General features: G+C 37.6%; 3 protein-coding genes and 1 long non-coding RNA gene across 6 annotated transcripts; 1 reads left to right on the top strand and 3 right to left on the bottom strand.

The window, feature by feature from the left end:
- Positions 1-18,305: 18,305 nt before the first annotated feature.
- Positions 18,306-30,801, bottom strand: LOC145999580 (E3 ubiquitin-protein ligase MARCHF6). 2 transcript variants are annotated; one of them, XM_083136606.1, is made up of 2 exons: positions 30,685-30,801; positions 18,306-21,796 (listed from the first exon to the last, which is right to left on the bottom strand). In XM_083136606.1, the coding sequence occupies exon 2, from the start codon at positions 21,775-21,777 to the stop codon at positions 19,063-19,065; it is 2,715 nt and encodes a 904-aa protein (XP_082992732.1). In that variant the 5' UTR covers positions 21,778-21,796; positions 30,685-30,801; the 3' UTR covers positions 18,306-19,062. The 2 variants fall into 2 exon arrangements, with proteins under 2 accessions (XP_082992732.1, XP_082992733.1); XM_083136607.1 differs by lacking the exon at positions 30,685-30,801 and adding an exon at positions 30,547-30,616.
- Positions 30,802-32,098: 1,297 nt separating this feature from the next.
- Positions 32,099-53,440, top strand: LOC145999398 (uncharacterized). The gene is made up of 3 exons (XM_083136346.1): positions 32,099-32,197; positions 48,894-49,286; positions 53,010-53,440. Exons 2-3 carry the CDS (start codon positions 48,921-48,923, stop codon positions 53,208-53,210), a joined length of 567 nt encoding a protein of 188 aa, XP_082992472.1. The 5' UTR covers positions 32,099-32,197; positions 48,894-48,920; the 3' UTR covers positions 53,211-53,440.
- A 9,214-nt stretch (positions 53,441-62,654) lies between these two features.
- On the bottom strand, positions 62,655-75,268 carry LOC145999397 (thioredoxin, mitochondrial). Its single transcript, XM_083136345.1, has 3 exons — positions 74,966-75,268; positions 66,631-66,754; positions 62,655-63,028 (listed from the first exon to the last, which is right to left on the bottom strand). The coding sequence occupies exons 1-3, from the start codon at positions 75,175-75,177 to the stop codon at positions 62,915-62,917; spliced, it is 450 nt and encodes a 149-aa protein (XP_082992471.1). The 5' UTR covers positions 75,178-75,268; the 3' UTR covers positions 62,655-62,914.
- Positions 75,269-80,655: 5,387 nt separating this feature from the next.
- LOC145999396 (uncharacterized) lies at positions 80,656-96,575 on the bottom strand. 2 transcript variants are annotated; one of them, XR_014443381.1, is made up of 3 exons: positions 96,242-96,575; positions 88,113-88,236; positions 80,656-80,924 (listed from the first exon to the last, which is right to left on the bottom strand). It is a non-coding gene; the product is annotated as an uncharacterized LOC145999396 (long non-coding RNA). The 2 variants fall into 2 exon arrangements; XR_014443382.1 differs by lacking the exon at positions 80,656-80,924 and adding an exon at positions 84,072-84,295.
- Between the last annotated feature and the right edge of the window lie 11,274 nt (positions 96,576-107,849).

Below are 107,849 nucleotides of genomic sequence, written 5' to 3'. Positions count from 1 at the left end.
TTCACATTTGTTTTGACAATGGTAATTTTTGTAGCTATATCTGCACACATATTAACAAAAAAGGCAGCAATAAATCAATAACAAAATGGTTTCTTGAAATTGAACGTGAACACTATGAAATTATATTTTCATATGAAGGTGAGGGGTTGAGACATATAAAGAGTGTGACAGAGAAATAAATTTCAAGTGCTTCTGCATTATCAATGAAGCCAATAATTACATTCTAAACTTATCCCTCCAATCTTCCTGCAGAAGATTATGTTAACAAGTGTGTGTAATGGATGGCTAGGTTCTTCCTATTCGTTGGTTTAATACAAGACTGTTGCAACTATCACACTGTTCTTAAAAAATGATTTCGTCAAGGACTACTATGCTAGAGAAAAAAAACTCCATGTAGCCTATCTTCCGCGTACTATTATTGTTCCACTCATTTATGAAAATAGATGTTCTGCGATGGATGACAATCCAAGTGACCATGACAACTCTCATTCATTATGAAACTATTTTGTGGCAAATTCCATTGACAGAGAAAAAGGATGAGGGGAGGTTATCCTTGGCCATCACTTCAGAGGGTGATGCCTTGATGCTTTCCACTTGGGCAGTTCCAGGAACAGGGTATTGCTTGACGATGCTACTACTACTGTGCTTGCCAAACACAGCTTCCAACTGTCTGACAGGAAAGTGTGGCAATGCAAATGAATGGCGAAGAGGGAAAAAAATAGCCAAATTGTCAATAATTTACCGCACAATAACAATTTAGTGTTGTAAAGTAACTGTTACTGTAAATGTTACTTATGTTGAAAAAGTAATTGTTAGTTACTTGATTTTTAAAAGTAACCAGTTACAGCTAAATTTCTTCAAAAAGTAACTGTTACTTCCGAACACTGACTTAATTGCAGTCTATATATTTGCAAAGAATATTGAGAGAATTCCAAAAGTATTCATCCACTGGCATGCCCAGGAGTTTCGAACGTGAAAGGGCCAACGTATATGTGCCTATACTATTTTTAGTTGCCAGCCCTCATTTTGCACATTTGACTTTTTTTTTTTTTTTTTTTTTTTAGAAATACTGAACCAGGGGGGCTGAGCCCCTTGACATTAGGTAAAACTATTTTGTATGATTTGTTTGCTGTGAAAATATAGACAGCTCACAACTTGAAGGATAAATCCACAGAACATGAACAGCAGTTATTTAGATTATCTAGACTTTGCAAGTACTTTTAGTATGGAGTGTGTAAGGGATGATTTCAGTGTCAATTAACACTTGGAGAAACGTAGAAAAATGTAGTATTTGTATGATATTTATATCCCACACATAATTTACCTTCATTTAATAGGTTTTTTTTTAAAAAAAAAATGAACTTGGTTTACAAAGTGACATTGTCCAAAAAGGATTGTCGAAGATTGCTCACTTTATTCTCTAAGCAAAATGTTCAAGCAGACAGCAGAGATAACTATTTAATTTAGCTCACATCCCGCATTGTATTGCTTTGTGTGTGTTCTATTTGTAAAGCATGGAATAAACATGGCCAAGAAGTGTGTATGTAGTTTCAATACAGGCCTGCAACTAATATCTGGAATTTAAATTCCTACATCTTGACACAAACTCAAAAGACATATCTCGCGTTGTGTGTCAGATATGTGGGGAATTTTATGAACAGTTGATAAAGAATAAAATTGTTCTCAAGAAGATTGGTTCTTCTGATAAATACTTATGCCACTTAGCAAACAGTTACTTCTTTCTAAAAAAATAAATATGCTGACCAAGGCAAAAATAAATATGCTGACCAAGGCAGTAATTTATTTTATTAAAAACATAAACTAAACGTAACGTTTCAACTTTCTAGCAAGGTCTTCATCAGACTCTGTATCAAGTACAGACTATTAGAAAGTTGTTTTGGAACTTTCTAGCAGGTGGCTTTCACTATTGAACAATACTTTCACCTAAAAGGCGAAAAATATATACTTTCATATAGAATGTGGATTGGGCTTTATATCTCACGCTCTTTTTCCTTCATTTTCTTCCTTCTCCTCTCCTCTTTCTCTCTTGTCCTTTCCACTCTTTCTAACACTTTCTTCCATTCTTTGTTTAACTTCAGTCCCCCATTCCAGTTCATTGTGTCTTCTTCACCTTTCTTCTCTATTTCCTTGCAAGGAAATAGAGGTAATGTTACCACAACGTTGTGGCAACGTTAGCCCCTAACATACCTAACGTTGTTACAACGTTGAATGTATGTTGATACAACGTTGTGAAAACGATGTGTCAACGTTTAAGGGTCATTTTTTTTCAACGTTGCTGCAACGTTGGTTGACAACGTTGTCACAACATATACTGAACATTATGTAGCAACGTTAGGTATGTCAGGGGTTAACGTTGCCACAACTTTTTTGCAACATTACCTTGCTGCCTGTGTAATTTATGAATATAACAATGCATATTTAAAATATGGTTATTTCGCATGGTAAGCCATTTTTGTATATAATACATATGCGTTACAGGAAAAACTCATGTTTGTAACGTCACAGTTTCTCTTTACATATTATAAAAACTTTTCCTGCTCCACCAAAATAGGCAATTGTTAGTCTGGAGATTGTGATGAATTGACCAATCTCTAACTACACCTGGTAATCAGTTTCTTTTTGCAGTACTTAGCTCCTGATTATATAGCCTGGAATAAAAATATTTATCATGGGAGTTTCACTTGTATGTAACACATTTCATTTTCTGATCTTCCTTACAACTTCTATATTCACACATCTTTCGAAGGATAATAAAACACATTTTTTCACTAATTACAATCGAAAGTATCCTTATTTGTGTTACTAAAAGTTATGTTTGTTTTGCATTTGAGTCGCACTGCCATCTAGTGTGTGCTGTAGGAAATATAAGGTTTGGTGGTCAGTGCACACACAAATTCAGATTAAACAAAACACTCCGATCTGAAGCTTGTGGTGCTCATGGTGGTGATCATCCAAACTAAAGCGTATTCAGTGGAATGTTTTTTGCAACGTTATCACAACGTTGTTCCCCTACATACAACATTCATCATAAATACAACGTTGTGGCAACGTTATCACAACGTTGTTCCCCTACATACAACATTCATCATAAATACAACATTCATACAACGTTGTGGCAACGTTAGGGTGTTGACTGGGTGGCTTCCTTCCATTTTCTCACTAGCATTCTCTTCTCCCTTCCTATCTGCTTAGCCTCATCCCACTCTATGTCATGTCCTGTTTCTCTGGTGTGTTTAAATATCGCATTTCTCTCTCTCTTAAGTCGTACATCATCCCTATGTTGTTTCAACCTATCTTTCAGTCTCTTTTTCGTTTCTCCTATGTACACACTCTGTCATTCTTTACATTTTACTTCGTAGATAATCCCTTCCTGTTCCTCTTCTCTGTTTTCCTGCTAGAAAGTTCCAAAACAACTTTCTAATAGTCTGGAGGGAGTAATGTTTTGTGTATATATAATGCCCTGTTTTTGGTATCTTGTTACTTTTGTACTTGATACAGAGTCTGATGAAGACCTTCCTAGAAGGTTGAAACGTTTACGTTTAGTTTATGTTTTTAATAAAATAAATTACTGCCTTGGTCAGCATATTTATTTTTTCATAATCATGGAAACAAGGCTTAATGGTGTTCTTTCTAAAATTCTACCACCACATATTCTGAGAATTTCACATTAAATGTGCATAATAATGTCAATTTAAAGTTATTTAGCCCATAAATACAAGGATCATACAAGGTGGACAGACTTTGTGCACAAAAATATTGTGGCTAACTGTACCACAATGAAACATATGTGGGATGTAACATAACCCTTCATGACTAGCAACTGGCATGATGTAATCTGATGCATGACAACTGTTGCAGAAAATATGACAGCACACAGTGTGTCTCTAGCTGTGGAACACTGTGAATGATCACATTTCTTATGCAGAACGTTAAACCAGTTTATATTTTGAGAAAATGGTATCAACAGTTCAGTGAAGTAAAACGAGTTGTTGAATTAAATGCTTGTAAGTGTTTGTCCGACTTCAGTCATTCTGCCCAAGAAAGACAAAGTGACCAAACTCACGACTCTTACAGTCTTGGCTTAGCCCCCCCCCCCCCCCCCCTGTGATTATGATTTTGTTTGGGCTCCTCACATCTGGGAGGGAAAAAATTCAAGACAGATGAAGCACTGAAAAAGGTGTGCTGCAGTGGCTAAGACAGCAGCCCAGTTCTTTCCACGTCAAGGATCAGGGAGCTTCCACTACAATGGAAAGAATACTTTGAAAAAATGACAATAGTATAGCGCTCGTCAGACTTTCCACTTCCTCTGAGGAAAGCCCTTAGTCAACCTTGAACAACCCTTGCATAATGAATGTAAGTATGAAAATTGAGAAAGTAGAAAAATTCCCAAGTCAAAATATCACAACACACTTTTTTTCATATTTATTGGTTCTCTTTATTTTTTAAAATTTTATTTTTATACTATGAGCATTTCAGCACATGGCTATTTTTGCCTGCCATAGAATACAGGGGAAAAAACCCTTAACTCAAACGTAACTGAGGACAGGTCCCTAACAATAAAATAAAATAGGTCTGTGGAAACATCCTAACTAAATTTTTAAAACCTATCATTCATCAGTTAAAACTATACTATTCCTGAGGACTAAAACATCCATACTTATTAACAAAGCTGAGGCCGTAAAGGGACACAACACAGGACAGAGGAGTATCCGGGTCATTGATACAGGTACCAGAGCCTCTACCGGTGTATACTACGGGTAAGTGTGGTTGATTTGGTTCTCTTGATTAGAAATGTGAAAATATTTTCTATGTGTGCACATACACACACAGGGTGATTCAGAAATCCCAGGACACCTTTTCTTTCTCTGAAACGGATGCGGTAATGGCAGATCCAACTTTATCTGGGTACATCGTGGTAAGGGGCATATGTGTGAGAGTGTTGCCAGGACATGGCCATCATATTGGATCGAGGTCAATACAATTACAGCATTGCATTTGTTGCAAAATTCTAATGATTTTTGATACACCACATGACCCCCCCCCCCCCGCTTGTCATTTGAAAAAATTGATGATCCAATATGGTGGCTATGTCCCAGAAACACCCTCACACATGGGCCCCTTGCCAAAATGTACCCAGGTGAAGTTGGATCTGCCAGAACCTCATCGATTTCAGATGAAAAAGGGTGTCCTGGGACTTTTGAATCACCCTGTTTATGTGTGTGTTACCAGAGTTCTGATGATTACATCACACATAGACAAGCTAACACAAAATAATATCCAGTGTTGACGACTTGAACAAAATGGATTTGACTTCTTGTTCATGCCTTAGTGGTGTGTACAGAGTTCATTCACAACAAATCATTGTTAGATTCATTGATTTGCTTCATTTTACTTCACTTTTGTGCCACTTTTGGCTAATTGCGAAGATGGAGATGAGTGATGATATGGTGGATGAATGGACTCTCTCAAGCATCCATGCCCAGGCCAGGATTCGAACCCAGGACCCCTGGCATTGTAGTGTGATGTGCTAACCACTCTGCTGTGGGGGCCGGCTAATCATTGTTAGAACAATACATGTTAACGAAGGGAGATTTTATACTGAAGCAACAGGCAACGCATGCTGCTTGGAACAAGCCAATCAGCAGAAATGTTTTGCACTGTACGGGCATGACAGGCTGCACAAGACTGCATTCGATGATGAAATCCTCACCTGTGTGAAATGTCCCTCAGACTACAATTCTGTGCTCTTTCTTCTAGTTCCTTTGGGTTCAAAAGTGCTTACATCATTTCACCATCTTTGTCAAATCTGAACCTGTGCCCACACACGCACACACATATACTGATGCATTTTGTTGCTATTTTCAGTGACGTTGCAAACATCAGAACTGTTAGCATTACTCAATCATAAATACAGACATTCTTTCCAAGTTGGCACACGCTTAGAACGAAGAAGCAATGATACTCAAACAAAATATAATTATCTCATCATAAATTACCAAGAATGTTTAATATGGGTGTAACTTGAGCCATAACTTGGGGGGGGGGGGGAGAGAACGAAACTTAGGGCTTGACTTTTGGGGTGGGGGGAATAGAAAAGCTTTCCATCCCACAAAATTACCATCCAGGATTATATGCTAAATAATTGTTACATTTGCGAAATCACCAATATTACTCGTATTACGTTGCTCATCTGGTCTCAAATTGTAAATTTTAACAAACCTGAAAATGGGGGCGAGCACTCGTATCCCCCCTGCCTCACCAAGCTATGCCTATGATTATAAGTACATAAAATATATAACTTCGTAATTTGAATGTTAAAAAAGTCCTATTGCAGTTGCAGTCTTTCACAAATATGTGGGTTAAGTCATAAGTCATGGCAACTATTTTTTTTCTCACGAACAGGGGACAATTCAAAAAATCTAAGATATACGTTTGAAAGTGTATGGAATGTACTTTCGAAAGAAGCCACCAGATGGTGTATGTGAATAACGGTGGGGTAGTAAGCACGCACCGAAGTTCAGTCGGTAAGTGACAGCATTCGAAAATGGAGGTCATTAAGCAGAAGCCATATTCATACGTTAAAATAGCACTTCTTCGCAGCAGAAATGAACAGGAATGTCATACAGAGCTACGGGAAGCTCTGGGTGTGCATGCCATGCCCTATCGAACAGTGACGAGGTGGGTGGAGGCCTTCAAACAGAGCAGTGTGTCAACTGCCGATCTGCCTCATAATAAAACACTGTTGTCCAATATCCTGTGTTCTGCCTCTTTCCTACGACAGTCTCCTGCATCCAGACTTCATCTGGTGGCTTCGTTCGAAGGTACATTCCATACACTTTCAAACGTACATATTACATTTTTCGGGTTGACCCCTGTTTGCGAGAAAAAAAATAGTTGCCATGACTTACGAGTTAACCCTCGTATATTACATCCATTTTGTGAAATCTCAGGGTAACTGTTTATCCTTAGGTCATATATACTCTGACCCAGCTTACTCTGGGGCAGGCGAATAAAAACAAGGCTCTGAGCAAGTAGTGATGCGAGACGGCTCCACCAATGAACACACGAGAGGGGGGTAAAGCAACTGCAGTTACCAGCCTTTGAACAGCATGTACTGCTTCGATCTGCCCACTTTATTTCGCTCACTTATCTGACGCTATGCATGGCCTTGCTCCACAGTTAGCTGGGACAGGGTATAATTGTTTAAAAAGCAAATGTTTTGTATTTAATGAGTGAAATTGTAACTGTTTTCCTCCCATGAATACATTTTAAAAATTTCATTATAATCTTGCAAATCAACTAGAATGGTAATGTGATTAGGCCTTGTTTTCACAACAGAATAAAACAGTACATATGCTGACAAGGCAGTCTACAGTGTGTGTCAAATTAATGTATACACTTTTTGAAACAGAACATTTCAATATTTCAGCAGATAAATATACAGGGTGAGGCAAAATTCTGGCACCACCCTTTTAATTTGAAAAAGACTTGACGGAGGGCGATAAAATTTCAGATATGGATAATTGGGGTGGGGATACACCAGATGGGGTTAGTGTGTATCATGGTGGTGGCCATCTTGGAATTCTATCCAGATTTTCAAATGGGAAGGGGGTCATTGACATGTCCTTCCTGGACGTATGAACAGATTGCTGAAGTATACCATCCCGCCTGATAGATATGAATCTTGTTGGGAGGGGGATAGAAGTTACGAGATTAATGAAAGTTCATGTGATAATTTTTGTGCTGCTGTTACTATGATTTTTAGTGCATTTCGTGATGATGTAAAATGTTGTTCTTAATTGCATAATCAAGATAAATATATTCTGAACCTAGATGTTAACACGTAAGTCCTGAGTTTGTTAATTTACTGCAAATCTTAATGTTTTCCCGTGCCCTGGGAGGTATCACGTGTATACCGATATACAGTCTCATGTTACTCATTCTCAATTTGTATTGAGATAAATCTATTCTTATGGATATTAATATGCTATAGTTGAATCTGGCACGAACGTGTCAATAATTTGGCGCACAGAACGTGGGGCCACGAACACATTGTGCATTAGTTACGTTAATCTTTGGTAACGTGTTTTAGATTTGCAGTTGACTCAGAACTTTTGATGCGCAACAATGGAAAAGAAAATATTAAGAAGTGGAAGCAAAGCTTCAAATGTTGACGAAAGCACAGTTCATGTGTTTTGCTGTGAGACTACATCAAGGCTTGATGATACGTTTGTTTGCACTGAGTGTCACAATACTTTTCATTTAAATTGTGCAAAGCTAAAGTCACTAAAGGAAAGTAATTCTCCTTGTGAATTAACATGTCTCGCATGCAAAGAAAAACTTGCAGTTCCTGTTGTTCCTGTTACTACTGATTTGCTTGCGTCATTGCAGCGAATGCTGGAGGCAAATTCCAGCAATCTGGAAGCTAAAATGGCAGAAAATTCTAGTAATCTAGAACTTAGAATACAGGAAAGAATTACTGAAAATTCTAGTAATCTAGAACTTAGAATCCAGGAAAGGATTACTGAAAATACTAGTAATCTAGAACTTAGAATACAGGAAAGAATTACTGAAAATTCTAGTAATCTAGAACTTAGAATCCAGGAAAGGATTACTGAAAATACTAGTAATCTAGAACTTAGAATCCAGGAAAAGATTACGGAAAATGCTAATAATCTAGAATCTAGAATGCGGGAACATTCTGATAGCTTGGAGGCTAAGTTACATGAGAACTCTAGGAGGTTAGAGGATAAACTTCAGGAAAATATGAATATCTTGGAGCACAGTTTACAACTAAGACTAGAAGAAAGTAGTACAACTCTTGAGTGCTGGCTAGAAGCAAGGATGGAGGAGAAACTGGCCCATAGTTGTTCACAACTCGCTGCGTCCAATTCAGAGATGGGACGGAGGATCGAACAACTGACTCTGCAAATGTCTGAGGGACAGCAGAAATTGAAGGAAAGCCTTGAAATTGAGATGATGAGCTTACGTCAAGCATGTCAGTCAAATTCTCAGCAGCTGGAATCTAAACTCCATGAAACAGTTGTTCTGTTGAGGGAAGAAGCTGAGCAGACCAAGGAGGAGTTCCGAAAGGAAATCAGTGAAACGCAGAGCAGTTTCAGAGAAGAAATGTCCAGAGAGTTGGACAACCAGGTGACCAATATGGCATATCAGCTGAGAGAAAACCTGAATTTGCGAGTTGAAGAGACTGTGGCGGAAAAACTTAAAGGCACAGAGGGTCCTAGAGAGAATGCTGAAGAGTGGAAAATTGATATGGAATCCAAACAAGGGAAGCTTTCTTCAGACATGCGTAATCTTTGTGACGAAGTGGCTCAAATTTCAACCACTTTAAGCAAGTTGCCACTCTCCGGTGAAACAGAGTTACCGCGGGTGGACCAGCTGGGCGCGCCTTTTCGAAGGTTGCTGTCTCCTAGTCGTTCTGAGGTCTCTTCGAGGCAACGAAACCGTACACATGTAAAAAAAAGATGCCACAGAGAGATCGTTTCCAGTTCTTCAGGCAGCGAGTCGACTTTATCGGAAAAGAGCAAAGAAAGAAAATCTCGAACCAATGCTACGCGTGGTGGGATGACTCCCCGGATGGCTGACCTGAATTCCATGCGGAAATTCGACGGAAATATTATAGCCACTTCGGCTGAGATTTATCTTAAAGAATTAGATACCAACCTTGAGATCCTTCAGATCCCGCATAGATACAGGCTGGAGATTATTCCTCGTTTGCTAACGGGCATGGCTTATCATTGGTTCTACTCTCATAAGAATGATTTCCACACATATTCAGATTTCCGTAGGGCGTTTAAGAGGCGTTTTGCGTCTTCAGAGGCAAAAGAAAGGGAGTTGGCATCTGTTAGGGCCAAACGGTACAATAAAAACAATGACAATAGTTTGGAAGAATATGTTTGGTCTGTATACTCTGCTTACAGAAACCTGAGTAGCCACTACACAGAGCAGGAGGTGGTAAACCTCATAATCGGCCAATTGCCTTATAGAGTGAAGCAATTGTGTATGGCCCACGCTCCCGTAACTGTTGATTTGCTTGCAGATTTTGTTAAGAGATACGAGCAAGCGGAAGAGCAGGATGCTTGCCGAACTGCGTGGAGGAAGGAGAATCCTACTCACCAGAACAACAGAGATATTCCAGGCAACTCGGCAAACAGAAACCCGAGGGTTCGTATGGTCCAGAGGCAGAATAATTACCGTGAAAATCGCCCTGCAGGTCCATATAGAAACGGCAATCGTTATCGTCAACAAAGCCAAAATAGGCAGAGACGTGAGTATGCTGCTCCCAGATACGAACCTTGTGACAGACCACGAAATGAGAACCGTGTATCTTCACCGGAGCACAGTGAACCTTTGAGGGAAGGTCGTAGCTCTCCACGATTCCAAGTGGCGAGCAGTGGCTTACAAACAGATGCTGCAGTGTCGTACCCTAGTACCGAGCAGCAACAGAGCGTTGAGCTGACCAGAAATTTTTGCTGGGAGAATGGAGCAAATCTCGACCAGGTGCGGGATTTTACCCCACGCCTGGCATAGAAACGTCCCCTTCTGATGTCGGGCGGTCTCCGATAGAACTGGGGCCTGCAGAAAATAATTCCCAGTCTGTAAGTAATGATCTGAAGCTGGTGTTTGTTATTAATCATGAAGAGAGCGAGTTTCTTTACAATTTGTGTCAGGCTAGTCAGTCTAAAAATTTTGGAAGAGCGCCCGAGTTCAAGGCACGTGTAGCAAATGTTGATATCACTTGTATAGTGAACACTGCAGCTGAAATATCTGTTCTGAGTTCGAGATTTGGAAGAAAATAAAGCAAAATTTGCCAGGGGCCATGTTACAAGCTACTCCAGAGGTACGACTTATTGATTTCGCTGGAAAAAGTCGAACTCGAGTTGTGGGAAAACGCATAATCGTGCTGGAAATTGCTGAGAACACCATACCTTTAGAAATTTTTGTTGTGAAGGATTTGCCTTCAGACTTATTATTGGGTTATTCGTTCCTGCAGAAATATGAAGCAGAGATCAATCTCAAGCATAAAAGGTTGTATCTAATGGTGGATGGAGAGCCAATTGAGCAAAAACTAGATGATGATGATTCCGTTGATAAGCAAATGAGCATCTGGAGGATTGAAGCTAGCTACCATAAATGGGCTACACCGCTAGAGGATATAAGGAAGAAGATTGACTCCAGTGAATTATTGGCTAAGGAACAAAGAGCCAAATTGTTAGAGATATTTATTGCACATAGTAAGGTGTTTTCAGAGAGGTCTGGCACGGAAAAGGGCTTAGTTTGTGACATTCATCTGTCCAGTGACGTTCCAGTGATTCAAAGATTTTATCCAGTTGAGTTGCAGAAATTCTTACGTTTTCTTCATGTGTATTGCCAGTGTGTCTCCCAGATATTGTTCAAAATGCTCTTCAACATTGCCTCATTGGTTGATAACAATTACAAATTGTTTTGTACGTGCAGTTCTATCCAAGATTGTACTAAATTTCTAGCCCGAATCCGAAGAAGGTGAGTAAGACTGGCAGAGTAAGGTTGTTCAAGTGCAGTTAAGGGAACGATATGCTGTACAGAGGCGGAAATTGAAGCAGAAGTGCCATGCTTTGCAGTTGAAGGAGGATGACCTGGTGCTGCTAAGGAGTCATCGTCCAAGTTCAGCTGTTAACCGAACTATTTCCAAGTTGTTTTATTTGTGGACAGGACCGTTCACAGCTACCCAAGTGAAATTCAACACGGCAGTGTTATTGGACACAAAAACTCGTAAGGCTGTGTACAAGGTGAATTTCGACAATCTGAAGATTTTTAATTGTTCTCCAGACATGAGGAAAATACTTTTAGAAGGTTGAATCCAAAATCTCCTAGACTGTGAGTGCTTCCACGAGTCGTCATCGATTTTGTTTCTCAATGGAGGGGGCGATTGACATGTCCTTCCTGGACGTATGAACAGATTGCTGAAGTATACCATCCCGCCTGATAGATATGAATCTTGTTGGGAGGGGGATAGAAGTTACGAGATTAATGAAAGTTCATGTGATAATTTTTGTGCTGCTGTTACTATGATTTTTAGTGCATTTCGTGATGATGTAAAATGTTGTTCTTAATTGCATAATCAAGATAAATATATTCTGAACCTAGATGTTAACACGTAAGTCCTGAGTTTGTTAATTTACTGCAAATCTTAATGTTTTCCCGTGCCCTGGGAGGTATCACGTGTATACCGATATACAGTCTCATATTACTCATTCTCAATTTGTATTGAGATAAATCTATTCTTATGGATATTAATATGCTATAGTTGAATCTGGCACGACCGTGTCATCATGTAGCATATAATTTTACATGTGTGTTTGTTCAGAAATACGAATATGCAGTTATTTTCCCCCTAACTTTATTTGGTGAGAATATTTTCACAGTTGCAGTTCACATTTGGCATCCTACAAGATGTGCTCTATGTGTTGCCCGTTCTGTGCTACACACAACGGAAGACGTTTCAGCCAGTCCTCATGGACACGCAATAACACTGCAGGGTCGACAGAGTCGCATACTTGTTGGATCCGGTGCTGGAGATGTCAGGGATCAGTGATTTTGTCTTGATCAACTATGGCTTTAGATGACCCCAAAGGTAAAAGTCAAGTAGTGTGTCCAGAGAACGGGGTGGCCACGCAGTGGGCCCTCTTCGACCAATCCAGTGACCCGGGAGTTGTTCATCCGACCACTGCCCGACACAACGCGTAGGCCATCCTGCTGGAAATAGGCTGGTAATTTGCTGCCTGGGTTCATCAGTGAGGGAAAACACATCTTCCTGGAGAATATTCAGATATCTTTCCCCATTCAGGTTGCCATGGATGAAGACAGGTCCCACAATTTGGGTGTTCCATATCCCACAACACACCATTACCTTTGCCATCCTTACGAGAATCTGTTCATGAAGGGAAGGTATCTGACCAATAACGATGGTTCTGCTAATTTACCTCACCATTCACGAAGAATATGGCCTCATCGCTAAACAGAACATTTTTTGGGCAACTGGGATTCTTGTTGCAACGAGCCAAAGCCCAGTCTGTAAACTGTAACTGCCTGTCTGGGTCATCCTCATTTAAGAACTGCTGCATTTGAATTTTGTAGGGATGCCACTTGTTAGTATGCAACACACGGAGTATGGATCTCGGACTGACTCCTGACACTGAAGCCAAACACCAGGTACTGCGTTTTGGGCTCTTGACCAAGGATGCCATGATTGTCGTTGCTGTTTATTCGTCGGTAGCTTTTCTCAGCCGTCCACGGATCCGGTCTCCTTAAATTTCTGCATTATACGCAAGACTGTGGTATGCGAGATGATCTCTCTCTCTGGATGCCGGGCATTGAAATCTTCTGCAATGACCCTGGCACTACGTTACCCACTTATAGCAACAATTTAGAATGGTTCTTGAATGGTTAGATCACCTGGAACAAATACCAACCCATTACATTACACCAAATGTGAACTGCAACTGTGAAAATATCCTCACCACATAAAGTTAGGGGAAAAATAACTGCATATTCTTGTTTCTGAGAAAACATACATGTAAAATGATATGCTACATGACCGCCTTTTCATTTGAAAATCTGAATGGAATTCAAAGATGGCCACCATGATACACATTAGCCCAATCTGGTGTGTCCCCACCCCAACTACCCATATCTGAAATTTCAATGCCCTCCATTAAGTAGTTTTCAAATTAAAAGGGTGGTGCCAGACTTTTGCCTCACTCTGCACAACTTTGTGGTAAATAATTCGGAAGGTAGTGAACAAGTTAGCAACACTACAGCACCTTGAATAACGTAGTGTGGAAAACGACCCAAGAAACGTAGTTCCCCAGATGGATGACAAACATAGATTGCAGTGCGATCAGTTTGAATGCTAATTTTCTTATGGAAGTAATGTGGCTTAGTTAGTTTTTGGAATATATTGTGTAGACTTGTTTGTCTTGAAATGCGTTACGTGAATTGATGGAAACAGTTATATTTGTGGAGGATTTGCAGTCACGAAACGGGATTAATTTGGAAAGAAAAGTAAAATAAAATTAATAAATAAATAGCATGCGTAACACACGAAGAAACATCGCAAAGTGATTCCAGACATCAGGTGTTGATTGTGTAAAAGAGTTTTATTTTTCTATGTTATTAGAATATAAATAGTATCCTGAGAGATATTTCATACCGAGGCGACAAACCACAAGTGTCGCTTGGAACCAAGCAGTCCGTAATCAATGCAGCCTTTCAAACCGTAGGGACACAAGCTCTGACTGCACCATTTCCTCAAGGAGATTTTACACCAAAGCGACACGCGACAAATGATACGAGGATTTCACACCAAACCGACACGGGTCCTTCGGTTCAAGGCAACTTTCATACCGAAGATACACACGTTGCTTGGAAACGAGCCAATCAAGAGCAACATTTCACATCGTAGCGGCATGACGGGAAGCACAGGCCAGCATTTGGTTGGTGAAATCCTCAAGCGATAAGTGTCGAGTGCTGCTTGTCGCTTTGATGCACAATCTCCCTAAAGCAATACACTCATTGCATCGTGCATGCGCGAATAACAAACCACGGCAACATGTTGCAAGCTATTGAGGAAATGGCCCAGTTTGAACGATGCACAAGCGACAAAGCGACACATGTGGCTTATCGTGTCACCTAGATCTGTTGTTGTAATGTGCGGTTTATCGTGTCGCTTATCTGCTGTTCGCACAATTAACAGCGACCGATTGCTAAATTACTGAAGGCACCATGTCGCTTGTCACTTAGTTGGGAACTCCCCCTGTAGCCCGTCGCTTCGGTCTGAGCACCCTTCCTTTAAGGAGCTTTCCGACCGAAGTAACAAGTAGCACGCGAATACGCCATATAAACATGTTGTTTGCTGTTTGGACCCTCATGTGCAATGAATGCTATTTTACAGTCTGGAAGTGTGTGTCACTAGTGTGACAGTGTGTACATCCCGTATCGCTTGTCCCATTGGTTTGAAAGTTTCCTTACACTCATGTCGATGGCACTAAGAAAGTTTTGTGGGGTTCGCCTTGTCGTTACATGCAATCATCTTTATCATCATCGCCGCGATTAGTTTAAAGCGGAAGAAAAGAGACAGTAAATACCAAAAATACAAATGCTACAGTGTGTATATATCTTTAAAAGAAATTATGATGATGATAATAATGAACCTAATTCATACCAAAAATTTAGTTGCCAAGAACATTCCAAGCATATTTTTTCTCCCGTATTATTAACGAAAGTATGACGATAACAGGATGTGGTCGACTGTCTAGAATGTTCGTTAATATCTTCGCGACCACTGTACCAAATATCATAGCAATTATCACATTCATAGAAATGCTTCAAGTAAAAGAATCAGACATTGCAGCAAAAACTCAATTTACTTCCATTATAAGCAGACGAATACCAAGCACCATGGTCAACACCAGTGCCTCTAGCGGTATCCTTTCGGAGTGGAACCTGCCAGAGGCAAAAACCATCAGTTTTCCACACTACATTATTCAAGGCACTGTAGCAACGCTTTTGTTTGTTGTAGGCATTACAAACAAACATGGCGGAGATGTAGTTATAGTTTGATCAATGTAAGTGAGTACTGAAATTTTACTGGAAAACTGAGAGCATGATTAAGGTTCAACGACGTTACCACCAAGGGTAAAAGTTACAAGAACCCGAGGCAAGTTTGAAGTTGATGGAAAGGTTCAAGATGTGAAGAAGGGATAGTGAACATGCTATACCATTAGCAACAATACAGTCAGTATTTTGCTCCGTTGTATGTTGTTGTCGTTGACGATGCATTGTGGTGGAAGGTGGCCATTTTGAACATTTACGGCCCTAAGGTACACAACACCACAAAAATTGTATATATATATCTGCTTCAATTACTGAGATATTTTGTTTCAAAAAGTGTATACATTAATTTGAGAGACACTGTAATGTAATTAAAAAAACACCTAAGCCTCGCATCAGGTTAAGTTTGTACCAGGTGTTTGGACATCTAGATCCAAACACGCGCGCAGAATATAGTTCCGCTGAGATGGGTTCCATTCCGACACAACTCCATACTTGCAAGAAAACAGTTATTTAACTTGTAATATACAGACAAAATGCTACATCCATTAGCAGGAATGGACTTGATCGGTTCCAATCACTGTGCAGACGAATTTGGATCCTCAGATTCGCCAACTGGGATGTATTTTGCACGGAAGAGTCACTCAAGCTGAAGAGCGAGTCGAGCAAGATTGAAAATGTTGCAGAGCACGTGGAATCAGTGATACCAGTGTTGCATATCCTACTGTTTTAACCCTATGTTTATCGTGATTCATTGCTAATCATGCTATACAGCTGCGAGAATGGCTGAATCGAGGTCTCCTGTTCAGTGACCGGCTTTGCCCAAGTGTCATTTTGAGCATCATCCAAAAAAAAAAAAAAAATCTTCAAAGTCAAACAAGTTGTTTTAAATACATATTCCTCCTTACGGCAACAAGACCAAAATAAAACAAGGCGTGAGGTGATTTGCCTGCCGTCAATGTGCGCACAAACTGTGTCTCGGATGTTGAATGATTTGCGGTGGAGTTTAGGAGTAGGAAACGATTGTTTGTTGTTTGATGACAAAAGAATCTCCGCGGTATTAAAATATATTGCCATGAAAAGAAACATGTTAATTATTCAAACGTGGAAGCGTGCAAAAGCACTGCCAGGGCAGTGTTATAGTAGCAGACAAGTCACTACATTGTATATATCATCAATAACAAATCATGCTTTTTTGGTAGTATAAACTTGAAGGGTGTGTATCTTATAGTAACGTATGTATTGCGAATGAAGCAACCAAAATATTCATAAATTTCTTTCTTTCTAAACGACAAACAATAACTCGTCATTAAATTCAAGAGGGGCCTGTTGTTTACTTTTACCTTTGTTATTTTTTCTTTTGTGCGTGCTCGACATATACACAAATGCCCTTATGTTTCGAAGATATTTCGTGATTTATATTACGTAAGGACACATTTATTACATAATCTATGCGCAGAAAGTACTTTAAAAATTGTATGGTTCAGGAGACAAAAACAAGCAAGAATGCGTTCCGCTTGACATGCATGTACGGTTGTCTGACGCAAGGCTTAACAACATTATGTTTGAAACCTCTTACCAACCCTGATAGAGCATTGAAACATAATGATGTTAAGTGTTTTCTTAATGATATATAGATTGACTTGGTCAGCAAATGTGTTTTTCTATCCACTAGAAATATAAAAAAACATGTTCAATGGATGATATTCAATGTACAAGTTCCCTCTGTAATTCACTTCACCATATTTCAGATACTGCATTGAAAACAGCACAATAGATTCTTTCTAAACATGATCAAAATATTACTTACGTGAAATTTTGAAAATTTCGTATTTCTGCGTTGCACAATATATGGTTATATCCTATTAATTTCGAAGACTCTCAGTCTTCATTCATCACCGCCCGGGAACAAACAAAGCAGTGATGTGGTACCATCTCTACTCCAGATGCCGTACCCTTAGTGAATGAAGACAGAGTGTCTTCGAAATTAATAGGATATAACCATTAAATTGTGCAACGCGGAAATACAAAATTTCACGTAAGTAATTCTAAACTGCGTTTACCGTGTCCATCATGAATGATCAAGATAGCTTACTCCAAAAATAAAATTGCATCGGAAGGCATTATCACTTTCAATTTTCTACTATTGTATACATACCTCATAACCAAATCAGACACTTCATCAATATGATGAGGTAGATTAGCACATGTATGAATGTGTTTTTAGCTTGCAAACACAGCACTGCCAAAATTTGAAACTTTAATTTTGATTTTTGAGCTTGCACCATCGAACTTACACAATTATTTCTTGCATTTGAAAGTGGAATAGGACGTAACTACAAACAGTACTTGCCTTTCAAAAAAAAAAAAAAAAAAAAAAAAAGCATTTTTTTTCTCCAAGAAGGTTTCTTATACGCTTTCCTTTACACACAAGAATCTGTTTGCCAGATTTCTTTCCAGAGTACACTGAGTGATGACGTCAAGTTCAATATCATTCATTGTACATCCATTTGCCAATGCTACACACATATTTAAGTTGGAATAATTCTAACTTTCACATTCTACTAGAATCTCCTGTCAACTTGTAACCAATGTACCATTTACCAAAATGTGTGAAAATTAGTTCTACTCGGTTACAAAAAAAAATAGAAATAAGTGTTTGCAATTCACAATAACATGGAGCATATACTTTAATAATAAAAAAGCATTCTAAAGATATTTGAATGGATGATTACACCCACCCTCTTAACTGTGTACTTCGCACACTAAACCAGATGATGAAAATGAACATAAAAGGTAGCATTTAAAATGCAGTGTTGTAGATGAATTTTAATGCCTTAAAAATGAAAAAGAACAATTCATGATACAACAGAGTGAAGAATTGGTACATCATTTATTTACAGGGTTTGAAAGCACAATATTATATTCTCTTTACTTACAAATCTTTGCATGCTATCTGGTTGAGGTATGAAAGTCTACAAAAAACAGTTGAAACCTTTCTCTACACTAGTACTCAAGAGTTGAAAAATAAAAAATACTCATTATTATGCAATAAAAAATACAGTCACGTTAAACAATGTGATGGTAGTGACTTGACATTTATTCAAAATGGAATTTATTTTAATTTATGTGGTACTAAATTAATAGATTTTTCTGTGTCTGACACTTAAAATGTTTTAATGCATTTTCTTTAACCTGACAAAAAATATCCACAACCTTCCTAATACACATTATCACAAGTTTTTTTGTTTTTTTATCTATTGTATAAACCTTTCCTATCATTAATATAATGAAATGCACACCTTTCCATGTACACAAATATTCCAAATATATATAGATAGATATATATAATAGATATATACAAACAGTCACACACATACAATTCTTGCATCACTGCTATCATATTATGTGTACATATATATTTATATACTACTGTGCAACATGTCCTTCAGAATTCTGACTAGGTGATTTTCTTCGATGATCGTAATTCACAAGTCTTCTCCCAACTAAATATTTATCATTTTTAATGTGCTCATATAACCTTCTAAACTGTCTCACTTGAAACGTCACAATTCCCACTATCAATGTGACAAGTAGCAAGAAAGGATATAAACGTCGTGCTATAAGATTTTGCAAAGCAGGGCTAACAACAAACAGTGGTATTATGCTCTGGCTAATGATATACGGAATTGTCAACGCCAGTCCAAAACATACTATTACCGGCAGAGCCAGTTCGCACAAAATAAAAGATAAATTCATGTTGCGAATACCTTCTTGGTACGCTCTCTCGATAGCTTGCTTGAACCACCAGTTTGGTCCCATCATTGTTATAGCACAAGTTATTTTTGTATATAGTACACCCAAGGCCCAATCTTGCCATATGAAAAATATAGGAGTCTGGTTAAGAGGTACACGAAGCGGTACAACCACTACAAGTTCTAACAAAAGCCCAAAAAGCAGGGGAATTACACCGAGGAGGACTGAAAATGCCACAGCAGACTTTGCACTCAGAATCGCCCACTGCTGCAGTTTCTGGTAAATCGCTGTCCACCCCTGGGGTAGCCAACTTACAAGGAGAGTTACCGCACGAGTCAGCAACCAGCAGAGATACATTCCGCAAGCGGCTGTGTACAGTTCATGTATTTTCCCTTCGGTGACCCAAAATGACATCACATGCCGACCGAACCACACAGGAACTGTGAGAGCAACTAAGCTGGTGATCATCAAGCTCACGCACATAATAATTAGCAGGCATACTATTCTAATGGCGAACCAGCTTGGTCTGCTGTAAGGTTGGAACCCTGTCGGTCCTTCTCTTTGAAGTAAGGCTTGATGTGCAGCTCCTAAGCCTCCCCCGAAGCCTAAACCCTGGTCAGGTGCTAATGGTGGTGGCGGTGCGGGTGGTACTTGGCGCTGCGGTGCCTCGGCCACGTTCTCCTCACCTTCTCTTTCAGCCTCGTTGCCATCGCCTACCAATGGAACATCACCTAAAAGATACGATCTCAAATCTAACAACCAGGCGGTGGCCTGACACCATGTTCGGACGATGCTCTTAAGCCAACCTCTCGTGTGAGACTGTTCCAGTAATGCCGGAAGGATGACTTGCAATAAAAGTAATTCCAGGGACAATTCGCTCACTTGGGCCTCGCTGTGCAACACAATGGTATATGGTAAGAAAGATGGCCACACAGCTCTAAGGATATGAACGGGCAACCATAACATTAGCAGAACGGCAGTTCCGAAGATGACCATAGATGCTAGTAATCGCCTAACGTGTCTTAAAATTGGAAGATGTATCATTTCTTGTATAGGACTGAAATCTGGATCGTTCAAGTTCCTTAGAAACCAAAGTACACCAGGACGAAGAACTTCCCGAAGCAGTAAAATAAAAGAGGCAAAATAATAAACATACACCATCCCCACAAGCCAATGGATAAACATGGATGTACCAGGAGCTATTTTAAAGCTGACCTCTCTGTCTTTGAGTGTGGCATCAAACATGGATAGCGAGCAAATATCAAGCCACCAGCCACAAATCAGTGGTAGAACGCCGATCTCCACAACTGACAGAAGCGAAACCTTTACAACAACATAACATAATCCCAAGACGCGTTTCGATTTCCGTAACCTGAGTAGTGAAGCCACAGCATGCAAAATGACGAGACAAAGTCCGATGACACAGTAACCACATAAAGTCGTTACCAAGCCTTCAAAGTGAGATGCGGCAGCATACTCACGTATTTTGAAACCCATGACCGTGAAGTGGCCGATATGATACGGGCAGAATGCAAACACTAGTATGAACAGTGTGTTAAGCGATACAACCCAGAACACATGTTCGAGGAACACCAAGGAGCCGTCAAGACCGAGCAGGCGTTCCCACGTTAGCTCTTCTGCCGCACGATCCCACTCAATTGGATTCCAATTGACTTCATCCTGTGCATCGTTATTCACCTCTTGATTGAGGTTAACATGCCCAGGTGGATTCTCTTCAACAACAGGAGGGGGCAGATCTACTTCATCGCGCATCTCTTCAGGGTGGTTTATAACATCTGGAACGTCTATGTTGTTATTTTCAGCCGGTGGCGGGTCGGCTACTATATTATCTTGCTCTAACCAGTCGGGCCCCCCACCATGCAAGATCTGCTCTCTCAACCAAACAAGTCCTATAAAAGCAAAAAGGGTACACATCACAACAAAGCATCCATGAAAAATATCTGAAATCATATTCTCGGTAGACAACATATCCAGCGGTAGGGTCAGAACGGAATTTACAGACCCTGTAAACAGGCATCTGTAAATCCTGCATGCCGTCAAGGGAACAACGCCTAGCCATGCAAATGCTACAAGGGTGTAATGGAACCAGTATTTTACAGCTGTGGCTATACTTGTTAGCAGCCCGCTTACTATGTCTTTCACGGGCAGCCGTTTCGGCATGTCAGGAGAATAAATAGGGGTGAACGAAAATCTGTAACTACACAGTTCACAGTATTCCTTTCTGCTGTATCGCATCCACTGCACTAAACACTCCTGGTGGATGTACTTGATGCTCCCCGTGCAGATGCATGGGTGAAAGAGTGGTCTGTCAGGGGAACCCTCTGACCGACACACTCGGCAGATGTCCGACTGCTGAAGATCCTCCATAATGAGATTATCGAAGTTTCTGAAAAGAAATAGAGAACTAACTTTAGCGATATTTCTTATTTCTCCTGAATATACATAGTAGGTATGAGGGTAAATGTCAGGTCATAGATCATAAACAGTTGTGGGATATCTGATAATGGTAGTTAGGCCTAGTAAGTGTCAACATACAGCAGTACAATACAGTTTATGGTAACTTAGGTGACATTAGTGCTAGATATACCATGCACTTCTGCAGCTCACAAGGAGACACTACGGCTAGGAAAATTGAGTTTGGGATGGGATGTCGTGTACTGGTAAGGTACTCTATAGATACTGATATCCCAAGGTGCTAGCATGCACTATAGTGTGACCACAAACAAAATAACCTTCAGACAAGCACCTTCATCATCCTCCATTCAACTCGGGCCGTAAGGAAGCATGCTCCACTCAGCCCTTCCCCTCCACGTGGCAGGAAGGAGTTGCGGGTCTGTGCAGGCTGTTTTGCGTGTGGTTCCACTATAGCAAGCTCCAAGAAAAAGCCCTTCAAAGTTTCAAAGCTTTGCAAGTGTGCCTCACGAGGCAAAGCTATTGTCATACTGCCCAGTGGTCAGGTAGTAAAGTATCAGTTTCATGTGCTGAAGGTTCTGGGTTTCATTACCGTTCATTTGCCCATACTCTTTTCATTAACTCAGGCAACTATTTATTACATCTTATTTAATATTTTATTGAAATAAAGGTGAAATAAAATTTTATTTAATTTTTGGGGAGACAACCAATCTCTTTTAATGGTTTTTCTTTGTTTTTATTTAAATGAAAATCTTTTTCTTACAATACCATTTTCAATTTTCTCCTCCTTTACAAACATTTGCATATTAAATTATCCATATGTTATATTCAACAAAATATTATGTATAGTGTATATTAATCAAGAAAAAAAACACAAGAATCCTATTCACAATCAATGTTTATGTACTCTTTTTTTTGCACGATCGGGACTAGTAATTATCGTAAAAGCACTGAAAACAAAATATTTCTTCCTGACAATTTGCACAGCAAATAAAAGCCATGTTCATAATAAATGGTTGCTCAAAGTAATAAAAAAATAAGTATGGACATCAAACACAGAACCTTCAGTGCATGAAATTGATACATTGTCACTAGGCCACTTGGCAGTCAGACAATATCTTAGTCTCAGGAGGCACGTTTTTAGTACCTACAGAGTACCCTCCTGCAACATGAAGTCCCATCCCAAAGTCAATTTCCCAAGCTGTAGCCTCTCATCATCATTACTGAAAATGCAATTGTATTTCAGGAGTGAATAAAAAAACAACAAAGCACTGTTGTGCATTTCTGTGTGCAAAATAACTTCCTGCAAAGGATATTCATAAATACTTTTTTTCCTGTTTGCTGTGTTTACCATGTAAAGCAGCAGACAATTTAGTCAATTTTATCCCATCTCCCCAAATTTCTCAGGAAACAAACCGTAACTTGAATGTAGCAAAAAAAAAAAAAAAAAAAAAAAACAGCAGAGGATACTAGAGGTTATACCAGATTTGTAGGTCCATTGACGTTCCCCACCAGTGGCAAAAAAAAAATGTATTTCACTGGAGACAAGAGGAGATGTGCTTAGAAATACATACAGTAAAACCTCGTTACTCCAGACCCCAATAAGCCGGACAGGTAAAAAAGAAAACAACAACAGAATGCAAGGTTTTAATGTGGCTAGAAGTCAACAAGAGAAATTCCCAAAGAAAAGGCAGTCAACCACTGTTTCCCGCAGACTTTGTACTGTACTGTATTTAGGCCTATGCCCTTTAAATACTCCATAATAAACGTGTGTTTTGTTGCTATGAACTGAGTTTTAATGCACTTCCTACTGTTCTCTTAGGTCATTTCAGTTAATCCGGACTTTCATTAAACCAGTCAACTTATCCTCCCCCTTAATCCAGATTAAGGACATTTTACTGTATTATACAAACAACTCTTGTTCAGTACAAATCCTTCGTTATTAATGAACTGAAACTGATTTCACTGTTTATTAATACAATACTATTAATATACACATAAATCATGCTAAGTATCTGCATACCTGTATATTTATTTGAGCAAAGTAAACAGGTACCTGGACACTTAGCAAGGTATGTGTATATTAATATCTTACTGTGTCTAGTCCCTTAACATTAATGGTACTATGTTGCAAACACACAATCTAGGTTGAAGATTATTATTTAACATAACAACCATCAAAAATGATTTAGAAAAACATAATAAGGCACAGCAGTTATTCAGTCATTGCAAAAAATTTTACATTCAGCACACTACAGAGGTAAATATTGATTTAAAATTTTTGGGTGCATCTGCATGTATGACCATTTTGTACCCTTCAGTGTATACAGGGAAATAGCCTTATCTCCAATTCTTACTTAAGAGTTTGAAAAAAAGGTGTAAAAAGCCCATGAAGCCCGAGTTACCAGGTTCGAACCTTGGTCAAACGTACATGTGGCATTCCAGCATTACGTGCGTGACATATTACACTCAAAATTTAAGGTTCTAGACATGAGATTGGATTAAAATATTCATAATGAACTGATCTCATAGAATTATAAAGTACTTTGTAGTGTTTGCTTACAAATTAAAAAAAAAAACTTTAGTATGATGACATACGCTGAATGCATGAAAAGCATTAACAAAAATGTGTTACGCTTTAAAAATGTAGCAAATTTGGACTTCATTTGTCATGAATCATATAGGCTGCAGATGCTAGTGAACTTTTCACGGTGAAATGTTTAAGTTATGTGCATTCACAAGCATCTATATATTAATGCAATTAAAAAACAATAATAATTTCCATATTAATTCATTTTGTTATTTACTTGGAGTGGGACCACTTTTCGTGGAATGTTCCATATATCATTGTGTTCATCCTATCGCCAATTTCATTGGTTCATTTATTGTGGTCGCAATGAACTCCATTTGCCAAGGGCACCTACAGAGGAGCACTAATCACTGAGAAATCAGGAAAATGCTCATAATTTGAATGGCAAAATTGAAGCATCAAAACATGAATGAGGGCTGCCATGAGAACAGCAAATTTACCTTTGTCTGTTTGATATCTGTGCATTGTGAAAAAAGTACAAAAAAAAACAAGGTGAGAGAAGTTTATGGAAAGGATGCAAGTCAAATGCAGTTTCCATTTAAATACTAATCTCAAGTCTAAACTTGACAACACCACCAATTTAATTTCTATTTTACAATTTGTAAAATGATGAAAGGTCAAACATGAGTTATTACGAGTGAAGGGAAGGTATAAAATCTTACTCTGGACTATAATTCTGGTTCTAATCCAGATACAGCAATGAAATTTATATCATTGAAAAGCTATTGAGTAGAGCTTTACATTGATATGCAACATGGCCAGTTTCTAAGAATTTTCACGTTCAAGGTCATTGTCTTTGACCTTGAATACCTCAAAACACCCCACCTTTATTTTTGTGAAAAAATTATATTTGATTACTCCAATATATTACTATAAACATGGGAAATATCAAGATGGCACACCAAAGGCATGATGCCCAAAAAACTGTTTTGTCTACATCACTACACCATCAATATGCTGTAAACAGCAGTTACATTTGAAACACCAATAATTGACATGAACACTCCATAAGTAATGTACAAGAAATATGGCTATATCATTGCAGTGGAATGCTGGAAGAGCAGGATTGCATGTAACAAATGCTACACAGTTCTTGTATAATGGTAACGTATGTTCCTCACGCTTTGTTAGTTCTTTTAATTTACACCCTTCAACCATTAACTTACAATTCTAGTGCGAGACTAGTGGCGTGCCCAGGATTTTCGAAAGGGAGGGGTTATGTATACTTTTTCTGGTACTACTTTACTATACCGGAGACACCTATCAATGATTTATTTCACAATTTTTTACATTGCTAACATACTATTCTGCATTGCGGAACATTTCTTGAGGGGAAATAATGAATTTCTAACGAAAATAATGTCTATTTCTTACATTAACGATTACTTACTGTTGTTCCTTATTTCCCACAAACCATCCATGGGTAGCCCCAAAAACCATTGACGTTAGCCCAAAAATTCACGATAGCCCCACGAACCATCACGGGGATGAGGTATGCCTACTAGGTTAGGTTAGGCCTGTTAGGTTAGGTTCCATTAGCATTCCTTTCGTTCAATTTAGCACATACGCACAATACGAGAGTGTATTGTGCTCTCGTGCAGAAAGCAAATGGCGGCAGCAGCAATAGCACATCGGAACTAGATTTTCGTAGAAAACCACATGCATTCACATTAAAATGGATCAAAACTACATTCCCGAACATCAACAACGCCACAGAAAATGATTTGCGTAAGAACTTTCTCCTGTAAATTTGAAGAAATCCGTCTCCGGTATAGGAAAGTGTTACCCTTTTTCTTGGTAATCAGCCTGCATTTTGTCATATTTGACGTTCTCTTTTTTTAGAGACACTGTGTGAGACACACACACAAACTGCATGGTTCCCACTGGCATTGGCAAGAACACATTGCTTTGGCCGCAACTCACAAAATTTTGAGAATCCAATTTTTACATCTGGGTATGTCTTTGAAATATGCATACATTTCCTTTAGATTGCGCAAAACTAGCTGCTTCTGCTTATGTACTCGAACTCACAGACACAAGAGTCATTTCTTCCTGGCATTCCATGGCTCATATTATGATCGCAGTAAAAGTCACGTACACATTGACTGTTTTCTCACACAATGTCTTACCTGGCTTTAGATTTAGTGTCACTAATATACCATGTTCTGGCACCAACTGTTTTGGTCTCCCTACCATGTAATCTGAAGCATAAAATTCTTTCACACCAGGACCAAAATATAAAAAAAAATTTCACTAACCAAGTGCAGATGATACTTCATAACAACTGTTATTAAACTCAGACAGGACGAGATTTCAAAAAGCACTGTAAAACTGGATATATAGCTGTCTACAGCATTTTGATAGTGTAGTGATGTAGAAAAAATATTTTTTTTGTTATGATGCCTTTGGTGTGCCATGTTTAAAGTAATATATTGGAGCATTCAAATATAATTTTTTCACAAAAAATGAAGATGGATTTTTTCAGACATTCAAGGTCAAAGGTCAAGGACCTTGAATGTGAAAATTCTTAGAAACAGACCATGTTGAATATCAATGTAAAGCTCTACTCAACAGCTTTTCAATGATATAAGTTCCATTGCTGTATCTGGATTAGAATCAGAATTATAGTCATTTATCTCGAGACAGACGTGTTTAAATTTCACACAATTTCCAAACTTTGCAGACCTGTAACTTTTCTCACAATTATCATATACCTCTGCAAATTGGAAGTTTTTCATCTCTTAACAGGATCATTGAATGCACCAAATTTGAAAGAAATCTGAGAGGGTCGGGTTGGAAATGTTACTTTTCTGTGTTGAATTCGCATGTAATGACCGACCCATTGACCAAATGAGTTAATCTAAAAGTAGGAATTTTTACTGAGAGTTAGATTAATGCAGAACTTCCTCCATACCAAATTTCAGAATTTTTCAAGAGGATCCATTCGAGATATTTAATCCCGATAACTGGCAAAATTCCATAAACTGCCATGTTTGAGCCCATGCTGAAAAAAAGGGTTGCATTTCTAAGCACTGATATTTTATTTGCAGACCCCCTGCAGGTAAGTCTACACATGAAAAAATTTCAAGCCTTAGACTAAACCCCTTCATTAAAACAATCTGGTTTAAAAATACAATTTTATAACTATTGTTACCTAAATTTCCACAATAATGTTTGTCCTTAGAATGCAATTTTGGGCCAAACATACTTGAATATTATAGAAAGTATGCTTCATTAGCTATAAAATGAATTTTGTTTCATGCCTCTAGCTCTAATGGTTTTTGAGATATTAAGGTTTCCCTAAACTGCTACATGAGCAAGAAAAAAAGCCACATGCCATACTCGAAAAATGGCTGCCCCAGGAGAACTAAACACAATATTTTCTTTTGAACATTGGTTTTGATATCTAGAAACATGTGCAAATGTATGTACTAAAGGTGATTTTTTTTTCTCAAATGGTCATGCAACCATCATTGGCTGGTTTGATATGGAATGACCCAGAAGTGATGTAGATTATATGTTCTGGGTGACAGTTTTGGATAAAAAAACATACACTAATGCAAATTAAAGAATAACAATGCTATGCTAGCATAATGCTCTTGTGAATAAGTGATGATGACCATTAAAAACATGTTGCCTGAAGAAATCATTAGGCCCTGAAAATCTTACCAACACTTGTGAATAGTATTGTAAATCTTAACTTTCAATTTATTTCCGGTCATATTTCACACCATTAGGCTATTCAGTTTCCTAACAATTGACACTGATCATGAGTTAAGTAAAAGGAAACACATGCAACTTTCACATCCAAGATTTAGTCCCATGCATTGGTAAATTTTAAAAAAAATCATTAACAATCAAACTAATAAAATAAATAAATAAACCAAGTGAATCATTTAATTTTCTTACACAGTACAAAAATCACTATTAAATATTACACCAGTATTAAATTAGGTATGTTAATAAAACAATGTTGCACATAACCAAACGGTTAGCAGACTCTCTTCTTTGGTGCAAGTATCCTGGGTTTTATTCCTGATGTGAGCCTCAAAATTTCAGTGTCGACTCAACATCATTGAAACAAGTGGGGATCTACTTGAAGAGACACTGAGGACTCTGGGCTATAAAGTCAGAAAATAGCGGCAATGAAAGTGGATGTACAACATCCAGAGAAAGCTCAAAGGGTCACTGTCAATTGGAGTTTAGTTTCATTAATTTAATATATCTTGTTTCGTGTGTTCTTTTTAACACTAGGGTACTGTTTTACTGTTGTGTCTTTCCGGTTTAAAATGGCTTCTGCTGTACTGGAAATTGCAATAAATAAATACAACAGAATAATAAAATATGTGGCTCTTTTTATACACAATAAGGAAAGATGAAAAGCAACAGTGACTTAACAGTAAAAATTTATCTACTTGTGGGAATTCATGATACACTTGATGTAAAAATGAGATTAATACAATGACAGTGAATATTCATGATCAACTGCTTTTGACTCAAATGTCATCAATCCAATTTTGACCCAGGACTTTCAAAATACCTTCATCACTCAAACTCTACTAACTGAATGTCTGCCAAATTAATATGCTCAATCCTTAAAACTGGTATGTACAGTGAGATGCACAAATATTTAAAAAAAAAAAAAAAAATGTTGGTAAATTTTTCATAGCCGCAAGACGGATTTATTCAGATTTACAGGAGAAATTACTTACTGAATGCAGTTTCTTTATAGTTGTGGAAGTTCGGGGAAGTGTTTTCTCGGATCGTTCATTGAATTTTGCCGGTAAATCATCTATTTTTCGATATAAATGTGTGACCGATGCACAAAAGCTGTTGCATCCATTTCCTTCCATCCGGATGTTGCCTGTGTGTGATGATGTAATCACGGTCAATTTCCAAACACGAGTTTTTGTAACTGAAGAAGGTACGTTTCCGCAAATGGTTTGTGGGGCTGTGTGTCAATGGTGTGTGGGGCTATGCATTTTTTTTTCTAAACCAATTTTCAACTATTGTAACCTAAACGTGACCCAACATAACCTTACTGGAAATGGTTCGTGGGGCTATGCGTCAATGGTTTGTGGTGCTACGTAGGTATTTTTGGGTGCAGTGGGGTGGAAACACTGCATGCCTAGTACGGTAGTGAAACTGTGACCATTTTGCGTGCAAAAAGAAATGAAGAAAACTTACTCGATATGTCACAAATAGAGCTTATTTCCGTGAAATAAGCGAAATGCCACCTTCAACAATGTTTCTCAATGCAGAATACGTAAGTACAAATATTCAAATTAAATGAAGTAGCAAATTTAAGCCATCTTGCGGATATAAGAAATGTATCAAAATGTTAATTGCCATTTAAATTCACTTTCACTTAGATCATGTGTGTTGCTAAGGAAATGAATTATACTCATGCTGGTGCAGCAGTTGTCAATTGCTTTCTTACACTTTGGTTGAATTTTTGAACCTAACTTTGTCTAAAAGTGCATCGAAATGGTGACAGACAGTTTGTCTGGAAATATGTGGATTCCCTACAGGAATGAGGGGAGAAAGACACTATTTAGCAATTTCACATAGTTTTAGCAAGTACAATAATCATTCCCTTGACAGAAATCTCGATTGTTTATACTCCATGTCTAGAGAGCAAGACACTTCTTCTAATTCCATTTCATACACAGAAAACAGCATACGAGAATATGGAAGATAGGCTACTATGTAAAGCTAATGATAATCGTCTCTGTGCATATAAGACTGTAGGAGCTTACAAAAAAAAAATGAATTGGTACGGAAATGTATGTATTTTACCATGAGGCATTTAAATTACTGACACAGGTATTGTAACTTACTTGACCAGCTAAACAATTTTAAAAACATAACTAACATCGCTTTATAAATTAACATTTAAAGAGAAAGAAGAGCATCGATTGCCTTTAATTTTCTCCTCAGCGCGATTCGTACTCTCATACTTAAATTTAAAAATGATCAGAACATATGTAAGGACACCATGTTGGCCTACATTGCGACTCTATTTTACCTCTCAATATTAACTGAAATGAAGTATAAAGTTGTGCACTCTCATACATGGAGCTGTACTATTACAAACTGAATAATTTATAACAAACGTTTTATCTTCTACATACATCAATGTGAAATAAAAACCGTTGTATCACGGAACTCCTAACATTTCGTCACCATGATATACAAATTTCGTTCCTGGTTTACATAATATTTTAGAACTTATAACTCTAATATCCGTATATACACTCGAAAATGCTTACCGTAAATAATTTAAAACACGTCAAATTCCATGATAACTCGGTAAATTTACATATTTCTCACCCTACATAAACCTTGACTTCCCTTCTTTAATCTTGCTTCATTTGTCTCCAATTACGTCATAAATAATGAACTTTGAGTTGTAGCTGGGACAACGTATCAGTGGCCATTTTGGATCAATTTATGAAAAGAATAAAACTTGAAACGAAACACTAGCAGCATTATTTTATTTGTAAAGTTTTACTCTTATCAATCTTCTGTTATCTATAATATATACTCCTTTACTTCACGCGAAAAACAGGTACTGTTTGAGTTTTTCCTATGAAAGAACTAAATTTTATTTAAATGTGTTATGGAAGCAGTCAGTCTTCCAGAACAGTTTTTTTGCAAAAACATTTTTTTCCCATCCATCCTATCCATCCAGGTAGAGGTGTGCGGGATCTCGAAAAGTCGAGACCGGGATCGGGAAATTACTTACCGACTTTTCGGGATACCGAGCAGTCGGGAAATACCGAATCTTCATTTTAAAAAGTCGTTAATTCTCGACGTTTTCTGCATTGTAAGTGTCTGGAACTTAGTTTTGAAATGCAAAAACAAGTGAAAATGACGTGTAAATTTCTAGATTTCCAGAACTTCGGGAAATTTCGAACTTTTCCAGTCCCGATTGTCGGGATTTTAAAAAAGGCAGAGTCTGCTGCCACAGCAGTAAGAATAAGCGTCAAATTTGCTGCTGCCACGTAATTCGTCTGCTAAGAGTATGTTACAAATCTTAAGAACTGATTAAGACGAGAGAAATGCAACATTATGATTAGTGGGAATTAATGTACAGGTAATTTAGAATCTTTTTCTTTAGAAAGCATTTAGCGATATTATTTTAATGCTAACAGAACCTAACCTAACTACGAGAGCATTTAGGTTTATTATTAGAAGAATGCTGAGGGACCTAATCTTAAAACATTTTTGTGAAAGTAATCGCTACAACTTCACAGTATGTGTTACAGACGTAATTGCATACATAGCATGATGAAATCACGATAAAACTAAGACCGAGTCTACTGCCACGCGCATCTTTTTTGAGATTCCAGCAGAAAAAGAACGTGGCAGCAGACACTGCCCTACATCAAGTCATCCACTGACGGCCATCATCCACTCCACTGATACACGTATACATGTATAATTTGTGGAATCCAAATGTATGTAATGAAAGTTAGGATATTGCAACTTGTCCGCATTTATACATAAATATTTGCAATTTCTAATAATATGTTGTTGAAGTTTATTTAGAACATATGTTGCCTTAAACTAGTGAATTAGATTTGAAAATATTAACTCTTTTTGAGGGACTGGTTTTACTACGGCGTTGAGGGGATTTAAACTGTAGTGAGGGATGATTTTTAACGCCACTGTGCAGTTCATGGCACATTTTTGTATTATTTTATGTGCTTTTAAGTACTCACTGCTAGTAAGCGCGACTCTGAATTATATGTTTTTCTAAATTGTAGGAAAGGAAGTGAAGTAAGTTAAGGCATTACAACTTGATCCTTTGTGTATAGTACGTACGTAGGGAAAGTAGAGACTTGTTTTATTCATGTAAACCTTACCATTGCCGTGGTGGAGCGAGTACAGCGCTCTATGAACCAGTGGTCCCGGGTCTGAATCCTTACCAGGGCATGTGTATTCTTTGTGAGTGTTTCTTCATCATTTATTAAATGTTAAGTTTCCCCGAAACGCCTGAAATTCCTTTTTTTTCCTTCTTTTTCCCATTGGTTCTTACGTATTCTGCATTCCTAAGGATACTTGAAGGTGCCATTTCGTTTTTTTTCACGGAAATAATCTATATTTTCGACGTATGAAGTAAATTTTGTTCGTTTCTTTTTCCCTTCAGTAACACGCTAAATGGCGGTCACAGTTTCACTACCGTAGTGCATAGGTGACACATTTATATCGAAAAATAGATGATTTACCGGCAAAAGTGAATGAACGATGCGAGAAAACACTTCCCCGAACTTCCACAATTCTAAAGAAACTGCATTCGGTAAGTAATTTCTCCGGTATATTTGAAGAAATGCGTTTCGGGGATACTTTAATTTTACTGTTGGGCATGAGTTTACAATACCGGACCACTCTCCAATTTCTATAAACTTTCGCCTACTTACTAATTTCGGTGTCCTGATGACGTATCTGTAGTTCATATTTGGCGGTCACTTGTTAAAATTGTACATTGCAGAACTTGTAAAATAACCTTGCAATTTACCACGTTGATTGTCCATACACAGCAATTCCGAACCATCTTTCTTTCGCAATTCGTTAATGCTCTTCCTTTACGCACAACAATCTTGCAACCTTGAATATTGATGGCAGACGAGGAATGCCAACGAGGTTAGGTTAGGCCTGTTAGGTTATGTTCGATTAGCATAAATACAAAGAAAAATTAATATTTTCGCTAAGAGACGCGTTACCTTGTCTTGCCTAACATGAAAAAGCTCTCCCGTGACGTCAGAACACAATGTTGCGCGATAAGTGACACCCATTCGGGGAAAATGGCATGTTCCGTGGAGCTGCTGTTCTTATGGTAGGGTTACGTTACGTTAAGAAAACATAGTTTATTTCGTTTTTTTCTCTATTTCCATACTTGACCGCCAATTATTACATGCAGATTCGTGATTAGGAGGTCTCAATTAGTGAGTAGGCGAAATTTCATAGCAATTGGAGAGTGGTCCGGTATTGTAAACTTGTTCCTACTGTTGTAAATTCACTTTCGTTACACACAATTTGGCGGGAAAATCTTGACTCACGTCTATTGTCAGCTGATATGCAGTGTTTCCGAACTTATGAACCGAAAAATGCCGCACAAACTATTCACAGAAGGTTTTTAAGCTAAAATTGATCAACATACCATTCACGGAAGGTTGGGTTCAGTTAGGTTAGGCAAACTTAGAAAATTAAATTGAAAAAAAAAAAAACGCTCACACGTCATCTTGTGTAAAACTACCGCGTGGTTGCTACACTAACAAGGGGGTTACATATTCAAACGCACGGAACATTTGATTCACGTAGTCGACGATAATGGTGGCAAGAGCTATCGTGCATCGGAGATACATTAATGTCGAAAAATACATGATTTACCGGCCGAATAAGTTGAACGAAGGAAGAAAACACTTTCACGAGCTTCCAAAAGATTACAGAAATTCAGTTCCGTAAGTAGTTTCTCCTGTAAATTTAAAGAAATGTGTTTTCACTATACCATACTGTTACCCAAAGTTATTCAGGGTGTCTGCCAGTCAAGAAAGTCATGGAAGTCAAGAAAAAGTAAAGAAATCAACAAATAGGTCAAAAAGGCAATAAATTATTCTTGTGGCCAAGAATTTTTGCTATCATAATGACTGATTGGTTGATTTAGTTTAATTTACTTCACTTTTTTCTGTCCCTTTGGCTAATCGCGAAGATGAGGACGAATGGTGGTAAAATAAGATGGATGAAGGGACAATCACAAACATATAGGGACAAACCCCACATAAGATTATACTGGCTGTGAGTCCAGACGCCAAAGCCTCGCTTGTCTGTCAAACACAGTTGAGGATGCAACCTCTTGGTGCCCAAGTATCTCGATCGAGATACCTTATACCTGTAGTTTTTACGTTATAATGTCGCTATTTTTGGCTGGAATTGTGATTTTCTTCTTTCATATTATTGTTAACACATATATTAAACAATAATGACTCTTACACGTCTTGTTCTTCCATAAAAAAGGGGGGGGGGGAATGGCGGGAAAATGGTGGCTTCCTTTGAAACTGAGTCAGTGGAGCATAGACATGTCTTTTGGGGGTTACAAGTCATGTTGTGTTGTTCATATCATAATAGTGCAATTATTTTCTTGTTCCAGACATGCCAGCAATCATTTCCATGTGTATTTTGACAATGTCCTGTACTTTGTTGTCCAGGGGCCGAGGGGGGAAGGAGCAGTTTTCTTCAGAAATTTTGGAATTCTCCAGTTCCTCCCCCCCCCCCCCACATCCATACATACACTCAATGTGCATTGATTGTATGTAGTCCGAATCTATGGTTCATTCCGCGTCTAACGGTACTTGTTTCATCTGTCTAGGCAATTAGCCTCCAATATACAGGTGTTTCAAGGTAACTCTGTAATCCGAAGCTAGTCAGTGGCGAACAGACAAGTCGTTTTTTGGGGGTGGGGGCTACAAGTTGTGTTCTATTGCTCATATGATAATAGTGCAATTATTTTCTTGTTCCAAACATGCCTGCGATTCTTTTCATGTGTATTTTGACAATGTCCTGTACTTTGTTGTCCAGGGGCGGAGGGGGGAAAGGACATTTTTCTTCAGAAATTTTGGAATTTTTCAGTTCCTCCCCTCCCCCCGCATCCATATATACACTCAATGTGCATAAATTTTATATAGTCCGATTTTGTGGTTTATTCCATGTATAACATCCATCTAGGGCATTTAGTTTCGGACCTACAGTCGTTTCAAGGTAACCACATTTTGCTGAATGGCTCAGTGGCCTACAGACATATCATTTTGGGTGTACAAGTCGTGTTGTATTGTTCATATCATAATAGTGCAATTATTTTCTTGTTCCTAACACTCCAGCGATTATTTTCATGTGTATTTTGACAATGTCCTGTACTTCTTTGTTGCGTGGGGGGGGGGGGGGTAAACCTTCATTTTTCAAAGAATTTCTTGAATTTTCCGGTTCCTCCCCTCACCTCTTTCCATATATACGCCGAATGTGCATACATTTTATATAGTCAGAATCTATGGTTCATTATGTGTATAACAATGTATTATTCGTCTGTCTACAGCAATTAGGCTCCGATCTACAGTCATTTTTATAAAACTCTGCATTTTGCTCAGAATTGGCCAGCGGCACCATGGGCTTACCTGGCGAAAGAGGATCCCTTCTTTCTCTCCCTCCTGTGTTAGAGAGAGAGAGAAACAGAAGATAGAAAGTGTTTTTCCTTCTTTTCTCCTCCCTCCAAAAAGGTAGAACAAAGGTACTTGCCCCCCGTGGAAAAGACCTTTCTCTCCCTTTCTATGCGGGAAAGAAGGAAAGAACATCTTTATCGTTTTCCTTTCTTTCCCTTTCTTATCCCTCTTTGTCTTCTTTCCTCTTCCCTTGGTTATCTTCCCAGGTCCTTCCCCTTTCACCCATTTTCGAAGAGCGGGGTGGGCTTCTTCTTCTTTCTCCTACCGAAACCCCCTCCCATTACACCCCTTCCCACCACCAAACAAAAAAAAAGGCCTTCTCTTTCTTTCTATCTTCTTCCCTTTGTTCTCTCTCTCTCTCTCTCTCTCTCTCTCTCTCTCTCTCTCTCTCTCTCTCTCTCTCTCGCTCTCGCTCTCTCTCGCTCTCTCTCCATGAGGAAATTGGAGGGCTCAAGGGGGGGGGGGGGCTTTTTTCCTCTCCGCCTGTGGTGGGGCAGGGGAGCATGGTGGAGTGGAGGCAAATCTTCGCTACTCTAGCTCTCACCCCCACCACACCTTTTTTTCTTTTTCCGTGGCTGCACTCTTATTTTTCTCTCTTTTAGATTTTCCTCCTCCTCTTCTTGTACTTACGTATTCTGCATTGAGAAACATTGTTGAAGGTGGCATTTCGCTTATTTCACGGAAATAAGCTCTATTTGTGACATATCGAGTAAGTTTTCTTCATTTCTTTTTGCACGCAAAATGGTCACAGTTTCACTACCGTACTAGGCATGCAGTGTTTCCACCCCACTGCACCCAAAAATACCTACGTAGCACCACAAACCATTGACGCATAGCCCCACGAACTATTTCCAGTAAGGTTATGTTGGGTCACGTTTAGGTTACAATAGTTGAAAATTGGTTTAGAAAAAAAAATGCATAGCCCCACACACCATTGACACACAGCCCCACAAACCATTTGCGGATACGTACCTTCTTCAGTTACAAAAACTCGTGTTTGGAAATTGACTGTGATTACATCATCACACACAGGCAACATCCGGATGGAAGGAAATGGATGCAACAGCTTTTGTGCATCGGTCACACATTTATATCGAAAAATAGATGATTTACCGGCAAAATTCAATGAACGATCCGAGAAAACACTTCCCCGAACTTCCACAACTATAAAGAAACTGCATTCAGTAAGTAATTTCTCCTGTAAATCTGAATAAATCCGTCTTGCGGCTATGAAAAATTTACCAACATTTTTTTTTTTTTTTTAAATATTTGTGCATCTCACTGTACATACCAGTTTTAAGGATTGAGCATATTAATTTGGCAGACATTCAGTTAGTAGAGTTTGAGTGATGAAGGTATTTTGAAAGTCCTGGGTCAAAATTGGATTGATGACATTTGAGTCAAAAGCAGTTGATCATGAATATTCACTGTCATTGTATTAATCTCATTTTTACATCAAGTGTATCATGAATTCCCACAAGTAGATAAATTTTTACTGTTAAGTCACTGTTGCTTTTCATCTTTCCTTATTGTGTATAAAAAGAGCCACATATTTTATTATTCTGTTGTATTTATTTATTGCAATTTCCAGTACAGCAGAAGCCATTTTAAACCGGAAAGACACAACAGTAAAACAGTACCCTAGTGTTAAAAAGAACACACGAAACAAGATATATTAAATTAATGAAACTAAACTCCAATTGACAGTGACCCTTTGAGCTTTCTCTGGATGTTGTACATCCACTTTCATTGCCACTATTTTCTGACTTTATAGCCCAGAGTCCTCAGTGTCTCTTCAAGTAGATCCCCACTTGTTTCAATGATGTTGAGTCGACACTGAAATTTTGAGGCTCACATCAGGAATAAAACCCAGGATACTTGCACCAAAGAAGAGAGTCTGCTAACCGTTTGGTTATGTGCAACATTGTTTTATTAACATACCTAATTTAATACTGGTGTAATATTTAATAGTGATTTTTGTACTGTGTAAGAAAATTAAATGATTCACTTGGTTTATTTATTTATTTTATTAGTTTGATTGTTAATGATTTTTTTTAAAATTTACCAATGCATGGGACTAAATCTTGGATGTGAAAGTTGCATGTGTTTCCTTTTACTTAACTCATGATCAGTGTCAATTGTTAGGAAACTGAATAGCCTAATGGTGTGAAATATGACCGGAAATAAATTGAAAGTTAAGATTTACAATACTATTCACAAGTGTTGGTAAGATTTTCAGGGCCTAATGATTTCTTCAGGCAACATGTTTTTAATGGTCATCATCACTTATTCACAAGAGCATTATGCTAGCATAGCATTGTTATTCTTTAATTTGCATTAGTGTATGTTTTTTTATCCAAAACTGTCACCCAGAACATATAATCTACATCACTTCTGGGTCATTCCATATCAAACCAGCCAATGATGGTTGCATGACCATTTGAGAAAAAAAAATCACCTTTAGTACATACGTTTGCACATGTTTCTAGATATCAAAACCAATGTTCAAAAGAAAATATTGTGTTTAGTTCTCCTGGGGCAGCCATTTTTCGAGTATGGCATGTGGCTTTTTTTCTTGCTCATGTAGCAGTTTAGGGAAACCTTAATATCTCAAAAACCATTAGAGCTAGAGGCATGAAACAAAATTCATTTTATAGCTAATGAAGCATACTTTCTATAATATTCAAGTATGTTTGGCCCAAAATTGCATTCTAAGGACAAACATTATTGTGGAAATTTAGGTAACAATAGTTATAAAATTGTATTTTTAAACCAGATTGTTTTAATGAAGGGGTTTAGTCTAAGGCTTGAAATTTTTTCATGTGTAGACTTACCTGCAGGGGGTCTGCAAATAAAATATCAGTGCTTAGAAATGCAACCCTTTTTTTCAGCATGGGCTCAAACATGGCAGTTTATGGAATTTTGCCAGTTATCGGGATTAAATATCTCGAATGGATCCTCTTGAAAAATTCTGAAATTTGGTATGGAGGAAGTTCTGCATTAATCTAACTCTCAGTAAAAATTCCTACTTTTAGATTAACTCATTTGGTCAATGGGTCGGTCATTACATGCGAATTCAACACAGAAAAGTAACATTTCCAACCCGACCCTCTCAGATTTCTTTCAAATTTGGTGCATTCAATGATCCTGTTAAGAGATGAAAAACTTCCAATTTGCAGAGGTATATGATAATTGTGAGAAAAGTTACAGGTCTGCAAAGTTTGGAAATTGTGTGAAATTTAAACACGTCTGTCTCGAGATAAATGACTATAATTCTGATTCTAATCCAGATACAGCAATGGAACTTATATCATTGAAAAGCTGTTGAGTAGAGCTTTACATTGATATTCAACATGGTCTGTTTCTAAGAATTTTCACATTCAAGGTCCTTGACCTTTGACCTTGAATGTCTGAAAAAATCCATCTTCATTTTTTGTGAAAAAATTATATTTGAATGCTCCAATATATTACTTTAAACATGGCACACCAAAGGCATCATAACAAAAAAAATATTTTTTCTACATCACTACACTATCAAAATGCTGTAGACAGCTATATATCCAGTTTTACAGTGCTTTTTGAAATCTCGTCCTGTCTGAGTTTAATAACAGTTGTTATGAAGTATCATCTGCACTTGGTTAGTGAAATTTTTTTTTATATTTTGGTCCTGGTGTGAAAGAATTTTATGCTTCAGATTACATGGTAGGGAGACCAAAACAGTTGGTGCCAGAACATGGTATATTAGTGACACTAAATCTAAAGCCAGGTAAGACATTGTGTGAGAAAACAGTCAATGTGTACGTGACTTTTACTGCGATCATAATATGAGCCATGGAATGCCAGGAAGAAATGACTCTTGTGTCTGTGAGTTCGAGTACATAAGCAGAAGCAGCTAGTTTTGCGCAATCTAAAGGAAATGTATGCATATTTCAAAGACATACCCAGATGTAAAAATTGGATTCTCAAAATTTTGTGAGTTGCGGCCAAAGCAATGTGTTCTTGCCAATGCCAGTGGGAACCATGCAGTTTGTGTGTGTGTCTCACACAGTGTCTCTAAAAAAAGAGAACGTCAAATATGACAAAATGCAGGCTGATTACCAAGAAAAAGGGTAACACTTTCCTATACCGGAGACGGATTTCTTCAAATTTACAGGAGAAAGTTCTTACGCAAATCATTTTCTGTGGCGTTGTTGATGTTCGGGAATGTAGTTTTGATCCATTTTAATGTGAATGCATGTGGTTTTCTACGAAAATCTAGTTCCGATGTGCTATTGCTGCTGCCGCCATTTGCTTTCTGCACGAGAGCACAATACACTCTCGTATTGTGCGTATGTGCTAAATTGAACGAAAGGAATGCTAATGGAACCTAACCTAACAGGCCTAACCTAACCTAGTAGGCATACCTCATCCCCGTGATGGTTCGTGGGGCTATCGTGAATTTTTGGGCTAACGTCAATGGTTTTTGGGGCTACCCATGGATGGTTTGTGGGAAATAAGGAACAACAGTAAGTAATCGTTAATGTAAGAAATAGACATTATTTTCGTTAGAAATTCATTATTTCCCCTCAAGAAATGTTCCGCAATGCAGAATAGTATGTTAGCAATGTAAAAAATTGTGAAATAAATCATTGATAGGTGTCTCCGGTATAGTAAAGTAGTACCAGAAAAAGTATACATAACCCCTCCCTTTCGAAAATCCTGGGCACGCCACTAGTCTCGCACTAGAATTGTAAGTTAATGGTTGAAGGGTGTAAATTAAAAGAACTAACAAAGCGTGAGGAACATACGTTACCATTATACAAGAACTGTGTAGCATTTGTTACATGCAATCCTGCTCTTCCAGCATTCCACTGCAATGATATAGCCATATTTCTTGTACATTACTTATGGAGTGTTCATGTCAATTATTGGTGTTTCAAATGTAACTGCTGTTTACAGCATATTGATGGTGTAGTGATGTAGACAAAACAGTTTTTTGGGCATCATGCCTTTGGTGTGCCATCTTGATATTTCCCATGTTTATAGTAATATATTGGAGTAATCAAATATAATTTTTTCACAAAAATAAAGGTGGGGTGTTTTGAGGTATTCAAGGTCAAAGACAATGACCTTGAACGTGAAAATTCTTAGAAACTGGCCATGTTGCATATCAATGTAAAGCTCTACTCAATAGCTTTTCAATGATATAAATTTCATTGCTGTATCTGGATTAGAACCAGAATTATAGTCCAGAGTAAGATTTTATACCTTCCCTTCACTCGTAATAACTCATGTTTGACCTTTCATCATTTTACAAATTGTAAAATAGAAATTAAATTGGTGGTGTTGTCAAGTTTAGACTTGAGATTAGTATTTAAATGGAAACTGCATTTGACTTGCATCCTTTCCATAAACTTCTCTCACCTTGTTTTTTTTTGTACTTTTTTCACAATGCACAGATATCAAACAGACAAAGGTAAATTTGCTGTTCTCATGGCAGCCCTCATTCATGTTTTGATGCTTCAATTTTGCCATTCAAATTATGAGCATTTTCCTGATTTCTCAGTGATTAGTGCTCCTCTGTAGGTGCCCTTGGCAAATGGAGTTCATTGCGACCACAATAAATGAACCAATGAAATTGGCGATAGGATGAACACAATGATATATGGAACATTCCACGAAAAGTGGTCCCACTCCAAGTAAATAACAAAATGAATTAATATGGAAATTATTATTGTTTTTTAATTGCATTAATATATAGATGCTTGTGAATGCACATAACTTAAACATTTCACCGTGAAAAGTTCACTAGCATCTGCAGCCTATATGATTCATGACAAATGAAGTCCAAATTTGCTACATTTTTAAAGCGTAACACATTTTTGTTAATGCTTTTCATGCATTCAGCGTATGTCATCATACTAAAGTTTTTTTTTTTAATTTGTAAGCAAACACTACAAAGTACTTTATAATTCTATGAGATCAGTTCATTATGAATATTTTAATCCAATCTCATGTCTAGAACCTTAAATTTTGAGTGTAATATGTCACGCACGTAATGCTGGAATGCCACATGTACGTTTGACCAAGGTTCGAACCTGGTAACTCGGGCTTCATGGGCTTTTTACACCTTTTTTTCAAACTCTTAAGTAAGAATTGGAGATAAGGCATTTAGTTTCGGACCTACAGTCGTTTCAAGGTAACCACATTTTGCTGAATGGCTCAGTGGCCTACAGACATATCATTTTGGGTGTACAAGTCGTGTTGTATTGTTCATATCATAATAGTGCAATTATTTTCTTGTTCCTAACACTCCAGCGATTATTTTCATGTGTATTTTGACAATGTCCTGTACTTCTTTGTTGCGTGGGGGGGGGGGGGGGTAAACCTTCATTTTTCAAAGAATTTCTTGAATTTTCCGGTTCCTCCCCTCACCTCTTTCCATATATACGCCGAATGTGCATACATTTTATATAGTCAGAATCTATGGTTCATTATGTGTATAACAATGTATTATTCGTCTGTCTACAGCAATTAGGCTCCGATCTACAGTCATTTTTATAAAACTCTGCATTTTGCTCAGAATTGGCCAGCGGCACCATGGGCTTACCTGGCGAAAGAGGATCCCTTCTTTCTCTCCCTCCTGTGTTAGAGAGAGAGAGAAACAGAAGATAGAAAGTGTTTTTCCTTCTTTTCTCCTCCCTCCAAAAAGGTAGAACAAAGGTACTTGCCCCCCGTGGAAAAGACCTTTCTCTCCCTTTCTATGCGGGAAAGAAGGAAAGAACATCTTTATCGTTTTCCTTTCTTTCCCTTTCTTATCCCTCTTTGTCTTCTTTCCTCTTCCCTTGGTTATCTTCCCAGGTCCTTCCCCTTTCACCCATTTTCGAAGAGCGGGGTGGGCTTTTTCGTCTTTCTCCTACCGAAACCCCCTCCCATTACACCCCTTCCCACCACCAAACAAAAAAAAAGGCCTTCTCTTTCTTTCTATCTTCTTCCCTTTGTTCTCCTCTCTCTCTCTCTCTCTCTCTCTCTCTCTCTCTCTCTCTCTCTCTCTCTCTCTCTCTCTCTCTCTCTCTCGCTCTCTCTCGCTCTCTCTCCATGAGGAAATTGGAGGGCTCAAGGGGGGGGGGCTTTTTTCCTCTCCGCCTGTGGTGGGGCAGGGGAGCATGGTGGAGTGGAGGCAAATCTTCGCTACTCTAGCTCTCACCCCCACCACACCTTTTTTTCTTTTTCCGTGGCTGCACTCTTATTTTTCTCTCTTTTAGATTTTCCTCCTCCTCTTCTCCCCATTCCCAGCGTCGGGTACCAAAAGGATTAATACGAGAAAGCAGATCAGATCTAATTCTCTTCTTAACTCCCATCAACATCCCCAACCCCCTTGGGCACGCCACTGTGTGAGAGACACACACAAACTGCATGGTTCCCACTGGCATTGGCAAGAACACATTGCTTTGGCCGCAACTCACAAAATTTTGAGAATCCAATTTTTACATCTGGGTATGTCTTTGAAATATGCATACATTTCCTTTAGATTGCGCAAAACTAGCTGCTTCTGCTTATGTACTCGAACTCATAGACACAGAGTCATTTCTTCCTGGAATTCCATGGCTCATATTATGATCGCAGTAAAAGTCACGTACACATTGACTGTTTTCTCACACAATGTCTTACCTGGCTTTAGATTTAGTGTCATTAATATGTTCTGGCACCAACTGTTTTGGTCTCCTTACCATGTAATCTGAAGCCTAAAATTCTTTCACACCAGGACCAAAATATAAAAAAAAATTCACTAACCAAGTGCAGATGATACTTCATACTCCTCTCTCTCTCTCCCCCCCCCCAGGAGAAAATTGGAGGGCTCAAGAAGGGGGTCCCTTTTTTCCTCTCCGCCTGTGGTGGGGCAGGGGAGCATGGTGGAGTGGAGGCAAATCTTCACTACTCTAGCTCTCACCCCCACCACACCTTTTTTCTTTTTCCGTGGCTGCACTCTTATTTTTCTCTTTTTTAGATTTTCCTCCTCCTCTTCTCCCCATTCCCAGCGTCGGGTACCAAAAGGATTAATACGAGAAAGCAGATCAGATCTAATTCTCTTCTTAAATTCCGCTTCAGTTTTTTATCTTAACTTTCACTTTGGTAGGGGGTTTCATTAAATAAATATTAATTTTCTTAATTACTAATTTCCAGCTTTACCTAAGTAGGGGTCGAATAAATAAACGTTATGAAAAACGGAAAAAAGCTCTAGAAAAGTCCAGAAAATGTCAAGAATTCTGGATGTCTTATTTTGGTAGACACACTGTTATTGACCTAAAAACTACCCAAGATGAAACTTCTGGAACATTTTAAATTACGGTAATTGCTGAATATTTGCTTGCCATTACAGGTCATAATTCAAATGTTGAGAGAGTACTTTCATTACCATCAACACAATAAACTCACGAGAGAAATTATTTTTTCATAAAGTCTGTAAAATGTTTGGTACTGGTCCCTATAATTTCAGAGAGTTTTGACTGTCCACTCTAACTTAAATATAGTTTGACTAAACCTGTAATTTTGATAAATATTGTCTTCTCTGAGAAGTACCACTTACAGTCCAACCAAGGGAAACGAAACTACCTGGAAAGTTCGATTCCAAACGCGAGAGGGGAGGCAGGTAGAACACTCACCAAACCACCCTGTGACTATTTGCTTGCATGGGTTCGCTTGTTGTGTTTATTACTGCTTACTGTGTTATGTTTGTGATGTCTCGTACAATTCGAAACAAACCGTTTCAAAGTAGAACATAGAAAACTGTAACGTTTTGGCCCCTCTTGCACATTCTACAAAATGCCCTCGATATAAAACACAATGCCACAAACCATTCAGTTACTACATTTTTTTAATTTAAATTTGTAATACTAGTGAATACTATCCTGATTACTGCTGTGCACATTTGCGCTAATTGCGGGTTGGACCTGTAACAAATGTGAGTTGGCAATACTGAGGTGAGAAATTTGATTACTCTGCTATGTAGATGTGTAAATTCAAATCAAATTTCGTCTGGTGAGAAAAGGTATAATTAGAATAAAGCACATGCAGTTGCCGAAATTCATTGTTTACATTGTAAACACAGAACATAAGGTGTGCATACTGTGTTGCTACAAATAAATACATATAAGCGGGAAACAATTAATACACATTTGGCTTTTTCCTAAAACAGATCGACTTCACAAAAGACAAAATGGTAATATGTAGTATAAATAATTATTCTTTCTTACGGAACAAAAGAGACGACCTCGATTATAAATAACACCTATCTAACTATGCAATTAAGAAAAATATGTTGGCATTTGCACGTATCTTTTGACTAGAAGTTTATAACAGCTTTGTATGTGTGTTTTTCTCTGGAGAACAGAGCATCACAGAGAAATTAAATATTTTCAGTAATGTTCATACTTTGTAGGCAACTTTTACACAGTATCTCTACGCGACGATTTTAGGATCGTAAAAAAAAAAAAAACAATGTAGAATCTATATCAAAATAATGATATAAACAATAACAAAGAAAAGTTAGCTGTAGGACTTGAACTCATGGCATAAAATGGAACACACACTCTAAACTACCATGCTTAAGGGTGGTTTACATTGGTCGAGTAGACGGGAGAGTAGCTGGAGTGAGTAGGATAAAGCGAGTTACTCTCCCCGTGTAAACAACTGGGGAGAGCACTGGAACCAGTACTCGCTCCAGTAGTCAGGACAGTCGAGTCGCTGTCCAGGTCAGCGACTCGACCGAGTGAACGCTTTCTGAGGACAGTGTTGTGTTGTGTCTGTGAGTGTCCATGGAATTTGTGTCGATTATAGGAACAAACAAAATAAACTACGGGTGTATGAAGTTGAAGAGATGAGACTTCATGTATTTGGCGTAGGAGAAATAAAATTAAAAATAAGAATGATCGAAAATAGAAAAATGAAAGAATTTACTTTTATTTCCAGACATGTTCTCGTGCATTATTGTATTCATTTCTCGTGAAAAAGTGTGTAAACCGTTTCAGAACTTTTTTTTTTTTTTTTTTAAGTCTACAACGACGTCAATGGGTTCATTCTGTGAAAAGAGCACCAAACAGCTGCGGCTACTACTACCCTACTTTGCTGGAATCGAGTACAAAGTGTGTAAACAGCTACTCTCCATAGAAGGGTCGAGTCGAGCAGACAGGCCAGTAACTTGTCCCAGTAACTCTTCCGCTCACTTGACGAATGTAAACCAGCCTTTATCCACTACACCAACTTACAACTTGGGATCTTGCTTCACAGTAGGACAGATGTCTCCAGTATCTATACACAAATGAAAGTCTGGTGACCATTTCCTCTGTTTTACCTGTTACTGCGCACTTTGGAACTCTGCCAAGCACAACTAGTTTATTTTTACATTAATGTAACTTTTTTTAAATTATTTTTTGTTCAGTCCAACTGAGAAATAATCTGGTGGAAATATATCTTCTGATGAGGGAGCCATGTTTGTTCGCAACTACCAGTCTTCTCACTGACCACCAAATAAAGCGCGGTTCAAGTTCACTGCCACTTAACCTCCAGTTGAGGACCTAACAACAGAGGGAAAAACTCAAATTTGCAGTATTTGCCAATGTGGACTTGAATTGCATCTCTAGGAGATGGAATTCAGATCAATTTCTTGTAATTTCCGTGCTTCAACATTAGCAGGTCGCTAATGGTGCTGGTAAAAACTGGCTATTATCTCCCAACTTGCAGATAGTTAACAAAGATTAATTGGGCATTGAAAAACCAGCCCTTATTGAAACTTTTAACTGTACTAATTTGATTTTGCACTTTCTAATACTTTTATAAAACGTGAGGAAAATCCTCTCGGACTATTGACCTGGTCTATTCTGATTGGTTGATGGATTTGCTTTATTTTACTTTGCTTTTCTATGACTTTTGGCTAATTGGGGAAGATAAGGATGAGTGATGATTTGATGAAATTGATGAAGGAACACTCACAAGCATCCATGCCCAGGATGGGATTCAAACCCGGAATCCCTGGCATCGTAGCACAATGTGCTAACCATTCCACCATGGGGGCTGACTAATGTCACTTCTGGCTATTATCTCCAACTTGCAGATAGTTAACAAAGAGATTAATTGGATTAATTATACCCTGAAGATGAGAGTGACGTTAGCTCTCAAAAACTTGGAAACTGTTCCAGATTTGGTAACAGTGTGATATATCGGAGACACATTAAAATCGGATATTTTGTGTTTCGCATGGTTCGTACTTACCAATTGTGTATTGCGGAACATAATTCAAGGTGCCATTATGTTTTGAAAAATATCTACTATCATGTTCGTCACGTGTGCAAATGCACTGGTAGCTGACAGATAGCCCCACGAACCATTTCCGATAAGGTTAGGTTAGGCAAGCATAGTTAAAAAAAGGGGGGTTGGAAACACTGACAGGGGGTTACGTCATCAAACGTACACAGCATCTGATTCACGTAGGGGAAGCAAATGAAAGCAATGGCAATTTCGCGTCGATGAGATATTTCTCCTGGAAAATACATGATTTCCCGGTCAAATAAATTCCACGATTAAAGAAAATACCTCAATGAACGTTGGACACCTTAGAGAAACTCATTTCCGTAAGTAGTTTCTTCTTTAAAAATGAAGACATGTGTCTCCGATATATGAAACTGTTACCCCAGATTTGACCCAGTCAATGGGCTGAGAGAATTTATTCAACATTCATCACCACGAAAGCTTCAATACTTATTCGTGAAAAATCATTAAACCTTTGGAACTATTACCATGTTGAGCATTGTAAATATTTTGTCATAGCCCATATGCAACATCTGCTGTCTTCAATTATTTTCTACAACAAGAACTCTGCACTTGGCAGTTCCACGTGCACTATAACATGATTTATCATTCTTGAATATGACTAAAACAAGAGTTGCCTTTGGATCTATGTGGCAAAGCAAATAATTGGGAATGCTATCTACCACATTTTATTCTTCTAATATACTGCAACTCTTCACAAAACATGGAGCAAGGAAATTTTCCACATTACAACTCCCAGACTCACTCAAACAACCAGTGTGTATGCTGAATTTTCGAAAGGGAAGAGGTTGTGTATACTTTTGTAGTAGTCTGTCCTCAATTTGCCATCTTTTCCTGCCTTTGATGTTCTTTTCTCAGAAATACAGAACCAGCGGGAGGGTTATGATCCCACTAAACCCCGATTGTGCATACACACACAATAAAGAATGATACAAGAAAATAAACTGTCCAAGTTTCAGACATACTTTCACAAATGTTCAATGTGGCTTCCTTTCATCACACGACACACATCTATGCGATAGTCTAGTTCGCCCCACATGCGCTCTAGGATATCCCTACTAATGGTCATAAATGCAGCTGTAATGCAATCCTGCAGCTCAACCAAAGTTGTTGGTAGTGTGGCACACACACTGTGTCTTTCACATGCCCAAACTCTTAGATCGGGAGATCTAGGAGGCCATGGGAAAAGCACTAAGTCATCTTCAGCACATTGCCCAATCCTGGCATTTACACAGGCAACCAGTTTTCTTAAACTGTTGATGCCATCGTAGAATGCTTTAGTGATTTGGCAGTGCAGTTGCAAACTGTCTCCAGAATGCACGCTGTACGGTAACAATGGAAAAACACTTCTCATATTCCAAAATACAGAATGCTTTCTGCTGCATAGATGCCATTTTCGAAACTAGGTTTGTGCTGCCATCTGTCGGCAGGCACCAAGGTTACAAATATGAGAAATTAAACTTTCAGATGTGTTCTTTCGTTTCATGATTAGCACACACATATTATATTAATAGTTTTGGAAATATTTCACTTTAAAACCCGATGAATCATTTATAATTACCCTGTATATCTTCAGCTTTTATGTATTTTATCACCAACTTAGAAAAATATACATAAATAATACTATTTTGAAGTGTAAAACACTAGTAAGACTATCAGTGATTTGCTTTTTTGCAGTCTCAGATTTTAATACCTTACAATCTACACTTGATATGACGAGATGGTTTTATTGTAATTTGACGCTGCAAGAGTTAATAGCATTTTCTGTTGAAAATAGGGTTTAAAAAAAGAGGTGTGCATGCACCCCTTCGCACTACCTGGTGCTGCCCTTGGTTGGCAACATAGTAATTTTACCAAAAATGCCCCAGTAATGATGATGTGTGTCACTATAGTTCTAGGCTAATTAATAATAAAGGCAGTGTCATTATTTATTCCATATATTGTTTTTAATTTTATTTCAGGTATTTGTCTAAGTTCACCCTCATAATATGAAAACTAGAACTTCGAATATAATGCCTATGTTTGAGGAACATGAAGACAGTGACTCTGATAGTGCCATACAAAATAGAAGCATGGGATCTCTGTCTGGATCGGCTAAGAAGAGGCAAAAAATGAAGAAAATTAAAACTGAAAACATAAAAACTGAGGATGGATCACCTAAAAAAAAGGGTGCAGAAGTGAAACTTCAAATAGTGAAGACAACACAAGAGAAACAAGAAGTTGCTGAAAATAAGATAAGGGACGCAAAACGTGCACTGGAATACCTGGACTCGTGGGAAAATGACAAGGCTCACTGGAAATTTCATAAAGGGCGACAGATATGGCTGCTGAAACACATATACGATGAGACTTTGGTAAGTATTTTATTCTCAGTCTCTTCATATTGTAATATTTAACTGTGTTTTTTTCTTGTTTCACACATTTAAGTAATTTTTCTTGTATGTACACATTGCTTGCATTGTAAAATTATTACTCCTGTAGTTTATGGCTGTACAAGCATAAAAGTATAAAAACAGTTTTTGTTGTGATGCCACACACTTCTCAACTCATCTGCAATCTTAGACAGTTTCCTTTACGTGTTGCAGTTTTGGCAAGATTTGTGCCGTGCATTCTTATTTGTTATTTTGGTCTTTTATATATATATATATATATACACAACTGTCTTGCAAAGTGAGCATGTGACATTGTGTATATATGGAGTAGGATTTACTCATATGATAAACATGGCTAGGTAGCTACTAGACCTTTTCTACTTATTATTTTTTTTTCTAGAGAGATTGTCACAATTGCACTGCTAGTTTTTATTTCTGATTTTTTTATTATTATTAATATTCCTGGTACCTTTTAATGATTGGCTGATGCTATTCGCACATCCATCTTGTTCTTTTAATACTTACCTGCGATTTCACTTAATTAAGCAGTGGAATTTTGTGAATTCTTCTTACGGATCCCATTATCCTACATTATAATAGGATTAAGATGATGTTGTTTATTCCAGAATTTGATCTTTTCTTTTATCAAAAAATCGTATGTAGTTTCCTGATCTAACATTTCCCTGATTTGAATGATTGAAACGAATCTGTCTGCGCCAGATATTATTCTCATTGCCTTATTTTGTACACTTTGTAAACTTCGCTGCTAAGGAGCACTGTGTTGCCACACTAATCATGCATATGTAAGCATTGTCTTGATCAGCACATGCTGTTTTTTGTTGTTAGTGCTGCATTTTTTAATATTGGTGAGAGTTGGCTGAGCCTTCATCAGATTTTTTTTTACAATTTGATAAAAGATGCAGTTATAACAATGGGATAAGTGTAACACAAAACATGCAGTTATAGCAGTGGCGGCGATTGTACATTGATGTACAATTCAGTTATGTTAATATTAATGTGGGTGTGATTGATTTGATTTATTTTACTTCGCTTTTGTGCCACCTTTAGCTAATTTGCGAAGATGGAAATGAGTGATGAGATGATGAAATTGATGAATGGACACTCACAAACAGCCAATCCCAGGCCTGGATTTGAACCCGATGCATCGCAGCATGATGTGCTAACAACTCTACCATGAGAGCCGGCAATATTAATGCGGGAAACGAGCACGTGGACATATATGCTAAACAAGCCAGACTTTTACAACATATGTCTTTCAACAGATTATGGTATACATATTTATTACCTCGAGTGAAAAACAAACTCGCAAATCATTGGAATGATTGGTGTAAGGAACAGTTTACAATTGTGGTCAATACTTACCCGATTGTTTTATTCATACACACTTCCACAACAGCTCATAGCCTGTGGAAGCACATAGTGGTTCGGATCCCATTTTAAACTGTAGGACCAGTCCCAATTAGCCTTTCTGTGCATAAAGTGGATTAAAACAACAATTCAATCACTCGTTGGGGAGGCAGATGTAAGCTCATGTTTAAGGGGTATGAGGGTATACTTAGAGCCAAAATTACCATAAATTAGGCCTTCGTGAATTTTTTTGTGGGGGGGCTGTGTGTGGATAATTACTGCATATCAAAAGTATAAGCACTAACCATTTACCTATGCAGAAACCTGCTAGGGTGTCTACCAACAGGGCATTAATCCCCCTTCTTTTTCAAATATGAAAAAAATGGAGCACTTGATAATCAAAAGTGTACGAAATCAAGTTATGGAATCATAATTTGCAAATATATGGGACTGACTGCATAATATTAAAATGCACTTTTAAATTTGCAATAAATAAAATATAAATGACAATTTGTTTATCTTATTGTAATGTTCATTAGTACATTTTTTTCAAACGTTTGCTTCATGTGTAGAGCCCGGAAGTTTGGCAAAATGCCTCTTTTTATTTAGTGCATATATTGATAAAATTTTTCCGGATATACGTTTTTTATGTTGTTTCGAATGTTTTAGAAGCCTTTTCATTTTGCCTATTTGGGACCCCACTGCCTATTTTTTAATTATAATGCCTTTTTCAATGAAATTTGACCATTTTTTTTTAAAAAGATGTTGGCATTTATTTTTCTTCCGTTTATTACGTGAATAATTTTCGCCTTATTTAAGTAATATTGAACTCACGCATGTTTCAACATTGCTGAAGGAGAAAAGTGTGAGAAAAAAGTATTTCATGCTGAGTTAGGATATTGCCTTTCGGTTAACATTTCCTTGTGCATGATTGACTGCTGAAGTGGAGAGGTTGATTTCGAACACAAAGAAGATATTTCTGAAATCTCCCTCTCGAACCCGAAAATTTCAGGAAGTTACGCCTGAGCTTAGTTTTCCTCCGCAACCAGTCTTGACAAGATGGGGAACCTGGATATCAGCAGCTATATATTATGCTAACAACCTTGAAAAAATCAGCGAGGTGATTGATGCTCATCCAGAAAATGAAGCGGCTTCAATTCGTGAAGTGAAAAACTCCTGTGCTATTCAGAACTGAAGAATGAACTGTCGTTTATTTTTGCACATTATGGTGCATTGCCAGAGACAATTACAAAGCTAGAAAAAAGAGGTGAGACTCTTGTAGCATCCATGAAAATCTTCGAGGAATCTATGCAGCAGATGATGGAAGTGCCAGGAGAAAAGGGGTCAGCTGTTGCGGAAAAGTGCAAACGGGTAGTGAGTGCAAATAAGGACTTGAAACAATTGAAAACAATTTGTGATATTCTAAAAGATGAAAATGCTGTTACCAAAATGAGTCCAGCTACATTAGCTTGTTCTATGTATGCTCCAATAACTTCTGTCGAAGTAGAAAGTTCATGTTCTATTATGAAAAACATTCTCTCTGACAGACAGACAGATCAATGAATGTTGAGAACTTAAAAAAACACCTTGTAGTTATGTGCAATCAAGACGGAGAAAATTGAAATGCTCTTCCCAATGTAGATTTTAACATGTTGCCAGAAATTATATATAAAAGTAAGCAACTTCCAAATGTGCCATTTTTTCAGTTTATTTTGCCTTTTTTTCATTTTTAGTACCTATTTTCCACATTATAAATGCCTTTTTGCCTGCCTATTTTAACGAAAATAAATGCCTGAACTTCCGGGCTCTATTCATGTGGAATGAATTACTCCTAAATATTTGGTGTATTTTTTCTATTATAAGATTTGTTATAATAAGGAACAATAAATTGTCATCATTACTATTTTTACCCTTGAATTTTTAGAAATTTCACCTTGGAAACCTTGAATTTTGTCTTTGAGTAGCTTCCTCGTTTGTCTCTGCCTGTAATTTCATCTGTAATATATTTTTCGTTTGTCAGTATTACTCCTAAAAAAAGAAAAAAAGTGCTCCCCTGTGCTTAGCACTACGCCATGAAGGCGTATAGGGGGTGTGGGGGTGATGTGATCAGCATCACGCCCCTTACCGCCTTTACCCCCCCAGGGTTTCCCCCAGGTACCCATGTAATTCGATGCTGGGTGGGCGCCGGAGCCGCTTCCGTTAGAAAAGTTCCCGGATTTGAACCGGCCGGGGATCGAACCCGGGACCTTGAGCATGGTAGTCAGACGCGTTACCTTAGAAATTAATTTATATGCTTAACATAAAATGAGTTTATATAATGTATGTTTGTATTTACAGGTCCCAGCCAAATATTTTGGAATAGCACTGAAATATTTTCAGCATGCTAAAGGGAACGCACATGTGGTTCTTACACAGGATGCTAAAAAGATTATGGAAAGTGAAAAAACAGCTGAGACAAAGGAAAGTCATCATAGGGCTAAAAAGTTGTTGAAATATTTAAAAATGAATGATGATGATGTTGAAATCTTGAATGAATGATGTATAATTTTCGCGAGATGCATGCTAAAAGGAACACATATGTGGTTCTTACACAGAATGCTAAAAAGGTTCTGGAAAGTGAAAAACAGCCGAGACAAAGGAAAGTCATCATAGGGCTAAAAAGTTGTTGAAATCTTGAATGAATGATGATCTATAATTTTAACGAGATATTTTATTGTGTATGTAAAGGTCAAATAAAACATTTTTCATGAAAGTAAAGCATGGAATTGTAATTTGATACAAACAATTATTACATCCCAACATTATTCCATACAATAGGACAAATGCAGGGTGTCTGAAAAGTCAATCAACCAAGACTTCGAACATATATACTTTTTTTCATAACAGTAGAAAACTTCTTACGTTACGTGCCGGCAACATATTGGTAACAACACTGCAAGACCGCAACGACATCTTCCTGCACACACAGTCAGTAGCGCCAGCGGAACTTCAACAGCTTCCCTTCAGTTGCCCCTCGATCAGCCCAGATGGAATTGAAAGCTCGGGAGAACTGTTGAAAGTGTTTTTTATCATGCTGTTTGTGTGTTAACAAATATATACTTTTGTACAAAAAGTGATAGACGTATGAACCTTGCACTGGATATTAACTTAGTCTGTGTAGATAATTTTTAAACATTATGCAAGAAAATGATTCTCTATGTGGATTTTCAGTATGGGTAAAAATTACCGAGGTGTAAAAAGTTTTTGTACAAAGTAAAAAAAAAAAAAGACCTATGGAGTTGCAATTATTTTTTAAATGTGTATCTACGGTCTTGGTGGGTATTTATTGAATTGATAAAAGAACGATAAATTTATGTGCATTGCAGATGGTTTGTGGGGCTAAGTGTGACATATTTGGAAAAAAACATTTTTTTTTTTCTCGAAATTATGAGGTGCATTGGCAACATTGGTCATATCAGAGGCTAGTACCAGGTGTGCCCAATTTCTGGCCATGTTATGCAGTCAATGCCAAGATGAGCGAGTTCTTTTTCTTGTGTAATCGTTAAAAAATATCCACACACAAAGGTATACAGAAGGTCGATCCGCGTATATGTGCCTGATTTTGAACCGTCCCCCCTGTGCACAGAATCAACCGATCCAAGCGGTTAAAAGCGTGGGAGGGCGGTTAGAGCCTGTAGTATCGTGGCACTATCACGAGTGTGTGTTGTGTGCATCATGGCTCCTAAGGTGAACCGTTTTTGGGAGAGGGCTACGTAGTTGCACTTTTCCACCCCCAATATTCGGTGTCAAAAATTCAGAAACGGTGCAAAGAACATGGATGTGCCTTGGGTTCGACAACCATCAAGAACATAATCAAGCAGCATAAAAACCACGAGGTTCCAGCTATTCAGTCGCTCACCAGGGGGACGAGGAAGTGAGCATGCCACTTGTGTCTCGGAAGTTGCATCGAATGTCACTACAGGAAAAAACCCCGACGCAATGTGTGATGGCCACACAACTCCACATGGCCCAGTCAACTGTGAACCGCACCCTGTGTGAGAAATTGAACCTCCAGAAGGTTTTTAAAAGTCGTGAACATTACGTCAGTGAGGCCTATTGGGGTAAGGTCTCATCACATACATCTCGTTCTACCCAGAACTTTCTGCAACAGATGGCGACAGACACCGGCATTCGGGCTATTCCATTTCACGATATACTGGTGAAGTCACCGGATGCAAGTCCCATGGATTTCTGTGGGTTTGGTCTACTGAAACGGGCACTTTCCTCTCATCGTGTCACCACTCTCCGAGGCCTGTGGAAATCCTGTCAGGAGGACTGGCAGAAGGTTCCACTTCCTGTACTTCATCGTAGCCTCCTACAATGGAAATTACGGTCCAGGGCTATTGCCATGACACACGGTGATCACATTGAGGCCAACCGATGGTGGTCTCGTGGATTTTCATAAGGTAAGTGCTATTCCAAAATCGGACACATATATACGCAGATCGACCTTCTGTAGTAGCACCAAGTTTTCCGAGACCTCGGAAAATGTGTGAACTACAAGCTTCCCAGTATAACTTAGCTTAGCGATACTAGCGCCACTGCTCCCATACCAGGTTTTCAAATGTTTTAGTGGAACTATAAGGTTATTCTCAAAAAAATGGGTCGAAATTAGGAGATGATTTCACAAAAAAATTAAAATTGTTGAATATTTGTAAAAATAATGATATATTCTGTCCTTAAAGGACCTAATCAAAAGCTAACCTTGGCCAAGATCATTTGCTCCTAGTTCATTAGAAAATTAATGAGAAGTAAGTGTGTGATATGCAGCAAAAGATGCACATGCACGTCACCGGCAGCAAACCTGTTAAATGTTGAAAAGCAACAATACAGATTGAAGACTCAACCGTGACTGCAGCCACAAACCTGTATCCTCATGGAATCAATTTCATGCTTGTGTTAGACCTGTCTAGTTTGTTACAAAGTGCCACACAGTGTCAACTACCTCATTGATTTGAGGTGCACCGCTCATGTTCTGGAGTGGTGTACAGTGTGGTCATCTGATATGTATTATCTAGGGCTGAGCCAATACCACTTTGAACCGAGGCCGATACTCTTACCGATTCCCACCGATACTGATACTTGAAAATTGCAATAATTGAAATTTGTTCACAATATTTATCAATAATTGGTGTGTAAATATTCTTCTCCAGTTATATCCATCAATTTACCAAGAATTTTACTTTGAAATATTCAAGAATTACATCAGAATATTGAAATACATGTTATGTAATCACAAAGTCAAGTTTTCACGCAAAATTGGTGTAATATAAAAATAAATTTTGAATTTTGCATAATTTCCAGGATAATTAGACTCTGTGAAAATGTCACATGGCATTTTTGTGGATCTTGTGAATGACCAATATGCCGGAAAAGTATCGGCTAGTGTTAGTAGATATCAATACAGGGTGTCCCATCAGTGGCGTGCGGTGCTAAATCAGGCAGGGGAACAGGTGACCTGTACTTGCCCCACCTCCCATACCTGTCGTAATATACGAGGTGCATCCAGAAAGTAAGTTTCCCTATTTTTTTCCCCGTGAAAGTAAACATAATGAGCCGTGTAAATTGCGCATGCGCAGCAGAGCTAAGACGTATCAATCATATGCCAGGTGGACAGATCCCGCCCGGCGCCAGTAGCAAAGCAGCAGTGGTCCGAAGTGGAAGCTCGTATTCCTTCTCCCGCCGCATGCCAGTAGCGAGGCAGCAGTGGTCCGAAATGGAAGCTCGTATTCCTTCTCCCGCCGCATGCAACGTTCGGTCGGTGATAAAGTTCCTGAATGCACATAGCATTGCGCCAATTGACATTCATCGTCAGCTCTGTGAGGCCTATGGGCCGAACATTATGAGTATGCAGATGGTGCGTCGCTTGTGTCGGCAGTTTTCGGAAGGTCGTCAAAGTGTCCATGATGAAGAGCGCAGTGGGCATCCGTCCCTCATCACTGATGATCTGGTGCGGCAGCGCATCGTAGAGAACCGTCGCTTCACGATTACGGAGTTGAGTAGCCTTTTTCTGCAGATATCGCGATCCGTGTTGCATGAGATTGTAAAGCAGCGCCTGCTGTTCAAAAAATTGTGTGCCACGTGGGTGCCGAAAAACCTGACACCCGAACACAAAATGAAACGTTCAGGAGCAGCACTGACATTCCTGCAACGGTACCATGATGACGGCGATGATTTCCTCGACAGGATCGTCACGGGCGATGAGACGTGGATTTTGCACGATACATATGTTACAAATTGTCAGAAGTGACATACATGAAGCACGTTAAAATTATGACAATAACATTGTTAAAGCAAATATGATATAATGTAAAGAAAACATTAAAAACAAAATTGTTGATGCACAACAAAGAAAAAAATAATGAAAGCAATTTATGAGTGATCAGAGGGAAAAAATGTTTGGTCGAGACCTGTTTCATATCTCTATTTGTAGATTAAGTTGACATTTTTTTTGTAGAGTTGAGTATTCTTGTAATTCAAACATCCTCAATGCAATAATAACATTCAGATGGCCGAGTTTTTTCATGACGTCCGCTAGATTTGTAGAAATTGTGACAAAAGCCAAACTGTTCCAAACTCCCTTCTCAGGAACAAAAAGGACAACAATAATTTGCCCCTGGAAGAGTATCCAGTTAATAATTTTACACAGTTGTAGTGACTTGTTTGAAAATGCCTTCTGTATGATTTTGTTTTAGTTTTTAATCCAGTTAGTATAGGTATTGGTTTGCTGTCTTTTCTGTAAAGTTTAATGGAACTAAAAAGCTTTCATCTTCAGCCGGTCAATCAAACAACAATCGCAACCCTGCGCTCGCAACATTCGTTTTGTTGTCCTGCCACTAAGTGCATCTTGGCTTGGGGTTGGTGGAACAGGTGGACGCGAGCTGTTCCCTCGGAAGCTATTTCGCAGCGTTTAGCCAAGGTATTTAGCAGACGCTTAGACTGCAGAAGATTTTTCCAGTTCGTTATGAATGGCAGACGCAATTTTGCAATGAAATTAGGAAACTATGGACTTACTACACTCAAAACTATCACACTACAACACAATTAAACTTTAACACATAGCAAAAATTCGAAGGAAAAGGAATTCGCTATGTCTCTCGCATGGAACAGCTAGAGAGTTCAGCTTCCGTGGTGAGGATTGTTTACCTTTGCACGTGGTCAGAAATACTCGGCGTCAGGCCGTAGAGGTGGAACGACGAGGGTAGGTGAAGTAAACAAACGCCCAGTCACGGTGAAAGTTTTTCTTCTGCGTTACTTTTGGAAATGTTGATTTTGGGAGAAAGAAGTGTTTTATTATTATGTTAATATAGATAATTTAAATAGCTTCAATGGGCGATAAGTAGGAGGGAACAGCCTGTTCCCTCTGTTCCATGGAGGGACCGCCACTGGGATAGGCCATGCAGGACCTATTCCCTGGTCACCGCGCTCTCCTGATATCACACCCTTCGATTTCTTCTTCTGTGGGGTATGTCAAAGATTGTGTTTACCACACTCCTGTTCCAGATGTTGCTACTCTTCGAAAAAGAATAACCGAGAGTATCCTAACTGTTACTGGTGATATGCTGGGGCAAGTATGGGCAGAAGTGGATTACCGCCTTGATCTTCTGAGAGCAACTAGAGGGGCGCACATTGAGGTGTATGGCATATAAACGTGGATAGTTGGAGCTCATTTAGCAATGAACAGCATTGTTCTATTGCATGTAGTTTCCGAGCTATGTTTTTTGTAGTTGTACAGGGACTTTATGAACATCCTGTACTTACATCAGTATCGGCTCAGCTGTAGTGTTAATGAATCAACTGAATGTTGAAAGCAGCAGACAGGCATTTGTTGACTCTTCTGAACTTGAACATTGTTTTTCTTGTGTTCTTCTTGGTTCAAGAAAATTTCCCTGAACCAGCCTGACATGGGATATACCTGCAGGAGACTAGTAATTATTGCTTCATTCAGTTCTTGCTGTTGGTATATACAGGTGTAAAATTGCTAAAAAACAAACAGTTGTTTAACAAACATTATTTCGTGAACACTGTTGATGATTTTTATCTGCCGTTATTCCTATATGAGGGGTTCAAAGCGGAAGTGGCCCAACTCCAAGACAGTTTTGGGAACAAGGCACATTTAAGTAACGAAGTTCTGTTTAGCTGTGGCAGCTAGACGTCTGCATATGCTGCCTTTTACCTACCCACTGCCTGCTTGCTCGCGAGGACAGGTATACCTGCTCGCCTGCCCACGGCAACGAGTCGACTTGCATCTTTACCCGGGTTCTTGGTCTTCAAGGCGCTCTGCGCTTACAAGGTAACTGGGCATTCAACAAGACCCGGGCACCTGCAAAACCTGCTGGAAGGAAACAGCCCTCCGGCAGCGTGTCGCTCCAGGTGTTTCATCACCACGTGGACGGCTGCAGCCAGTGTTGCCTACTTACGTAGCTCCTAAATCCTACGAAGTCCTAGGAGGAGCTCTCTGCTTTAAGGAGAATTTACAGTATATACTTAGTGATTTCAGTTCATTGTAAGCAGTTTTTATCTTATTGCCAGGAAATGCACGCAGTATTACAGCTTCATTTATCTAAATGAATGATCGAGCAAACAAAAATCTCCTCACTGAAAACTAATTGTTTTTCATTGCATGGTGCCTTAACCAGGCACGCAGTGGCGCAACCAGAGCGGGGCAGGGGGCATTGCTCACAACCTTGGACGGAAATTAAGTCTAGCGGAGGGATCAGGGTGGGGGTCAAACATTAAAGTACAAGAAAAAACAGGCTAGCAGAATTTAAAAGTAGCAGGGCTAAAGGGTACTCAAGATGGAATTAAATTTCATATTTTTCTTCCATTTTCCTTCCAGACGGCTAACGGCACCTGCAAAGGGGGGGGGGGGGTGGAGGGGTAATTGCAACCCCTTGATTTCAAATTTTATGAAAGTAGAAATATATTATAAAATATTATACAGTCTCATCAAGTTCAATGTCGTAGCAAAGGGGTAGCGGGAGACGGTCCTGAGCGCCGAACGATCTAAGTGAGAAAAGTTTTAAAACAGAGAATGCTATGGCGGCCCGTGATATTATTTGCTATTAATGTTGGTTTCTTACGAGTTGGATGAATTGATTATGTAATACGTCGCTCCATGTGAAAAGAAAATATTGTAGATGGAAATTTTACATGCCATATGTATGTACATTCGGAATGCATTTATCATGCACTTTCTTTCTTTCAAAAACAGTTTGTGTGCTTGTTTTCCATTATTAACTAATGTGAAATTGACGTGTTGAAAAAAAATATTTCCAATCCTGTTTCAACACAAATGCGTGAGAACCGACTTCTACCCCCTTTTTGCATGATTTATGAGGATAATAATGCCTTTCATGCTACTTTATTACGATTATTGTGATTGTTGTTGTTGGCACGTTTATCCAAGTACTTGCCCCCCCCCCCCCCCACCCCAAACGAGGGTAACGGCAATGCCCCTGGCTGGCTACGGCCCTGGTGTTCGCAGTAGAACAGTGTGTTGTTCGACTCGCGACCTCAGCGTCGAACGTGACATGTTTCAGTCCTGCCCTATATTACTTTATATATGTATATTGGTTGTTTACGACATATACTTATGGATCCTGTGCCACGGAAAACCTATTTCAATGTGTGTGTGTGTGGGGGGGGGGGGGGTAGCAACAGTCGTAAATCTCATTTCATTGGTGATGTGGCTTACGAAGCTTTGAGTTCCCTTTTTATGTAGTGAAAATATAGTGCAGTTGGCAACACTGCAGAACGGTGTGGGTCCGGTGCCGTTTCTACTCGAAGCAACTCCGTCATGCAGAGGGAGGGGTCTGCAGTTGATGGAAAGAACGAACTGAGACCTACTAGGTATCGTAAGACTGCGGGTACCCGGCGGGTCTACAATGCCTGCCAGGAACGATCTGGGCAGGTGAGCATACAAGCTGCTCAAGCGAGGGTGTTGCGCAGTTTGCATGGTATTTTAGGAGCGATGTCTCGCGAACGGGTCTGCTCCAGGTCTTGTGCAGGCCTCTGGTGGCAGCACATAGTGGTTCCTCTGTGAGCAAGAATTTGAAACTTAGGAGATACATACTTCTAGTACTGAAATGTTACTTCACCGTTCTAAATTATACACTCAATTTTCACGAAAAGTCTCGGAACACCTCATATATGTAACAAATTGTATTCTGTAGTAGCATAAGGACTTGAAGCAGTTTTTTTTGCATGGCAACATAATTTACGTAAGCAAGTAATCATGGAAAAGCAACTAAATGAAAAAAAATCTGACCATGGATAGGAAATAAGTTTTGACCTATTTATTTTTGGCTTAATGAAACCTTGAATGTTTGAGGTTAGGGGGCGAGTTCCTTCTTTTACTTTCATACAGTATTAAGTCACTTGAATCATTAAGTCACATCGTGGATGTGTGGTCTAAGGCATCATACTTTAGGCTCCGGCTATGGGATGCTTGCAGATTCGAGCCTCCTGGGTGAAGTATAACAACTTTTCTCCAGAGATTTCGGCCTGCGTATGAGACCGGTTGCCACCCACCATCGTGAGGAAATTGGGGTGCTATGAATGAGAAGCATGAAACCCTCTAACAATGACAGGGTTCATTGTACTGTACCGATGGTGAGGTGGAAGTGAGGCAGGCAGTCGGTAGGTAGGCCCAGGCCCTCAATGGGCTGTGGCGCCATGGGTTATTATTTTATTTATTGAGAAAATTCCAGATACAGCACAGGTAACCATTTTACACTGAAATTGTCAACAATGAGAAAGCAATAATAATAATAACCAAAAAAATAATTAAGAATAACAAAACAACATAAAAGTGAATAGCAAATGAACAAAATAAGAGATGACACTATGTGATATTGATTACAAGCATTTCTTCTGATAGAAGACCGAAAGGCAAACTTGGAGGAAAATATATCAATATTTGAGGAGAGATAATTGTATTGTGCTGCAAGTCTGTAAAAGAGAGATCTTTTTTGAATTTCTAGTCAAGGTTTTTTTTTTGTATAAAATAATCTTGTGTTGTGCGCATGGGTACTCGAAAGTGGAATTCCTCAAGAAGTGTGTTGCAGCGGATTTTGCCATTCACAATTTTGAATAAATAACTGAAATCATTCTGCAAACGTCGCTGATAAGCAGTTTGTAAGTTTAGAAAAGGCAAGAGATGGGGAGATGAAAAATTGCGCAATGAGGGAACCCTGTGACGGACTATAGCTGGGAAGAAGTGAAAGACTGAATCGATTCTAGAGATGAGTGGGACATGCCATGGACCAGACAGGAGAGCAGTATTCTATTATTGGGGAAATCCATCAGATCTGTCAATGAAAGAATCCAACAGTCCCTAACGGATGCAAAAAAGCCCAACCCACTACTGGTCTTGCCAAACACATCAAATACCATAGCCATAAAATTCAAAAGGTACAAGTCAAACACACTGCCCACACACTCGTAGACACCAAAATCAAGGAAACGCATGCCGTAATGCACTTCCCACACGAGCTGAACATCGATAACGGACAGGCACACCACACCTGGATTCCCCTACTACAACAGTTAACACCGGGAAATAGCAGCAGACGACACGGGCGCAGATGTACAGTTAACAACAGCGCACCTAGCAGCAGCCGGAGAACTACAAACAAAAGACTCACGCCAAGCAACAGTACAGTGAGTTCTGAGGATGGTGGCGGTGGCCACTGAAATTAATAGAACAAAGAAGAAAAAACAGTTTCGCGGATAAAGTGAGTACTAGTTTCTCCATATTAATGTCTATGTTGACAGTGTCAAAGTGCAACACAGAGTCGTCTACCTCATTGATTTGGTGTGCACCGCCCACATTCTGGATTTGCTGTACAGTGTGAAAAGGTAAAAGGTCATTTTTTTTAGTTCACATTCTACCTTATAGATGGCAGTACAATATGAGAACAGGGGAATGAAAACACAAACTTCTACTTTGGTAAAATATTTATTCCTTGAAAGCCGTACACAATGTGTGTTGTCAAAAAATACCCTGCCTTTGAGCATCCATAGGACTAAAAGAAAATACGTATATGTACACGGTAGTTTTGATATTCAGCTAATTGCGCTTCACAATGTATCTAACATTGGCCTTCACGTTCCCAAAAATATCACTTGCTAACATTTCTCTGTACAATGAGACATGAAGCCTACTTGGAGTATCTTAAATTTTGCTTTGAAAATCTATATTAATTCACATACTGCTTTACAAACAGTCTAAGTTTGTCCTTGTCTTGTAGTCCAACGAACTTGCCTGCCACTTTTCCTTTCTGCATGGCAAGAACAACAGGTACTGAGCTCACCTGCGAAGATAAGTGAAAATTCATTTATTTTTTATGCATCAGCTATACACATGGCACAATGAATTATTAATACTCTTGACCCCTCACTAGAAGATCTCCGATGGAAGTCAAGTGACATAGCAAAAGGCAACTCCACTATTAAGAGTTGGGGGAGTACATCCTAAGTCAGAAAAACATGCTAGCGATGATACAACAGGTGCAGCAATGCAAGTCATCGTATATTTTCTTCGATATACAGGCTAAGCAATGCAAAACTATTCTGTACAACTGAAAAAACAATAACAACCTGTTGCTGCAGACTTATGTTCCGTGCTTTGTGTAACTTCGACATCAACTCCTGCGCACAAGAACACTGACCGCAGCAGAAGGCTTCTGACTACCCCCAAAATCTGCAAATGGACCGGTCTTTCCCTTTCCCAGTCTCCCCTCATTTGGTGATCTTCTCGTGGGCTGACTGCTGTACAATTAAGTACAAGGAAAGGTTTAAATTAATATTCCTTTGAAGTATCTAGTATAAATTTGCAATATTCTAGGTGATGATTTGAACAATAAAAATAAATAAAATTTAAAATTCCAACATAAAAACAAATGGTTTATTTACAATACAAAATCATTTGCAAAAAAAAAAAATTATGATGCAAGTGATAGTGTTGTATTTTTCAGACTTGTTTGGCATTTCGACTAATGTTTACTAAGAATCAATAATATAAGTGATTAGTTTTCAGTTATGATTTAAAGCTGGCAGCACTGCTCCATTATTGTAATTCAAAGTTGTTACAAGCACTTATTGATGTAATGTTTCCCCATAATAGCATAAAAATAAATAACCCATTGGGGACCCAGGCATACCTACTGACTGGCAGCCTCACTCCCACCTGATTCTACTCATCCGAGGTGGGAGATGTGTGGTCAGCACGGCAAATCCCCCATCATTGTTGTAGGTCTCCACGACCAGGTTATGCTACTCACGATGGTGGGTGGCCACCGCTCCCATACACAGGCCGAAATCTCGGGAGAAATGTTGTTACGCTTCACCTGGGAGACTCGAACCTGCGAGTGCCGGAGCCCAAAGCATGATGCCTCGGACCGCACAGCCTCGGTGTGGGAGCCCATACTAGCATTATCCTCTCATAAAACAGGCATACACTTCAAAGTGACCACAATTTTGCAATGCTCTTATTATAATTAATATAGTGACTGAAATAATAATTTAACATTGGCATTCATTTTCTATGCCACGGGGTGGGGGCTTTCCACCTTCCAGACGTCCATGACCACTGTAATATACACCATTAAAAAATCAATAACAAACTGGGGGATATGCCAATTTAGCGATTTCTACCCATGTAGCATGTCACAGCCATATAGAAAATGCAGCTTTAACTTGTGTATAGACATGCACGAAATGTGTGTATTAGAGTACTGCATGGGACCACTTTCACTTGGTCCTACACGTTTCTGTCTCCCACCCTTGAGCGTATACAATAGAGCATCATTTTAATGTGGTAATAATCATAGATATCCTCCCTTGGTAGTTTCAGCCCACAATCATCAATTTTATTTTCATACATCACTGAGTACACCCCCGAGTTATGTAAGTAATGCGTTCCGTAGACCTTTACGTAAGTTGAATTTGTAAATTGCTTGAAGTGTAACTTCGTAAGAAACTGCAATATTTATTATTATTATATGTAGGTATATTATTTACACAGTATTATAAATATACCGGGTGTCCCAGAAGTCTTTCCCTGATTACAAACTTTATTCATATCCACTATATGCAAGGTAGAGATGTGAAAGTGGTGCCAAAATGTCGGAAAACTAACGAAGTTTATTTGTTGCAGGTTTGAGTAACGTGGCTGTAGTGTAGCAGTGTCAGTGCCCAGAAAACCGGAAATGTTCACAAACCAGGAAAAAGCTCAGCATGTCCTCTGGTATCACGAGACCTGGTCACCAATAACAGTGCAGAGGAACTTTTAAATGTACAGAATTCTTTCGTCTAGAATATCTGCTATCAATAAGTTGGTATTTAAAAAATGGAATTTATCTTAATTCCCAAATCCTGTCAAATGAATTCCCAGGTCCAAGAAACATTGTATGGAAAGATGCCACCCGATGTCAAGAGAATTAATTCTGGATTCCTTCGCACTGACGCTACTACACTACAGCCACATTACTGAAACCTGCAACAAATAAACTTGGTTAGTTTTCCAACATTTTGGCACCACTTTCACATCTCTACCTTGCATATAGCGGATATGAATAAAGTTTGTAATCAGGGAAAGACTTCTGGGACACCCAGTATATAATATAACAGTATTTAAAAATGAAACATCATAAAGCAGTATTTATTCGGATACTATAAAAAATATAAAAAAGAATATAAAAAATTGAAATCACACTTTTGAAATAAAAAAAAAATTCTTGTGACAGCTATGTACAGTTATTACGTAACTGCAAAAGCCTCTCCCTGCAGAATCCTAGTGTGTATAATGATGGTATTGAAATAATACAATAAAAACCTGAAACTGTTCATGCTATCAATAATCCTTGACAAATCTTTAACAATGTGATATTTACCTATGCATTGTTCTATCTTACCTCACTAAACTGGTGTAATTATGTACAAGGCGAGTCGGAAATATGGCTACACATTTGAAGTCAATGTAGTGTGTTACTGTACAATGTAGAGGTAAGTGGTGAATGGTATATTAAACTTGAAACTTCATTTTTCATGTCAGATAAGTGTCATGTGCCCAAGCTTACATGATTAGCCAAGATGGTGTTGAACATGCAGCAACAAATAACAGTTGCAGCGTGGGCAATTGCATACCAGAATGATTGTGAGGGCTATATGCACAGCAATGGACTTAAAGTAAACCACAACTTGATGTAAGCAGTCGTTTTCTCAATTTTCCCACAGTCGACAGCAACAATGTTAAGTTAAAAACATGTGTTGCCAGTCTCGCAATCAATCTAGTGTAGAATTACCCAAGCTGCAACTGCAACTTTCCCTCTACATGGTACAGTAACACACTACGTTTGCTTCAAAAGTGTAGTCATATTTATGACTCACCCTCTATATAATGTCAATATCCTTGCGTGAATATCCTGTTCAGAAATGTTTAGTACGTATGTATTGTATGGGTGTGTGCGTGTAAATGTGTGTTTTTTTCTATTTTCTTTCTGTGCCTTCTTCATTTTTGTTTTTGTTATTTTCTTCATAATTATATATTTTTTTCCTCATTTGGTTTATGTTTGTTGTTTTCAGTCAACTGTATGCATAGAAAGGCAAATCGGGACTGGACCTACATTTTAAAGTGGGGTCAGAACCACTGTGCTATCGGGGAGGCCCTGAGCTAAATGTATGAACTGGGTCAGGTGGGAGAACAGCCACAGGCTGAACTTTGCCCTTCAATCAAGAAAATTTGAATTGAATTGAAATTAGGGTTTTGCAACTTTCCAATCAATATGTATCTAGCCCTGTATGTCTGATATGTGTTTGAAACATGACACTTTGCATGTGATTGCCTGTAATAATAATAAAAACTAATTCCTAATAAGGCCTAGACTTTATGCTCAGCAATATGTTTTATACTCACCCCATACTCCATTGCAAGGTCAGTGTTTTCGTCAATATCTACTTTGGCCAGATGAACCTTTCCCTCCACTTCTTCCAAGACTGACTCCAGCCGGGGACCAAGAGTACGGCATGGATTGCACCAACTGTTGATGCAAAAAATTAATTTCTTTATTTGTGAGATATGCACAAAAGGTTCAGAAACAACAAAAGCTGAAATTGTAATGGTTTTCTACAGAGCATAATTATTTATAAAATACAGTGCGGTCCAACATAATATCCCCACTTGCAACTTCCCTTTGTATATAAGGTTTAGCATAGAGGGGGGGAGGGTAATCGCCGCCACTGATTGTCAGAAATATGTTGACTCCAGCAATACATTCATATTCATATTCTTCATTTCTGTTGACCTATGTCCATAGGTATGGAAATCGTCATATAACAATACATACAGTAATAAAATATTACTACAATTTTAGACAAGGAATACAGTAATGATTTTAAGAACTACTACATGAAGGAAAACCAAATACACTAATAAACTTTTAATACAATTATAGACAAGAATTACAGCAATGATTTGAAGAACTTCTGCATGAAGGAAATCTAAGTAGAGGAAGAATACACTATTGGAGTGAAATTACATACAATATTTAAGGCGAGCACAATAATAAGCAAATATTTTTTTTAGTGTAAAAATAAGATGTAAAAGTAACTATGTGACTTATACAACATGGAAGAATGCAATATATATACAGAACCGATTAATGATCATTTAGGCACAATAATAGCATATAGTGAATACTTCGTACATGATAATATAAATAGTATAATTACATTTTCTGTATAACCGAACCCTCTTTGTTGACAATTTATGTAATTTAATATTTACAAATTTAGAAATTCATTTATTGAATAAAAATAATGTCGTAATAAGAATTTTGTTAATTCCCTCTTAAATTGGGTAGTTTATTCCATTGTTTTCATGTGATCAGGTAATTTATTATACAGGTGGATACCTACGAATTTAGGACCTTTTTCAAGGAGAGTGGTATTATGAGTTTGTATAACCAGATTGTGATTTTTTCTTGTGTTGTATTGATGTACTTCCTTGATACGTTTGGAGAAACTAGACATATCTTGTTTTACATAGCACAGTAAATGTAATATATATAGGCAAGGTAATGGTAGAATGCCAAGATCCCTGAAAATTTTCCTACATGGTTCATTTATTTTCTTTCCTGCCATAATTCGTACTACTCTCTTCTGCAAAATAAAAATTTTTGCACTGTTTCTAGCATTCCCCCAAAATACAATTCCGTATGTTAGTTGTGACTGGAAAAGACTGAAATATGTTATTCTTATTGTCTCCCTGTTTATTATGGTTCTTAAGGTTCGTATACCATATATGGTTTTGCTTAATTTCCCTGCTAGGTGCTCTATATGTATGTCCCAGTTGAGATTTTCCTGTATCCAACTACCCAGGAATTTTATGGAATTTGTATATTTGACGTGTTCATTTTCTGTTTTTATTACTGGTTCTTCATTGTTCTTATTTCTTGAATGATGGAATTTTATTGCTAAAGTTTTGTTTTTATTTATCGTCAACTTATTTGTGGGGAACCATTTGCAGAGTTTGTTTGAGGTGTTTTTTATATTTGAATTTAGAATTTGTTCATTTTTGCCAGTTATCACAATGCTCGTGTCATCTGCATATAAGGTAGTTTTAACTGAGGGTAAGTTTGAAGGGAGGTCATTTATGTATATGGTAAATAGTACTGGCCCTAGAATAGAGCCTTGAGGAACACCACATGTCACTTCTTCTAGCCTAGAGATATGGGAAGATGCATTGGTATTTGTCACTTCTACATGTAAGATCTCTACAGCTTGACTGCGATTTTGCAGGTAAGATCTAAACCAGGTGTTTACTATACCCCTTAGTGATTTAATTTTTTCAGAAGTTGGTCATGCGATACTGTGTCGAAAGCTTTTGGTAAATCAAGAAAGAGACCTACACACTGTTCCCTATTGTCCAGGAGTTGTCTGACATGTTTGATGTATTCAAATATTGCTGTAGTTGTTGATTTATCTTTACGGAAACCATGTTGTGATTTAGATATTATGTTGTTTTTATTTAAGAAAGTTGTAATTTGTTTATTCATTGCAATTTCCATGATTTTTGAGAAGGGTGAAAGCAGAGCTATGGGCCTGTAATTATCTACACTACGCTTATCCCCTTTTTTATACACAGGTTTGATTTTATGCACGGTAAGTGCATAAGCTGCTAACAGGGGCGTAGCGAGACTCGTGCATTCAGACTCAATGCCCCTTCGTTACTGCTATTACTGGCTAGAACTACGACTACAAAAATGGTTAAGGTGCCAAGGTATATAGGGTGCTCGTATAATTACCCTGATTATGAAGGGGCACTGATGTCTGCCCCCAGGGGGGGGGGGGGACACGAGTCTCGCTACGCCCCTGTTAGCAGCTTATGCACTTTAAGGTATTGCTGGAGTCAACATATTTCTGACAATCAGTGGCAGCGATTAGCCCAACCCCCTACTATGCTAAACTTTATCTACAAAGGGAAGTTGCAAGTGGGGATATTATTTTGGATCGCACTGTATTTACATATTGTACTGAACTTTCTCCTGCAAATTTATGAATGTTTAATGATTTTTTCAGTCTCATAGGAGAATTGTAGAAATGATTGTTGCAGTAAATTTGAACCTTGGTGAAAGAAATTTCCACTGTTTGGAGTTTGAAGTTCTGAAAAGTGCAATTTATTGGTGATAAAAAGATGTAAAAAGTACCTTACACACGCATTCTTTGCTCATAGAAGAAAGAGAGAGTAATGTAGAATGACGGAAATGAGCATGAAAGTAAATTTGAAGCTTTATGAAAGTAATTAGCAATGTTTGCAGTTCTAAAAATTCCTATTTATCGCTGAAAAAAGATATAAGAGGTACCTTACGCATTCCACAGATTACTGTTGATACGAGGCTTGAAGTGGTGTCGTGCTTCAGAGCAGTACTAACATGATGAGATGTTAAAAACATTTAGGGAAATTATTGTAATGCTATAGAGAGACCACAAGGAAAAAAACCTTGGACAAAAAGTCCCAGCGCAGCTTTCCCTTCTTCTGTTCAGCTTGGGCCATAAGGAAGCATGGTCCACTCTCTCCCTCCCCTCGTTGCGGGAGTTTGGTGCACAGGAGTCGCGGGTCTGCGCAGGTTGTTTTGCTTGTGGTTCCACTATAAGAGCCCAAACCCTGACGTGCATAACCTAACTATGATGGTAGCAGCAGTACATAACCAAAACAACATTAAAAAATGGCTGATGATAAGAGGAGAATCAATCATGTAGGAGTATATGGAATGAAAAAAAAAATCTCAACAAAAAATGCAGTAAGTAATGGCTAAAACGGTAACACTTTACTATACCGGAGACGGATATCTTCAAATTTACAGGAGAAAATACTTACGCAAATCATTTTCTGTAGCGTTGTTGATGTTCGGGAATGTAGTTTTGATCCATTTTAATGAGAATGCATGTGGTTTTCTACGAAAATCTCTTTCCGACACGCTATTGCTGCTGCTAACAGCCGATGTCCGTATATGGTAAATTGAACGAAAGGAGTGCTAATGGAACCTAACCTAACAGGCCTAACCTAACCTAGTAGGCATACCTCGTCCACGTGATGGTTCGTGGGGTTATCGTGAATTTTTGGGCTAACGTCAATTGTTTTTTGGGGCTACCCGTGGATGGTTTGTGGGAAATAACGAACAACAGTAAGTACTCGTTACTGTAAGAAATAGATATTATTTTTGTTAGAAATTCATTATTTCGCCTAAAGAAATGTTCCGCAATGCAGAATAGTACGTTAGCAATGTAAAAAATTGCAAAATAAATCATTGATAGGTGTCTCTGGTATAGTAAAGTAGTACCGCTAAAACTTCAAAGTATGTGTTAACAGACATAAATACAAATCAAACCTTGGAAAAAATGCTTGTGTACCATGATATGAAATCGGAACAATCAGAACTTGGGCCGATGAAATGATTATCATCTGATACTAGTGTTAACGGTAAGTGTAAGACTGAAAATTATGAATACTCGCCAATATTTCATCAGTGCTCAGCCATTTCCTGATAAAATGTTGATGAACACTTGTTAAGATGATTCTTGCACAAATTCTGTTTCTTCTTGACTCCCAAATTCCTTTCTTGATATGGGTGATTGTATGTCAATAACCCAGAGAAATTGACAAGAATATTAGCTGGTGTCGGTTTAAAGTGTTTCAGTAGGATTTGGACATTCAAATTTTGGATCTGATATCAAAATCTTCAAAGGCTTGAACCCAACATATCTAGTATAAAGACAGTAGGCTGCTGGAAATATTGCTTCATATTTTATCTAAATTTTTTTGTATCTATAATTCATTCATAATTGATGAAAACTGGATGACATCGGGCACAAAATTGAATAACACACATGCAAGGCAATGTAAATATGAATAAGAAGCAGATTAAAAAATATAGAGTGATAGAGAAACTGATTTCAATTGTATGCATGTGCAATTGTACTCGGGGAAACATACAATACAGAATTGCACATAAAGCTATGTTTTTATGATGGCAGCACTGCTCCATTACCTTAGCAATAGTTGACAAATGGCTGCTCCATGTAAAACAAGTATATAGGTCAGAAATATACTTCTGACAGATAGACAAATTAAATTAAGTATTTACTATGCATCTGTAGTACGTGCATTATATGTGTAGTAAATTCATATGATGTACAACTTATACTTGCATAATGATGAAATTAGGGCCAAAGTTCATTCTGTTTTATTGCGATTTCATCATGCTACGAATGCAATTTTTACATGGTTCGATATTAATGTACGTCTGTTAACACATACTGCTGAGTTTTAGCTTTTACTTAAGGTTTTGTTCAATATGTGCTTTCGTGGTTAGGTTAGGCAGGTTAGGTTTGGTTCCCTTAGCATTAACATAAAATCCCTAAATGAATTCTACTAAGGTTCCGATTTACTTCTACGATATTTACTTTCGCTTGTCGACGGAGAATATCTTGTCCATGAGAAGTGCGTAAGGTAATTTTCAATTTTTTTTTTCAACAAAAATAACTCTTTTCGAGTCCAAACAGTGCTCATTACTTTAAGGAAGGTTCAAATTTCGTGCGACAATGATTTTCCAAATTCTACGATAATTAGTCTCTGTGCTAGGAGAAATCATAAAACAGTCGGGACCGTTACAGAGATTAGCATACAGCAATCAGAAGTGGGCACTTTCTCAACTTGGAAAGAATATATAAATGGACCAGATCATAGCATACCAGTAGAAGTTTTGAGGTGGGCTACCAAAATTTGGCATGACTGTGGTCTTTCCACTTCAATGGCATAAGCAGTGAACATCAGTAATGTTTGAGAACATTTCTCAGGAATCAAAATTAAATGCATTTATGCAATGACAGTAATTGTATATAGCACCATGTTATAGTGGAAAAGGGTAACACTTTACTATAGGTGAGACGGATTTCTTCAAATTTACAGGAGAAAGTACTTACGCAAATCATTTTCTGTAGCGTTATTGTAGTTCGGGAAATGTAGTTTTGATCCATTTTAATGTGAATGCATGTGGTTTTCTACGAAAATATCTTTCCGATGTACTATTGCTGCTGCCACCATTTGCTTTCTGCACGAGATCACAACGTTCCGTGTAAACACCGTAGTCCGTGTTTCAACCCACACCGTGTTTTCGCTATAAGATGACGTGTCGAGGATGCGTCGTAAAGTTGTTGCCGGGTGTGGAAGATGCCGTGGGATTTGTAATTCAACACGGAATCTTGAAGAAAGAAGTGGAATGCAGGACGTGGAAAGTTAAAATTAAAATAATTCTGTGTATTTTCTTTCATCGAGAAAAACCGATGTTGTCCGTATATGCTAAATTGAACGAAGAGTGCTAATGGAACCTAACCTAACCTAGTAGATATACCTCGTCCCCATGATGGTTTGTGGGGCTATCGTGAATTTTTGGGCTAACGTCAATGGTTTTTGGGGCTAACGTCAATGGTTTAATAATTACTCAGTAAATTTCTCGTATCGGACAAACAGATGAAATTTGTTAGTTAATTTAATTTGAATATTCGTACTTACGTATTCTGCATTGAGAAACATTGCTGAAGGTGGCATTTTGCTTATTTCACCGAAATAAGCTCTATTTGCGACATATCGAGTAAGTTTTCTTTGTTTCCTTTTGCCTTCGGTAACATGAAAAATGGCGGTCACAGTTTCACTACCGTCCTCGGCATGCACCCAAAAATACCTACATAGACCCAAACCATTGATGCATAGCCCCACGAACCATTTCCGGTAAGGTTAGGTTAGGTAGGGTCACGTATAGGTTACAATAGTTAAAAATTGGTTTCGAAAAAAATATGCGTAGCCCCACACACCATTCTCGCATAGCCCCATGAACCATTGACACATAGCCCCACGAACCAATGACACATAGCCTCACAAACCATTTGCGAAAACGAACCTTCTTCAGTTACAAAAACACATGTTTGGAAACACTGACTGGGATTACGTCATCACACACAGGCTACATCCACCTGGAAGTAAATGATGCAAGAGCTTTCGTGCATCTGTCACACATTTATATCGAAAAATAGATGATTTACCGGCAAAATTCAATGAACGATGAGAGAAAACACTTCCCCAAACTTCCACAAGTATAAAGAAACTGCATTCGGTAAGTAATTTCTCCTGTAAATATGAAGAAATCTGTTTGTCCGATACGAGAAATTGACCAATTACTCTTTATGTCAAAAATTGAACTTTTTGTGTGAAAAAGTAACGTGGTGTTTCTAATTTCTTTTTAAATTTAGGTATTTTTCTGTGAACAAGGTTGCAACACTGCACGCACACTCCAAATCGACAAAACACTGGCACAACGTGCGGCATGAGATTACAATACCGGACCACTCTCCAATTCCTATAAAATTTCGCCTACTTACTAATTTCGGCATCTTAATGACGTATCTGTAGTTCATATTTGGCGGTCACTTGTTAAAATTGTACATTTACGTGTAGAACTTTTAAAATAACCTTGCGATTTACCATGGTGATTGTCCATACACAGCAATTCGGAACCATATTTCTTTCGCAATTCGTTAATGGTCTTCCTTTACACACAACAATCTTGCTGACATCAGACGAGGAATGCCCACGAGGTTAGGTTAGGCCTGTTAGGTTAGGTTCCATTAGCACAAATACAAAGAAGAGTTAATAATTTAGCTAAGTGAACTATACCTAGTCTTGCCTGTTGATTTCTTCATGTTGGGAAAATGGCGTCTTCCGTGGAGCTATTGTTCTTATGGTAGGGTTATGTTACGTTAAGAAAACATAGTTTATTTCGTTTTTTACTCGATTTCCATACTTGACCGCCAATCATTACATGCAGATTCGTGATTAGGAGTTCACAATTAGTGAGTAGGCGAAATTTAATAGAAACTGGAGAGTGGTCCGGTATTGTAAACTCGTTCCCAACGTGCAATGAATGGGTAAGCTATCGCCTTATTGTGTGTGGAAATAAGGAAGAACAGTAAGTACTCGTTAATATAAGAAACAGACATTATTTTCTCATTATTTCACCTAGAGAAATGTCCCGCAATGCAGAATAGTACGTTAGCAATGTAAAAAAGTGCAAAATAAATTATTTATAGGTGTCTCACCTATAGTAAAGTAGTACCTGGAAAAGCACTTCATTTAGGTCGTATGTATCATTACCTTTTGAGTTATTTGGGGAACATGCAGTAAATTTCCTTTGAATCGATTTCATTTTGTTTTAATCAACATCGCTTTTCTGCCATTTTTGATTATTTGCAACAACGAGAATGAGTGATGAAATAAATTATGACTGGACACTCACAAACACCCATGTGCAGACCAGAGTTCGATCCCAGGCTCCTGGGTGCTAACCACTCCACCACAGAGGTCGGCAACATGTAAAATACACCAACAGATTCCATGTGCACAAAACATTTACCGAAATTATTGAGCTTGATCTGCAGGAATTATTCAAAACTTCCCATCTGGGAGGTGTAAGTGTAAATTTTGGGTCAAAATGGGTATGTGAAAAAAATTAGGGTAACTTGTAGAAGTGTTGTGGTGTGTGAATAAGTCACTCACATTCTGCGAAGCTAACTACACCGTGATTTAGGCAACGAAAGCAGTACCCTAGACGTGTGGACCTTCATGGATGTGTCCGTACAGATTTTACTTGTCAAACATTCAACACAAATATAATTATCTACGCCTCGAAATAACTTACGTGGCATGGAAATCCACGATAACTGGCACATCGCTATTCAAAACTCTTTCTTTGAAATCATCTGGATCTTGCACGTTAAAGGTTTTACAGCAGCTAGTACTAGTACTGACAGGCCGATGAGCATCAACAAATGGACTATTTGGCCTGTGAAGATTTTGATACATGCTGCACAAATTGGTGCTTCTTTTAAGCACTGTTCTAGAAAGTGACATTGTGTATCAGAACGTATTATTAATTTCTAACAAAATTAACACAACTCTTGCTTTCTTATGTAACAGTTTACTACTATCACTTCTGCTTCCACTCCGGAAGCGGAAATTACTTTTCTAAGCAGATATAATTTTTTTTTACAGCGTATTTGGCATGGTATCGTGTCTTGAAAAAGTTCTATATTTCCAATTTTGTAGGGAAATGGCATATTTTGTCCGTCCTAAAAGTAAAGATTTTAAAAACTTTCCATCCCGACTAAAAATTTCTGTTGAGGGATTAGAGATTTTACTAGTAATATCTTCATTGTTCCTGGGGCAACACTACTTTGAGCAAAATAGTGATGCAATCACATTTGAAATTGAGTACAATCAGTAATTTTATTTTTGTTCTTACTGTGTAGTTCACATATCGGATTTGTATTATTGACTGAAAGGTTGAATTTCGACAAAGTGTTTTTGAAACTGGATCGTGCATCCATTTTCACCGATGGGAAAGGACTGAACAAAGTACTAATTCTGTAGAGGTGACAAAGTTTCGTGTACAGACTAGGTTTCACCGGCTTCGTTTTACGTTTGAATGCTTACTTAAAACTACTTCAAGAATAAATGTACTCAAAGTGAAATAAAGCATTTAGATCGTATTATAATGGAAAGAACATTGTGCTTCAGCTTCAGATTGTGCGTACTGTATTTTTGTGTTTACTCTGCAGCAAGTGGCGTGGGAAACCAAACACATTTAAAAAACACAAACGTTTACAGGCATGTTGACATTTCTACCCAGTTGGTCAAAATTATACATATAATTACAATGCAAAACAATAGAACAACAGACGCAAACAGCTTTTTCTTCGTTGTAGAGCCCTATTTACACAATAATCTGTCGTACATTGAAGCTCAAAGTTTAGATGAAAGTGTGGATAAAATGAATTTGAATATTGTGGAAATGAAAGTTGATGGTTGCGAAGACACAAAATGCTTCCAAATTGATTTCTTGAAGCCGTTACGTGCGGGCCGTGTTATTTCTGTGCAAGTGGAAGCTATATATACACACTACTTGTCACCCTGGCCTTATTATGTTAAACAGTCAGAGTCTCAACTGGTACTATATGAAGGGAATTTGTACTTTTATTCGCCATATGTTACAGAGAACCAACATTTGGATTTGAAAGTTAGTTCTAACAAGATTGAGTATTTTTCAGATATTTCTCCTACTGCTTTGAAGGGGAACTATATCAAATATGGCCCATACAAAAATATTAGACCATTTGCAGACAAAATAATGAAAGTTCATTATGAAAATAATAAGTCATTTTTGAGTGTTACAAATTTGGAACGTACTATTGTAATATCACATTGGGGAGTAATTTCTGTCAAAGAAGTTGTTGATTTGAAGCATCGTGGTGCAGTTTTGAAAGGACCGTATTCGGGTCATGTAAAATGTAAAGCAGACCATAATTGTGTGGAAAGGTTTCTCACTATCCTTCCAGCATCAGCCACGAATATCCGTTATTATGATGAAATTGGCAATATTTCCACGTCTCATGTCAGAACCACCTCTGATGCTGTGTTTGTAGTTTTGAAGACAAGGTACCCTATGTATGGGGGATGGAAAATACAGTATGTTTTAAGCTACGATGTCCCATCCTATGAATACCTGTACACATTGGAGGACCAATATTTATTGAAGATGCGTCTAGTTGATCATGTTTTTAATGATATGGTAGTAGATGAAGTAACCACCCATATTATTCTGCCAGAGAATTCACATATCATTAGAACCATTCTTCCATATTCAATTGATAGGCAGTTTAATTCAACACAGTTTTCCTATCTAGATACTACTGGTCGACCAACGGTAAGTTTTAAGAAAAGGAATGTAGTTGAACATCACATGCAAGAGTTCATTCTTATGTATCAGTTTTCCAGCATTTTCTTGTGTTGCGGACCCTTATTACTTATTGCAGGAATTTATATATTCTTTCTTATAACGATTTTGTTCAACAGATGGAGTGCTTACATTTAGATGTAGCAACAAATGATTGAAAAAGTATGTAAGAATGTTCCTTATTATATGTAGTGCATGATTCACTTATTACGATGGAAGTAAATATGAAGGAGTTTCGAACTAAGTTTTTATAAAGATTAAAAAGCTGGAAATTAGGAACTTCTGGAAGAGTTCTCAAAATTAGAACTTCAGTACTGAACCTGCCAATATTTATATGAGCTCCTGAAACATTACGTGAAAGAAGGTCTGTGTGTCCAGAATAGAATAGCTCAATTTATAGAGTTAATGAAATAGAATTACAGTAATGAGAGTATACCAGTTGTGCTACATACTACAGAGAGTTTGTGTTAATTTGTCAGTTATGCTCAAGCATCTGGAAGTTAGAAAAATCTTAATATTATATCAATTGTTTTCAAAACCCTAGCCTTATGTTGAATCCAGATAAATATTGTTCATGGCTTGAATTGCATATTGTTTATACTCTTTTTAGCTTTGTGCCAAGATCTTTACATAAGATCTGATCCATTGAAGATTAGTTTATTCTAGTCAGAAGTGGGAATAGTCAGAGTGTGAGAAGTGTTTACTTTTTGATTTCTGATTTTCATTGTATGCAATATTAATCACAGCAAACGTATTTTTCAAGTGCAAGAATGCCAGGTTTATAATAAGTGTTGCAAAACAAAAAGGCTGAAATTATTTGCACTTCTTATTTCAGACGTTATTTGTCAGTGAAGGGAATTGTGTTGATATGTTTGTTTTTATAAACCTGTGATTTTATGTTTGTTTTTGTAAACCTGTAATTTTGAATACAGTTCAGTAATTTTAAATTATTATTTATCATTTGTTTTAAAGTTTGAAACTATGCTTATTTTGTCCTGCATGTATGTGGAACAGCTTTCGTACATCAACCATCTTATTTTTCTGACTGATATGAAATAGGGATGGCCAAATCCAGGTAAAATTATCAGATATGTATGTGGATTATCTGAATTTTCCAATTTCAAAATGTCTGGATATCCGAATGTGTACATTATAAGGACAGTTTTATTGTTTATCCATTTTACGGACTGTCCACATATTCTTGTATTCATTATGTTTGTATTTCACTGTACATATTTTAAACAAAACCTTCATCAAATCTGTACTATTTGGATTAGCCAGATATTCATAGAACCAAATTACCTGGATATTCAGATAATCCATTGAATTTAAAATGGATATCGGATAATTTGAGATCCAGATATCCGTTATCCGAATTTTGTGACAATTCCTGATATGAAAGCTGTATAGGTCAGAAGATTTAGCATGAGCTATGGGTGGCAGAAAACAAAATACATGCTTCTTGAAGCTTTCCTGGCAGCGAATGATGGAGGTTTTCTTGGGATATCAACCGGGTGATTTCTGGATAGGCTTCCGAGACCTAACGTCAGTCTCATCTTCAGGGAAAGGAAAGAAAGAGAGAGGGGGGAGTCTCTCTCTCTCTCTCTCTCTCTCTCTCTCTCTCTTTCTCTCTCTCTCTCTCTCTCTCTGAAAGAGGAAGAGAGAGAATAAGCGGGAAGAAAGAGAAGGAGAGAGAGAGAGAGAGATAAGAAAGCTTGTCTCTCTCTCTCTCTCTCTCTCTTTTCTGATGAGAGTGACGTTAGATCTTGAAAGCTCGGAAGCCTATCTTGACATCTCCTGGTTGATATCCCGAGAAAACCTCTTCATCAAAACACATGCTGTCTCCAATGCTTCCCCAAGTGAGATTCAGACTGAAGGGACACACATTACAGGAAACTTAATTTTGACATCACTATTGAAGCTAGGCCTCCCCGATGGAGCAGTGGTAGCGTCGTCGCCTTGTAATCAAGGGGTCCCAAGTTCGATACCGGGTGGAGGCACATAGTGGTTCAGATTTCACTTTAAACTGTAGGCCCAGTTCCGATTAGCCTTACGGTGCACAAAGTGGACTTAAAACACCAAATCAAACAAAAAGTATTGAAGCTGTCCCAAGTGCAAACAGCATGGGGACTACTCTCCATTCCTCTTGATCTGATAGTGAATGCAATTGTTGATGCTGCACATTTAACAGCAGCTGACTTGCTTTGAAAGTAGTTTTAGTATAAATGACACTAAATTTTACCTCTTTATGAAGATAGAGCTCAGCTACATTTACCAGGTGGTGAGAATAGCAAGAACTTAAGAGAAAATTTGGATAATTTTTAGAAATTGGCACAGAAAATAACGGAAACATCGACAATAACTTTATACAAATTATTATTTTTGTAGTATTTTTATTATATGGTGAATATGGTTTACTCTCATGTATTAACTCCAACTAATAAATGGAATTAAAGGCCTCCTGATGGTGTAGTGGTAAAGTTGCCTTGTAATCAAGGGGTCCCGGGTTTGATATCTGGTAGAGGCACATTGCACAGTGGTTTGGATCCCACTTAAATTGTTGGTCAAGTCTGTGCATCAAGTGGACTTTAAACAACAATTCAATTCAAAGAACAAAATTGGAAATGCAAGTTACCCCACCATGGCAGTTGAGATTAAAACTACTTTCTTCATTGTTTTGTGCTTTTTCTCTCTTCGGATACCAGTTTTTCAGATACCTAGGTACATATTTTCTTTTTCCATACATACATCCATGAAGATAATTATAAAATAGCAACCTACATAACTTATCTTTTCCTTCAACTGTCTTCTGACTTATGAAGGCATCAAATAAATGATTACTGTCAGCTTCCCTTGCGTTCTTAACTCCTGCCGACTCAGTTGAATCTAATCTTACAAGTCAAGTAAGTTGGATACATAACGTTACCAGAAGTGGGCCAAGCTAGCAACTTGGCTTGAGACCTCAAACAGATGTGGCTGGCTGTCTCTGACTTGGTTGGAGTTTAAGAACACAAGAATATTTTGAGACGAGACCAAGAATGAGACAGCCATAGATAACTTGAGGTGAGACCGAGACATTGCTAAGTCATCTCATCGCAGTGCAATTCCTAATTGTACTCATGAATTTCCTCTCTTCTGCATGTAAATACGTATAAATGGGTGTGTCAAATTACAAGATCTGGTTTCAAACTGTATGCAAAGATGTTGCACCAGTAACATCATTGGCTTTCTCCTAGCCAAACATATGTGCATTTTTTAAAGAAAAAAAACATGTTTTTAAGGTCCCTTCAACTTCCTTTCCACATTGCACTATTGCCATCATGTATCTTTCCATTTGAGAGAATTTATTTTAAAGAATAAGAGAAAGTAAAGAAATAAATTGACCAGTACTGAATTTAGCAAGGCAGTGCAAGAAAAATAACAGCCGTTATTTTTAGGAAGTAACATAATACCAAGTAATGTATCTCTGATCAGCTATCTGAATATTTTCCCAGACCTTACCTCTGATGCATTTTTTTGTGTCATATTTATTTAATTTAGCATATATTCATATGAAACTGTTACAGTGGATAAAATGTATTACAAATCTTGGGGATTCAGTTTTTATTGGTTGTACATAATAATTACAGTTATAATTCAATGTCAGATTTATTTAAAAATGAAGAACAAAATCATATATTTTCACTGCTTTCACTTCATCTTAACCAATGAGAGACAAATATAATGAGAAAATAAAGTACTTATTGCATCACTTGCGGACTGCACTTTCAATAAACCCTCGTATTACAGGCAAACTTTGTAAACCAATTAGCTTGTCCTGAACTTTTCCATCCTTTACAGCTAAGAGCATAGGAACTCCTTTTATCTGGAATTCAATAAAAATACTTTTAGTTTTGAAATGTAAAGAAAGCAAATACACACTCATACATATCTGAAGTAAGTGTTGAAGCTCCCGATTAGTCCACCAACCTCACCGGGAACCTCAGTCTCCAATCATGCAATATACCAAGTTGATGCTCAACACTGCACTTCTACCCTTGCCAGATCTCACCTGCTCAATAGCCTGAGCATGGACGTCCGAAAGGGAGGAGGGGGTGGGGGTGGGGCTGGAAAATGATTGTCCATCTAAAAATTATATATTTCACACATAATTTCATTTCAGTCACAGTAATTTATGTTAATTATTATAAATTCGTTGAAGAATCAAGAAAATTTCAGACTGAAATAGTGTTTTTTGAGGGGCATCACTATTATGGGTGAAAATATGCCTCCTTTGCCCCTCCCTGCGGACGTCCATAAGCCTGAGAGACTCTTTTCATCAAAATACATGTCGGTATTGAGCAAGGAATGGTGTTCAGAGATTTGTTGTATACACAGATATTCAGCGTGGAACATTTAACCTTTAGATAATTGATTTTAACATTTCTGTTAATGACATGCAATGTGAATTTTCTTCAGCCTGCTTATTATTCATATACTTCTTTTATTTGTATATTTTTCTTTTTCAGTGCTTTGCAACCTGATTGGGTTAGGTTAGAAATTTCGAAATCCACGATGGAGGAAATGTTAAATTTTAATCATATCTTCAAACTTGGAACTACCTCATATGTTGTGGTAATCACTCTGTCTAAATGTAACCAACTGTATATCCATGTTCCTTAAATGTATGCATCAATTCTCAATTTTTTTTTCTAGTTATTTGATGTGTGCAAATTAATACACACTAATCAGGGATTTCACTTTCATTAACTGAATCTAAGAATATTTTTATTCTATAAATGTTCCATTTTGCTATTTATTTTGACATTATTTCTTAGAATTGTGTTTTTATACAAATTGCAGTGATCTAAGCAAAAGTAATATTACTAAATTATCTAGATACATACCTGAATGTTGATTGATTTATTGAATTGGTGTTTTAAGTCCCTTTATGCAAGTAGGGCTAATCGGGACTGGACCTACAGTTTAAAGTGGGATCCGAACCACTATGTGTCCTCTATAGCTAACTCCTGTGGTGAAGGTATTAGCATAGTGCACTATGTTGCTAGGGGTCTTGGGTTTCGAGTCCTGGCCTGGGAATATTTTGTGAGTGTCCCTACATCAATTTCATCTTATCAGCGATGTAAAATAACCTAGTTGAATCAATCAGTCAAACCTTCCTAATATATAATTCTAGATGTGTGCCAATTCGAGCCCAGTTACATTGCTTAGGCTTTTTTGGGGATGGATGATATATGTTTTTAGTTGTCCTTTACTTCGGTAATCAATGCTCATGGCTGCTGAGATATTCTTCTTTATCCATTTCTTTTTTCTTCCTTTCTCTTTCCTCCTGTGTTTCATTTTCTTCTTTTTCCCTCTCTGTCTATCTTGCTTCCTTTCTTGTTGTTTCTCTCTAATTCTGAAAAATTCTATGCAAGGTATTTGGGTGGCCAGGAGACTAGACTAGAGCCTACAAAGTGGCGACAGTCATTGAGTTCATTCATCCCTGTCATTATGATTTTCTAAAGACTTACAGCAATGCAACATAACCGAATAGAAGGAGAGAAAGAGAAGCTGATATTCCAAACATTGGCAACTGGAAACTATTCTGGCATGTACAAGCACAGTTGGATAATAACCAGAAGGTTGTTATAAGTTTGCTATGAAACAAATGGCGTGCATAATTCCCAGGGGGATTGTGTGTTGCCACCTAGTGAGTATCATGGTAGGTAGTTTGCCATCTGCCACTGAGAGAGAGCCATTGAGGGTTGAGCATCAAACATGGCTTGTTGAATTGAGTGTTGCACCAAAGTTCAATTGCATGGAGTGGTGCAATTGTTGCATGCAGAATGTTTAAAAGCCATTGAGATTCAGCGAGGGATGTCTATGAGTTAGTAGAGAAATTTTTAAATGGCTTCACAGTTTCTCGGTCAGACCATTCTATTAGTGTCATGTTTAATCAAGGGGTCCCGGGTTAGATTCCCGGTGGAGGCACGTAGTGGTTCGGATTCCACTTTAAACTGTAAGTCCAGTCCAGATTAGCCTTACTGTGCATAAAGTGGACTTAAAACACTAACTCAATTAACAGAACTATTAGTGTCATGAATTCTGACACAGGCTTTCGTGACAAGAAGGGCCAAACTGCAAACAGCACATGCTACTATGATCTTTTGCAAAACCATCTGAAGCACCACCGCAAGCATTGGGTTCTCCAGAAAGAAGATGCCAACCCTCACCCTGCAAATGCCCCCATATTGACATTGCAAAACATAAAGTTTGACATACTTCTCCAGACCTGATACATCTGATACATTCTAATTTTTATATTTTTGGGCAATTGAGGAAAATTCTTGTGGTCGACTCTGATGGCAATATCAAGTCTGCACCCAAGGGTAAACTAAAAGAGTTATTTTCTCGTTGGTATCCAAGAGCTGGTTTTCTACTCGCATAAGCACATTGAAGTCAAGGGAGGGGGGGTGCTGTTGAATTATAAGCATGTATCTTATTCATTTCCTCAATAAAGTTACATCACTTTTCCGGTTATTTTTTGACTATAGCTAGTAGCTTGAAGTTGTTACATGGCTTCGTAGGGGTACTGACATCATTCACAATCCCACCTCTCCTTTTGATCTAAATTGAGTTGATGCAAACTATGAAAAACTGCACAGATAGAAGAATAATTTATGTGTGGAAAGCAGCAACTTGGTATACCCAAGACCCAGGTCTGAGTATGCCATATTTCTCTTTCAAGAATAGGATTCACAGCTGAAATGAAAAGCTAGTCCTTTGTGAAGAAGATTTAATGGCACCTTTCATATTACACATAACTGAAACATGGAGAAGTGCTGTACGGAGTCATTACATCTGGCCAGTATGAATTTTCGGGACAAAATGTACTATCAATGTTATACTCTGTGCATATGCACAATTTCAATGTTGCTAATATTTATTCCTGTACTATTGAAAAATTAATAATTGTATTAAAAGTCATTTATTGCTTCAATATAAATGGTACAACATTATGAAGCGGAAAATTATTATTGGATTTTCACTCGCACACATTCCTCAAAGCAGTATTGTGATTAATTATTTGACTTGAAGGGCTCCTGGTACAATAAAGATTTAATCTTATGAGCTTTCATTGAGTTCAATTAATTGATCAACAAATCCATTTAACTCACATCTGTCTTTCAAACCAACTAATTCGCCATCAACTTCGCCATTACATACAGCAATGAGGTATGGAACTGCTGTTATCTGCAATTTAGAACATTCATCATGTAAGAAATATAGCAAATGTTCAATGGGTAAAGTACTGTAAAGTTATGATACTATTAATAACAGCAGTACTTGATTTTCAATATTTGCAAGACAATTTTGAACAAATTTCATAACAGTGCCACACTGGTCCAGACTATAGGGTCCCAGGGTAGATGACTGACTTCAAATGGGAACTTTTTTTGGCAATGAAGCTGCTCACGAGTTGAACCAGTTTATAATAAATATGTACCCGATAGGTAAAGACAGCTGGAGCATGGTGCTGATCTCACGTCCACAAAAGGCAGATATTTTAAATATGTGGAGCCCTACCTCCATACCCCCAATTTGCCTTTATGGCATGTTTCTTTTCATATTTCATGACACGAAACATTATCGGAAATAAATTTGGAAATAAAGACCATCTATGTTTTTTATTCTCATAAGAAAAATAGTAATTGCAGATATCAGCAGGTAATTAAATAACACTAAATCTACAATAATTTTCTGAATGGGCGTAAATTGAGGCCTAACTTGGGGGGGGGGGGGCAGTTGAACTTGGAGCTTAACTTTGGGGAAGACGACAGAATCAAAAAGTTCCATCCATATAAACAGCATCCAGGGCTGTTATGCCCAGGCCAGGATTCAAACCGGGACCTCTGGCATTGTAGCATGCGGTGCTAAGCACTACATTGTGAAGATCAACCTTTTCTGAAGATTGTACAAGATGGGAATACACATGCAGACTGGGGTTTATCCAGAGTTCTTAATTTGGGTTGGTGTCATGGATGCACCCATAGCCCCCCCCCCCCCCCCGTCCCCACCCGAAAGCCTATAATGCACTCCTCCCTCCAAACCGTCAGGATAAAATTAATTAATATATTTTTAAGTCACATGATAATTGGGACAGTTGTATGTGGAAACCAAATACTGTAGTAACTCATCTCTCCCAGATTGATTCTCTGGATTGTAAGAGTAGATAATTAATACATATTTCCTAACATGGGAGAAAGTGATATTCTATTCTACTTAAAGCTCTTATGATAACTGTGTAAACAGTATAATTGTAATGAATTACCTTTGCATCTCTAACTTTTACGATCCTGAGTTTGATATCTGGTGGAGGCACATAGTGGTTCAGATTCCACTTACACCAGGTGGTCAGCTACATGTAGGCTTTTATTAATCAATTAAAGACGAACTATTGTTTTCAAAGCAGCAGTTATACTTTGCAAACTTATCAAAAATCAAACTTTTTCTCTTCTTAAGTGTCCTCAATATGTTAATGTTCAAATCAGGCTCATGTGGAGACCAGAAGCTATAGATTTCTATTACACCCAGGGTGAGAAAAATTATCCCACAAGTAAAAATGAACATGTTAAAAAACTAGGGTGTAGTTTTGCCTATTTGCCTTTTCTATTCCTGCCTATATTTTAATGTCTTTCTTAAATTTTAGGATGCCTTTTAAATGCCTATTTGAGTGTCTTTTCTTATTTTATATCGCCTTTTAAGTGCCTATTTTGATAATTTTTGGTGACTTGGAGGTTCTTAGTGCCTATAAATCCACACCCTATAAACAACCAAAATTCATAACAAATATAATTCCATCAACTTTTGTGCATTGATAAATAGAAGATAAAAAATGTTTTATTGCATATTATATTAACAAGGTTCAATTAATATTGTCCCCACCCCAAAAATTCTTACAAATCAGTGTGCATCACGAAACCTCCCTCTGGACACCCTCTAGAGGGTGATAGGGTCAAGTTATTTTAACGTGGTGTAACGTTGTAACGTTAGTCCAGAATTATAAAACAAATAGACCCATTTTCAAAATTCTACTGACTATTTTGGAAATTAAAATAAGGTGAGTGTGAATGATTTCGTGTACATAGGAGCAATAAGCTCTTATGTCAGACATAGCTGCGTAGTTGTTTTCTTTTCCACGTGAGCTTAATTTGAACATTAACATCTTGAGGAAACTTAAGAAGAGAAAAATTTTGATTTTTGAAAAGTTTGTAAAATATAACTGCTGCTTTTATTAATAAAATCCTACATGTAGCTGACCTGGTGAAAGTATGTAAAATATGGTAAATTCATTTTTAATGAAATGGAACTTCTGAATGGAGAAACACAAGGTATCTAATACATATATGCCATTGCTTTTGAGTTTCTTGAATGAGGGACTTGTCATATAATGCCATACATATACATATCTTTGCACATTATGGGGATTCTTACCTCCTCCCCCATCCGTCACTAACAACTCGATCTAATAGGCAATGGTGCAAATTATAATAAATTTAATTCTATTGCTGACAAGCAATTTAACAATGTTTTTTTAATTGCAATTACATAGTAGATTGCTAATGCATTTCATAGATTGCATAGATTGTAAAGTGGAAGGCATAAATTTACTAGGCAGATTGTCACTACCATACTAATTCAATTTAGTGTATGTTGGGGTTAGGAGATGGCAGATTAGTGCAGGCTGAACTTCAACCTAAATAAAGAAGAATTGATTGATTGATTGAATTATTGTTTTAAGTCCACTTGATGCACAGAAAGGCTAATCGGAACTGGACCTACAATTTAAAGTGGGATCGGAACCACTGTGCTATCTGCCTCCACCAGTATAGATCCTGAGATCCCTTGATTACAAGTTGATGACGTTACCACCAGTGCCGTGCCCAGGATTTTCGAAAGGGGGGAATTATGTGTACATTTTTTTAGTAGTCAGACCTCATTTTGCCATATTTTCCTGCCTTTTCCTTCTTTTTTTTTTAGAAATGCTGGACCATAGAGGAAGTTATAACCTCCACCAACACCCCCCCCCCCCCCTTGGGCACGCCACTGGTTACCACTACACCATCGAGTAGCCCTAGTAATAAAGAAGAATTGGATTGACTACAAGTATGAAGTATTGAAACAAAATGCCAACGAGCAAATGGTAACCTCTGAACCAACATCATCAGTGCAATTCCTTTGCTGAAAAACACAAAAAATGTAGGAGAAATGTGAATGAAAAGAGTGACGGACAATTTCCTTGTTAATATTTTTGCATCACACTGTACTAACATAAATCTCAAATACTGTAAAAAAATACATAGTTACATTGTTACACAACTAAATCCCAGGATGGTATTTGATAGGGAAATTCCTCCCTCTGTTCGTGCACCTCATCCCCTAGTTCAGTGGTTCCCAAAATGTGCACTGCACAACCCTGGGGTGCCGTTGCTGGCTTACAGGGGCACCACAAAATGTTCACTAAAATGACACTTACTTGTTATTCTACACATGCTTTTAGTACTTTTTACATGTAAAACGTTTCTGAATTTGAAATATGTGTTAATTTTTTAAATAAAGGCAAGCAATCTAGATAGGCCTACATTCTAACTTGGGCACTTCGGAAAAAATCTTGAAAGACTAATGGTACCATGAAAAATGAAAAAGTTTGGGAACTACTGCCCTAGTTTCTAATTTTTGGCACTGCCCAATTATACCAATTTTCTAAAAAAAAAATGTCAAATAGAATGAATATATAAGAACAACTTCCACAGAAGCAGGTCAATCTCTGGACAAAGTTCATGGACATGGAAGACTATCATGTCAATGTGGGGTGGGGGCATGGGGAATGCTAATCCCCAAAGCTGGGATAATTTGCATAAACATCATATTGACCGGCATCAGTGTCTTCATGTTGAACCATTTAATCAATACCCCAGCTAGAAATTTACACTTTGAGCACTGATGCCAACAGATGCCATAAGGAAATCTTTTCAGTATGGTACAATAGGAATATAAAACAAATACGTACATCATATCTTTCTGCTAAATCCATGTTGGTGGTCACTTCAACAGTTGCTAAATGTACCTTCCCCTCTTTCTCCTGGATTACTCTTTCTATCCTTGGACCCATTTGACGACAGATGTTGCATGTCCTGAAAATAGTGTAAGGGGTTGTTTTTTGTCCAGGATAATAGTAATCATCAACTAACTCATTTATTGATTTAAATAACTAAAGTAAAAACCATATGATCTCAACATTACTCTTGTTTATACTTTTTTTGTCCTTTTGTTATTTACTTGGGAGTAAGGGGCAGGATGTGAAATCATTTAAGACTGGTGGGGGAGAAAGATTTTAATCTACAAACCCCCCTCCCCACAAACATACATATAAATTATACGATATAGGGCTACATATTTACAATGTTATTAAAAGTAAAAATAAATTACTAAATTAAAAATATATTATTATTATTAATTACACAAAAGTAAATAAATTTGTTACTTTTAAATATATCAGATATTATAAAGTAGCAAACTACGTCCTTTACTAACTGGTTAAAGGTGTTAATAAATTATGAGATAGTTGAAGTGGTTTAGTTATGTGTAAGTTTTGATTAAGTTTTTGCTTTATATTAATATAAATCAATTAGATTTCATATTATTGTTTTGCATTCTTGTTTTACTTTTATTAATTAGATTTGTTAATGATCTCTTGAGAGAGAAAAAGCATTCAACACTCACAACTACACACATTTGTGTATGTATTCGATATTATTCTTAGTACAGTATATTTGAAATAAAAGGTTTTTGTTTATCTTTTGTTTGTTGTAACAAAAACTCTCCCCCGAAATGTTTTTGGTGGGCTGGATTTTTGAGGCCAAGATTGTTTGTGGGGGGAAATTCCTCCCATCCCCCCATATTATTCACCAGCAACTACTTTTTGAAGGACAATGAGGCTATGGCACATGTACCATGGCCAGTATAATCCTCTGTGCGGTTCTGTAATTCTGTCTGTGTCCTTATGTGTGGTGAATGCCCCTTTACAGCCTCAGCGTTTAAGTAGGTAAGGAGATTTTATTCTCGGAGACAGTGTTCTTAACTATTAGTGAACTACCCCCATTTGATCTTGCCTTTGAAGGGCCTCCCCGATGGCACAGTGGTATCATTGTTGCCTCATAATCAAGGGGTCCTGGGTTTCGTCACCTGGTGGAGGCACATAGTGGTTCGGATTCCACTTTAAACTGTAGGTCCAGTCCCGATTAGCCTTAAATCAATCAATCTTGCATTCCTTAAAAAAAAGGTTAAGTGTTGGGAAAAATGGCAAATTATGACACTATACTAAAAAGAGAAGACAACATTCCTTTTCAAGATCTTGGGTCTTTCACTGGCTACTCAGATATAAATTAACTGTAAGCAATGATTTTACAAGTCGATTCAACAAGAGTCTATTATTTGTTGTGACGATATCCTTGTCCCACACTGGCACCGTTGCGGTTGACTATTTGCCATAGATGAAGCTGCCTCGATAATTGTCATGTTTCAGAAGGGGACATTTGATTTTTCATTTGTACACGATTTTAAGTTTTAAAAAATCGAATTTGTTTTTCTGTTAGTTTTGAATATCTGGGTGGTGTTTGAGGGTGATTGCTCCTAAATTAGCTGGCCTCTGTAGTTGAATGATTAACCCGGTGTTCTATAATGATGGAAGGTGCCTTCTTTTCAATTCCAGGATAAGGCATGGGTATATGTTTATTCCATGACCTATTTTATCATTTACCCTCATTATTACAGTTATCCTGGCAAGATGCAAAAACCATGTAAAGCAACCAAAACCATAGGTGTAACTGGCAGGGGCAAGGGAGCACTTGATTTGTAAAAAGTTACAACTTCACACAGTGGCGTGCCCACGATTTTCAAAAGAGGTGTTACGAATATTTTTTTTTTTAGTAGTCAACCCTAATTTTGTTTAGGAATACTGGTCCAAATGATGGGGTTATAACCCCCCACATGTATTGGGCACGTCACTGAGTTCATGATATTTTTGTTAACCTCATGGGACCTGAGGAACAAAGAAATGAAGGGTGATTTTTATGATTTCTCAAATGTTACTTAGCAAAATTGTCCCGGACACTGTTTTTATGAGATGCAAGACTTTTCAATGGACAAAATGATCATTGTCCATTGGAATGGAAGCACATATGGATAGGGTTACCAGACGTCCGATTTTTCCCAAACATGTCCTACATTTTAGCCTTATGTCCGGCGTCCGGGAGGAATTTGAAAAATATCATAAATGTACTACATTTTGAGCGTCACATAATATTAATTAGGAAAGTAGGTAACAGAAAAAATCATGCAAGTTACAAGTGGGCTTCCAAACCCAATGGTGAAATTTATTTTGATTCAGTCATTTCCCACAAAGGAAAAAGTTTGTCCTGCTATTAAACATGCGGAAAAATGCACTTAATGAACAAAGTTTTGGGACCACTTTCTGATAACGTCGCTGTTCAATGCCTGAGCAGAATTTCTTGCCTTAGGGTTTGTACTGATGGAACAAGTTATTACCATTCTTATTCATTATAATTTGATTGTAAAGCAGGGGTATAGAGAACAAAGTTATTCAGGGTGTCTGTCAGTCAAGAAAAAGTAAAGAAATCAACAAATAGGTCAAGAAGTCAATAAAAAGGCAATAAATTATTCTTGTGGTCAAGAATTTTTGATATCATAATGACTGATTGGTTGATTTAGTTTATTTTACTTCACTTTTTTCTGTCCCTTTGGTTAATCGCGAAGATAAGAATGAATGGTGGTAAGATAAGATGAATGATGGAACAGTCACCAACATATAGGGACAACCGACACAAGCCGCACATAAGATTATACTGGCTTGAGTCCAGACGCCAAAGCCTCGCTCGTCTGCCAAACACAGTTCAGGATGCATTGTACAAGAAAGCAGATCTAATTCTCTTCTTAAATTCAGCTTCAGTTTTCATCTTAACTAGCGTAGGGGATTTCATTAAATAAATATTTATTTTCTTAATTACTAATTTCCAACTTTACCTAAGTAGGGCTCGAATAAATAAACGTTAAGAAAGACAGAAAAAAGGTCTAGAAAAGTCCAGAAAAAGTCAAGAATTCTGGATGTGTTATTATGGTAGACACCCTGTTATTGAACTAAAGACTACCCAAGATGAAACTTCTCGAACCATTTTAAATTATGGTAATTGCTGAATATTTGTTTGCCATCACAGGCCATAATTCAAATGTTCTAGAGTACTTTTATTACCATCAGTACAACAGACTCACGAGATAAATTATTTTTTCATAAAGTCTGCAAAATGTTTGTTTGGTACTGGTCCCTATAATTTCAGAGTTTGACTGTCCACTCTAACATAAATATAGTTTGACTAAATCTGAAATTTTGATAAAAATTGTCTCCTCTGAGAAGTACCACTTAAATCATGTAGTAAGAGGTGCATTGATTAGTATGATTGCAAGTTTTGAAATTATGCATTTAAACATTCATTAACAATTCATTTTTTTAAAACTGAAAAGTGTCATTTTTCAACTACTTTGAGAATGTTTTGTGTCCTACATTTTGACTTAATGTCCTTCATTTTGAGACAGCATGTCCTACATTTCCCTTACAGCGATCTGGTAACCCTACATATGGAGCCCCCTGCGGAAGTAATGCAGAGCAGCATCACCTTCTATTTTGGTGTGTGTCTCACAGATATGCCTAAGAAGATGGGACTTGACTGTTTTGGGTCTGAAAGGCTGCAGAAAATAACTGTTCTGTGAACTTTGCATCTTGTATTTCTACTCAGAATTCACGGAGTTTATCCCATATCTTCACCCTATACCCCATTCTTCCTGAAAGCCTTGAGGAACAGGTCCATAGGGAACCACTCGACTTTACCAGAGCATCCGATTCATCGCCCAGAACAGTGGTCATCATTGATTGATTTGCTTTATTTTACTATCGCGCTACGACGCCAGGTTCGAATCCTGGCCTGGGCATGGTTGTTTGGGTGTGTCCATTCATCAATTTCATCATGTCATCACTCATCCCCATCTTCGCAAATTAGTCAAAAGTGGCACAAAAAGCGATGTAAAATAAAGCAAATCAATCAATCAATCAATCGCTTACCATTCCGCCAAGGGGACCGGCTGCAGTGGTCATGAATCCAGTGGAAACGCAAGCAACAGAAGCTACAACCAAGGACGTATTTAGGGAGGTCCGGACCCCTCACCCCGAAAGATTTATCAAGTACTAATATTAAATAATGAAAAATATATTCGTTTAGCCGTTGTTGTATAATTTCCTCTGACCTTTTTTGGAAGACAAGCATTATGTTGGGATCATACGACTTTGAAAGACAGGAAGGAAGTATTTAGGGGGTCTGGACCCCCCCCCCACACACACACACCCGAAAGACCTATTAAGTACGAAAACTGAATAATGAAAATATTCTCGTTTAACATTTGTTGTATAATTTTCTCTGAACTTATTGGAAGACAAAGATTATATTGGAATCATACGGCTTTGAGGGACAGGAAGGACGTATTTAGGAGGGGTCCAGGGGTCCGGACCCCCCGAAAGACTTACCAAGTACTAAAATTAAGTAATGAAAATATTAGTATTTGTTGCATAATCGATGGTTATTAATTTTCTCTGAACTTCTTTTTAAATCAGAAACTTACTCTTCTCCAACTACATGTGTTGTTATTCGATGAATATTCAATTACTCATCTACTTGACATTAATTTAGTTGCCAGAGCACTTGTTTTTATGTAAATTATTCCGATCTTAACTAAAGGTAAGCAACGTTATTACACCTAATCGTGTAATAATAATAAAATATTAATTTATGTATTGTAATTAGTATTAATTTGATTTAATATAATTATTTTAATTTAAACATTATTATTATTGTATTATTATTATTATTATTATTATTCCTGAGACACTTGGTTCGGACCCCCTCCCGAAACATATTTCTAGATACGTGCCTGGTTACAACGGCCTGCATTAAAAATGGGACACCTAGATGCATGGACGTCCAGGGGGCACGGCCTCCCTGGAAAATGAATGTCCACCTAAAAAGTCTATATTTCACATATAATTTCATTTCAGTCACAGTAATTTATATTAATTACTACCTGATTACCCCGCGTTGCCCGGGTATTTATTTATCCCAATCTTCTATTAGATAGAAAAATAATGAATTCTAACTATAGTGTAAAATGTAACTAATTTTATTTACAGGTATTTAAAAGTATAAGTGCACTATTCAAATTATAAAGTAAAATCTTTTACAAATTTACTATAATATTAATTTAACTCAAAACCTGATTATAAACAACATTTTTAGTTTCACCTCCAGGAGCAAGAAGAAATAAATTCTTTGGTGAACCCACCCTTGAGCAAGCAACATAAATTTGTGCGTGGGAGAAACATGGCGATCTTAAATCCACTCCGCAGTACTTTTAATAGACTGCCCCTGTAACTTGTTGATCGTGATCGAGAAAGCAAGTGTGTGTCTTTCTCTCTCTCTCTCTCTCTCTCTCTCTCTCTCTCAAATGTCATCGTGAATGTCACCAATAAGCGACTCCAAAAAGTATGGATTCGACACTAATGTAGGTTATTTTTGAAATTTTATTTTTCACCCCTCTCACCCGCCATGCCGATAGGTGATGAACTTGGAGTTGAACGGCATTCGGAGTGTCACTATCTTAGCGACCCCGAAAACTATGGATTCCACACTAATATCGGTCGTTTTCGATTACTTTTACATGTCTACCCCTAGGGGTAACAGGGGTGTCTTACCCCCCACAGTATTTCTTTCCAGATTGTAAGTCATATGTGTACCAAGTTTGGTTGAAATTGCTCCAGGCGTTCGAGAGTTATGCCGGAACAAACATACACGAATACATAAATCCCTTTTTTTACTATATATAGATTATAAGAGTGTTGAAGAAACATGATAATTTCAGACTGAAACAGTGTTTTTTATATACCTCGTCCCCCCTCCCCTGTAAAAAAAAACACCTTGCCTGCGGACGTTCATGCGTAGATCGTGAAATACTCGCTTCCCTGCAAGGCGTTTTGTGTGTTGCCTAACTCTACGGCGGTGTCAGAAGTTGCCTTTGAACATTTCCTATTAAAATCCACTTATCGCCTTGCAGCGAAGCGAGTGTTTCAGGATCTAGGTGTCCCATTTTTATTAGCGGTGACTGTACAAGGTCAACAAGACTGTCCTATGGAACGAGTCTTTTTACGGTCACTCAATTAAATACTCGCATATTAGAATTTTTAGTGTTCCTTGTTCTAAGGAAAGTTTGACAGATCTAATAGAAGATTAAACGATGCCAAAATTCTCAAAAACTTTAGGCGCTGTTGTGGGAAAAATGTACTGGTTCAGAATACATACAAATCCCCATGCCAGAACTCTGTAAATATACGCTTTTAATGGATTTTTTTTGGAAGTGGTGAGTGCCCCCGCCATGTTACGCCTATGTCGGATGCGACCTTCGTTCTTCCAGAATATTAACTTCAAAGGCAAGCCCGCCCGCAGGATGTTTTCTCGGGAGGGGCAACAGTGCTTAAAGTTGGGGAAAGGTGGGGTGATGCTTTTCCCCAGTTAAGAGAATTCTCATATGGCCGTGGTGGCTCAGTCGGTAACGCGTCTGATTAGCATGCTAATGGTCCCGGGTTCAATCCCCGGCCGGTTCAAATCCGGGAACTTTTCTAACGTTGGAAGCGGCCCTGGCGCCCACCCAGCGTCGAATGACATGGGTACCTGGGGGAAACCCTGGGGGTTAAAGACGGTCAGGGCTGATCACATCACCCCCACTCACGACCAGATCAAGAAAATGTGGGCCCCATACGCCTTCATGGCGTGCTGCTAAGCACAGGGGAGCACTTATTATTTTTTTTTTTAAAGAGAATTCTCATGAAACGTCCTCAATATTAGGATAATTTGCACAGGCACTTAATCAGCTGTCTTTCACGACACCCCTTGGCCATGTTTTCACGTTACAGTTTCAAAATTTGAATTATATTAAGCCTTTCCAGATATCTCAGGAGGGCATGACTTCTCTTCAGTGCGTTCTTCTGGTTTTCTTTTATCTGAATCTTAAATCCATTTTATACACAGAAAGGCTAATTGGTACCGGGCCCACAGTTTAAAGTGAGATCCGAACCACTATCCGCCTCGACGGGGTATTAAACACAGGGACTCCCTGATTACAAGGCTATGTCGGTACCACTACGTTATCGTGGAATTTCTCTTCAGTTCATCTACGTTCATATATATTTTGATTTTGATTTGAATTTAAAATTTTGGGTGCGTCAGCACTTTGGCCATTTTGGGTCCGTCATATTTTACGGGGTCCAGCCTCTTACCATAACTACAAAATAGCATAATTGCAGTGTCGTGTTACTGACTTTCGTTAAAAGGTGAGGCTGTAAAGGAGCACTCAGCACACACAAGGACAAAAAACAACAACAAAAAAAAAACAACAACAGGACAACACACACAAAATTATACTGGCCATAGTGCCAGTTGCCAAAGCCTCGTTCGTCTGCAAAATGCAGTCCAGGGTGTACTACGTGGAAGGTCACCCTTTACACCCCATGTTCCTATATAGGCTACGTATAGTTTCATTGATTGGTTGGGTTGATACGTATATCTTACTTCCCTTTTCCAGCAACTTTGGCTAATCGCCAAAATGAGGATGAGTGATGATATGATGAAATTGATGAAGGGACACTCACAAAAAATAACCATGCCCATGCTGGGATTATAAGCCGAGATACCTGGCCTTGTAGTGTGCTGTTATATCGAGGGATAAGTGTAACAGTTAAAGAAGAAATGAATTGTTTTTCAGTGTCACGGGTCACAATAGAAAACAAAAGTAAATAAAATAGTTAATATAAACGAACAATATCTAAAATACCTTTTAACTTCTTACTTAATTATGTATAATACTTGAATTCCTATGCAAATGACAATTTAGTACTGTTCACTCACAAGATATGATAAATTACAGCTTTGCATTTAATTTTAAAAATTTAGGTTCAGAGGCACAATCACATGAAATGCCCCATATGTATAGCCTAACCTAAGTAGTATTATGCACGATCTTGCTTACTTTGTGTAGAATTTTACGATGACAGGTGTCTTACTTCCCAACACTCGCGCCTGGAAATCCGAAGAACCCGAAATCTCAAAAATATCATACCATTTTGGAGATAGGGAGAAACAGCGAACACACACTAAAATAGATGATTTTTTAGTCACAGTTTCTGAGGGACAATGAAACCTCCAAGATTGTGGAACTCGTTGTTTGAGAGAACATTGCCAGTTCATGTACGAATGCCATAGCATTGTATTTTTGCACATGTAGCGATGAAACATTAATATTGCTCCTCACTTCCCTGAAAAATCGAAGCGGTTTTCATAAAAATATCACGTTGAACTTCACCCTTACTATTTCCAAAGGTTAGACTTTGAAAAGGTAAACTAAATGTTACGTCATCGATGTAATAATCTGGATCATCCATTCTATTGTAACTAGCGCCACCAACGTCAGCTTCTTTTACTATCAGAGTCCGAAAAGTATGGAAAATATGCAGATATTTAAAGTCCATTTTTGACAAACCCTATTGCGTACTTCGCACGTGGAATATTGAGGTCACATTTTACGAAAAGGATATATGAAGCCAAAGTTTAGACCTAGTTTCTCGTTTGTTGCCATGCACTACAGATTCATCGTTGTTACCAACATTTTTCCTGTCATATAAAACACTGAAGACTTTAGTTTTCGTATTGAGTTCTTGTTTTATGTCCACCTTATCCAAACCACTACATGTCTCCATCGGGTATCGAACACGGTACCCCTTGATTACAAGGGGACGACGTTACTACTACACCTTCGAGGATGATAGGGCTCTATGAAAATTGGATCAAATTAGCAGAGAAGAGATATAATAATACTTTCGTATTTCATTCTTAAAATACTTGTGGTGGCGCTACAATGACAATTCAATATTAGTATAATTTTATTTCAGTCACAGTCATTTGTGTTTATCATTAAAAGGATATTGCAGGAACGCGAGTGAGATGTCTTTCTTTTTATTTTATAAATAGAAAGGCATTTAGTTCTCAAATAGGTGAAGGTAAAGCTCCCTCTATATTTTGCACCGTGCCACGCATACATGGGGAATGTGGGTAGAGCCCCATGCTATCGATCACGTTTATTTTTGCAAGTGAAGTGATCAGCATCACGGCCCGGCCGTCTTTACCCTTCAGGGTTAACCCTGATGCTCATTTATTTGAGGCTGAACGAACTCCAGAGCCGCTTTGTGCAAGAACAAGACCAAATATATTCCGACCCTAGATCCCTATCCCGGAATTGAACCAGGACCATTCGCGTGGAAGTCAGACCTCGTCATACCAAGTGGAACACCGTGGCGCCATTACTCAAATAGATCGTGATACCACTTTAAACTGTAGGTCCATTCTCGAATAGCCTTCTGTGCATAAAGTGGATTTAAAACTCAAAACCAAAATCAAATCAATCAAACACGTCTTGATTAATTTTTAACAAGAGAAGATCTTTTCGGCACTCGCGACTAGGGGTGAGCGGGACAAAACATTTTGGGTCGAGACGGGAAATTTTTTAAATCCCGACGTTCGGGAATGGAAAATTTCTTAATTTCTCGACAATTCGCGATTAAAATTACCACCTGAGCGCTAGTGTCGCTTCCAATATGGCCGCTCTACGTAGGATAGATCTTTGTTTACATTCAGTAGTAGTACGTAATAACAGCGTGTTGTCATTGCTGGTATGGAAGAAACGTTTAAATTACGCGTTATATTTAAATATTGCGGATGGGATGTGAATTCCAGGAACTATAACGAAGGTGAAACTGTGCTGAGAGCGAAGCATTTAATTATGATAAAAATAACACGGAAAACGTGTTTCATCTGCACTGCACCTCGGTTTAACTGCCTAACTGGGGCTCTCAGAAATGATTTGAAAATAAAGCAATTCACCTGTATTGCAAAGCTTGGGAGGAAATAAATGAAAACATGCTATTGCAGTTTTTTCCCCAAAGAGGCAGGCTGGTTTAATAACAACACCGGATAATGATAATAATAATAACAATAACAACAATTTCATTGAGGCTATTTTCAGTCTTCACTGAAAATTAACATACTGAATGAAACAGCAACATTAGCATGTCAATTATGTTTTTCTGACTTACCTTTATGATTACGGACATTAATTAATTCTCAAACTATTATCATCTTTGCACTTAATCGACTTGCACATGTTCCAAATTACATACATAATACATTGTTTTCGAAAAAAATGTTATATTCATAAAGAACAATTTAAAACTTACTTTCATGGCAATAAATAATCTTTCCGAAAGATTATTTCGGAAAATAGAGTGAACAGACTCGTACATTCTTCGTAATTTCCTTGCCGCATTTCAGTTATGCCAATCTTGTCAATCAGTTGTTTTCTCTGATTTATTTAAACATTTCATTTTGTTGACTCCACGGGGTGGAAAACACATGTAAGCTTTCCACTTGTCCTGAACCACAAAACGATTTAGAGCAAAAAACTGAACAGTATACGCTACTTTCTCACATGTTCCCCATGCTTTGAACGGCTTCAACACGGCGAAGTGCAGCGAGGTGTCCTACGTGGAGTGATTCTTGAAAATCTCGCCAGATGGCATATCGGATAATTTTAATCGCGAATGTCCGGAAATTTTCGGGACGGGAAATTTTTTAAATACCGACGTTCGGGACGGGAAAATTTCGCAATTTCTCGACAAAGTGGGGAAATCTCGAATTCTACACGTCAGTTTCACCTTAACTTATTGTTTTTAGATTTCTGGAATAAAAACTAACCATTTCCAAATTCCAGATACTTACAATGCAGGAAACGTTGAGAATTAACGATTTTTTAAAATGTCCATTCTGTATTTCCCGACTGCTCGGGATCCCGAAATGTCGGGAAATCATTCCATTTTATGTATACTTATAAACAAACAGCATAACTGTATATTAATTCATGTAGGGCAAAAAGCTGTTTTTGTAGTTCAGAATCAATGTAAAGAATATTGTAAGCTTAATTGTAACCCTACAATAATAATAATAATAATATTATTAATAATAATAATAATAATAATAATAATAATAATAATAATTTCCCGAAGTCGGGATCTGGACGGGAAATTTTTTCCCGATCCCGGTTCCGACTTTCCGGGATCCCGCACACCCCTATTCGCGACTGTTATCGGCGCTGTTTGCAGATTTTTACGTGTCTGCAAATATAATACTTGGAAAGAAGCCACACGCAATAGTGTCTCAAACGATTACCGATTTATTAAAAACTTTTGGCAAAATCTTTTAACGTCCCTTCTATGGGACGGGTTTTGAAGATGTAAAAGCATAAAAGTTAGAGTGCCATCCAGATTTTTATTTACATTTGAGACTGTCCTATTCTCAAACTGTCATATTCAAAGTTAATATTATTTATGTTATTGATGTTGTTTTTAACTTATGCATGTTTGTTTTATAGATATTGTTATAATCATCTTATCACGCTGTATAAAATACAAGAAATCAAATTGCTGTAACCATAGTAACGAAAAATAATAAGTACAAAAATGGTGATGGAAGTAGTGAGATTTTCTGCGCCTGTATTGTATTTATTTTAATTATAACGGTTATCGTTAATTACGCAATTTTATTTGCATTGATAATTGTTCTGCAAGTTTAAGCGCAGCGACGGTTATCAAGAGTGGCGACCCAGAAGCCAGGATTGTTCAAAAAGTGTGCAATCTTCTGACAGTGGTAAGAATGTCTGTTGTAATGGAACAGAATTTTTGTCATATGCTGAATTAAGACTTATGTCACAATCTTCAGTGTGCTTGTATAACGTAACTTCTTAAGTGAATCGTCATATGTGTAAAGATCACAATGGCTGATAAGTTAAAACAAAGTAAATCTAAATCGTCGCGTAAAGAAACAAACATTCAGGCTAATACAATGACTACTTACTTTGATGCTGGTAATCCCGTAGTCGCTTCCAGTAATGCGAATACTACAGAACATGATGTTTGTTCTACAAAACCCGACAAATTATCTTGTTGTAATGATCCTGACAATGATTTGCGGTATGTTCAGTGTACACAGTGCTCGTCATGGCATCACATATCTTGTCTCAAACTTACAGTCACTCACTGGACAATTTATTCGACTACACTAGAAAATTATTATTGTAAAGGTTGCAAACCAGATTATGATCCTTTCAATTTGCCAGCTTATCTAGAAATTCTTAACCCGAATTTTGGTGAATGAAGACCTCAAGACGAAACTAGAACAGTCTAATGCTGAAATGAAATCACAGTTAGAACAGTCTAATGCTGAAATGAAATCGCAGTTAGAACAGTCTAATGCTGAAATGAAATCGCAGTTAGAACAGTCTAATGCTGAAATAAAATCACAGTTAGAACAATCTAATGCTGAAATGAAATTGCAGTTAGAACAGTCTAATGAAGAACTAAAAACACGAATGGATCTTGCTAACCAAGATATGAAATTACAGTTACAGCAATCTAATCAAGAATTTGCAGAGTTTAATGAGAATATTAAGTCTCAGTTTGAACAATTGGAATTGGATATTTATAGTAACCTAACTTCCAAATTTGAATTGGTTCATAAAGAAATTAATACTGTTAATCAAAGATTAGACAACTTGACTTCCGATGTTAAAACACAACTTGATTCAATAGCTTCCGAATGTGTCAAGAAAAATGAACATTTGGGAAGTATTTTAAATAGCAATAATTCTCAAATCCGAACAGAACAAGACGTTCAAGGGCAACAAATTTTAATAAATAAAGATCTGATTAGTGAATACGATAAATCTATTACAGTACGTTCATCCAAAATAACTGATATTAATAATAGATTGTTATCGTTGGAAGTTGCTGGTAAGGAAAATGTACATTTTGGTACGTATATTACTGATTGTGATAACAGGTTGCAACATATAGAATCTCGTGGTGATGTTTTACAAACTAATTATGCAAATTCTCAACGCAACACAAAGGGAAATCTGAAACCTCCCCTTGCACAAAATAGTTCTCAAACTAAGACATCACGTGAAAGGGCTAGAAATGCAGTTGACTCGGGGGTGAATATTTCATCTACTTATTCATCTGATGAATCTTCAACAACTCATGTGAAAACAACGTTCGATGAACCACATGTTCGAAATCGTGTTCGCTGGAAGCGAAACAAAAGATTTATTCCAACCTGCAATGAGGAACATTATCGAAATAATATGTCACCTAATAGTGTACAGTTTAAGGATAAAAGTAATTATGCGATTAACAATATGCAGACAACTTCTAGATTGAATTCTACCGTTACAAATATTAATAAACATTCCAATGTTCAACAATGTTGTTCTGCTGATGGTGAAAATAGTTACATAAATCAAATGTTTACATACTCGCAAGAACCTAACCTCCCTGCCGTTCATCATAGTAATGTCCCTGGTGAAACGTGTGGGTTTCGTCATATTTCTTCCTTGCAGAATGAAGCTTGCAGACCATGGTTTCAAGGTGAAAGGCGTAATGCAAATTTAATGACTGGCACAAGTTGTCCAAATGCTGAAATTGGTGTTAATGAGTCAAATACAAATAACAATTACTGTGATAATCCACAAAGTCAGTTTGATCGTTGTATTTCTCCAACGTCTATACCTGTAATTACTGTTGGGGATAGAGCAAACAGATATGTAAAGATAAATGAACTGTCTCATTTACCCAAATTTTCTGGAAAAATAGAAGAACAATCGGCTCGAGAATATCTAGAACATCTTAATTCTATGCTTGATCTTATGGGCATTCCAATTAACAAAAGGCTACAGAGTATTCAGCAGTCTTTCACCAACAGAGCTGCGTACTGGTATAGAACTCACAAACGTATGTTTTCTACATATGATCATTTTCAAAGGGAATTCATGAAACAATTTGCAAGTCCGGAAATAATACAGTCTCAGTTATCAGTATTAAGGAACAGGAAGTATGATCCTACAGTACATGGTGATTTAGAAAGCTTTGCGTTGAAAACATATTCAAATTATTGCAATTTAGTTGAGAACCCAAACGAATTGGATGTTATTCAATTAGTTATTAGCCAGTTACCAAATAATATAGCTAATAACATAACTTGTCATGAGATACGTTCTATGGACCAGTTAACAACTATGTTAAGGAAATTAGATGTTGAATTTGAATTTGAATTTGAATTTAAAATTTTGGGAGCGTCAGCACTTAGGCTATTTTGCTCCCGTCACATTATATGGGGGCCAGCCCCTTATCATTACAAATGACAACTCTAACGTTGTATCACAAAAAATGTTAAAATGTTCTGACTTGTTAAAAGCTGAGGCTGTAAACGGGCACTCAGCACACACAAGGACAAAAAACAGGACAACACACACAAAATTATACTGGTCATAATGCCAGTCGCCAGAGCCTCGTTAGTCTTTAGTCCAGGGTGCACTACGTGGAAGTGAGGTTGACTTTTGGGCGCCTTAGAAGAAGGCCGCCCCTTACACCCCGGAAATTAGATGTTGTCCGAACTAGTAGAAGAGGACTTATTTTCCTACCGGAAGAAACCGATAATAGTAGTAAGGTTAAACCCAACAAGAATCCTGACAGTATGAAATCAAAATTTAGTGTCAAGCAAATTAATGTTAAACACACCAAAAACACTTGCTCATCTTCTACTCAGACTTCGTCGATGGATGCTCAAGTACCTTTTACTAATGAATTTGGCAATGCTAATTCAAGATATGGACCGTTTAGAGGTATCAATGGTAGTTTTAGAGGACGTAGAAATAATCGTGGCTATTCTGGATTTACATATAATAACAGAAATAATTTCAGATTCCAAAGAAATAGTGCATACTCTGGTATTTCCGGTGACATTACAAATAGGCATTATAATCAGGATGCTGTAACTTCTCAGTTACCTAACAGTAGTCAGAATGGAAGGATTTTCTACAATAGGCAAGCGCAGTATACAAGTGAGCCTGCTCTCGCTCCTACTTACAGTCAACCTGTTAATGTGACTTCATTACAACCACAAGATGCATCTACAACTTCTGGAATATCAAATTCTCCTTCTGGAAATGTATCAAGGACCTTTACACGACAATCTGGTATTGGAACATCTTACCAATCAACAACAAATTTAAATTAAAGGAGCGGATGGAAGTGCCTCGTTCACTCTGCTTTCTTTCAGAGAGGCCAAATTTGAACAAACGAAATTCATTTCAAACACAGGAAATTATGAATGTACGTGATGATAAAGACTTAATATCGGAACCACTACAAGTGAATTTTTTATTGGAATGGTTTGAAGAAGAACCTGAATGGACTGTTAGTGATTATGATATTCCGGTTCCATTAACTGAAGTTCCAGTTATTCATGGAATTATTTGTCAAATACCTGTAGTTTGTATTATAGATTCTGGAAGTCAGGCAAATGTTCTAAATTTTGACGTTTGGTGTAAACTATCGTCTTTGATTGGCAACATTAAACTGGATAACGTGGAAGATGTAAAACTCACCGGTTTCGCTGGATCCAAGAAGTGTAAAGTTGTTGGCAGTAAAATTATTAATCTGCAGATAAAGAACGAATACTTTTCTATGGAACTTTTTGTTCTTAAAGAGTTGAATGCCGATGTCATTTTAGGAGTTCCATTTTTGAGGAAATATAAAGCTGTAATTGATTTTAAAGAAGGGAATGTAAGTTTGCTAAATGATAAAGGAAAGGAAATTTCCTCTGTTTTAACTCGGCAATGTTCTTCTACAGAAGATTCGAAGTATTGTACAAAGTCTAACTTTTGTTCCGAAGATACATTAAATGATAATGAAGGTTATTCATGTAGATTGTTACGTGATGCGTCAACTTTGAATGATGATGTAGAATATATGCCATCTAAGAAGTCCATTTATGAGTCTGTTTTTAGAAATGATAATTTAGACAATTTGCAGAAAGCTAATTTGTTCAAACTTCTGTCGTATTATCACGTACAATTTTCAGATAAACCTAGAAAAGCAATTGTTGAACCTTACAAGATTCAATTAGATACTGTAACACCTATTACAAGCACACCTTATCCCAAACCAATATCAAGGAGACTCCCTTTAGAAGAAGAGCTTTCCAAGTGGGAGAAATGGGGAATTATTTACCAAGATTCTTCACCATATCTTAACCCTCTACATATAGTGCCAAAGCAAGGAGGTCTTTGGAGACCTGTGATCGATTTTAGGAAACTTAATCAACATGTTATATCTCCACAAGTGAGAGTAGAAGCAATTAACGAAATGTTACAGAGGTTCCTAGGATGTGTTTACTTTTCTTCAATTGATTTATCATCCGGTTATTTTCAAATACCGTTGACTGAAGATTCATATCCTTACACAGCTTTTTCTTATAGAGGCAGACAATATCTTTTCCGCTATCTTCCGTTTGGGATTCGATCAGCAGTCTCAGTGTTCCAGGACAGGATGAATAAAATATTCTCCACCGATTGCAGAAATTTTGTTGTTTGTTATTTGGATGATATTCTAATTTTCAGCAAAGATTGGTCTCAACATATGCAACATTTAGAACTAGTTTTACAAAAGATAAAGGGTGTCAATATGTCTATTAAATTTTCCAAATGTAAGTTTGCTTACAAAGAAATCTGCTTCCTTGGACACATAGTGTCCGGTGATAAAATTATGGTTGATCCTGCAAAGAATTCAGCAATTATTAATTTTCCAATTCCAACAAACAAACGCTCCTTGAGAAGGTTCTTAGGATTAGCTAATTGGAGGCGAAAGTTTATTGAAGGATTTGCTGAAATGGCACAGCCTTTGTATGATCTGTTGAAAAAGGAATCAAAATGGCAATGGAATGATGTTCATGCTTCAGTTTTTGAAAACCTCCGCAAGTCACTGATATCTCCAAAGGCTTTGTATCAACCAGATTTCACGAAGCCTTTCAATGTCAACACAGACGGTTCGAAGAAAGGAATAGGAGCTGTTCTATGGCAAGACTCAACTGAAAATTCTGAAGAAGGACCACGTATAATTCAATACGTTAGCAGATCTCTTAAAGGCAATGAGTTATCATACAATACTCACGAGATTGAATGCTTAGCGATATTATTTGCTTTTGAAAAATTCTACATTTACATAGCTGGAACTAAGGTGAAATTGTTTACCGATCACCAATCTTTATCTTGGCTAGAATCTACTAAAACTTTGAATCCACGAATAAATCGTTGGAGTTTGAAATTACAAATGTTTGATTATAATGTATATCACGTGCCGGGAAAATCTAATGAAGCTGCAGATGCTTTAAGCAGATATCCTGATTTAAGTACAGGTTTTCCAACTCTATCGGAACTATATGTAAATAACATAAGTCTTGATTTTCTTGACGAAGATAGTGTAACATTTTGGCAAGAAAGTCAAAATTCGGATTCTTATTGCAGTGCCATTGTACAAAGGTTACAAAATGGGAATTTGTCACAGAATATAAAAAGGCAATATTCGATTCAAGATAATATATTATTCATGAAACATTTGAAAGAAGACAAGTGGAAACTTGTAGTACCTATTATTGTTGTACCCAAAATTCTTCATAAATTACATGACTTACAAGGTCATTTTGGATACTATAAACTATTTAATAAGTGCAGAAGTTTATATTATTGGCCTAAAATGAAAGTTAGTATCAAGCAGTATTTGAACGACTGCCTAAGATGCGCAAAAACTAAACAAGCTCACACAAAAATTAGTAAGGATGAATTGCATGTATATTCCACTACTCCACATGATATGTTATCAATAGATCTTGTTGGACCGTTACCCAAATCACAAGGATATAGTTACATATTAACAATAGTTGACACGATGTCCAAATTTTTAATGGCATATCCGTTAAGGAAGGCAACGTCACGTGAAATAATTAACAAATTCAAGCTCCAGTATTTTTACCACTATCCAGCATGTAAGGTAATATTATCAGATAACGGTTCCCAATTTAAATCACAAGAGTGGAAGTTATATATGGATGACTGTAACATAAAACATACCACCACGTCAGTTTATTCGCCTTTCGCAAATCCTGTGGAAAGGTACAACAAAGAGTTAATACGATTGTTACGATTATATACTTCGCAAAATCATCAGGACTGGGTAAAATATTTGAATCATGTAACAGGACTTCTTAATAATTCCGTTTTGGAAATAACAAGTTTCACACCTAGTGAACTTTTCCTTCATCACGAATTAAAAGATTCAATTCTCAATCAAATTAACTGGCCAGATGATTTAAAGTTTGTGCCCTGGAAACACAAGTGTTTTATCGCCAAAGCACGTATTAAGGAAAGATATAAGTCCAAACCGATTGAGTGTGATGCAAATAAATTGAAGATAGTCCCAGGTGATATTGTTTTAGTGAAAAATCATGAACATAGTAGTGCAATTAACAAGAAAATTCATAAGTTTATGGAATTATGGCTTGGACCCTATATAGTTGATGATGTGAAAAACAATTATACAATTTTGATGTCTATGGACGGAAAGAAGATAACAACAAGGCAGAACTTGTCAAATATCAAGAAATTTAATTGTTCTGATGAGAGAAAAGAAGAATTGCTTAAACTAATGTAATTGTCATGAAGTGATGCATAAGTAACTGTAAATTTGAACACTAAGATGACATTTTCAGAACTATAGTGAAAAGAGTATTGTAAATTTGTGAATTGGTTCATTATGTCAAGTGAACTTTCTCATTATCCTGACGACTGTATATTAAAAGCAGGACTCAAATCTTATATATTATGTAAAAAAAAATATGTTATGTTCATTTTTTTTAGGAGAAGGGGGGAGATTGAGACTGTCCTATTTTCAAACTGTCATATTCAAAGTTAATATTATTTATGTTATTGATGTTGTTTTTAACTTATGCATGTTTGTTTTATAAATATTGTTATAATCATCTTATCACGCTGTATAAAATACAAGAAATCAAATTGCTGTAACCATAGTAACGAAAAATAATAAGTACAAAAATGGTGATGGAAGTAGTGAGATTTTCTGCGCCTGTATTGTATTTATTTTAATTATAACGGTTATCGTTAATTACGCAATTTTATTTGCATTGATAATTGTTCTGCAAGTTTAAGCGCAGCGACGGTTATCACATTCCAACTGCGGATTTGTTTCACACAAAATGGAATGTGCCAACCGGGACGCTTTCCCTGCCACGGTTTTCCTCGAGAGGGCGGACGCAGCACACCCTCAAATTTGGTGTCCCTCAGCTTCAACACAAATAAACCAATAAAAGTTTGGGGGTACAAAAAATAATTTTGTGTTTCGGCGGAAATTTCCTTCTCACAAGATATTTTCACGGCAAACTTGTGGTCCCCATTTGAGAATAGAATTCGGATATAGCTCCATTTGATTGCGATTGGAGCTCTCTGTCCTAATTTAGATTTCCTATCCTTTCTTTTTTAATTATAATGTTATCAAATGAACGTGAATAAGAGATTACTATACATAAATATTTCGGATGCGCAAGGAGCGGAGTATAATAAAACTATAACCAATCAACCAAATGATCAAGGAAAATTTTATGCTACTACTTAGCTCTAAAGA

The sequence above is a fragment of the Lepisma saccharinum genome, chromosome 15, assembly GCF_977018435.1.
Source record: "Lepisma saccharinum chromosome 15, izLepSacc3.1, whole genome shotgun sequence".
Classification (NCBI taxonomy): Eukaryota; Metazoa; Arthropoda; class Insecta; order Zygentoma; family Lepismatidae; genus Lepisma; species Lepisma saccharinum.
Note: the sequence above shows the minus strand (reverse complement) of the source record. Positions and strands in the feature narration are given on the sequence as shown.

Excerpts from the sequence above, each read along its gene's own strand:
- LOC145999580 (XM_083136606.1), bottom strand. The coding sequence starts at position 21,777 with ATGGAGGATCTTCAGCAGTCGGACATCTGCCGAGTGTGTCGGTCAGAG.
- LOC145999398 (XM_083136346.1), top strand. The coding sequence starts at position 48,921 with ATGAAAACTAGAACTTCGAATATAATGCCTATGTTTGAGGAACATGAA. Across the intron at positions 49,287-53,009 it reads ACATATACGATGAGACTTTG|GTCCCAGCCAAATATTTTGG; the intron begins GTAAGTATTTTA and ends TTGTATTTACAG.
- LOC145999397 (XM_083136345.1), bottom strand. The coding sequence starts at position 75,177 with ATGTCACTTTCTAGAACAGTGCTTAAAAGAAGCACCAATTTGTGCAGC. Across the intron at positions 66,755-74,965 it reads ATCGTGGATTTCCATGCCAC|TTGGTGCAATCCATGCCGTA; the intron begins GTAAGTTATTTC and ends TTGCATCAACAG. Across the intron at positions 63,029-66,630 it reads ACCTTGCAATGGAGTATGGG|GTGAGCTCAGTACCTGTTGT; the intron begins GTGAGTATAAAA and ends TTATCTTCGCAG.